The 144,179-nt window shown below is 39.9% G+C and overlaps 1 protein-coding gene across 2 annotated transcripts; it reads left to right on the top strand.

The window, feature by feature from the left end:
- Positions 1-26,411: 26,411 nt before the first annotated feature.
- GALNT1 (polypeptide N-acetylgalactosaminyltransferase 1) lies at positions 26,412-120,361 on the top strand. 2 transcript variants are annotated; one of them, XM_069468110.1, is made up of 12 exons: positions 26,412-26,486; positions 71,638-71,879; positions 81,396-81,570; positions 92,095-92,261; positions 98,261-98,468; positions 102,254-102,424; positions 104,734-104,851; positions 106,915-107,095; positions 108,105-108,244; positions 113,134-113,232; positions 113,800-113,934; positions 118,108-120,361. In XM_069468110.1, exons 2-12 carry the CDS (start codon positions 71,741-71,743, stop codon positions 118,252-118,254), a joined length of 1,680 nt encoding a protein of 559 aa, XP_069324211.1. In that variant the 5' UTR covers positions 26,412-26,486; positions 71,638-71,740; the 3' UTR covers positions 118,255-120,361. The 2 variants fall into 2 exon arrangements, with proteins under 2 accessions (XP_069324211.1, XP_069324210.1); XM_069468109.1 differs by lacking the exon at positions 26,412-26,486 and adding an exon at positions 63,357-63,413.
- Positions 120,362-144,179: the final 23,818 nt, after the last annotated feature.

The raw sequence follows: 144,179 nt of genomic DNA, 5'->3' as shown, positions 1-144,179 counted from the left end.
TTAAATCACTTCTCTCTTCACCATCTTTCTGCTCAATCTCACAAAAAATGTGTTCAAATTCCTCATCCACTGTTGCCGGTAATGTTCTTTGTCCTGTAGGTGAATATATTCCTTGTTTCTTTGCTATAACTTAGTGGGGTTTGGGGGGCAGAGGAGATAAGTGCATGGGATGGATCTGCTATTTATGATTAAGTGGCATCGATAAAGAGGTAACGACTGTGAGAGACCCAGGACAACACAGAGCCCGTGACAGACCTTTGGTGAGGTTGTCGAATTTCAAATCTGCTGCTACCCAGCTCTGCCACTTAGCAGCTGCGTGACCTGGGCATGTGACTTATTCTCTTTATGCCTTGGTTTTCTTACCGATACAGCAGAGATATAAAAATACTGCAGTACCTACCTCACAGCATTGTTATGTAATAAAATGAGACAGTACCTGTGAACCCAAAAAAGGTTCATTATTGAAATGAAAGGGGCCAGGTGGGTCTCTGATGGTTGGAGCAAATGGCACTTCTGTGGAGAGCTTCCCTTTGAAACAGGAACAGCTTTAAATGGACTTTGAAAACAAGGGAGGGCGTCTGCTTAAAGCTTGGGAGCTGTTCTCATTTTTCTTTCTGTAGATGCTGATGGCTTAGTTTACCAGGGTAACCTTGGCCCAGAGTCTGAAGGAACCAGCCACGACTTCCACCTCTTAGCTGTTTGTTGAGCTGTCCTCTTTCTCTCCTCCCTTCCAAGGACGTGGATGCCCAAATAAGGGCCTGCAGGTCTAAGCGGTCCAGATCCCACCCTGCCTCCCCAGACATCCAGTTAATGATGAGGGCTGTCAGCAACTGAGATCCCACTGATACGGGGGCACAGGTGCTCCTCAGGGATTTTTTGGTTACTAGTGACAGAAACCCAGATAATACAAGGTTAAGCAGAATGTTTGGGGTAGAGTAAATAATCCATGACCAGGCAGAGCAGAGCAGGCCTCAAGGACAACAGCACTGGGCTCTCTCGCCACTCCCATCTGGGCATTTGCCTGCGTGTGGCTCTCATTCTCTCACACTGGTGCATATGCCAGAGGCCATGGCCACTGGAAATTCAGAGCCAGGTTCAAACTAGCATCTACTCCACTCTCTTCTACTCTATTCTGTCTATGGCTTTGTGAGGTTATCTAAGATATTGTTCACAAAGCTAGAGATATATGAGTGAGGTCAGTGTTTCATTTTGAAAGGTAAAGGCAGACTGCAACACAGCTGAGAAAGTTCTTATCTCGTTGGACCTTGAGTGGCTCTAAGCAAAAGGTGAATGGAATTCAGGAGGGAAAACCAGAGTACAGCAGAATGCTGTCTGCACGCACGTTTGATCTTAGGCCACGCAGGCTGGCACTGAAATGAGCTGTGTTACCCACGAGCATTGGAAATATTCCGGAGCAGACGCAATTTACTGAACTGCACCTGAATAAACAAAGAGTCATGAGAGTGCGTCCTCATTCCCCCTTCATCAAAAACCCATTCCCTTCTTAAAGGGGATACTCAGGTTTCTGAATTCATATTTCTTTTCTGTCAAAAGATTGATTTTATATTATTCTGATGCCACTTGAGAGAAGAGGTAACATTCCTAGCTATATTGGAAGAAATAATATACTCCCAGACAGAAAAGAAACTAGGAAATGTGAAATTCTGAGGAAGTGACTACAAATATAACCTGAATCAAAATGTTGTTGACAAGAACCAAAAGATATCAGAAAAGAAAGTGAAGAACCAGTATGATACTAGAAAATCACAACTGAGTGAAAATATACGAAACCTGGAAAAGTTTCGTATGGATGGATGGATAGATTGACAGTGATTAATAGATCCAGGAACGGCCAAGGGACTGTGCCTCCTTCTTAGGTGTGACAGAGTTGGGTGAGCTTTATCTCAGACTTGCCCTCAGATATTCACATGTGCTGTTTTGCAGAAAGACAAGTGACACTGCTTAAAAGAGACCAGAAAGGATTTTTAATATTTGTAAATTATTATGCGGGAGACTGAAGGCCTAAGGAATATAAATGGCATTTTTGCTACTTCTTGCAAACTGTTTGTGGGACTGTGTGGGTTTTTTCCACACCGACAATTACATCTTCAGACACCAACTGGGTGGCCTACAATTCAATTGAATTCTGACCCTGTCTACCTGGAGTTAGCAGCAGACCCAATAGGTTAAAGACTCAGTCCCATAAGATTGTCCCCACCTGAGATGCCAGTCACAAGTCCCAGGTTGTAACCTGTACTTCTCACCAGCCAGCTATAAGTCAGGGGTTTCCACACCCCTTTTCCAGGTTTCATAATTTGCTATAATAGCTCACAAAATTCAGAAAAACATTTACAGGTCTACTATAAAGGGTATTATAAAGGATACAGATGAACAGCCAGATGAAGAGATGCAAAGGGGAAGGTCATAAGTGCCCTGAGCGCAGGAACTTCTGTCCCCATGGAATTACAGGTGTGCCACCCTCCCTGCACAAGGATGTACGCACCAACCTAGAAGCTCTTCGAATCCTATTGCTTAGGGTTTTTATAGAGATTACATTACATGGGCATGATTGATCAAATAATTGGCCATTGGCAATTGAACTCAATCTCCAGCCCGTCTCCCCGCCATGGAGGTAAGGGGGTCAGGCTCAAAGTTCCAACCCTCTAATCACATTGTTAGTTCCTCTGGCAACCAACCCCATCCTGAAGCTATCCAAAAGCTTTCAGCCACCAGTCATCTCATTAACATTCAAAGGGACACTTTGGCCCGTGTGGTGTCTCATGCCTGTAATCCCAGCACTTTGGGAGGCCAAGGCGGGAGGATCACTTGAGGTCAGGAGTTTGAGAACAGCCTGAGCAACACAGAGAAATTCCCGTCTCTAGAAAAAATTAAAATAAATAAAAATTTAAACAAAAAACCAAAGGGACACTCTCATCATGCAGAGATTCCAAGGGTCTTAGAAGCTCTTGTGTCTGGAACTGGGAACTAAAGCCAACTATTTTATCAAAGATGCTCCCATCACCCAGGAAGTTAGAAGAGTTTTAGAAGCTCTGTTTCAGGAACTGGAGAGTAGAGACCAAACAAACATTTCTTGTTATGCCACAGGGACTTTAAGGGAGAAATACAGGAGGGCAATGGTTTCTTACCAGAGGGTCTCAGGGCATTTGGTATTCTGGACCTTACTGTAAAGGGCTTGAATGAGAAGTTCCTAACTAGAGATAAAGTGGATCCCACAGGGATAGGGAAGAACAGCCTTGCTCAGAGACTGGCTGAGCTGCTCAGGAAGATTTTTAAAATATTGCGAAGTAAAAATAAAGTCCTAAGCCTCCCACTGACTGAACGGACCCCTCTCAGCCAAGGGGAACCCAGAGAAACCTTAAAGCTGAGTTCCCAGCCATGACAGGATGGGAGATGGAACCCGAATCATTTTACCCCTCCCTTGATAATGGCCATCAGGCTTTATTTCCTCAGGGCTAGAGCAGCATTCTTTCCTGATAAAACACCACCAACCACAAAGTGGTTTTAACAGTCTGCAGAACACACGCAGAGAGGGTTTTCATGTCCTTGTTTCACCTTTTGACATAGAAGGCAGCCATTTTTAAACATGGACCCCATAAAAGGCCAGAGAGCCCCATCGTGCAGATACAAAGTTATCTTTTCATAAATATGCATGATTCCGCCTATAGCATGTTAAATATGTATATTTAGCCACCCTGCTCAGTATAAAATTCTGTACCCTTTGTCCGTCCCTTGAAGCACATATTCCTGGCTTGTGGCTGGGAGCCTTGCTTTCCAGCCTGCCAGAATAGTCTCTGTATGCTATAAACCCTTTATGGGAAATAAAGCTCTCCTTTTTCAAATTATAAATCTCATCGTTCTTTTCAGTTAACAAATATTAGTTTGGGGAATTGTTTTTAATAAAGAGGTGTATGATGACGGAAACAGAATGATTCAAAAGTCCAACGTGCAGAATAAATCTTAATATTAAACAATAAATAAAGTAGCCTATACACATGTGAATAAAGTTAAACAGTATCTAAGGGTTTTGACACAAAACATGGAGGAGGATGGAAGGGGAAAAAACAAGTATGGCATGGAAAGAAAAGAAGACAGCAGGAGATGCCCAGTGATCCTCATGAGGGCTAAATGCTCAAGGCCTCAGTTTGCCTGATGTGCAGGGCATGGCCAATAGGGCAAATTCAGTTCTATTTAAGACTGATGTAATGAGATTGAAAAGTAGAATATGAGGGGAGAGCTTACTTTATTCAAAAGAAACACGTTAGGTAGCTCATTAAGAAGATGTGCAGCAGTCTTTATAAAGTGAATGGATATTTATGAAGCACGTGAGATGTGCCAGGAACTGTTCTAGGTGTTGGAAGCCAACACCTGCTCTCGAGGAGCTTGTAGTCTACAATCTCAAATTGCTTTTAAAATTCAACCAGGTATAATGGAAATATACCATCAAATATGTTTTTTTAATGAGAAAGTAAGGACATACTTGCAAGAAAATTGTGGTATTCTCTGAAAGCCCTGATATGCAGTCAGTCTTTAAACATACACACACACACAAACACACACACACAAGATGGAAAGAAGGAAGCAGAACCAAGGAAGATTTTGCAGGGTTAGACAGATATGTAAGAATGGTACCAGGAAGAATAATTTGTAAAAGGATATGCGGCTTGATTTTTTCTGAAACAAAAAAAGGTATGTGTTGAACTATAGCACACATAACTAAAAGCACAACAATCACAACTGTACTGCTCAATTTATTTTCACAAACTGAACACACCCATGTAACTAGCACCCAGCTCAAAAAAACAAAGCATTGCCAGTGTCCCAGAAATACCCTCAGGGCTCCTTCCAGTAACAATGAACCCCAACCACCCTCAACCCTGCCAAGGCTAACCACTATCCTGACTTCTGACACTATAGCCTAGTTTTGCCAAAACCAGTTCATTTTCTAAAAATTACTTTGTTAACGTATAAACTGCACAAATGTAAAGGGTAGAAATAAGCACCACAAAATCAAGATACTGAACATTTCTGTCTCTCTATAATTCATCCCTCCTCCTCCCCCGCCCCCAGCCAACTCTCTGATCTATTTTGTCACTGTACGTTAGTTTGTATTTTCTAGAGTTTTATACAAATGGAATCATATAATAAGTACTCTTTTTCTTTTTTTGTCTGGCTTTTTTATCTCAGTGTGATGATTTTGAGATTTATCCATGCTGTTGTTGCTGAGTAGCATCCTATTGTATGGATTCCCCAAATTTGTTTATCCATTCATCTGTTGAAGCACATTTGGGTTGTTTACAGGTTTATGGCTATTATAAACCAAGTTTCTATGAACATTTGTGACCAAGTCTTTGTATAAACATAAGATTTTATTTTTCATGGATAAATACCTGAGAGTAGAATGGCAGAGTTATATGGTAGGTGTATGTTTAACTTTTTAAAATAGTGCCAAACTGTCTTCCAAAGTGGTGTACTGTTTTATAAACTCAACAGCAAGTTTATGAGAATGCCAGTTGCACCACATCCTCACCAATATTTGATATTATCAGTCTTTTTAAATTTTAGTCATTGTATGTGTAGCGGGATCTCATTGTGGGTTTTTTAATTTGCATTTTCCTGATTACTGGTGATGTTAAGCATGTATTCATGTTCTTATCAGCCATTTTTATATATTCTTTTTGGAATTGTCTGAATGTCCTTTTTTTTTAATGCCAAGATCAACAAAAGGGACTTAAGTATTCAGAGACAAGAGAAGCAAGAGTGGATAATAGATGCAATGTTGACTATAACACAGCTAGTGCAGACTCTTTAACACTTGCTTTGCTTTAGTCTTCTATTTCAAGGAGAAATAGCTTCAGGTACAATGAGGAAAAGCAGCCCACAAACAGAAAGAAACAGCAGCCTCACAAGACAAATTGGAGAGTGAGGAAAAGATCTAACAGTCCCTCAATGTCCATTTCTTCCTCTTATTTTAGAACCTACAAATTTTAGCTAGACATAAAGTGGTGACCAATTATCCCTGTTTTCTCAGGAATAGGGGGATTCTTAGGATGCAGGACACTCAGTGCTAAAACCAGAAAAGACCTGGGCAAACCAAGATGAGTTGGTCACCCTTGGGAAGCCCTTCTCTATCCAAAATGAAGATGATTTGTTTTCCCAGTCCCACTTTCAGTTAAATGTAGCTATGTGATGAAGTTCTCCCCAGTGAAATAAAAGCAAAAATGATGTATGAAATTCCTGGGGTATTCACATTGAAGGAAGGAGCAAGCCCTCCCTTTGCTTCCTTCCTATCTTCCCAGTGACACAAATAAAGAGGTAAAGAAAGGAGCAGGCACAGCCATCTTAACCTGTGAGTTGGAAGCTGCTGTGAGGACTGCCCGTGCAGCAAGAGAGAAGGATGCTGGTCCCTTGATTATTATGGAGCTACCATAGCAACCAGCGGTATCTATCCAGCTTTTATGTGTGAGAAAAATAAACTCCTATTTTGCTTACACTCCTGTATTTTAGGCCTTCTTTTACAGCTGCCTACTTAATATAATATATAAGAGCACAACCAGGTAGGCTACATGATTTTGTTTTTTAATCCACCCTTCTGCACACTGAAGGCTAAATAATTTTAATGAATTTAAATGGAAAGTTGTTTTTCCTGGTTGAAGTGGAGAAGGAGGAAGAAAACTAGTACTGATTGAGCATTATGCTGATCATTCTGCTGGTAATTTCTTTACCCTGGACATTTCACTAATTCTTCATAAAAACCTTGCCAAGAGAACTTGTTGAGATGTATTGGGACAGTAGTCCAAGGGTATGTTTTTGATCTTCAAAGGAGGGATGAAAGCATAGTCCATAGATCCCCAAATGACGAGTTTGGTGGCAATCTTGGGTCATTTTCTAGAGTGGATTAATAAAGGGATGTTAGTGAGTAATTAAAAAGGCACTGGGAATTGCTAGGCTTTAAATGGATGCACCAAGAACAAGTCTTGTTAAACTTGTCTTGGTTTCACTCTTTTGAGATGGTTACTATATTTGTAGGTCAGCAAAATGTGTGCTTGCAACAAGGCTATTGACAAGAACATACATGACAACCATGCAGACTCATTCTGGGTACAAGCACAACTAGGTGGAATAATAACTGGTTGAACAGTGACAGCCAACGGGTGTGTACTGAGTAATGCATTGATGTCAGCTTGGAAAGAAATTTAAAGATGTGTGTCTTGATCCAACTCAGTATTTTTATAGGTGATTTGGATGCATAGATAGTGAAGTTCTCATGAAACTGACAGACGACATGAAGCCAAGAACAATAGTAAATACTAATGAAGACAGAACTGGGCCAAAAGCTCTTACTGCCTAGAATGGCAGGCTGCATCTAACAAGGTGAAGTGACAAATGTATGTTCATGCACTCGTATTTTAAAAACAACAACAATGAAATAAAAACCCATCCAATTACAATAGATTTTTTAAAATGGGAGAGAAAAGAATTAGTCTTAGGTATGGAAAAAGATTAGGATATTTTAGGTGACGGCTCAAAATGAGTGACCAGGGCAAAGTTAGAGGAGCTCTGGCTGACTGCATTAATAGAGTGACAGTGTCTGCTGTAAGGCGGGTATAGCTCTGCTAGCAATGTCCACAGCGGCGGTTTTATGCTACAGTGTGAAAGATATAGAGGCACAGCTTGGAGAAGGGCCAGAGGTGACGCAAAGCTGACCTCAGATAACATAGGGCTGTCCTGCGGCACTCTAACACTATCCTCCATGGCCAAGAGTCCTCCCTCTAGCTCTCAGACTTCACTCCTCTCTTTCATCTGACCGTCCACCTGCTCCTGACCTTCAGTGTGGCACTCTGTCCCTGTTGCTTGCCTTCACACACTGGTTATTCCTGCTGCTCGCTTGCTTGCTTGCTTGCTTGCTTGCTTTCTTAGAATAATCTCTTCTTGGTGTCAAGGATGCTGAGTGAACACAAGAGTGGAGGAGCAGTAGGAATAGTTATGCCACAAGCACCTCCTCTTAAAAAGGGGTCTTTTCTGACTGTGAGATGCATAAAGAAGTTAGTTTAAAGTGGAAACTTTTTAATGCATGCCTTTTCCCCAAACTGTAGAAATCATTGTGCTTCTGAGGACTAATTGATAGCATGGGGCAGTGTGGAGCAGTTATTAATATTTAAGATATGTTCTATAGATCTACAGAACACACTGCCCACACTACCATACCACTGCCCATCATACTATCTAGTCACATATATATCAAATATAACTAGAGAGAAAGAGCTAACTAAAAATAACCAAGCATAGGCCAGGCACGGTTGCTCACACTTATAATCCCAGCACTTTGGGAGAGCGAAGCAGGAGGATCACTGGAGGCTAGGAGTTTGCAACCAGCCCAAGCAACATATTGAGATCCCATCTCTACAAATAAATTAAAAAATTAGCAAGACATGCTGGCACGTGCCTATAGTCTGCACTACTTGGGAGGCTGAGGCAGGAAGATCACCTGAGCCCAGGAATTTGAGGTTGCAGTGAACTATGATGGTGTTACCGCACTTCAACCTGGGCAACAGAGTGAGACCTTGTCTCTAACAAAAAAATAAAAATAAATAACCAAGCATAATTTTAAAGGACAAAAAGAAGTTCTAAAATTGAAAAATATATTTCAAGAACCAGACATAAGATCAATTAAAAAAAAAGGATGACAAATGGTAGTATAAACCAACTAGATCTAATAGACATGTACAGAACATATCTTAACTCTCTGCCAGAAAATAACTAAAACTGATGAAAAAAATTTTAAAATACATGCATTTATAAATGTGTCAATGGACTTGAAAGGGAGTAAGGAGCCTCGTGGGCCAAAAATAAAATAAAAGTTGAAATCCAGATAGGAAAGACAGCCCTGAGGTTGGCTTTCATCTGAGGCCATCTGCCCAAACCTGGTGACCTTGAGCTTTCATTGTGTGGCCCTTCAGGGTGACAAACAGGAGCTAAAATCCAAGATTTGTCCAAAGTACAGAATGTAAAAGGAGATCCCTGGCCACGCTTGTAATCCTAGCACTCTGGGAGGCCAAGGCAGGAGGATCGCTTGAGCTCAGGAGTTCAAGACCAGACTGAGCAAGAGCGAGACCCTGTCTCTACTAAAAATAGAAAAACTTGGCTGCGCGTGGTGGCGAGTGTCTTAGTCCCAGCTACTTGGGAGGCTGAGGTAAGAGAATAGCTTGAGCCCAGGAGTTTGAGGTTGCTGTGAGCTGGGCTGATGCCATGGCACTCTAGCAAGACTCTGTTTCAAAAAAATAAAATATAATATAAATAAATAAAAGATGATCCCTGCACAGAGTTAGGAACCCCCAAGGGGTACAGTGGCAGTATAATTATAGACTTCAAATAATCTCACTCTGAAGGAAAAAACAGCAAGGAAACTTGTCTGTCTCAACTTTGGCATTGGGTGAAGGGGGAAAAACTCTGCCCTGATAATGTGTAATCCTCAGCAGGACTCACATGGGTTTTGGCCTGAATTCAAACTACCCATGAGGTTTTAAAAATCTCGGTCTGAAAATTTAAAGTAATTCAGGCACACAAAGAAGCAAGCCAAATCTTTTATGAAGAATATAGCTCAAAGTTAGGCCTCAAAGGACTTCCACAAAGTTCCAAAGGACAGGAGCTTGCTGTCAAATATTACAGAATATACATAAACACAAGGTAACCTGAGTGAGATAGCAGATAGCACACTCTATTAAATACAAAAATGTCAGTTATCGGAATTATCAGATACTGAATATAAAATAAGCCTGTTTAGTGTGTCTATAGAAATTTTACAGGGGAGTCAAAATATGACTAGAAAGGAAGAGTTAATGAAAAATAACCAATATAATGTTAAAAGACAAAAAAGAAGTACTGGAAATGAAAAATATAATATTAATAATATTTCAAGAACTAGGAAGATCAATTTTTAAAAGATGAGTTAAACAACACTATAAACCAACCAGACCTAACAGACTTGAATAGAACATTCCCCCCAATAACAGCAGAATGCACATTGTTCTCAAGGGCATGAAACATTCTCCAGGATAGGCCACATGCTAGGGCATAAAACAAGCCCAAATAAACTTAAAAATCAATTTTGGAATCATACAGAATCTATTTTCTAACCATAATGGAGTGAAAATGAAAATCTATAACAGAAGAAATTCAGGATATTCACAAATATGTAGAAATTAAATAACATTCCCATAAGTAACCAAAAAGTCAAAGAAAAAATCACAAGGGAAATTAGAAAATGCTTTCAGATGAATGAAAATGAAAACACAATATATCAAACCTTATGGGATGCAGTGAAAGCAATGCTTAGAGGGAAATGCGTATGTTTTTAAAAGAAGAAAAAGCCCACATTAAGACCCTAATATTCTACCTAAGATAGTAGAAAGGAAGAGCAAACTCAACTTGAAAAAAAGCAAAAGGAAAAAAACCATAGAGACTGGAGAGGAAATAAATAAAACAGAGAATAGAAAAATAATAGAGATAATCACTAAAAGTTTCTTTTTTAAAAAAATAAATTCACTGGTATTTATTCCCTATTTATATTCAAAGCAGACTCCTCTGCACCTAGAATCTCAGCAAATGACAATAAAAGGCTATTTCCTTTCACCAATTCACTTAAGTAAACATTAGATATTTCTCTAAAATGATACTACTGCTTTATATTTAATGTAAATATTCTTCCAACCAAACTCTAAAATTACATCATTACCCATTCATCATTTTGGGGTTTTCCTTTTTTGTTTTGTTTTGTTTTTGTTTTTCATTCATCTTTTTGGACTAATGATTGCCCCTAAAAGTTTCATTGATTTGAAAAGATTTTTTAAAATTGATAAAACTTTAGCTAGGCTGACCATGATAAAAAAGAGAAGACTAAATTGCTAAAATCAGGAATGAGAGGACATCACTACTGATCTTTGCTAAATAAAAATAATTATAAGGGAATACTATGACCAATTGTGTGCCAACAAGTTAGATTACCTAAATGAAATGAACAAATTCCTAGAAACACACAAACAATTAAAACTGACTCAAAATGATGGAGAGAGTCTAAATAGAGCTATAAGAAGTAAAGGGATTGAATTAGCAATTAAAAAAAAAAAAACAACAAAAAAAAACTTACCACAAAGAAAAGTCCAGGCCCATATGGCTAAACTAGTGGATTCTATCAAACTTTAAGGAAGAATTAACATCAATCTTTCAGAAACCCTTCCAAAAATTAGAACCAGATGATATATACTTCCCAACTTATTCTATGAGGCCAGTATTGGTCTGATACCAAAATTAGACAAAGACAGCACAAGAAAACTACAGACCAATTTCCCTTATGAATACAGATTCAAATATCCTCATCAAAATACTACCAAACTAAATTCAGCAGCATATAAAAAGGATTACACATCGTGACCAAGGGGGATTTATCACAGGAATGTAAAGTTGGCTTAGCATATGATAATCAATCAATGTAATACACCATATTAATAGAATAAGGGACAAAAACTATATGATCATCTTAATAGACATAGAAAGTATTTAGCAAAACCCAACACCTTTTTATGAAAAAATACTCAACAAACTAGAGATAGAAGAGAAATTCTTCAATCTGATAAAGGCCATCTGTGAAGAATACATAGCTAACAACATATTTAAAGGTGAAAGACTGGATATTTTTCCCCTAAGATCAGGAACAAGACAAGGATATCTGTTCCCACCACTTCTATTCAACATTACATTGGAGGTTCCAGCCAGGGTAATTAAGCAAGAAAAATAAATAAAAGATATCCAGATTGGAAGGGAAGAAGTAAAACTATCTCTATAAGTTCAACAAGGTTTCAGGATACAGTATCAACATATAAAAATCAATTACATTTCTAAACATAAGCTATGAACAATTTGAAAATAAAATTCAGAAAAATTATGTTTATAATAGCATGAAGAAGAAAATACTCAGAAATAAATTTAAAAGAAGAAATGTAAAACTTATACACTGAAAACTAGAAAACATCATTAAAAGAAATTAAAGCAGGCCTAAATAAACATAAAGACATCCCATGTTCATGTATTAGAAGACTTAATATTGCTAAAATGATGATAATCTTCAAAATGATGTACAGATTATACATAATCCCTGTCAAAATATTAGTGGTTTTGACATACTAATCCAAAAATTCATATGAAGATGCAAGGAATCTGGAATAGACAAAACAAACTTGAAAAAGAAAGATAAACTTGTTGCACTCACACTTCCTGATTTCAAATCTTACTACAAAGCTATAGTAATCAAGACAGTGTTAGGCCAGGTGCAGTGGCTCATACCTATAATCCTAGCATTCTAGAAGGCTGAGGTGGGAGGATCGTTTGAGCTCAGGGGTTCAAGACAAGCTCTGAGCAAGAGTGAGATCCTGTCTCTACTAAAAATAGAAATATTAGTCTCTACTAAAAATAGAAAAATTAGCCTGAGCCTAGGAGTTTGAGGTTGCAGTGGGCTATGATGACACCACTGCATTCTACCCAGGGCAACAGAGCAAGACTCTGTCTCAAAAAAAAAAAAAAAAAAAAAAAAAAAAAGACAGTGTTGTATAAGAATAAAATAGACATATAGATCAGTGGAACAGAACTGAAACTGCAGAAATTACCCTTTACATCTATTGATTTTTTAAAAAGGCGCCAAGACAATTCAATGGGAGAAAGAATAATCTTTTTGACAAGTGGTTGTGACAAATGCATATCCACATGCAAAAGAATGAAGTTGGACTCTTACCTCACACCATATAGGTCTGAATAGACCTAAGACCTAAATGTAAGAGTTAAAACTATAAAACTCTTAGAAAACAATATGGGAGCAAGTTTTGGTGACTCTGGATTAGGCAATGGTTTCTTATATGTGACATAAAAATAAAATGCAAGCAACAACGGAAAAAATATATAAATTTGACTTCATCAAAACTAAAAACTTTTCTGCTTCAATAGACGCCATTAGGAAAGTGAAAAGACAACCCACAGAATGGGAGAGAATATTTGTAAATCGTATATCTGATAAGGGGTTTGTGTCCAGAATATGTAAACATCTCTTACAATTCAACAATGCAAAAACAAATAACCCAATTTAAAAATGGGCAATGGATTTGACTAGGGATTCCTCCAAAGAAGTATACAAATGGCCAATCCACACACAAAAAAATACTTATTAGGAAATGAATAATCAGAACCACAATGAAATACTATCACCTCACACTAGCTAGAATGGCTGTAATAAAAAAGATGGAAATAATAAGTATTGGCTGGGATGTAGGAAAATTGGAGCCCTTACACATTCTGGTAGGAATGTCAAATAACGCAACCACTTTGGAAAATAATTTGGCAGTTCCTCAACTGATTAAATATAGAGTTCCCACAAAATCTGAAATTTGTCTGAAAGCTGATTTCTCAACAGTGACAATGGAAGCTAGAAAACAGTGGGACAGTATCTTCACTATGTTGAGACAACTATTAATATAAGATTGTATTCCCATGGAAACTCTTTCAAGAATCAAGATGAAATAAACCACATTTTGACAAACAGATATAGTTTAATATTAATATCAACAGACCCTCTCTAATGCTAATATTAAAAGTTGTACTTAAGGCCGTAGCAAAAGAGCTCAGAGAGATGGTCTGCCGATACAAGAAGAAACGGTAAGTAACTAAGTTGATAAAATTATCAGTAAATCTAAATATTGTTAAACTTTCTAGAAAACATAGAAATGGAGCATATCATTTCCAAAGTGATAGACGGGCAAAAATAAAGTGAAGGGAAAAAAGCAGAATGAATTTTTAAAATAAGAAGAGATAAAAGAAATAATAACTGAAAAATAAGACAAATAAAAACCATAAAAAGTAGTAGGAAAAATGCAAATATAATTCTAAATAGAATACACTCCATTTTGAAGACAAAATTTGTTGTGCAGATTTTTAAAAATCTATTACATGCCATTTTCAAGAGATATACCTAAAACATAAGGCACAGAGAGTTGAAAATGAAAGCATAGGAAGAAAATCCAAAATAGAAAAATAGGTAGTATAACTGTATTAAAGTCAGACAAAATAAATGTTAGGGCAAAAATAAAGGATACAGATTTCTTGTCAATGTAAGGAATAAATCTCTAAGGGAACTGTGATGAAAGTGGAATGAGTGACCTCTGGAATCACTGACTTGCCCATTCCTTGAGAAGTTCCAATCTGGTGTGATAACCACTTGGTGGGGGTGTCAGGGGGAACATTAAAACTTCAGAGGAAGGATGGGATTTACATAACCTTACAGTTTCTCCCTATCCTGAAATTCCTAATGTGTCATCTCATTTTTCCATTCTCTTTCAGATTACTTTATTCTCTCATGGCTTTTCTGACCAGCAAGGTATCAGAAGGAAAGATCTCCCCAGTAAAAAGTCTGGTACACATGTGTGTATATGCAAGAGTGTGATTATGTATGTGCTAGAGTATATGTGTATACACACACACACACACACACACACGCACATCCATTGTTAGGATTTCAATTTCCTCTGCTTTAAGATGTATCTTCCAATCATTTGTCTGAAGAGGTGTATTGAGAAAACTCCCAAAGGGAAATTGTTAATGTCCTTTCATTTAACTTAATCAACAACTGTTAGTTGTCTGAGTTACCAACAGATATCCGAAGAAATATAAATACTGTAAGTCCTTCTGAACATGACAACACCTTGCGAGGGTAGGGTGGGTGGCAACCGTTTGGCAATTACTTTTAGTTGTCCTTTTGCAATACAGATCCTTAGGTTTTTAACTTCTGGATCAAGATTTATCCAAAACCTCAAAGACTTTCTTGGAAGGTCTCCAAGACTGGGAGGGGATAGAGCCAGCTCTACCTGCTCCAATGTACTCCAAGGGTGGGGCCCAGAGAGCTGTATTTTTTAACTAGCATCTTTAGGGAATTCTGAATCACACTAAGGATTGAGAAACATGATTTTAAGAGATTTCAAGGCTTTAGCATAAAATAAGTAAGTTCTTTTTCCAAATCAATTTCTCTAGAATATTCCTTGACTGTTTTCTTTTATTGGAGACACAGAGATTATAAAGACTTTGGAGGTGGTATTCTCATTTTATTCATTTCTTTTATTTTTATTTTTTTGGAAACCATCTTGGGTCTATATTTTAAATCACATCTCATTTATTCTCATGTCCTTTGAAAGGAGATCATGTCATTATATTCACTGTGATGGCAGGAATCTGGCCTTAGACCATATCTAGGATTGTAGCCACAAGGAAAAGACAAAAGTGGTCAAGGTTAGGGGACGTGATTTCTATGATCATAGAGGAGAATATAGCAATAGTCTACAGAAGACAAACCAAGCCAGCAAGAAACTTATTGTAAATGTAGTCATGTTATTAATACAAGTCAAAAAAAGGGAATGAAAATAATTAATTTCTAGTCATTTACTAATTGAATGGCCTATTATAATATAATTTGAAATATTTATTTTAAAATTATTTTTCAATGACAGCAATGGAGAAGAACTAGTAGAAAACCTAATTTTACATTTTAGCAAAAAGAAACAATAGAGCAAAGAAATGGCTGACTTTGTTCCCTCCCCACAACATTACAGAATTTAATATTTTTACCAGAAGGTACAAAAATAAATAGCCCCTACTATACACAATCTCATCAGACACAAAGTAAATAACTGAACTCAATTTGACTTATTAAGAATTCATTATATAAGAGCTACTTAATAATTCATTCTTTAGCTAGACTGCAAATGTCCTCCCATAGATTGAAATGCTCTGAGAAATAATTGTGTTCCTCTTGTATATTCTCCACGTCTTCAACACTGCTAACCATGGAATAGAACATAAAAATTCCTGCTTTTAGGCCAGGCGAGGTGGCTCACACCTGTAATCCTAGCACCCTGGAAGGCTGAGGTGGGAGGATCACTTGAGGTCAGGAGTTTGAGACCAGCCTGAGCAAGAGTGAGACTCCAACTTTACAAAAAATAGAAAAATCAGCTGGGTGTGGTGGCACACACCTGTAGTCCCAGCTGAGGCAGGAGTATTTCTTGAGCCCAGGAGTTTGAGGTTGCAGTGAGCTAGATGCCACTGCACTCTAGTCAAAGCGACAGAGCGAGACTTTGTCTCAAAAAAAAGCCTGCTTTTGAAAAAGGACTCACACATCTTTATAAAATTTTAGTACACTAAGTTAAAGAGAAAACTCTTAAAAGCTTCCTGAGAGCAAAAGCAACTCATTTGCAGAGGGATGAGAATCCTATTCAGATTGTCCAGCTTTAGGCTGGAATACAATGAAACAATGGCTTCAAAGTGCTAAGAGGAAGTGGCTTGGGCCATGGAATTCTATGTCCAGTCAATTTATCAATCTGCATGAAATACCGAAAAGACTCAACATTTAATTCCCTCTCTGGAAAAAAAATCACTTAAGCATATGCTCTATGAAAATGAAAATGTAAATCAAAAAATATGAAGACATGGAATCAAAGAAAGAATGGTTGCAAGTCAGAATAGCAATAAAAAGAACTCCTAGGCTATTTCGTGGGCAGCAGGTATAAAGGCAATTGTTTAGAATTCAACATATAGTCAGAAGTCTTGGTGACAAATGTATCTGATAAGAAAATGGATTCATGTCAGCAAATAAGTATGATTTAAGGAGTTGTGTGAACTTAGTGATAGAGTGGAGGTGATTGTTTCTTCTGTTAACAAGGAAAAAGACAAACAGAAACACCTTTAAAAATAAATAGCTCTACACCCAAATCACAGTCTATAAAAAACAAATTAAATGTAGCATGAATCTGAATAACATATGGAGTGTGATGAATGATAAACCATTTGATCCTGGTTTTTGAAATATTCATTTTGTAGCTACACATATTTAGGAGAAAGATTCCATTTTCTTCTCTACAAAGCCAATGACATTTCTTGGTTCTGTGGAAAATAATAGGTACACAATGATTGTATTATAAGTGCCCTTTATTTGATTTTAGCTTTTAAAATCAACTTCTATACAAGGCATAAAAGATTTATACTTCTAAACACACAATAGAAGTGTTACAAACCTTCATGATGTGAGAGTTGTGAGCTAGAAAGGGAATAGGGCATATAAAAATATAAGGGTATACATATCCTCATTCTTTAGAATGAAGACTTGAGAAATACTATCTAAAGCTGAATGATCAAGAAAGCACTTTATCTATATAATGCAAAGTTATAAAGTAAGCCAATAGAAGAACTATGAATTACACAGCTAAGAAACTGTGAGGAGAGGATGGAGACAGGTGGTGTTAATGAGCTCAATTCCTTGTCTTTGATAAGTGGGACTCGTAGATATTTGTGTATGGTAGATTGGGTCATTGTTCCCAACTCTGCTTTCTTCTGTAATAGATTATACATCCACACTCTTTGTCATGTGATTCTTGGCATGACTCCTCATAGAACACAGACAGTGCCCTCCCTAGTCCATTAACTCTAGCTTCGGCCATGTGAATTATTTTCAACAATGGAATGTGCCTGGAAGTGACGGCGGCCAGTTCTAAACAGAGGCTTCCAGAAATATCATATGTTTCTGTTGCTCCTCTTGAGCTGTGGCCTTCTGCCATGGAAGAACATGCCCCAAATAATGGCCACTCCTTTAGCCTAAGTCCCAAAATGGGAAGGAAGACGCATGGGGCCAAGCCTGACCAAGTCCAGCATAGCTACAGACGATGTCTCATGAGCTTGAAATAAATGTTTGCTGTTGTAAGCCACAATTTGGATATTGTTTATATGGCAGCAGAAATTGACAAACACATTATCTAAAGATGATAAATCAAGAATTGGAATTATAGAGTTAGGGAGGTATCTACCAGGAGAGGTAAAAATGGCAACCACCAAACAGAAATTGTTGGTTCATGGTTGTCTGTTCTTGATTCTTGGTGTGGTCTTGGCCAAAGAAATGACCAGACACGTCAAAAGTAAGGCAAGTGTGAAATGAAGTTTATTGAGGAAAGGCAAGATAGGTCTACAGAGCAAGAGCAAGACATAGGTTCACAGAGCAAGAGCAGGATACATTCTCCACAGATGAGGACCAGCCCCCTGTCGTAACAAAAGGGCTCTGTTAATGGTCTGGGTCTTGTTTTATAGTGTCTTGGATTGGACCCTTCTCATAGTTCAGACGTCACCACTGAACCACTTTGATGGACAGTTAAGGACATGATAATTAGCCTTAGGTTACTCTAGGTCATTGTCCAAATCCTACTGTGCCTGGGCTGCCTGGCCTGTGGGCTGACCTAACTGAAGAGGTTGTAGAAGGTAGAGAAAATTACACTGAAATGGAATCTTTAGGGTAGAAAAAAGGTGGAAGAAGGTGGAAGAAAGTAAGCAAGGAAGAAACAGATAGCATAATAATACATGTGGTGGACCAGGTGCAGTGGCTCACGCCTATAATCCTAGCACTGTGGGAGGCCGAGGAGGGAGGATTGCTCGAGGTCAGGAGTTGAGACCAGCCTGAGCAAGAGCGAGACCCCGTCTCTACTAAAAATACAAAGAAATTATCTGGACGACTAAAAATATACATAAAAAATTAGCCGGGCATAGTGGTGCATGCCTGTAGTCCCAGCTACTCGGGAGGCTGAGGCAGAAGGATTGCTTGAGCCCAGGAGTTTGAGGGTGCTGTGAGCTAGGCTGATGCCATGGCACTCTAGCCTGGGCAACAGAGTGAGACTCTGTCTCAAAAAAAAAAAAAAAAAAAAATACATGTGGTGGGTGGGGAAGGAGGAGGTGGGTACTGGGGCTGGACAAAGAACTCTTATGGACAAGCTGTGGCAAGAGGTCTGGGATAGTTGGGAGGAAACCAATTGTGAAGGGTCTGGAATGCTTGACTGCCATGTGCAGAAAGAGAGTGGTTTCACAAAGTAGGTGTTTTAGGAAGGCAGGTATAGCAGGGCTGTGTAGGATGGACTGCAGGGTAAAAACAGAGTCCTCAGAGGTGGAAATTATTGTAAGGGCATTTAGGCAAATGGTATGGCATATGTCAAGATATTGCTATCGAGTCATGTAGCTTTTGTTACTTCGTCCCCTGGGCCTAAATTTACAAAAAGCAGCGTCTCACTCCTATGCTGGAAATACGTAGATCATTATTCAGATAGACTGTTCGGTTGCCCTGCAGAACTAGAAAAATATGACTTGATGAAACAAGAGGCCAAGAAAATGTATTTCATAAACCTTTGAAAGCCACTTCTAACTGGAAAAGACCTGCGGTTATCTCTGCTACTCTGTGCTACTTGACGTGGGTTTTTTCATTGAGTCTTTCTAAGTATTTAATACCATCTAACAATACCACGAATTCATATGCATTCTCAGCTAAAATTTGGGTCATCTCACTCTACAGTATTTCTTTTGAACCAGGAGCTCATCACCTCTTTCCTTTCTCATTTGAAGTTTTATGCCATTTGATTTCTTTTCAAATTATTGCTCCCCAAATCCACTGCCTCCTAAGACTTGCTTTGATTGTCCTTGATGATTTTTGATCCTGTTTTAGGTTTTCTTTCTATGATGCCTGCTTTCCTCAAAATAAAAAAAATGCATATTGATGACTTGTCTGACTTTTGTTATTTTCAGTTTCTTAGGTTCCTTTTTGCACACTACCTTCTTCACCTTCATTGACCTTGTGTCCAGTTGGTATGTCCTGGGCCTCATCAGTGCAAGCCCTGTCCCACCTGCAGTGCCTCGGGCTTGCTCTTCTCTTTGGCTGGCTACACTTTTCCACCCCTCCATACTTGCTGACTTCAGGGTCCCACTGGGTCTCTGATCTAGCAGTCCTTAGCATTTTTTCCACTGCAGTAAACATTACAGCCTATATAAATGTCCAACTTGTATATGTGGAATTTCCAATAGACCAGCAGTAAATTTGCTCTTTCCTCACTGACCAAGAAAGCTGATTGGTTGCAAGAAACTGGAAGTGACTTTCTATGGGAATAATCTGCAATCTGATCTAATTTCTGTTTTAAAGTTTTATTCTCAACTTCTGTTTCCAGAACAAGGTGGAATAGTGGATGCAGTGTACTTCCTACTAAGAATAACTAAAAACCTTGGGCATTATATATCGAACAAACAGAAAAAGACTCTGAAGGTGAATAGAAGAAGACAATTGACGAGGACTCTGTAGGGATACATAGGTAATTGATCTTGGGATCCAAGGAATGACAGGGCAATGAGTTCCCTCAGTTTTCTTCTTGCTTCATGCATCCTGGACCGAGTGCTGCAGAAGTGGGCAACCCATGAACACCACAGAGCAAAACTTTTTTAAAACCCAAGAAATGCCTGTTTTCTTTAGCCAAAAGACCAGGAAAGGGGCAACCTAGCAAGACAGAAAACTTTTAGATGATAACAACTCTATTCCAGCCAAACACCAAAGAAAAAACATGACCTTACCCCTAGTCCAGTCTGCAAAGGCTGGATAGGGAGCTTAGACTCTCACCTTCATCCTCTTCTAACAAGGCACCCCTCATAACCCCATTCCCCTGCTGGGCTAGTGTCTGAGAAGACCAAGTGGAGAACCAGCACTTTCATCTCTGCCTAGTTGACAGAGTAGATAGCATATAAATAAACAAACAAACAAAAATGTGACTTGACTACATGCAAGGGCATTATGCTGAGTAGAAAAACCCAATTTCAAAAGACCACATGCTGTATGATTCCATTTATATAACTTCTCAAAATAGCAAAATTATAGAGACAGGGAAGAGCTGAGTGGTTGCCAGGGGTTAGAGATAGTGGAAGGTGGGGAAGGGTCTGACTATAAAGGGATAGCATAGGGAGACCTTTGTGGGATGGAATAAGTCTTGATATATCATGATTTGTGATCTTAATGTCTCAAAAGGGAGTCATTCAGGTCAGGTAGAATTGAGCCCACAGTGAAGTTGTTTACCCCTGACAGTGACTGAGTGATTCAGGTGGACCTGCTGTTGTCTGGGACCACCTGAGACCTGAAATGAACCAACAGAAAGTGGAAGGTGGCTGAGATAGTGCACACGGACACATCTGATAAGATTATAAAAGCAACAAGGACCTGGCCTTGTTTGAGCCGCCTTTGAGGGCTCTGCCTGTGAAAGCTCTGAGGCCTTTTCCTCAGCAACTATTGCCAGAGGCTCTGCAGGAGAGAAACAGCCACCGCCCCCCACCCCACCCACACCCCCGCACCACTACCACCACCACCACCACCACCGCCACCCATGATCAGTGTCAGAAGGACTTCTGGACCCATTTGACTCATCTTTCAGAAGACCTTAACCATCACTGTGGTTCATTACCCCCCTTTGATTACTGCCTGTGTATTAAAAATTAATTACATAATTAATGGTGTGTGAAGGCCTCCAATAAACCGTGAATTGGAACATACATATAAATGGCTATTGAATCATTGTGAAACCTCTTGGCTTTGGTCAGAGTTAGCACACCTAGGCCATATGAACTGAATATGACAGCTCCGTATCTTGATTCTGGTGGTAGTTATAGGAATCAGCACATGTGGTAAAATGGTACAGAGCCGTACACACACATTGTACCAATGTCAATTTCCTGCTTTTGATATTACACCATCGTTAGGTAAGATGTAACCACTGGGGGAAACTCGGTAAAAGGTACAAATGACCTCTCTAATCAATTTTTAAAACTTCCTGTGACTCTATAATTACTTCAAAGTAAAAAATTAAAAGAAGTTATCCTATAATTTTGGTACTTTTGACAGTCTTTAATGTTGCAATCCAAATATCCCTAGCTCTCTGTTTACTGGGGGCATGCTGGGATTGGTTCCATTTTGGGATTTGGTTGACCATCGAAAGGCATGCAGAACAGAGACACTTGCGGAGGAAGCATTAAGAGACCGTGCACAATTTTCCTCGTGCCCCCCTAATGTCTCCCCGTGAGGAGCCGTGTGCTGCTGTGGGACTTCAGCACAGACTCACAGTGATGTGTAGAGCCCTGACTGACCCTCACAGGATGTGGAGTGTGGGCCAGAAAGGAATATGTGTTGTTCTAAGCCACCAGGATTTGGGAGTTTGGGATACAGCCATCTAGTACAGTATTCCAACTACTAGTCACGGTTGTCTGCCCCACCTCCCACAAATGCCTAAAATGTACTGCTCTGATTACCAGATCCAAGGCTTCGGCAGCTTCCTGAGTGATTGTGATGCCACCTTCCTCTGCCCAGCACTGCCTTCGCCATGCTGGCATGACCCGATCTCCACCCAGTGGAAAAATGGACCGTGGTTCTTGCTTCTACTCAATCTTCCCCCTCTTGTTCCTGGGCCTCCAAGAGTGCATGATGTGCTATGGGCAGGGAGCTAGGAGAGGAGGAAGGGCAACCACGTTCCTCAGGCTGCAGCCACAAAGCAGGGCCACCAGGCCTTTGTTTGGCAAGAGCAACAACAGAGTAAAAAAATCATAAAATGATAGTGTTTATGCATTCTACACCATTTCATGTACTTCACATCATTTGACTCTTGTGTAGCCTTGTCTTTGCCTGTCCCTCTTTCAGATATCATTTTCTTCTGTTCTTCCCCACCTATGAGTGCTCGATGTACGATGCTTCATAACCAACCTGGTCTCTTCTCTCTTCCCACCACTTGGGTCAATTATTCCTGGGCAGTTTCCCCTGCTTCAGCCAATTTCCCACATCTTGAGACAAAAAACCCTGAATCCATCCTAGGTGCCATTCCTTTCCTTTCCAGCTAACTGGGAATGAACTACTAGGCCTTATTCATAATTTGAAGGAATATTGGCATCATTCTGATAACAATGACTTTAAGGAGGGCCTTATAGGAACAATGCCCTAAGTTAATAATTCTCTCAAAGGAGCAGCTCCTTCAGTGGGCTTCCTGGCTTGGGGGTGGGAGGCAGTGGTGAGGGAAAGTCAGGGCTACTTCATGTAGGATTGTTCAATTCCAATGTGTCTCCACTAATTAATCTAGGGATTAATTTCTTCTATGGTAGAATCACAGAAAACATGAGAAATCCTTAAAAAATCCGTAAAATCATGAAAAAATCCTGAATCATAACCATTGTCCAGTCCAAAGGCAGTGCTCCCCATAAGGCACACATCTCTGTAACTGGAGGAAACAAGCAAGTCCTGGGGCAGAGCCAAATGGAAACAAGATTAACAGTGGGAAGGAGTAAGTCTGTGTCCTTACTTTGATGTTCCTGATCTATGCCCTTTCACTCCTTCCTTCTTGGCAAATCTTGACTCTCTTGTAAGACATCCAATTCTCTCCTGCTTTCAAACATGCTTACCCTTTTCTACCCCATTTCCTGTTCTTTTACAGGGAAAAGGTGAAGATAGATTTTTGAATGAATAGGAGTAGAATGGGGGTGTTGAAGGGTAATTGTGCTTGGTTATACAACCAGTTTCAAACAGTGCATTTTATTACACGGCAGAATTGTGTGCAAACAGCATACAATTTTCCATCTGTTTTAAAAGTATTTTTTCTTGCAAAAGACTTGTGACCAGATTTAAAAAGGTACTATCATCCTGGATGGTATTACTTAATTGTACATAGGTAACTTTTTAAAAAATTGCTTTGTTAAGGTAATAGTACATACCATAAAATTCACATTTCAAGTGCACAATTCAGTTTTTAGTAAGTTGACAGAATTGTACGATCATTACCACAATCCAGTTTTAGAACATTTCTATCACTGCAGAGATCTCTTGTGCCCCTTTGCAGTCGCTGTCCATTCTACGCCCAGCTCTAGGCAATCACTAATCAACTGCCCGTATAGATTTGCCTTTTCTAGACATTTCATATATAGTCACGTCATTTAACAACAGGGATATATTCTGAGAAATGAATCATTAGGCAATTTCCTCCTTGTGTGAACATGAAAGAGTGTACTTACACCAACCTAGATGGTATAGCCTACTACACACCTAGGTATGTGGCAATGTGGTATAGACTACAGACCTGTACAGCATGTTACTGTACTGAATATGACAGGCAATTGTGACACAATGGCAAGTATTTGTGTATCTAAACCCATCTAAGTATAGAAAAGGTAAGGTGTTGCACTACTACTTTATGAAGGCTAGGACATCACTTGGTGATAGGAATTTTTCAGCTCCATTATATTCTTATGGGACCACTATGATATAGTTAGCATATCATTGACCAAAAACATCATTATTCAGGGCATGGCTATACATAGAATCATACAATATGGGCTCTTTTGCACCTGGCTTCTTCCATGTAGCTTACTGTTTTTGAGGTTTCTCTATGTTGTATCTTCTATGGCTAAGGTACTCATGGAAGGCATTCCTTTTTACAGAATAGTTCTCAACTGTATGGCTAGACCACATTTTGTATATCCACTCAACAGTTTCTGGACATTTGGATTGTTTATATTTTTTGGCTATTGTGAATCAAGACTGTTATTACTATTTATGTGCAAATTCTTATATATTTTCAATTCTCTAATGTATATATCTAGGAATAGAATCGTTGTGTCACATGATACTTTTATGTATTAATATAACTTTTTAAAAACCTGGAAAATTGTTTTCCAATGTGGCTGTACCATTTTACGTTCCAATAAACAAGGGTTCTAACTTCACCTTATTAACACTTGTTATTATCTTTTTTTATTACACCCATTGTAGTGGGTGTCAAGAACGCTCCCATTGTGCTTTCAGTTTGCATTTCCCTAGTGACTAATGATGTCAAACATCTTTTTATGTAACTGTTGATCATTTCAGTGTCATCTTTGGTAAAATGTCTATTCAATCCTTTTGCCCATTTAAAATTGGCTTATTAGTCTTATTGGTGAGTTGTAAGAGTTCTTTATATATTCTGGATACAAGTCCTTTATCAGATGATTTGCAGATCTTTCCTCTCAAGATAGAGTACTTTTTTTTTGGTACAGTATTTTTCAACGACTACAACTTTATTTCAAAGTGAAGTTTCCTTGTGGAACATTAACAGGCTAACCACGATTGACTTTGTTTCAAAATATTATGTAAGCACTTTAAAAATAGTAACTTTTTACTTTTATTTTAGAATACTTGGAAGATATAGATAAGCGCAACACAGAATAGTAAAATTCCAGAGATTATCTTCAGTAAATTTTTTTTTTTTTTGCTTAGAATCTTTTGGTTATATGAACCTATACAACATACATTTAAAGTTTAAAATGGGGCCATTTAAATAATATTAAAAATAATTGAGTAGTCTCTTATTCCAGCTCTTGGATGGCAAGCACAAGACACAAACCTCTGAATGATTCAAGCAAAATATTAATTTATTAAAAGAACTGTTGGGGTTGGTTATGCCTTGTGTGAGCAACAGCGAGCCAAGGTTTTGCATTCTACTCTTCAGGGTAGGGTACGGCCGAGTATCTGAATTTGTACCAAGTGAGTGTTTCCCAAGGGGCCACAGTGGAACGGCCCCTCTCAAGACAAGGCGCAGAGACACTTCCCCGAACAGTCCCCGTTCTGCAGGGGGCCCGGGCGTCTTTGCCCCCGAGGCCCGGCTGCCTCTTCCGGCAGTGCGGGTCGGTGGCCTCCCCTCTCCTCGCCCACTCTCGGTCCGGACCTTCTGCATCCCAGTCGCCAGGCGCGGGGCTCGGCGGCGCCGGACAGTCAGTCCTTCAGTCCCAACCTCCTCGGCCGCCGCGGACGGCCCCACCGGGTCAGGGCGGCCTGTGCTCAGCCCGGGGCCGATCCGTGAGCCTCCTCGGCGCGGTGAGGACACCTTCCTTCATTTTGATCTCACCCGGTGACCTGCTCGACGTGAAACGGTCCGAGTTTTATTTTACTTGCTGCGGCAGCCTCTTTGTCCGTACACAGGTTCGGGGCCACCGCTGGGACGGCCCGGCCGAGCCCTGCGCAGACGGAGCCTCCCCCCCGCCCGGGCCCCGGCCCCGGCGCCGCGGTTCCGCGCTGCCCGCGGGCGGCTCGGGGAGGGGAGGCCACCGCCAGACGCCGGGACCTCCGGCGCCCGAGGGCAGCCCGAGGTGGGCTCGCCGCAGGGGGGGCGGCGCATCCGGGTGAGCGCGCGGCGCCCCCGCCTCCCCCGCGCAGCCGCACGGGCCGCCGCCGCCCGGCACGCCGCGCGCAGCCAGGACCGCGCCCGAGCGGCCTGCGGGCGGCCCTGCGGCCCCGGCCCGCGGCGCTGAGGCAGCTCCGAGCGACTGGCAGCGGCGGCAGCATGCGGGGCCGCCCCGAATAGCGCGCCGAGCCCGCGAGGCCCGGCGCGGAGGCGGGGGCGGGCGCGGCGGAGGCGGGGCCCGCGCCGGGCCCGCCCGCCCGCCGGGGGAGCCGCCGGCAGTGGCCGAGGAGGCGGCGCGGCGGACGGCGGCCCGAGAGTAGCGCCCGCGCTGCGGCCCGCGGGACCGCGCCGCGACCGCCCGGGCCGGCCCCGAGGAGCGCCTGCCGCCGCCGCCGCCGCGCGCGGAGCGAGGTGAGTGTCCGCCCGCACCCGGGCCGTCCGGGAGCCGGGGCCGCCTGCGCGGGGCCGGAGGAGGCGGAGGAGGCCCGATCGCGTCCGCGTCCCCGTCCCTTTGTGGCCGGCGCTGCCGTGGGCCAGGGCGCGGGCGGGCTCGGCGCGGGTTCGGGTCGGGGACTTCGGGGCCGCTAGACACGCGGTATGTCTGGTTGGCAGCTGCGACGAGCAGCGAGTTTCCGTCCTAGTTTGACATTGAGTTAAAACCGTTTTTCTTTAGAAGACGGAAGTTTGTTTTATTGACAAAAATATACCTAAACATGGCTTCTGGGTTTGGCCGTGTGGTACTTGGAGCCGCGGTGCCAGCCTGACCCCCGCCGGACCGGTGCGACGGGGGAGGGGAGGACGCGCCGGCAGCTGGGGGTGGGGGCTTCCCGACCCGCTGCCCCCGAAGAGGACTCGGCCCTGAATTAGCAAAGTCTGTGGTTGGGAAGTAGCGGGCTTTAGGTAATGTGGCAGCCTTTCCTGGAAGAATGAATGAATGAAATGTCATTTACTCACCCATAATCAATACAATGCCCATTTAAAGATTTACCAAGAATTGTGATGATTTGCATTGTCATTGCCTCTCTTACCTGGTCAACTTTGCTAAGTGAGGGTTTCCCCCCACTCCAAATTTATGACCTTGTGCTCATTCTCAAAGCCACTGAGCTAACCAACCCGTCAACCAAACTCTCTTGGCATTTTTTGGTAAGCGTGGGCAATAGGCAAAGTAGTCTTTGTGCACTGTTTCTGGAGGGCAGAGAATGTCACCGTAATTATACCTTATGTTTAATGCATTGGTTTATGATAATTCATGTCAAGAACCCTGAGAGTTAGGAGGTCTTGTGTTCATTTCAACAGATGAAGAAGTTAAGGCCCTAAGAAGTTGTAACTTTCCAGGTCACAAGTTAAGGGCAGAGTTGGCTTTCAAACTTCTTTACATCTCATCTGTGTCTAGACCTGGATTGTCCAGTGTAGTAGCCACTAACCACATGTGGCTATTGAAATTTAAATTTTCAAAAATTCAGATCCTTAGTCACACTGGCCACATTTCGAATGTTCAGTAGCTGAATGTGGTGAGTGGCTACAGTTGAACAGCGCTGATCTAGACCATACATTCATTTATTTATTCCGTAAATAAATATTTATTGAGTGCCATCTGCCTGTGAGGCACAGTTTTAAGTTCTGGGTACTGCGGTGAATAAGAAAGACAAAATGTCCTTGCTTTTACGGAGCTTGCATCTTACATGATAGTTTGAGGTTGTTTCTATGGTACTTCAGAGCCTTGCTATTCTACGTGTGGTTCCTGTACCAGCAACATCTCTATCACCTCGGGGTCTAAAAGAAATGCAGAATCTCAGGCCCCAACTCAGGTCAACTGAATCAGCATCTGCTTTAACAAGATTTCAGGTTATTTGTGTGCACTTTAGAGTCTGGAAGCCTTTATTCAGAATGCCAATGATAACTGGGTTTAATGAATGTTCTTATGGTTTGGTGCCTCTTTTAAGCAGTGGACTGCGAAACTCCTGGGAGCACTCAACATTTATGCAAATACTTGTTAAATGCCTTGCTTTCTCAATAGAGTTAAGCTTTATATGAGCAGAAATTGTGACTTCCTTTTCAAGCCATGTATCCCTAGAGATTTTACAGTACCTCAGTAAATGCTTGTTGGGTAAACAAATGAGTATACTAGAATAGTTAAAACTGGTTGTTAATCCCAAGCAGTTACGGGCAAGGTAATTCTTATGGCATCAGGTGAGAGCATCGTGCTAGAGGCAAAATGAAGAGGGATCTACTTGTAGCTTTTCAGCTGGAAGCCCCAGCTACCCTGACCGGAGTTTTGCTTCTGACTCACTTGCATGCCCTGTCTTTTAAATAATATTAATAAATTTGAAGCTTAATCATGTTAGTGCCTCTTATATCACTTTTTTAAAAACTAAATTCCAGACATTATTTGGATTTCACCAGTTTTTCCATTAATATCCTCTTTCTGTTCTAGGATCCAGTCCAAGGTATTGCATTGTATTTAGGCATCATGTTTCCTTAGTCTTCGGTCTTTGACAGTTTCTCAGTCTTTCCTGGTTTTTCATGACTTTGGTATCCTCAAGAAGTGTTCTGCCTTTCTTTGATGGATGGCTTTCCATAGACCAGATAGGATCATCCAGTTCTGGGAAAAGGCTCTCACACTCTGAAAAGTAAGGCCACAACAGGGATAACCCTATTTCTACTTTTACTTATTTGTTTATGTAATATGTACATCTATCATGCTTATGTAACAACATACAACTTTAGTACTCTGTTTTCAGTAACAGATTTCTTGGATACAGTTCCTAATTGGTTGAGATTTAGAAAATTGTTACACCATTGCAATTGTGAATCACTATTTTAAAATATACTGAGTCTTATTTTTCTGATGGGTTAAGAGCTAGGCTGAGGTGGAGAAGGAAGGAAAGAGGAGAGATCGGATAAAAGAGGCAGTAAGTAGGTCGGGGGGGACAAAGGCAACAGGTAATGGGGAAGAGGAGTGGGGCAGCTGCATAGAAAGAAGAGAGCTAGGAGTGAATACTTACTGTTTGTTCATTTATTCAATTAATACTTACTGAGTGATTAATGTGTGCCAGACTCAAGTCCAGTGCTATAGACTCAAGATAACTGGGGGATGGACAGCATTAAATAAACATGTATGTAAGTACATAATGATTGCAGCTCATGATGAGTGCTATAAAGAAGTCAAGGGCTCTGGAGAGACTGGGCAGGGGAGCTGCTGCTTTAGGTTGGTTGGGTTGGTGAGGAGGGCTTCTCTGAGTACGTGACATTTGAACTCCTATAGCCAGCTTTTGGGGACCCTCCATAATTACCCCGCACTGCTTACCCATCTTTCTGTTATTTCTCAACACACACATGCCCCTCAGGCACTGTGTTTATTTCTGGCTCTGTGCCTTTGTATATGATTTCTTCTCCTTCCCAGTATGTCCCCCTCTCCACATCCACTTGCGGAAATGGTATCTCTCATTCATAGATTTGTTCAAATCCTGTGTCCTTTCTGGATTCATGCACTGTGTTTATCTATGCTTGTCTTTGTCACTCTGCCTGGAGTGTGTGGTGTTTAGGGGGGTAGGGATAAGACTTTACATTTATATCCGTGTCCTCACTTAGTCTAGCACTAAGCTAGGTTCAATAAGGGGTGAAAGGGAGATCCATTCTGAAGTGTTCACATTTGGGCAATGACCCTTAGAACAGTGAGTAAAGGTCCAGGTTTTTTTTTTAAATTAAACTTTTTGTGATGAGGCAATTATAGATCCACATGTGGTTATAAGAAATAATTCATGAAGAGCCCAAGTACCCTTTACCCAGTTGCTTTCAATGGTATCATCTTGTAAAACTATAGTACAATATCGGACCCATGATAGTGACAGTGATTGATAGTCAAAATACAGAACATTTCCTTGGCTGCAAGTCCTTATGTTGCTTTTTTATAGCTAAGACTACTACTCTCTCCCCTCTACTCCTGTCTTAAGCCCTGACAATCACAAATCTTTTATCCATTTCTATAATTTTGTCATTTCAAGAATATTTGATAAATGGAATCATAAAATAATTACCTTTTGGAATTTGTCCCCCCACCCCCAGCATAATTCTCCAGAGATTGATTCAGGTTGTTGAATGAATCAATAGTTGCTTCCTTTTTATTGCTAAGTAGTATTCCATAGTACAGATATATTTTTATGGTTCTTTTAACCATTCACCTGTTGAACATCTGGTTGTTTACAGTTTTGGCTATTTCAGGTAAAGCTGCTATAAGTATTCGTGTACAGGTTTTTGTGTGAACATAAGTCTGTATTTCTCTGGAATGAATGTCATGGAGTGCAATTGTTGGATTGTGCGGTAATTGCATGTTTAGGTTTTTAAAAAACTGGGAAACTATTTTCTAGAGTGGCTAGAACATTTTACGGTCCCACCATTGATGTATAACCAATCAGTTTCTGTGCATCACCACCACATTTAGTCACTGTTTTTTTTTTTAATTTTAGCCATTCTGATAGGTATGTGGTAATATCTTATTGTGGTTTTAATGTACATTTCCCTAATGGGTAATGATGTTGAGCATCTTTTCATGTGCTTATTTGTCATTGCTATATTTTCTTCAGAGGACTATCTTTTGTTCATTTTCTAATTGGATTGTCTTTTTTACTATTGAGTTTTGAGAGTTCTTTATATATTCTTGATACTAGTCCTTTGTCAGATATGTTGTTTGTCTGTAGCTTATCTTTTCATCCCCTCAATAGGGCTGTTGCAGAGCAAAAGTTTTTAATTTTGTTGAAGTCCTGTTGCTCAGTTTTTTCTTTTATGGATCATGCTTTTGATGTCAAGTCTAGGAACTCTTTGCCCCAACCTAGATCCTAAAGATTTTCCCCTAGGCTATTTTTTTTTTTCTCTAAAGGTTTTATAGTTTTACATGATTCATTTTGAGTTACTTTTTGCATGAGATTCACATCAATGGTTTTTTGTTTTGTTCTGTTTTTGCCCGTGAATGTCCAGTTGTTTCAGGGTCATTTGCTGAAAAAGCTTTCTTATTTGTATGAGTCTGTTTCTGGGTTCTCTGATTCTGTTCCAGTGATGTATGTGTCTGTCCCTCCGTCAGTATCGCACAGTCTTGGTTACTGTAGCTGTGTGATAAATCTTGAAATGGGGTAGACTGATTCCTTCCATATTCTTTTTTTCCCAAAGTTATTTTAGCTATTCTAGTTTCTTTGCCTTTCCATAGAAATTGTAGAACAACCTTGTTTATATCTGCAAAAAAATATTGCTGGGATTTTGATAGAATTGCATTAGATCTGTATCAATTTGGGGACAACTGACATCTTTACTATGTATGTTGCATTTTTCAATCTGTGAACACAGTTTATCTCTCCATATATTTAGATCTTTGATTTTTTTCATCAGCATTGTGTAGTTTTATCATACAGGTCCTGTGCGTATGTTTTGTTTGATTTTATTAGATTTGTTTCATTGGTTTTGTATGTAAATATTTCCCATTTTTTTTAGCAATTGTAAATGGAATTGTATTTTTACTTTTGGTGCCCGCATGTTCATTGCTAGTATTTAGAAATATAATTAGCTTTCATATGTTGATCTTGTATTCTATAATCTTGCTGAACCCACTTATTAGTTACGGGAGTTTTCTGTAGATTCCTTGGGATTTTCTGTGTAGACAAGCAACCATGTCACCTGCAAATAGGGGCACTTTAATTTCTTACTTTTTAATCTACATACTTTTAATTTCCTTTTCTTGCCTTATTGCACTGGGTAAAACACCAGTACTATGTTGAGTAAGAATGGCGACAAAGGATTTGTTTACCTTGTTCCTGATCTTAGGGGATCTCAGTCTTTAACCATTAAATAGAATGTTAACTGTAGGGTTTTTGCAGATGCTCTTTATCAAGTTGAGGTTCCCCTCTGTTCCTATCTCTCTGAGAGTTTTTATCATGAGTGGGTATTGAATTTTGTCAAATGTCTTTTGTGCATCAATTGTTACGATCCTCTGATTTTTCTTCTTTAGCCTATTGATATGATGGATTATATTGATTGATTTTTTTTGACTGATTTTTAAATATCTAGCCAGCCTTACATCCATGGCATAAGCCTTACTTGGTCATAGTGTATAATTTTTTTATACATATATCGCTGACGTCTGTTTACTGATATTTTGTTGAGGATTTTACATTTATATTCGTAAGGACACACAGCACTATAAGTTTCCCTCTCAGCACTGTTATAGGTGTGTCCCACAAATTTTGATGTGTTATATTTTTATTAAATTCAATGTACGTTTTTATGTCTGTTGAGACTTCCACTTTGACCCATGGATTATTTTGAAGTGTGCTACGTAGATTTCGAGTGTTTGGAGATTTTCCTGTTACCTTTCTGTTTTTGGCTTCTAGTTTGATTCCATTGTGATTGGAGAACACACTCTGTGTGATGATTTCAGTTGTTTTAAATTTATTGAAGTTTGTTTTATGGCCCAGATATGGTCTGTCTTGGTATATGTTGTGTGGGCTCCTGAATAAAATATGTTTTCTGTTGTTGTTGGGTGGAATATTCTCTAAGTGTCAATTAGATCCTGTTGGTAGATGGTGCGGTTGAGTTCTATATCTTTACTTATTTTCTCTCTAGGTATTCTATCACTGTTGGGGCGGGGGTGCAGATATATTTTCAGCTCCAAATCTGGGATATATGAGGAATATATGAGGCAAAAATAAATCCCAGGGAACTCACCATTGTGTTGTTCTTGGGACCTGAGATCTCTAGCCAGTGTGCTTCCCTCTCTGCACACTCAGAGTTGTTTTACGTTTGTTTTATGTGTAATATCCAGAGTTTTTAGTTGTACTTAGTGGGAGGAATAGGGAAAAATACATCTCTTGCATCTTCCTGGAGATGAATATCCCCGAAGGACCAGTTTTTAACATTTCCACTTTCGTGGGCTGCTGTTTTCCTAACATACATATAAAATACGAATTGCAAGAAAAGTGAAATTGAAAGCTACAATATATAACTTCCATTTTTAAATTGAGTTCAGTAGGTGTAAAATTTCTCTGTCAAATTATTATCAAAGTTTCTAAATGCTTACTCTCAGCCTGTTTACTTCCTCATGGACTAAGTGCCTGCTTGCTGAGTAGGGACAACACTTTGACTAGCGCTGCCTAGAGCAGTATCGCTTGATTCTTCATAAAATTACAAACCAGTGATTAGCCATTCAGTTTAATTTCTCTGCTGTTTTCCTTGTATTTTTATAGGGACTTCTTCAGTGTAAAACCCTGTTTAGTCCTTAAGGATAAGGGATGGTTGGGATTGATTTTAGGGCAGGTGTAGCAGCAGTGATGAGAGCTGAGAGTGCATTTCTGATTTCAGATGATCCATTTCTTCTTTAATTTTTAGAATTCTTATAAATTCTTACAAACTATAAAACAAATTCTTCTAAGAATCCTTTGAAATAATTATAATTTATGACTTTTAATGTTAAAGAATATATGATTGGAGCTATAAGAAACAATGGTGATCTAGCACCTCTTGTATTTTCCTGGATAGAGCTGGAACCCATTCTACTAAGTGAAGTATCCCAAGAATGGGAAAATAAATGCCACATGTACTCACCATCAAATTGGTTTCACTGATCAACACCTAAGAGCACTTATAGGAATAACATTAATCGGGTGTCGGACAGATGGGGGGGTGAGGGGATGGGTGTATACATACATAATGAGTGCGATGTGCACCGTCTGGGGGATGGACACGCTTGAAGCTCTGACTCGGGGTGGGGGGCGAGGACAATATACGTAACCTAAACTGTTGTACCCCCATAATATGCTGAAATTGAAAAAAAGAATATATGATTGGTTTTGGATCAGTAAAGATGTTTTAAGTATTGGCTTCTGGTATGTTATCTTTTGGTTGACAACCTTGGCTATGGGACAAACACTATGGGACAGTGGTTAGAACTTTTCTAGGGAGCTGTGAAATGAATTGAAGACAATTTCTTAGGTTTAGATGCCATGGTTCTTGCTAGATTTTTGTGTCTTTGGCAGTTATGACTTATTTCCATTTTAAAAAAATTAAGTATCCGTTCATTTATAGAAAAGAGTAGGATTTGCATTGCATTGGTAGAGCCACATGCTAAGTTATTAGATTATTCTTTGGAAATTACACATTATGGAAATACACATATAAAATTATGTTTTATAGTTTACTATTTTGCTTTAGGTTAAAGAGTGAGTGAAAAATTCTGGGACTGCTGAAACTCTCATTTGTCCTTTCCTAGGAATTGGTTATCAATAAACACTTTACTAATATTTATAAGTCCCTGTGCATGGCACTGTCATAGTGGTGCGACCTGACGCTTTGGAGATTGAAGTCCATATTGTGTTCATATTAGGATTGTAGAATTATTTTTAATTATTTTAATTGTTTCCATGCAAAGGGAAACACTATCTGAAGTAATACGACTGTTGTAGAGGGAATAGCCATGATAGTTCCAGCTTTTACCTATATTAGGGGCAAAAGATAACTAAAACAGCTCTGCCACTGAGGATGGAAAATGGAGGTAAGATGGTCTCTGATCTGAAACTTGGAAGAGGAATGAGAAGGTAGAGGCAAGACAAGGGTGGCTAAATGTAGACTGAGAATCTTTGGACAGGGCTGGAAATTCTTTGATGAGCAGCATTTGTGGAATTTCAGTGCATGAGAGTATAGACACTCCTGGACAGAAAGAACTTTTGTGACAGAAGCTTTTGACTAGAAATGCTTTAGAGTTAGAGGAGGGAATGTACACCGGCAGCTTATCAGCTGATCTTTTGGCTGTGGTGGGCTCTTGCCTCAGATGGGAAAGTTTGAGGAGTATTAGGGGAACTGTGAGTTAGTTCAGACAGACTGAAATGTAGGCTATTGATAACTGGAGATTGGGCTGCAAAACACAAATAAAACACAGTGTAGGGAGCTCTGGCCACATACCAAGCACTATTCTAAGTGCTCTGCTTGTGTTAATTCACTTGCTCTTTATAACAAATAGATGGCATGGAGAGGTTAAGTGGTACAGCTGGGATCTATACCTGTCTCATGTCTGTGCATTTAGTGCAGCAGTCTGGCTCCAGAGATTACGGTCTTAACCACAGCCACGAAACTAGACTGCCTTGCTAGGGTGTTTTGTGCAAGATTGAGAAGGGCTTTGAATACCAAGCAGAAGAGTATGAATGTTATTTGCAAGACAGGAAGGAGCTATTGAAGGATTTTGATGAGGATATTGATTGACATCATCAGAATTAAGCTTTAATGTACATGTAGGTGGGTGATTGTTATTTCACAAGACTAGATGTAGGAAATGAGGCTGATGCATTAGTCCAGATGACTTTGTGTACAGGAACATACAGGTGCATTTTTAGAGATCGAATCAAATGTTCCTGTCAGTGGGTGAAGGAAAAACAAGTCAATCACTCGCCTTCTAAGGGGATGCCACCATTAACAGAAATGGAAAAAAAGAGTGTCTTGGGGCATGTCTGGTTGCAGGGACCAGAGAGGGGCTCCAGGTGGAACTATCCTGCAGGCATCACAGTTGAAAGACTAGATCTTACAGGAGAGATCTGGTCTGGAGGTACAGATGAGCATCTTCAGGTTGAGATGGTGAAGACGGGGAGTGGTGGAGAGCTTGAGGTATAAGCCTGAGGGCATGCTTACAGTCAGGGCTCTGCAGGAGGAAAGCTCTGTGAGCAAATCTTTATTGAGTATCTGGTGTGTGCCAGATACTGTGGGTACAAAGTGAACTAAACCGGCAAGATTCCTGTCTTCGTTGATCAGTCAAATGAGGCAGACAAAAATAGAGACAATTAAGTAAGTAATGGGGAAAATGACATTTTAGCTGACCCAGAGATCAAAGGATTTTGTAAATACAAAGAATAGGGGCAAGAGGATTTCACTAAAAAGAATGGTATGTGCAGAGGCCATGTAGCAGAAGAGGGCTCAGTCTGTTTAAGGAACTGAAAGATCAGTGTGGCTGACAGGCCATTGGTGCAAGGGAAGGGGGATGAGGTGAAAGTAGAAAACTTGGCATGGGACAGCTGATACCTTGTTCTCAGCGCTGTTAAGGTTTTGAGCAGGAGAGAGCTCTGCTTCAGGTTTTAAGCAGATCACCCCTGCTGCAACGTGGAGAATGGATTTGAGTGAGAGAGTAGGATAGGGAAGGAGGAGGCATGGAGACTAGTTGGGAGACTCTTGCAGGAGGCCTGGACTCAAATGGTGGTAGTGGACATTCCCCTTAGTGCCTCTGTTTTTTCTTTATCATATCATGTTATATGTCATGTTGCCACTGTCAGCTTATCCATCTGTGTCACTTCTAGACTGTGAATTCCTTCGGTAAGGTAGGGATCCTCTCTTACTGGTCTCTTAAGCATTAGTGCCTACCGTCTGAGGAATGATCAGTATATGTTGAATAAACCAATATACTGACCTTCAGACTGAGTTTTTTTTTCTGTTGTTTTTTCCTTGAGAGAAATTCCAAGACCTGGGGAGGCTGATGGCAGTGTTACAGGGGAGAAGGAGCATTCTGAGTGTTTGGGGTCTGTGAGGAGGAGTCTGCATGGCGTTTGGAGGTATTTTCAGGCATCTAACCATTGGGAGGTCTACGTGATTTCCTCCCCAGGAGAATTAGAAGGGGCAAGGTGAGACAGCCAATAGCAGAGACCTTGTGAAGAAGACAGTCACTGATATCCAATGCTGTTGAACAGGCAGCGATGTGAAAATATTTCTTGTTCTTTCTGTGCTCTCGTGGTTGTAGCAGTGAGAGAAGAGCATAAATCATGTTATAAGGGGGTAGAAGGTGAATGCATGGTGGTAGCAAATGTAGATGTTCCTGGAGGAAGTGTTTTGGAGAGGAGAAAGAAGAAGGTTGTAGCTTGTGTTAGGGGTAGGTGAGGGAAATGTTTTTTTAGGGTGGGAAGGAGCAGAACTTTTTATAGGCAGTAGAGTATGCCAGGCCAGGGAGGTAAGGTAGGTGAGAGTCAGTGTGGGGTAACCTGGTACTAGGAAGGTTGACTGTGGTGACTGGAGATGGTGACGCCCATTGCAGGGGGCCACCATAGTCAGCTCCTAGGATGTTGCTATTGGAGTATGTGCACTTAATGGTTGTGAGGATTTTGTTTTACCAGAGGAGCTAGAAGTCTTGATCTTTCAAGTGAAATGTCCTGGTTTTTAAATGTTGGCAATTAATTCCATTTTTTAAAATCTTGTTTTTGGAGGGGAAGGGGTGACAAAACCCTCCTCTCTGGCATAGTTTGGCCTGAAAGTTAGCTCAGGATAAAGGAGGGTGGAGGTGGCTGGTGAGTGTAAGAGAGAGGAGAGGAGTAGTTTGTGCAACAAGGCTTCCAAGGCTGTGGAAAGGGATGTAATTAAGTGTACGGGTCAAGAGTATTACCCTTGGGAAGGAAGAGGGACTCCAGAGAGGAGCAGAGGGAGTGTGAGGTAACAGTGGGGTGGAGAGAACTTGAGTCTGATAAGGTGGGATTGCCCTGTCGGGTCAGACAGGCATCGTTGGATGGTCTGTGAGATGTGCAGGCACAGGAGAAGGCAGAGGGTCATGGAGCGAGTACAGGGGAGATGGTGTAAAGCAGCAGTCTCCACCCTTTTTGGTACCAGGCGCCGGTTTCATGGAAGACAGTTTTGCCACTGACCAGGTGGTGGGGGAGAGGGAGGCAGTGCTCAGGTGGTGATGTGAGCAATGGGGTGCGGCTGTAAATACAGATGAAACTTCACTGGCTCGCCCACTGTTCACCTTCTGCTGTGTGCCCCACCCCCAGGTTTCATGGAAGGTGCTTTCTCCACGGACGGGTGGTGGGGGGGGCTTGGTCTGGCTGGTCAGCGTGGATTTACAGTGGACTCAGCCAGTGTCATTTCTGAACTTTCTGTGCAATGTCAATATCCTGGAAGTTGAAGCAGAAACAATGACAAGGGGGACTCGTGTAGGGTTAGATTGTAAGGCTAAAAGGTCCATTGAGGTGGGGGACTTTGTGTGTATCAAAGATTATACGATTACAAAGGTTGTATGACTTTTGTGTTAGAAGCTAAGCACACGAAACTAGAAGCCTGGCTAAATAGGAGAATAGGAGGTGACTTGGAAGCAGATGGAGAAGATCAGGTTTGGCAGGTGTGAGAGAATCTAAGCCCCAAATGATCAGGAGACAGAGGTGGAGATATTTCATGTCTGTGTTTGGTTTTAGCTGAAGGGTAAGTTTAAGGTATAGATAGGTAGATTGGTGTTGGGCCATGAGACATAAGACAAGTCACCAGGATTGAGGCTGCTGAGGATAATGCTGTTAGAAGGCAAGTTTCGGGCTGGATGAGGTGGCTCATGCCTGTAATCCTAATGCTTTGGGAGGTAGAGAAGGATCGCTTGAGACCAAGAGTTCGAGACCAGCCTGGGCAACATAGTGAGACCCCATCTCTACAAAAAAAATCAAAAAAATTACTTGGGCATGGTGGCGCATGCCTGTAGTCCCAGCTGCCTGGAAAGCTGAGGCAGAAGGATCGCTTCAGCCCAGGAGTTCTAGGTTACAGTGAGCTATGATGACGCCACTGCTCTCACTACAGACTGGGTGATATAGAGCAAGATCCGGTCTCTTAAAAAAAAAAGAAAGCAAGCTTAGGTGTTGCTGCCAACAGAGGATTGAGATGGCGTTGAAAATGGGGAGGAATATGGTATATCTAGTGCAGAAATCAACTCACTGGGGAAGGTTGGATGGTGCCTTAAAGATCATTCTCAATATAAGGGTAAATCTTTTGGGTGTGGCACCTAAATGTAGTAGCAGATTTTGACTAATCCATATTCAAATTTAACTATTGCAAAAGCGTGGAAAATACCCTATGTAAAATACTCTCATATATAATAAAAGGGTAATAAAATAGTATATAAAATGATTTGGACTGATCCGATTTGCTTAGGGCAAAGAGGGGTGGGGTTTGCCAGGGATTCACTTCACTCACACCCACACAGATGCTGGGTTGCCAGCTCTGGCCGGATCTATCCAGTTTACCAGCAACTCCCAGACTTGGGTGGGGAGTGGCAGTGGCTAATGCAGTCATGCCATCACTTGGGAGCCTAAAAGTACTTGCAGTCCCAACTATTCAAGAGGTGGAGACTTGAAAAATGTCTTCAGATTTCTCTTAAACTTTCAGCAGCAGAAGAGCATTGGTTTGTTTAGTAACCAGACCATAAGCCTGTGGCAACCAGCTGCTGTGTGTCTGCGTGCCACCCTCTAAACAAAACTGAACAGAAACAATTATGAATTTAGGGATACTCTCTTCTCCCTATCTGATGTCAGCACATTTCTGCATAAAAATACCACTGGGAGAGTAAGACAGTGATCTATATTGCATTATTAAATAATGGCAGCGTTTTTTTAAAATAGGAAAAGTATACTCTGGTTTTTCTTCAGATCATATAAATCTTTCACCTTTTACTAAAATAGGCCAAGTAACATGTTCACATGGTAAAATGTCCTGATAGTACCAAAAAGCATACAGTGAAAAGTAATTGTTCCACCCCAGTCATTTTTTCTTAACATTGTAATTGGAAGTTACGGATATTTCTGGGCCAGATGAGAGTTGCTGCTTTTTTTTTTTTTTTTTTTGAATTAGAGTATTATGAAAGAATGTGAAACCTAAGCTAGAAGGGAAAGAAATCAACAATTGGGTATGGCTTGCTGGTAGGCATTTTTAAAAAGTTAAATTTGGGGTGCATTTTGAGAAATGAAAGGGTAGGAAGTGAGTGTTTTAGAGAGAGGGCACTATGAAGACCAGGGAAAACAGAGTTTTGGGAGAACTTGGAGGTTAAATATAGAGGTTAGGGTAGATCATGTCAGAGAAGAGAGAAGCATGAAGCTTTCACAGTCTGTTTGCAAGGGATTATCTGAGCCAGGAACTAGAAAAACTTCTTTTTGCCAGAGACCCCAAATGGGATATGTAACTAACTTGATTCAGGTTGGGTAGGAAGGTAGAAATAGGTAGACTAGTCAAAGTAGACTGGGATCTAGTGATACAGACTAGAGTAGTAAAAATAGAATTCTTGGAGAAAATTGCTGAGGACTTTAAACCTGAAGCAGGCCAGCTGGGAAGCTTTTATACTATTCTCTCCCTTCTGATTATTCTCTGCCTTTAAATACTATTGAACTGTAATAGAGTTTCATTATGAACTTGAACCTTCTCTATGCTAAATTGTGTTGGACTAGGGAAAAAGGATTTACACCAGAGAAAGAGGAAGGTCACAGAGACTTGCTTCTTTAGGAAAGGTCTTCCCCTTTGTATCTTTGCAGATCCCCAGTGAAGCTGAGATTGAGTACTTTTTTGTCACATAGCTCTTTGAAAGGGGCATCATAAAAATACTTGCCCTAAAATTTCACCAGGCAGAAAGTTTCATTGAGAACTAGGTGGATTCCCTTCTTCCCATGCAACTTGACTCTTTACAGCGCAGTTCCCCACATCTCTGGGACAGACCCCATACCTTATTCTGTTGCTCATTGTGTCTCAGCTTCTGGCTTCTCACTGCACTTCCTAAAACACCTTTCCAGGATTTACTGTTCTTGTCTTGAGCAGAGCCCCTCTTCCAGTCTGAGTCCCAGCATGGTACCTTCAAGCTATACTGCCGTGGTCTTAGTCCGCTTCTCAGTTGGGTTTTCTGGTTACAGGCAGTAGAATTCAGCTCTACCTCACTCAAACAGGAGGTAAGGAAAGGAATTAGAAGCTTTTATAGAACTGGTGGAATGCTAGAGAATCAAGCTGGAAACAGAAACTAAGGCAGCTCTGGGATGCTGGGAGGCAGAATTTACAGGAATGATCTGATCAGTATGTTACCACTGGGGTGATTGAACTCCATATGTCATTTCATTTTTGCATGTTATTTACCCAAAATTGAAGAGTCCTGGAGAGCGCATCTGATTGACTGAACCTAGGTCATGCTGAATGTACCAGTGAGAATAGTTATTTACGATATTTGTAGGGATCTCCGTCTCTTTGGCTTCCTTAGTGGGAAGGGAGACATAGATTTACATTCTCACCAAGATTGTACAAGGTGGGGGACAGGTGATTCTCCAAAAGGAAATTAGAAAGGGGAAATGCTGGGCAGCTAAAAAGAAATACCTCCTCCAGGCTCCTTTTAACGTTAAATAATTTCATTACTCATCACATCATAGTATTAATAGTTTACTTGTATGAGACCAATAATAGCTAGAATTTATTTAGTGCTTTGCTCAGTACAGCTGATACTGTGTCTGATCTCGGCCCTTTACACACTGCTCCTTTAATCATCACAACAGTCTTGTGATGTAGACGACTTGTGTGAACTGACCTGATAATAGGTGTCAGAGCCAGGACGCAAACCCAGGTAGTCTGGGGCTACATTACCTGTATGCTGTTTAAAATATTAACATGGATTAGTTAATACATTTAAATGAATTTGGATTTATTAGTTTTTAGAGTATCTGTATATATTTTTAAAAATAGTCAAAGGCCCTATAATAGAACAATTTAAATATTTTTAGTAACAATTTAAGTTCATCTTTTTAACATGTATGTAAACTCCTTGCAGTCAGGCATTAAATGCAATAGTAAGAAATGTCTTTAAAGAAGCAGGTTTAAACATTTCGTTACAAAATTGTTCACAATTTGGTAGAAAGTTAAATTCACTGCAATTAAACAGTTGACAGCTCATCTTTTAAGTAACATTCTAAGATTAATCTTTCGACATATATATGTAAACTATTCATAAGAGGGCTTAAAGGCAATCTTAAGAAATCTTTAAAAATCTTTAAAGAACACGTATGAAGACTTCATTACAGAGTTCAGAGTTTAATAAAGAGTTCATTTCACTGTAATAAAACAGTTCATACCTCATTTTTTAAGTAATATTATAAGATTCATCTTTTCAAAATGTATATGTAAATTCCTCACAGTAAAATTTTAAATGCAGTAGTAAGAAATGTTTTTAAAGAAGCATGTTTAACACTTTAATACAGAGTTCACAGATTTTAAGCAGTTAAATTCACTGTTATAAAACAGTTCACAACTTATATTTTAAGTAACATTCTAAGATTTTTTTATTTCCTTTTTTATTGACACATAACAGTTGTACATATTTTGGGGGTACGTGTGATATTTTGATACTTGGCATACAATGTGTAATGATCAAATCAGGGTATTTGGAATATCCATCACCTCAAACATTTTTCTTTTCTTTATGTTGGGAACATTCCAATTCTTCTCTTCTAGCTATTTTGAACTATACATTATTTATTGTTAAGTATAATCATACTGTACTATCGAACATTAGATCTTATCCTTCTATCTAATTGTATTTTTGTACCCATTAATCAATCTCTGTTCATCTCACCCTTTCCTCTCCACCCTTCCCAGCCTCTGGTAACCCTCATTGTGCTTTCTACTTCTGTGAGGTCCACTTTTTTAGCTCCCACACGAATGAGAACGTGCAGTATTTATCTTTCTGTGCCTGGGTTATTTTTCTTAACATAATGACTTCCAGTTTCATCCATGTTGCTGCAAATGACAGGCTTTTGTTCTTTTTTATGGCTGAATAATATTTCATAATGTATATGTATCATTTTTTAAGCAATTCATCTGTTGATGGACACTTAGGTTGATTCCGTATCTTGGCTATTGTGAATAGTGCTGCAATAAACATAGGAGTGTAGATATTGTTTTGATATACTGATTTCCTTCCTTTTGGCTATATACCCAGCAATGAGATTGCTGGATCTGATGGTAGTTCTATTTTTAGTTTTTTGAGGAACCTCCACACTGTTTTCCATAGTGGCTATACCAACTTACATTCTCACCAACGGAGTACAAGTATTCCCCTTTCTCTGTATCCTCACCAGCATCTGTTATTTTTTTGTCTTTTCGATAAAAGCCATTTTAACTGGAGAGAGATGATATCTCATTGTGGTTTTGATATACATTTCTCTGATGATTAGTGATACTGAACATTTTTTCATATTCCTTTTAGCCACTTGTATGTCTTCTTTTGAGAAATGTTTATTCAGATCTTTTGCCCATGTTTTAATAAAAAAAATTTTTTTTTGCTTTGAGTTATTTGAGTTGCTGATATTTTCCGGTTATTACTTTCTTGTTGGAAGGATAGTTTGCAAATATTTTCTCCCATTCTGTATGTTGTCTCTTCACTTTGTTGTTGTTTTTTGCTGTGCAGCTTTTATTGATTTCTTTATACATACATACATACATACATAGTCTTGCTCTATTGCCCCAGCTAGAGTGCAGTGGCATCATCATAGCTCACTGCAATCTCAAACTCCTGGGCTCAAGAGATCTTCCTGCCTCAGCCTCCTGAGTAGCTGGGACTAGAGGCACTCACTACCTCCACCTGGCTAATTTTTCTATTTTCTGTAGAGATGGGGTCTCGCTCTTGCTCAGACTGATCTTGAACTCCTCAGCTCAAGCAATCCTCCTGCCTAGGCCTCCCAGAGTGCTAGGATTATAGGCGTGAGCCACCATGCCCAGCTTTATCTGTTATAGATTTTTGCTTTGTGATTAGCATGAGGCTTATAAAAACCATAAATATAACAGATGGCAGTATAACTTTGATTACAAAGAAAAGAAACAACAAGGGGAAAATCTAATAAACTCTACACTTTACCCCCCCTCCATTATGAATTTTTCTTGTCTAAATCTACATCTCTTTATATTGTCTCTTCACAGGATGCTGTATTTATTATTTTTGATACATTTCTCTTTTAGTCTTCATACTAAAGATATGAGTGGATCACACAACACAATTATAGTATTAGAATATTCTGAATTTATGTACTTTTATTAGTGAGCTTTATACCTACAAGTGTTTGCCTTTTGCATGTTAGTATCTTGTTCTTTCAAATTAAAGAACTCCCTTTAGCATTTTTTGTAAGGTAGGGTTTCTAGTCCCTCCTACCCTCTTAGTCTCTAGCTCCCCCAGGGCTTTTTCTCCATGCAGGCATTTGTGCTGCTTCCCATGGGTTGAGTTTTCTTACAAGGGAACCCAAGACGGTGGGGAAACTGGCTGTTCACCTTGATCTTTTTCCAGTGTGGAAACTATGAGACTGGAAGGAAGTGTGCAGGGCCTGGTAGATTGGGGGAGAGGTGTTGTGGCTACAGAAGTCTGTTCCTCTTAATGTTTGCTCAGAGGTTTTCACTTCTCTTTGGCCCTGGAGATCGTCTCAGTGTCAGATTTGAGTTCTGGGATATTGCTGGTAATAATCTTGGAGCTGAATATTTGTTTTTGGTTTTCTGTAGGGGAGAGTGAAGCCAGATTGCTTCTACTCTGCTGTTTTGGTGACATCCCTTCCTATGTACATATTTTTAAATGGTAGTATCATGTATCTTTGACACACACGTACATACGTTAATTATATAATTTATCTGGAAAGAGTTAATGAGGCAACTCCTTACCTTTCCAAGGCTCCTTGGGCTATACATTAGGAACCTGTGGCTGTCCTCATAGTGGCCTGTGGTTGTTCCTCATCATGGCCTGTCTTCCTTCTGTGTGGCAGAGCTGGACCTTGAGTGATCTGTATTAGTCATGCTCACCCATTCCCCTTGCTGGGGATTGATTCAGAAATAGACATGTTACCATTTTAGGCTGAGGAAAGTTGCAGAAGCTTCAGGGAAACTTTTTTCCTTGTCAAAAGCATGGGAAGAGGCCACCTCTCCTTATGTAGACATCATTGCATGTGAGTGTGAGGCTCTGAGCTTCTGTGGGAATATTATTATCAAACTCAAAAAAAAAAAAATCGGCTCAAGAAGGTCAGAGCTGAGAAAATTGTAAGGGAATGGAGCTGGAGCTGCTAGGTTAAGCCAACTCTGAACTCCACCCTCTCCCTGGACTAGCAGTTATGTGAGCCAGTAAGTTTACTTATGTTTAAGCAGTTTGAGGTAGAACTTCTATTCACTTACGGCTAAAGGCATCCCATCAGGTATCATAATGCAGAACTGCCACAGAAAGAAATAACAGGATCCTTCTTCTGGATGCTCGCAAGAACACCAGGTTACTGTCAAATAGGCTAGTCCCCCAACCTAATGAGGTAGCAACTACATAAATTAGGACCCAGGACCTAGGTGTTAGGTTCTACTTTGCCACTGACTACCTATGTCACTAGACCTAAATTTCCTGATCAGTAATAACAAGGAGTTTACCCTGAATAACCGATAGTGTACTTTTCATCTCAAATATTTTCTAATTTTGGAACCCATGAAAAATATCTGGTTAAACTTGATTAGGAATTAAGGAGAGGTTTTTTAAAAACAATGAGGCATCTCATATTTTTATAGTTTATGAATAAATCTATATTTATTATGGTTTCATAGTCTAGCAGCTCCAAGATATTCCATTTCTACGATTTGTGTGTAAATAACATTGGAAAAGTCTTTTAACTTTTCTAAAAGTGTTTTAGAAACTTTTTTTCTTTCGGAGGGCTTAAAATCAGTCGCACTTTAAAAAAAGTTCTTTAAGACCGTTCAGATCTTTTTTTCCCTTTCTTTTCTTTCTATTGTGGAAAATGTCTAATATGTGTAGAAGTATAGAGAATAGTATAATGAATTGTCATATACTCATTATCTCACCTCAGTAATTATTAACATTTTTATTAATTTAAAACCATTGCTTACATTTGGCTCTTCTAAACAGGAATTTTTTTTTCCAGCTAAACTTTGGAGCTAAACTAGACCATCTCTTGCTTCAAGGCTTCAGTTGCCTGCATTTTCTTTTTTTTTTTTTAAGTGCTGTTCTTTTTAGCATGGTAAGAAAGTACAGCACCTTGAAACTAGTCTTTATATTAGCAGTGATGACAAAACAATTATGAATATTTAGGCATTCACATTTGTACCTATCAGAGTAGGAAGAGATACGCTGCTGTGCTAACAAACAGTCAGTCCCCAGATCTCAGTGGCTTAAAACAGCAAAACTCGTTGGCTTTGTGACTGATTGGCTGGGACTCTGTTTTGCCTTATTGTCCCTCTGGGACCCAAGCTGAGGGAGCGGTTACTGTGTAGAATGTTGCCAGCTCTGTTGTAGAGGGAAGGAGAGCAGGGCAAATTGTACACTGTCTCTTAAAGCATCATGGAAGTGAGGCATGACATTTCTGTTCACATCTCATTGGCGAAAACAAGTCACAGGGCTAACCTATATTTCTAGGGGGTGGAAAAGTGCAAACCTACCATGTGTCTGTGGAGAAAATCAGAAATATTTAGTGCTTAGCACTAATGACTATCACAGTATTGTGAGAAATATAAAATCTCATCTGTCTTCCAACTTTATGTGTAACAACTAAGGCTTCGAGACTTATTTACCCTCATCCCTCATGGAACATGTGTAGGGAATGGTATTAAAATTACTCTCATTTTCTTAGCTCTTGTTTATTTTAAAAGCCACTTTTAAGCAATTCGTTAGAAGAAGCCGTCAAGAGAGGAAATACCAATTTCTAGTTTGGATCCCTAGTGCTTTCTGGAAGATACAGAGTTTTCCCTTCTCTCAGGTGATGCAGTGTACCAGAGAAGGGGCAAAATAATTGTATCTTCTTTACTTCTCATTAAAGGAAGACCTTCCCCATCCCTTTCCCTCTTCCTTTTAAAAGTAGCATTTTGCATTTGAATTCTGACATGGGTAAAATCCCAGGTCAGACCCTTGGAATGTTTCAATTGGGGTTTGGGATTCTAGATCAGATCCCTTTGTTTATATCTTTTCCATTTGGAGGCTGGAATTTAAACAGATAGATTCTGACCATCTTGTGTGAGGTAGACCAGTCATAGCACCGACCATATTTATATCACCTTCCAGAGGAAACTTTCTGACCCCCATAGTCCCTGCTCAGAGGTGTTCTCTGTTGGTCCTATTTTGTACTCCTCTGAAGTGTGCACCGTACCCAAGGCAACCAGGTCAGTAGCACCTACTGTGATACAACCAGCTTGAAAAGATAAGTGGGGTCAGCCACTCCACTATCTTCCTGAGAATTTAACTTGCAAGACTAAGACAGAGGCCCCAAGTCCAGCATGGTGCCATGAGAGTGAAAAAGCCACAATCACCCACAGACAATTTGAGGAAGTCTGAGGAAGTGAGGATGGAGAGAAAAGGGACAGAGCAGAGTTGATTGGGGATGAAAAGAGAAAGAAGAGGCTCCTGGAGTGCGGTTGTCCTCATGGCATCCTTGAGGGACATGCTGATTCCTGCTGCTGATTCCTGCTGCTGGAGTCCTTTGTGTGGCCTTGTGTCCTGCAGAGCCTTTGTGTTTCTGCTTACTTCTGTGAGGTCAGACTCTGGCGTTTCTGCCCTGCTTGGCATACCTGGGTTCCTTGCATGCTGTAGGGTTGGATTGGGTATTAGTAGTTGTTGCAGAGACACAGAGTAAGAGCAGCTGAAGCAGGGAAGAGATACTTCTCTCCCATGTCTGAGTCTGGGCATGGACAGCTCATGGCTGGTATGGTAGCTTGTGGCTTCCTGGGATCTGGATTGTTCAACTTCCTTATCTGCTGACCCAGGGTCTGGTTTTCGTCCTTGTGGTCTAAAGTGAAATCTGAGCCATCACATTCATGTTCCATGCAGCAGGATGGAGGAAGAGTGGAAGAAGGGGCATGTTTTAGTCCTTCTTAGACACCTATGTGAAGTTACATGCAAGACTTCCTCTCATATCAACTAGAACCTCACTGCAAAGGAGAGGGAAATGTATCTTTATTCTAATGGTCCATGTGCTAGCAAAAATTGGAGGTTCTGTAACTATAGAAGGGGATATGAATATTGGGGAACATCTTATAATGTGCTTCATGTATCTTTTTTCAAAATTTTGATGTAAATTTAGGATTGCTTTGTCAATTTTTATTGAAAAAATCTATAGAGATTTTGGCAGGATTACTTTTAATCTATATAACAGGTTTAGAAGAATTAAATATTAACAATATTAAATCATCTAATCTATAAGTATTGGATATCTCTCCATTTCTTTCTTTCTTCCAGGAACAGAAAATAACTAAGCACCAGCCATCATAGGGGCACTGTCAGTCCAAATGCAGATATTCCTTCTTAAAAGAGCTTCGCAGTTTTCCTTATCAGTGAACAAGAGTCAAAGCTTTCTAAAATCCCTAAACCTACCACAGTACAGAGCAGCAACATATGTGTAATGCTTCATGTCATATAAAATTGTTCTCATTACAAACCACAGTTTTCCAGAAATCCAGCTACCTAGTTTTATCAAAACTAATATGTATTTTAGCATTTTTTACATGGCAGTGTTTGTTCATTGACACACTTGCTACTGGTGTTTTGTTTTACTTTAAATCTTATCTCATTTACTTTTTTCTGTATTTGTCTTTAGAAAGTTGATTTTTGATTGCTATTAGTGGTACTTTAGAGGATATCTACACAGTAAGTTTAGGGTGACATTGAATTTTTATACAAGAAAAGTTCAGGTCAAAGTGCTATCAGTTTATGCAGAATATATGGGATAACATGAGATTAATAGAGCATTGTTCCTGCAGTCTGTCTCCTGGGATGTAGAAATAGCTTTGTTTTTTCAGACCTCTTCCTTGGAATGTTTTCTCTTGGATAATTTTACCTGAAGCCCATTGGTACCATTGACAATCTCTGTTTGCTTTCAGATTATGTGTTAAATGTATGAGTTGAAAGCATTGCTATACATAATAGTTCATTTAAATTAATTGTAGCTCGAAATTTTATGTTTTAATTCTTCACTGTCTTGGTATCAAAGATATTTTTGAGACTGTCCAAAAACAATTATCCTATAAGAGAATTATTTTAAAAATGGAGAATGGGAACAACTTATCATCAGAAGCATGCAAAGTGATGTGTAGGAGGCAAAATGAATTTTTTTGTATTGATTATAATCAACCACACACTCTTCACTTAGTATCAATCCCCGTAGATTATCCCTCTACATTGAAGACATACATTGTAATAATGACACACCAAATAATAATTGTTTTTTATATTTAAAAATGAAATTAATCTCCAGGATTTCTCTTCAAGGTACATTTGATTCTTTTTGATTAGAGTTACAAAATAGTTCTGAAAGTCATTTTTCTGAAACTAATGGAACATAAATCACTTCTATTTTGTTGTTTTCTTAATCTCCATTGTGCCTGGGACCGTGTATGTATACTTTTATGGAATCAACAGTATGTTTTGTGTTCACATTTCAAAGAATAGGACCAGCAGTATAATTTGTGAGGCCATTTCAGAGAGAAATGTCACTTCAGAGCCCATTTTAGATGGAGGACACACCACCTGTGCGGACATGGAAGCCAGTAAAAGTGTGACAAAATTGTGCAACTAGGAGTGGTTGGATGTGACTGAGAGCAGGGCGTGGGCACGGCTGTAATGGGCAGAGTCCCAAAGGCCTTTGCCTTGAAGGCTCTCCCGTGGGAGCTTCCTGTGGCTGGCTCCTCGCTCTTCCAGTCTCCTCAGAGGAGAGAAGCCTTTCCTGATCACCCAGTGTAAAGTGGCCACCCAATAACTTGCGAACGTGCCAACTCCTCTTTTTATTTCTTTATTGAGCGCTCCTTACTACCTGTCACTTTTTGTTTATTGTCTATATCCCAACACTTAACTACTGTCCCATGAGAACAGGAACATTGTCCTGTTTATTGCTGTAGACCTAGAACCCAGCATAAAACTGTTATTTAATAAATGTTTGTGGATTGTACATAGGTATGGATATGAATGAATATAAGTATGGATATTTTTTTACTATGGATTTTGAATTTTATTCTTTAGATCAGTGGTTCTTAATCTTATAGTTCTGTAGATCCATTTATACTTTTAAAAATTATTGAAGACCCTGAAGAACTTATTTTGTGGATTATATGTGTTGATATTTACCACATTAAAGATAAAAACCATAATCTGTCATAGGATTAGTTTAAAAAAAAAAATAATCTAGAAATTTAAAAATTATTAATTCATTTAAAATAATAATAAACCCATTACATGTATATTAATATAAATGTATTTTTATGATAAATAACTGTTTTCCAAACAAAAAAAATTAGTGAGAAGTATAACATTGTTTTACATTTTGTGCAAATCTCATTAGTGTCTAACTTCTCACTGCTGGATTCTTACACTTTCTTTTCTATTCAGTCTGTTGATACTCCATGTCAGGTAGCCTCTGGACCTCAGCCACATACTTAGGAGGAAATGAGAATAAAAAGGTACATGATGACTTGGCATAGTACAAAAATAGTTTTGGACCAGACGTGGTGGCTCACGCATGAAATCTTAGCACTTTGCGGGGCTGAGTAGGGAGGATCACTTGAGGCCAGGAGTTTGAAACCACCCTGGACAACATTGCAAGACTCCGCCTCTACAAAAAATTTAAAAAGTTCACCAGGTGTGGCAGTGTGGACCTGTAGTCCTAGCTACTGGGAAGAATGAGACAGGAGGATCACTGGAGCCTGGGAGTGTAAGCTGTGATTACACCACTGTGCTCCAGCCCGGACTACAGAGTAAGACCCTGTCTAAAAAAATTAAAAAGAAAATAGTTTTGACCTTGCAGATCCCTGGAAAGGGTTTTGATGACCCCTGAACTGGGGGGAGGAAGGATCCTGTACTACATTTTAAGAATTGCTGCTATAGGTGGATGGTTTTCAAATTTTTTAGTAGCAGGAGTACATTTTCAACTAATATGTATCTTCTCACAAGCTCCAGTGTATAGAACAGATAAAAGTGGAGCTGTTTGGGTTAGCGTGCATGTGTGGTGGGGAGTGGGGAGGAGGGGAGGAAGGGAGGTCCTGGAACCATGCTTTCTCTTTCTTTCTCACTCCTTGGCTAAGCTACTAAATTGGCCAAGGGATTGATACCTCCCAGGTGGGAATATTGGGTGAGCAAAAGTGAGGCAGATGAACATACCGTGGAGATTTTCCACTCTGTACCACAGTTAAACTTTCAGTATTTTATTTAATAGCTTTTTAATATATCACAGCTTACTACTATCATTTTAAGTATTGAAATATAAGTAATATTTAATATTTTATCAAGGCTATTTTCCTTTAAGTACATGATCATTGGTTTGCTTTCACGAAAATATATTTAATTACAATCAGAGACCTTATTTTGTTTCTGGGGTTTATTCTTCCAGTTTTATATAAATCAATAAGAAAATTTACTGTCATTTGCAGCAAACTTGTAGAAACATTTATGTCATTAAATATTGTCTGACTCAGGTTTCTAAAAGGCAATTCGTTCTTTTTGAAGATGTGAGGGTGTGTAAAATAACATTCAATCAAGGTCCGACACTAGGCAAAAGTAAAGAGGTAGAGGGAGTTAAATTTTGGGAATTGGGTAGTCTACTTCTACTTGCTAAATAGAGGAGGGATTCTCATGGTCTGGAAGTGGAGGAGAGTGGCAACTGGCCACAGCCAGACTAGAACTTGGATGGTGTGTTAACAAGGCGGCTTCACCACCACTAGGTGATCTTAGTATGTTGCTGTGTTAAAATTAAAATGTATTTGACTACCTCAGGAAACATTCTCAACTAGGTCTGTTGTGTGTGTGTGTGTATGTGTGTGTGTGTGTTTTAGACAGACTCTCACTCTGTTGCCCAGGTGCCAGGTGAGTGTTGTGGCATCAGCCTAGCTCACAGCAACCTCGAACTCCTGGGCTCAAGCGATCCTCCTGTCTCAGCCTCCCGAGTAGCTGGGACTACAGGCATGCACCACCATGCCTGGCTAATTTTTCTATTTTTAGTAGAGACCGGGTCTGACTCTTGCTCAGGCTGGTCTCGAACTCCTGACCTCAAGCAATCCTCCTACCTCAGCCTCCCAAGTAGCTGGGACTATAGGCATGCAGCACCATGCCTGGCTAATTTTTTCTATTTTTAGTTGCCTAGCTAATTTTTTTCTATGTTTAGTAGAGACAGGGTCTCACTCTTGCTCAGGCTGGTCTCAAACCCTTGACCACAAGATATCCTCCCGCCTTAGCCTCCCAGAGTGCTAGGATTACTGGTGTGAACCAGCCAGTCTATTTTGTTTGCATGTGAAAACTTTTGTAATTTTTTTTTGTCTTGAAAGAGGGATCCCAACAAAAGTTTTAACCCAGTGTTTATATAAAATGTGAACCCTAACTTTATTATCTACTTTTTAAGAGATAGAAGGAAAAATTGAGATGTGAAGAGAAAAATAATGAAACTAATTACAAAGCTGCAAAATAACTGTCTTCAGGTTTGAATTTAAGTATTTTAAGGTGTGATTTAATAGCTCAACTTCATGCTTCTTGATCAACTTCATGATTCTTGTGAAAAGAGAAAAAACCTGTTTTAAAGAGTTATAAATAGGGCACATCTCCATAAAAGACAGAAGGAAATATAATTGGACAAGTTGCCTTCTGGGTTAGGTTTAAAGTGCAAAATAACTGCTTAATAGTGATACTAATTAAATTATAATTATCTTGAGAAATGTGAAAGATAATTCTGCTCATTTAACCATTATATCAGTAAACATTAAGTCCCTACTCTGATCCTATTATGCTTGTTTTAAATTTTTACTTTAATTTTTTGAATAGGTAGCATTATAAATTTTTGAGCATCTCTATTAATATTAAAATGTGTCTAATTTCTATGAAGTAAATGGAGTCCTGTAGTATTAACCTATTTGTAGGCTGTCCTCCATCCTACTTCCCACCAAGAGAAGAGGAAAATACTCATAGTTTCTTATAATTTTATGTTTAATAAAAATCGGTAGTGTGTTATGAGGAAGTAAGAAATGTTTTTAGTATTGGCTACCTGGTTTACGATTGCAGCCCCTGCACTGCTGGACGCTCCTGAGCCTTCCTACCTGACTACGTGATTTCTTCTTTCTTTCCATTGTTCTTACTACCTTCTGTGCTATAATCCAGTTTACTTATGTTTATTGTTTGCTGTCTACTCCTCTCCTCCCGCATAGGCACTTTGAATGCATTAATCTTTGTTTAGTTTACTGATATGTGCTAAGTGTCTAGAACAGTGTTTGGCACATATTTGTTAATTGAATGAATCATTTTTCCTTTGGCTTTTAGAAGTAGAGGTACATTTCTTTTGGGGAAAATATTCAGTGAGCAGACTATTCAGTATTTTAGAGGCTTCTGTTTCTGTCATGGCAGCAGATTAGAGATTCAAAAAAAAAAAAGGCCCCACGTAATGAAACATTAAAAATACCGAACTGAATATTCACAGTATTTTTTAAATGCATATTTGAGCTGACAAGCAAGTAAAGAAATTTCTCAGAGGCCCAAGACAAGAAATCTTGAATCCAGGGAGGAAAGGTAAGCTAATAGTGATACTGGCTGCTTTGCTGAGGGTTCTGGTATCTGTATGTCCCTGGCAGGCTGGAGTTTTGGAGTTTGCAGGGTGACCATGGGGTACTGGACAGAGTCTAGGGATCAGGCAGGGTGAGAAGTAAGATCCAGTGACTTTTGTATAAAGCTAAAATTCCCTGAAAGGTGTCAGTGGGTAAATTAGGACAAAATAAAAAACCTATCCCACAGTGCAGGAGTTGGAAAAATGTGGGGTGGGGGGAGGGTAGGAATGGGGCAAAGAGGGTTGCCTACCTTAGCTTGTTTTTCATTAGAAGGGTAAAATAATCTTTCCTGAGAAATTATAACTACAAGTCCACTCTAACTGAATTTGGGGTTGGAGTTCATATTACCTTCAAAAATAAAAAATAAAAACAAAAACCCAAGCCTAGAATTTACTGAAAAGTGGTTTCATGTTGTTAGGATTGAGTATCAAACCAAATCTTCACTGGAGGGATATAGGAACACAAGCCTCAGAAAATTGTTACAGGTAAAGTTTCTAGGAACGTGATCTCACAATTAAAAAAAATTCAAAAACACTACAAATAAACCACAGTGAGTTAAGCAGCAGAGCAAAGAGACCATGTACTCAGGCATTCAAACATTGCAGATATTCTAGTTTTCAGATGTAGAATATAAAATAAATATTTAATACATTTAGCAAGTAATAAAAATATGGCTGAAGAATAAGAGACTATCAAAAATAATTAGGTAAGCTAAATTCAGCAATGTATAAAGGAAATACTACATATTGAACAAAGGGTTTATTCCAGGAAGACAAGCTTGATTCTGCATTAGAAAGTCTATTAATATGATTATCCACATAAGCAATTTAAAGGTAAAAAACTATATCATTAAAATTAAGATCTTTTAGTTTTTATTTACATAAAAGGAGAGTATAAAGACTAGTTGCAAGTACACAGATGGAAGTTATTGCTCATACATTAACAAGATAAGGATTTTTTAATCACAATAGTATAAATGTATATGTCAATACATATACATATGTAAATGTGAAAAAATAAATGGGCAAAAGAAAGAAAGAGCCATTTCATAGGAGAAAAACGAATAGCCACTAGACATTTGTTATCAGGGAAAATACAACTTAAAACTGTAATACATTGACAAAATTGTAGAAGTTGGAAATAACGGTTATACCACTACAGTACTCTATAACAAAGGTTGGTAGACTTCTCTGTAAAAGGCCAAATAGTAAATATTTTAGGCTTTGTAGTCCGTACTGTCTCTGCCACAATAATTCTACTGTTATAGTGCAAAAAGAGCCATAAACCATACATAAACAAATGGATGTGGCTATGTTCCCATAGAATATTATTTACAAAAATAATATTATGGTTTACTGACTCTTGCTCTATGACACCAAATTTAATGAACTAGTAATTATGTCTACAGGATGAGTCTTAAAAACAATGGATTAAAAAGGTAGCAGAGGCTGGGCACAGAGGATCATAGTACTTTGGGAGGCCAAGGTAGGAGAATCGCTTGAGGCCAGGAGTTCAAGACCAGCCTGAGCAAGACGAGTCTGAACAAAAGAGACCCCATCACTACAAAAAAAATAGAAAAATTAGCCTGGAGTGGTGGTGCACACCTGTAGTCCCAGCAACTCAGGAGGCTGAGATAGGAAGATTGCTTGAGCCTGGGAATTTGAAGTTACAGTGAGCTGTGATCATGCCAGTGCGCTCTAGCCTGGGCAGCAAAGTGAGACCTTGACTCAAAAAAAAAAAAAAAAAAAAAAAAATGTAGCAAGAAAATACATTATAGGATGACTCTCTATTTATGTAAATTCCAGAGGTGGACAATATAAAGGGTATGGATTCATGGGTTTTACCATGGTTACTAGAACTTGACTAATTTTGAATTCTGTCATTGACATTTATAATCTGTGGGGCTTTGGCCAAATTCCCTAACTTTTTGAAGTGTTGGTTTTCTTACCTATAAGATGATGAGCATAATTGTACCTGCTCATTGGATTGTTGGAAAGATTATGTTATATAGTGCCTGTAAAAATGCTTAGCACACAGTAAGTGCTCAGTTATTGTTGCTATGCTTTTATTCTCCTCCTTTAACTTATATCCCTATTAAAAGAAAGACAGCTTTTATTCCTTTGGGATTTCTAGGTGTTTTTTTTATCCAGCCTACATTGCATATGGCTAATATGGCTAATACTAAGGCTTGAGATATCTTCAAGCTGAAGTCTTGAGTAATGTTTGATTTCTTTTACTTAGCACAATTTACAAACAAATTTACAGTTTGTAAAACCCTCTGATGTTTTAGTGTCATGCTTAAATCTGCAAACTCACTGCAGCTTGCTGAATACTCGGCAGAAACAGCTTCCTGTGTCACTTAACTGTCTTCTGTGTCATTTAGCATTGTCCGTAACTCCTTTCTCAGAGCTCTGCCCTCCTTTGTATGACGCCACTCTTCAGATTCTTCTGTGACCTTGCCGACCTTCCAGTCCATTATGATCTGCCCACCCCTAACACTTCGGACTCTTCAGCTTCCTCAGCTGAAAATGAAGATAAAACCCACTTGAAAGAGGTGGTGTTAGGATAAAATTCTCTCTCTAATGCATACTCATCCAAAGAGGAGCCCCATACCCATAGATTATGACTCATTTATGCTGGGGTGGGGTTTGGTATGAAAACAAACAAAACGTCTCGAGTAGTTCCTCTCCCGTTTGAGCAGCGGTGACGGATGAATGTAGTGCGTGTGGCACGTCGCAGGAACTCAGACAGCTTCCCTTCCTTTTTCTGTCTGGGGCTACTGTTCTCTATGCCCTTCCCAGACCACCAAAAATCCTTTATTACAGGTATTCATATTAACTTTCTCCTCTCGAAGGACGGTGACATTGTCTAACTCATCTTTGTTCTCCCGTGGTCTGGTCAAGTGCTGGCATATAGTAAATAGGTACTTACTAAATTCAAACTGAGTGAACAAATGTATACATGCCTTGATTTTTGTTCATAAAACACCAGTGTATGCAATATTTAGCCTAGCAAAGTCCAAAGTTAAGTCCATCGGTAATCTTAATTTAGCTTTAAGCTATCTGAAACACAGTGAAAAGTTATTTCTTTGTTTTAACTTCGTATTTCAAAGAATTCTAACATATAAAAATAGAGGGAATGGTAAAATGAACCCTCTTAAACCTGTATCCATCCTCCAGATTCGACAGAGACCAAGATTTTTCCACACATGCTTCACCTCTCAATCTCTTGCCTACCCCCAAGCCCACGTATTTTAAAGCAATAGAAGACATCATGTCATTTTACCTCTAACTTTCTTCAGTATGGATCTTTTAAAAATGAGAACATCTTTGAATATGACAGTAATGCTGTTATTTCTAATAAAACTAACAATACTTTCTTAGTAGCATCTAATCAGATTTCCTCAGTGGTCCCTAAAGTGCCTGTAGATTTAAAACTCAGACAAGTTTCACACAGTACAGTTGGTTTTTATGAAAAAGCTCTTCTTAAAAGAAATATTAATAAAATAATACCTATTTTTATTTATTTCTCTCCCTTTCCCCCTTCTTTTCTTTTTATTAACCTTTGTTAAGATTAGGATTCTCTATAAAGAAACCGTAAACTAAATGAAACCTGTATAAGGTGAAAGTTTCATCTTTTCTTTTAGACTATTTTGCTGTTCTTTTTTGGGGGGAATCAAGCACTTAGTGTGTATAGGGCAGCACTACAGTTAACAGTACAGCAAAATGCAAAACCGCAAGTTATAGTTAAATTTAACCATTCTTTCTCATGCAGTGAGATAGCTTTATATGCAGTACAATCAGAACTTTTGATGCTGTAAAATGATTTTGTATTCATTAAAAAGTATATACTCTTTGATAATGTTTAAATATATCTTTAAAAAATTTTAGTTATTCCTCATGAATTTATGGTTGTAAGTAGGAAACTTGAGACCAGGCTGTAATGTGTATTTGGAAAAGATTGCTCATGGATGAACTTAATTCTTAAATTCTCTAAAGCTCAAGTGGAGGAATGTCATCTGCAAAAAATTCATCTTTTATTAATAGTCACATTTTTATTAGTAACAAAGACAAACACATGCAACTGCTTAGTGTATTTAAGAAGGAAAAGACTGCTAACTGAAGCCTTGGGAAAAAACAAAAAGAAAAACTAGAAGCAAAAAATTTTAAAAAGTTTAAAAATTTTATAAATAAAAATGAAAAAATAAAGAAGGAAAAGAGGTAACCCAAGTTTTTAGAGGCTTTAGTAGAATGCAATTTTGAGAATTAGATAGAATTTTAAAAAATGATGCAGAAGAGATGTTTTGAGTTATTGGTGTGAATTAAATAGCGGGATTATGTCAGGGATTTTTTTTTCAACAATTTACTTGTTAACTTTCTATTACATTGTTAAGTAAATGACAGCTTAATTGCCCCCCCTTTTTTTTTTTTTTCTGGTTCTGAGAACTGGAAGCAAATCCTATAATCAGCCTCCCAAAGCCCAGAAAAAAATTTCAAAAGTCACTTGAAATGTCATACCTTAGAGTGGATCTTAACTAGTATCAGTGCAGAAGCAGTTTGAGATTATAGGGAAGACCAAATTGAGGGAATGAGGCAGAGAATAGCTATTCACAGAAAAATTAGCAGGAGAGAATGCAGAACAACCATGAAGGTTACAAACTAAGAGAAGTTAAATGACATCAGGGAGAAACTAAGAGAGAAACCAAATTAGGAAAACAACACAAAAACTGATGTACCAAATTGCTGACTAGTTAATGAAAGAAAAGGAAGGATACGTGAGTTTTGCAGTGTATGGTACCTGTGATAAATCTATGACTAACTAGAACACTGTCTTTCTGTAACATGCTAGTAAATGAACAAGTTTTTTTGTTTTGTTTAGTTTTTCAATGGTAACTGAATATTTTGGGTTGTTCTTTGGGCCAAAATCTGAAATCTATTCCCATCCCAAGTTTTGGGTTTTATTTGGTCTATTGAGCAAATTTGAAAACTTTTTAGATCCCAAAAAGTTGCTTCAGTTAATATCCAAGTAACATCAGATAGTGTTTTAAGAGAAGGAATTCTCAAAAGAAACTTCATGTTTGCAAATGTAAAAGACAACCAAAATTTCATCCTCAGAGTACTTTGGTATTTTTCATTTCTTCTCTTCTCCCAGATAATCCAGTTGTGGAGGAGGGAAAGTATGGCACTGAGCTTGGAGAAGTATGGAAATACACAGAGAAGGAAAAATAGGGGAAAGGGAGCGACAACAGAGATTTCCATTTAGTTTGCAAGTTGTTTTTGGTCTTTCTTATCCCCAGTCTGAGCGCCAAGAGACTGTGGGATCTTGCAGTCTTGTTTGTTATCCAAACTGGCAGTGTAGTACTGGTGACAATAGGATAGTGTCTGTGTTCTCAAGAGTGTGGTTGGCAAGTTTCTAGTGAATTCTTTATCGACTCTTGTTGGCCAACTCAATAGAGTGTACATGTTGCCTTTGCATTCCCTCTTGACTTGTTGGCCAGCAATTGTTTGTGGGTAACATTTGAGAATCTCTGTTTAAAATCTAAAACGTAAAAGATTTTTTAATAAAAAATTTAAAAGCTATAGAGAAGTACAGTTAGCAGAAGATAAGGAGCAAGTCATGAACCCACCTTTCCCCTATGTCTTGTCTTGACAGTCTGCCCCGTTTCCTTCTGTGTCAGCATTAGATTTGACTGCATCTAAAAGATCCCTGCATCCCCCCTCCTCCACAAAAAGGTGCTTTAAACAAGATAGAGGGGTTTTTTCCTTGCAGGAAGTGGCAGTTGTGTGGTCACTAAGGACCTAGCTCCTTTTATCTTTCTGTATTGCAATCCTTAGCTTGCAACTTTCCTTCTCAAGGTTATCTCCTGGTTGCAAAGAAGGTCCTTGCAGCTCCAACCATTGTGTTCACATTCCAGGCAGCAGGATCAAGGAAGGGGTAAGGGCAAAAGGGCCCATCTCCCAGCGAAGTCAGTCCCTTTAAAAATCTTCCCCACAGCCCCACCCAGTGATTTTTGATTTTATTTGGCCACTCTAATCTGCAAGGCAGTCCAGGAGATTGTCACTTTTGTTATAGTAATAGAACAGTTTGATTTGTAAGAAAGAAGCAGAAAATAGACATTGAGCTCAACAACCATTGTCTGCTACAATTTAGAGCTTTTAATATAAAAAAAAATTCCAATGTAGTTAAAGCCTTTCCCTTCTCCCTCAGAAATAACCAGTAATATGAATTTGGTCTATTATTTTCATCTATATTATTCTGCCTTTACAATATATGTTTGTGTCCATAAGCAATATGTCTTATTTTTTTAAAAACATGTTTTAAAACTATGTATTAATGGAATACTGTGCATATTTTGCATATTGCTTTTATCTCATTCAACATTGTTTATTCACACTGGTGCACATAGTTCTCATTTATTCATTTTATGTGCTGTATAGTATTTTATTATACAGTTCATTAATCCATTTTCTTTTTGATGTACATTTAGGTTGTTACTTTGCTGGGGTGGGGGGAGGGTGCATTATAAACAATGCTGCAATCATGTCTCCTTATACGCTTGTGCACATTTCTCCAGGGTATGTCCCTAGCAGTGGGATTACTGAGTGATAGGATAGTTAGTGCTTTCTTCAGCTTTACTCTATATTGCCAGATTGCTCTCCACAGTGGCTGTGCCAAATTACACTTGGAACAATAGTATATGAGGATCTCATTTCCTTTTTCCTAATGGTTGTGTTTTTGCCAATATGATGAGATCAAATTGATTTTCCTGAGTACTACTGAGGTTGAGCATATTTTTATATGTCCATTGACTGTTTATGGTTCCTTGTCTTTGATTTGCTCATTGATATCTTTTGACCGTTTTTCAATTGTGTGTTTTTTTGTTTGTTTTGATTTGGAGACGTTTTTAATACTATACATTCTGATACTAATCTTTTCTTCATTATTTGTGTTGTAGATATTTTTTCCTAGTCATTGGTTTATCTTTTAACTGTCTATGATGTTTTTGGTTGTATTAAAAAATTAATTTTTATGTAGTAGAAATTATTCTTTTCTTTTATGATTTGTGCTTTTTGAGTATTGTTTAAGGAATTCTTCCCTACCCAGTGACCTGAAGATATTTACCTATATGTTAGAGTTTTAGAGATTTTACATCTTTAAAGGATTAATGATTTTTTTGTAAAGTATGAGGTAGGAATTTTGTTTCATTTCTATATATGGATGAACACTTAATGAATAGACTGTCCTTTTCACACTGATTTGTAGTGACATCTCTGTCATACATCAAGTTTGCATACTCATTTGGGTCTGATTCTGGGCTCTATTTTGTTTCATTGGTCTTTTAATCTTTCTCTGCATCATGTATCACACTGATTCATTGCGATAGCTTGATATATGGTAGATAGAGTTCTCCCACCTTGTTCAAAATTGTAATGGCTTTCTTGGCCTTGCTCTTCCATGTGATTTTAGGGTCTACTTTTATTTATTTATTTATTTATGAATGAGTGAATGAATGAGACAGAGTCTCACTTTGTTGTCCAGGCTAGAGTGCCGTGGCGTCAGCTCATAGCAACCTCAAACTCCTGGGCTCAAGCGATCCTCCTGCCTCAGGCTCCCGAGTAGCTGGGGCTACAGGCACATGCCACCATACCTGGCTAATTTTTTCTATTTTTAGTTGCCTGACTAATTTTTTTCCTACTTTTTAGTAGAGAAAGGGTCTTGATCTTGCTCAGGCTGGTCTTGAACTCCTGACCTCAAGTGATTCTCCCACCTCTGCTCCCAGAGTGCTAGGATTATAGGCATGAGCCACTGCACCCAGCCAGGATCTACTTTTAAAAGTCTAGAAAAAACTATGTTGGGATTTTGATTGGAACTATATTAAGTACATAGATGAATATCAAGAGAATTTATTTCTTTACTGTAGTAAACCTTCCACACACAAGCATGGTATCTTTTAATATTCTTTAGATCTTTCTAAGCAAATTTCTAGTTGTTATTAGAGCAAAAGAATTCAGTTGAATTTTGTATGTTGATCTTGTATCCTTTGCTAAAGGTTCTCACTAGTTCTAATTGTCTTTATTTTTTTGGATTTTCTATCATTTCTTTTTTTGTTTTCTTCTAATTCTTAAATCTTTTTTTTCTTCTTATTTTACTGTGCTGGATAGGACCTCCAGTACCATTGTTGTACTAGGGTTCTTTTGATCTGTCTTTAAATTGACTGACCTTATATTCTTTTGTCTGTGATCTGTTAATCCTATCAAGTGAATTTTCCATACATTTTCCATGTATTTTTGTTTTACATGGTTCTATGTGGATAGTGTATTTCCTAGTGTCTAAGTTCACGGTTGAGGGGAAGGGAAAGACACGTATTTTCTGAAACCCGAACATAGTGTGTTCTATTGTAATGATTTGGTATTTGTCATCAGAGATAAAAATAAAAACATGGGAAGAAATCAATGACTTATCTGGCCATTGCCCTTCAAAGTCCTTAGCATGATAGTCAAGGTTTCCCCTGTTCTGTACACACCTCTTCAAGCATATCGCCCGTTTCTTCTGTTTGCTATTCCCCAGATAGTCCCTGCGTTTTCCTGCCTCCCTCTTTTAGCTCTCGCTGTTTTGTCTACTTGAAATATTCTTTTGCCTTTTTTCCTAAGTCATACCAATTCCCCAGCCATTCTCTCCCCCCAGTTTCTCTCCTTTGGGCACTGTAGCTCCTTAATAACTTTTGGCACCTTTTACAAAAATATAAAAGCATTTTGTAAATTGTGAAATGCTATACAAACTCACCTTCTTATCCCTCCCTCTATATTGCAAGCTTCTTGGGGATAGAGACTGAACCTTTCTCATGTTTATGTGCATCAGGCCACTTAGCATAGTGTCTTGCACATACTTGACAAAGTTTGAGTGATTTAGGGATGTGTAATTCTGTGATAGATTAAATAATGCTGTGTCTAAGATGGACATGTCATACACCAGATTCTAATTGTAACTATTAAATTTATGTTGAAATTCTACTTCCATGTGGTCTCCTATAAAAGTAGGCTCCTTCATTTAGATCCTCCACTGATTTATATCTTCATTTGTTCTTCACAGTATACATACATATCTAAATTAATAGTTGAAGGTTGCAGAGTGGTATATCAGGATGTTTTGGTCTTTAGAAGCAGAATACCCTGGTAATCAGTGAGGGCTCTATCATCTCACATAACAGGAAGTTTGGACATTAGGAGGTTTCAGGGTTGGTCTGGCTCTGTGGTATTGCCAGGGTCCAGTGTCCTGTCCGTGTTTTCACTCTGTCACCCTCAGCACATTGATGGTGCCGTCCACATTGATGCTGGTTTCCCTCATGGACACAAGATGGCTACAGCATTTCTAAGTGTGCTGTACAGTGTCCAAAGGTGGAAAAATACAGTTTCTCCTTCAGCATCTGTATGAAGGGGCATAACTTTTCCCAATTGCTTCCCTAGAGACTTCCCCTGGAGTCTCATTAGTCAGGATTTGGTCACTTGTACTGGCTAGAGGAATAGAAAGGCCATGGTTGTCTTGGACTAATTGGGAGTAGATGGCCAAGCATGATCACTTGACTTCAGTCCGGGGTCCAGTGCAGTGACAAATGTGGGGGTAGGATAAGGAACAAACACTATCTGTCACAGGTGCTGTCTGTGTGTCTTTGGTCTTCCCACCTGGGAAGTAAAAAGGAAGAAAGATAATTCTATAGTATTTCCACTGAGTGTGGTGTTGAATCTCAGTAATACTTTATTCTTTGACTCACTCATTCATGTAACAGACAGTAGCTGAAGATGTATTTTGTGCCAGGTACTGTGGCAGTATTGGGGGAGTAGCTGGGTGAGACATGGTCCTTGTACTCAGGCGGAAACTGGCCTATAGTCCGGTGGAACAAGGTGGCTGAGATAAGGGGGGAGGATAGAATTACTCTGAAATAAACTGATTTTAGGAAATTTATTTTTCAACAGGAGATGTGGGACATGTGGATTTGGGATATGAATTCATTTGAAAAACCACTTTGGGGTAAGTTGATAGTTGGAAGTGAATGACTTCAGGGTTCTACTTCTCTTTACATTGGGATTTGATGTTACAGCTCTGTGGGTTTCAAAACTGGTGTTGATTGGACTTTATGCCTCATATACACACAAGAGAATGGCTTGTCCTAAAATTCCAGTTTAGTAATTTGGGAAATATAACCACAAAGCATAGTCTCAGTATAATTGCTTATTATTAATACAGTCACTTCTCATTAGAGAGGTCAGTTTGAATGCAGAATAAAGACCAAGTTCAGAAATCCAAAGATATTTATTATATAGGATTTAACCTGCTTGAGCTTATTACTCAGTAATCCTGTCATGTGATCTGGAAATCATTCACAGAGCCCAGAGTGGAAGATACAGGATGAAAGTTTGTCTCTGAGCTTTTCTTTGCAGTGCTCCAAATGGCTGTTTGAATTCTTATTGCGCCAGTACACATATGAAAGGTTCCTGATAATTTGTTTCATCTAAGAAAATGCCTCTAGAAATAACATTTAAAATCTACTGAGTGGCCGGGCGCGGTGGCTCACGCCTGTAATCCTAGCACTCTGGGAGGCCGAGGCGGGTGGATCGCTCAAGGTCAGGAGTTCGAGACCAGCCTGAGCAAGAGCGAGACCCCGTCTCTACTAAAAATAGAAAGAAATTATATGGACAACTAAAAATATATATAGAAAAAATGAGCCGGGCATGGTGGCGCATGCCTGTAGTCCCAGCTACTTGGGAGGCTGAGGCAGTAGGATTGCTTAAGCCCAGGAGTTTGAGGTTGCTGTGAGCTAGGCTGACGCCACGGCACTCACTCTAGCCCGGGCAACAGAGCGAGACTCTGTCTCAAAAAAAAAAATAAAAAAATAAATAAAATAAAATAAAATCTACTGAGTGTGTATGGTGTTTGAGTGTGTTGTTCATTCCCTCATTTAATTTAGTGCAATGGGACTATAAGGTGGGCATGTTTTTCTCACTTAAAGGAATGAAGAGGCTCAGGTTTTGCAAATAAAGTAACATTGCTAGGGTCACATAATTACTATGTGTTGGTACTGAAATTTGAACCCAAATTTGAATTTTAGCATTTTGCCTAATAGATACTCACTTTTATTTTAATATGATTATGTTGGGAGTTCCCAGTTTCAGTGGTTGGCTGGGAGAACACAGAGGATCTTAGCTAAGATTTATTACAGCAAAGGGAAAAAGTGCATGGGGTAAAGTCTGGAGGAAACCAAGAGTTCTCTCTCTGTGGAGTCACACAGGATGTGCTTAATTCCTCCAGCAATGAACTGTGACAACATGTGAAATGTGGGAAACTCATTAGAGACTTAATGCCCAAAGTTTTTATTGGGACTGGTCATGTAGAGACCCTCTGCCTAGCACAGACCAAAATTCCAAATTTCCAGAAGGAGAGCAGGTGTTTAACATAAACTGTGTTGTTTGTATGAACAGTTTAGGCACAGTGAGTCAAACTTATCATTCAAGGAAAATTACCATTCAAGTTCTAGATGCCAGCCAAAGGCCAACCTTGACTTCCAGGCCTTTCTAAGGATAGCAATCTCAGGCCCAGGATGTTAACTTTTTTCTTGTATACTGATTTATTAATTTGGAAAGATTGGAATTATGATCATCTAGCTTTTGACACATAAAGAAGTAGGTATTATGACAAACCAAATTCCTTAATGGTATCTGTTTGGGGGGGGAGGGTCCCAATCGCCACCGATTTGCTAGAGGGACTCAGGCAACTCAACATAAAGTTGTACTCATGGCTAAGGTTTATTACAGCAAAGGATACAATGCAGGGACAGCAGGAAGAGGATGAATGGTAGAGAGGTCAGGCATCGGGTTCCAAGTCTTCTCTCTGTGAGAATCACATGGACATGCATTTCTGTCCAGCTGTGGATGATAACGATACATACAAGATGTCTCTAGCTGGAAAAGCACACAAGTGTTCCAGTCCAGAGTTCTTATAGGAAGCCGGTCAGATGGGCACATTCTTGTCATATGACCAGCTCTGGTAACAGAAATGTGGGAGCCTACACCAGATACCAGGTACATGTCATGAATCTTGATGAAGTAAGGCAGTGCTGACAGCCTGATACATCCTGACTCACTGCCTGGAGCATACACAGAAAGATCATTAACAGTGACTGTGAACACTCCATGAATTTAGTTCTCAGAGTTTGGCTGGGGTCATTGCCATGGCTCCAGGCATCCCTTGGACAAGATTAGCAAGAACTAAGTAAAAGAGACCTGTTATGTTAACTCTTGTCGCGGTATCCTACATGAAATAATGTTGCATTGTGCTGAAGGCGATATTTAATGCTAGATATAGTTTTCAGAGTATGATATTCTAAACTCAGAAAAAATAATTGAAAGTAAAATAGTTGGCAAGTTTCATTTCTCTGAGAAGTTTATAAATTCTTTACTTTTAGGGATTTATATAATGGCAACTTTTGGATTTCCCATTTTTGTCCACAATTATTTTTTTTTTTAATTTCAGAATATTACAGGCACAACTATTTGTATTATATACAGATATATGTTATGTTAAAGATCAATACAGAAATACTAACTTAAAACAGTTAAGATACAACAGAATTAACCTTCACTTTGTGAAAGTCTTTCTTGTTATTGGCTTTTGAACACAATGGGATTCTTTTTTACAGAATTTGCAGATTCACAGAAATTTCAGTTTTGCAGAAAGCAAATAACCCATAGTGTGTTACAAAAATTGCCTGATTCCAGAATATAGAATGAATCTTGACTATATATTTATTGCTATTTGAAACCTGCTTTATGTTATACAAAAAAGACAAAGTGGATAGGGAAAGTTTCATGCCTGAAAATGGGAAGTTCTGAGTTAACATAATTAAACAAGTTTCCTATTTTTGCTTATTACAGAACTTCACAGACTCTTTAGTGTGACAGTATGCAGTGCGAATCTCCCAGGGCGAGTAGAGTATTAAAACATCTCCCTGACTTACCTGGCCATGGGAGTCTAGCGAGGACTCTCAGGTGTGGGTACTGCAGTATCAGTGGTCTTTAGGACAAAACGGGTCTATGGGAAAGACCGACTTAAGGACAGTGGGAAGCCAGTAAAGGGTTTTAGGTAAGGGAGAGACAGAAACAAAACAACTGTAGAAAAAACTTACTTTAAACAAATTCTTGTATCTTATGCTGCCTTCTGATAAAACCTTTTTAGAACCTTTCCCATCTGGATGTTTCTTTTCCTGTCAGATTTCCTGAGTTGGTGTTTCTCTTTTGTAATGTGAATGGCATGTCACTTACTGGTGTTTAATAATGTGATTAGGTGTGGGGTTTTGCCTTGGTGTTGTGCCGTCTACAGTATCTGACGCAGTATCAGGAACATCTTTGGCCAAGACTCAGTAAATGTCCAGAGAGCTTGAAATGAATTATGACGCAAAAATACACATATATCTCATTTTATTGTGCTTCCCAGATTGGGTTTTTTCTTTCTTTCTTTTTCTCTTTTACAAATTGAAGGTTTGTGGTAACCCTGCATTGAGCAAGTCTCTCATTTTTTCCAGCTGTTCATCTCTGTGTCACATTTTGGTAATTCTTGCAATATTTTAAACTTTTTCATGATTACTATATGTTATAGTGATCTGTGATCTTTAATGTTACTATTGTAATTATTTCTCTCACTTTAAATCAAAAGCTAGAAAAGATTAAGGTTAGTGAGGAAGGCACGTAGGAAGCTGAGATAGTCCAAAAGCCAGGCCTCTTGTGCCAAATGGTTTGTAAAGTTGTGAATGGCAAGGAAAAGTTCTTAAAGGAAATTAAAAGTGCTACTCCAGTGAACACATGAATGATAAGAAAGAAAAACAGTTTTATTGCTGATATGGAGAAAGTTTGGGTGGTTTAGCTAGAAGGTCAAACCAGCCACAACATTCCCTTCAGCAAAAGCCTAATCCAGAGCAAGCTCCTGTCTTCAATTCTGTGAAGGCTGAGGGAGGCGAGGAAGCTGCAGAAGAAAAGTTTGAAGATAGAAGAGGTGGCTCATAAGGTTTAAGGAAAGAAGCTGTCTCTATCACATAAAAGGTGAAGCAGCAAGAGCTAATGTAGAAGGTGCAACAAGTTATCCAGATGATCTAGCCAAGATCATTGATGAAGATGGCTGCACTTAACAGATGTTCACCGTAGATGAAACAGCCTTCTATTGGAAGAAGATACCATCTAGGTCCTAGGATACTAGGACTTTCATAGCTACAGAGAAGTCAATGCCTGGCTTCCAGGCTTCAAAGGACAGGCTAAGTTGAAGCCAATGGTCATTTACTATTCTGAAAATCCTACGTCCCAGGGCCCTTAAGAATTATGCTAAATCTATTCTGCCTGTGCTCTATACCTGGAACAGCAGTCTGAATGACAGCACATTTGTTACAGCATGGTTTATTGAATATTTTAAGCCCACTGTTGAGACCTACTGCTCAGAAAAAAAGATTGCTTCCAAAATATTACTGCTCATTGACAATGTACTTGGTCACCCAAGAGCTCTGCTAGAGATGTACAAGGAGATTACTGTTGTTTTTATACCCGCTAACACAACATTTATTCTGCATCCTGGGGTACAAGGAGTAATTTCAACTTTCCTGTCTTATTATTTAAAAAATACATTTCATAAGGCTATAGCTGCCATAGATAGTGATTTCTCTGATGGATCTGGGTAAGTAAATTAAAAACCCTTCTAGAAAGGATTCACCATTTTAGATGCCATTCCTGATTCATGGGATGAGGTCATAACATTACAGTAGTTTGGAGGAAGTTGTTTCCCCCTCTTTACCTTGAGAAAAAAACTTCAAAATACAATTTTCAAAGTCTGGTTTTGTGATATATTAATTTTTTCTATTATGAAAAACATTGTGTCAAACATATAAAATTGGCCTCTGTGAATTTCTTGGATCAAATAATGAAGTCTGAAGACATTTTTAATATATTACTTTAGGATTTTGATGTCCTGTAGTCTCTTAAAGGACCAGAATTTGTTGTGGGACAGTTCTTTTCACCCTCAACTCTCCGTCTTCCCCACCTATTGATTCATTCTCCTATTGAGCTTTTGGAACAGGGACTTGGTTTTTCTTATATCCTTAATTTCAAGGACAGTGAACAACACACAGAAGACGCTTAAGTGGAGAATAAAGGAATAACTTTAAAATAACGATGGGAATAAAGGTATAAATTGTTTCATTAAATATGTTGTACTAGTTTTCCATAAACAAAATTGAAATAATATTGGTTATCACATATGAAAATTAGAATCGTACCTACAATGCTTAGTACAAATTAACAATTTTTTAAACAGCTCTTTAGAAAGAAAAATTATCTGCCACATTTAAAAAAACATTTTCCATTCTTTTCAACTTTATATATATGTTTGATGACAATGATAAGCATTTGTGGCAACATACATGGTACTTTATCTTCAGTTTTTTTAAGATATAGGGCCACCTTCATTTTTCCTTTAAACAACATTAAAAATATTAAATTTCTTACATGTTCTTTACATTCTACCAGATTTTTCCCTGATACATTTATGCTATTTTAAATGAATCTCAAAGAAATAATTTACTATAACTTACCCCTTTCTAATACATTTAACTGAACTGCATCCTTGAGTCTTAAAGTAATTAGCCAAAATGCAGGTGCATTTGACAAACGGGAAGACAGGTTAAAATAGTATCTCTTGTGCCATTCCATTCTTTTCTTTCCTTCATTTGGAAAACATTTTCTGAGGGTTTACTCTGAAGCTATAGAGATGAGCAAGCCTTCCATGATCTCATTCCCTTGCAGGGGAACAGTAATAGAAACCCCAAATTGTCAAGGACACCTCATCCTTAGAGCCAAACCCTATGGACATTCGGTCTGTCTTTGTTGTCTTTCTCAACCTCAAAGAGGGTCTTACATTCATCCCTGCTCCTTCCACTAAACTTGTTTCCCTGACTTCTCCTCATGCTTCTCTCAGAGGGGTCTGTCTTCTGTGATTTGTGGAAGGTTGTGGGTTTCCTGGGGTTCTAGCTCCCTTTTTCCTCTCTGCCCTCTTCCTGGGCCACCTTGTCCCCTGACCCCAGCTACTTCTTGTGTGTGCCTGACAAGTCTGCCTTTTCACATCAGACCCAGTTACCCACCTGGCTCCTCGTGGACACCCCTTGATAACAGGCCTCTTGCATTCAGTGTGAGATGAATCAAACTCATGTTTTAGTCCACGTTTCCTTTCTTTGTTGCTTTACCATCATCCATCTGGTCACCGGGGGCTTAAATCTGAGGGTGATTTTTCACCTCCCCTTATCCCGGTAGGGTGCGCCACACAGCCCTCCCCTCCCAGACACACCTCCCTCTGCGTTTCACCTTCAATTTCAAAATCTAATTATGGCTTCCTTGCCAAAATCAGATAGGAATGCACGCGAAGTTATAAAGATTTATATTTACGTATTCTAGACTGTAGGCATTTTTTAGGGGTGGGGAATCAGATTTTAGAGACCATAAAGCCACATTTGAAACCCAGGTGTTGCACTAACAGTCAGACTGTTTGCTTTGTTTACCAAGGACCAAAAGAGGTAGCTTTTCACATAAAGTAACTCAAAATATAAATTTATATATCTAGCATCTCTGGTGAGAACTGTTGTTCCATGACATTGCACACTATAATACTTTAGGTTCTCCCCTCACCCTTACTGATACCACTGAAGTTATCAGTAGTTGCTCACTGCAGGTGATACCGGGTCAGGTATTGAGTGGCATGATTTTGAGGTAAGATTATGACAGTAGCATCTTTGTTCTCACTTTGCAGCCAGGGAGTGTTGGTTTGGTGAAAGGAGGAATATAGTCAAGAGATACAGTCCCCAGAGAGATGAATATAAACAATAATACTTTGTGTTTATTAGTATCACTTAGTGTTTTTTCAGGTTGCTGTCCAGCAACCTTGTGAATTCGGCAAGAACTACTGTATCTATGTCATAGATAAACCCACTGGCCTGCCCTGAATTGTTCAGGAAAATACACCTCTGCCGGCCACAATGGAACACGTCACACAAAGTTGCCCTTGTAAGAAGCTGCTGTGTCACTCATCGTGGCAATCCTTCAGAGTATCCGCTTACGTACCTTTCAGCATGGGCACATGTGCAAAGTGTGTTTCCTTAGTTCACTGCATCACAGTGCACTTTGGGCTTGTATTTCTCCTGATCATGAGTGACAGACCTTTGAGCCTCAGAGTCAGCTGCTCAGTGGGCAATTCCCTGCCTCTCTAAGGCCCCCCAGACTGCTCTAGCGTGCTCCGAGATGAACTCCTTATATTCGAGGAACCTTTTAAATCAAACTATCCCAAATGACTTTCCAAATTTGATGGCAGTTCCTCCAGTCATTTTCTCAATAGAAACAAAGGGAGGTAGGAGGGTAGGAAATAGAAACTAAAAATCAGGGAAGTCTATAAAATTACTGTCAGAGCCAAGACTAGGCCTCAGATCTTATGATACACCCTTTTCTTTTCCATTATACTTTCCACGAGTCTGTTTGCTGGATAATTGGTGACTGTTGCATTTTTAGAATCGATTCAGTGGGAAAGAAGGACTAGAGTTAGCCCAATATGCTGCTGTAGTACAGGCTGCAAGGAGGGGACTCATTTTAATTCTTGGGCCTGGGACCTGAATGTGAATAGTTGAAATGCATCAGGAATCACTGGTTGCTTAAACGCCCGTGGCAGTTAATAGCTTCATTTTTGCCTTAGTACTTAATATAGCAATTGAATGGAAAGGTAGGTAAGACCCTTGTGTTTGATGGGTGTGAAATAGTAGCTCACTGTTGTTTTAATTTGCATGTCCTAATTATAGGGAATGGAACACTTTTCTACATATTTGTTGGTTATTTAGGCTTCCTTTCTGTGAAGTGCCTGTTTCCGTCCTTTACCTGCTTTCCTATTGGATGGTTTTATATTGATTTGTAGGTGTTATTTGTATGCGAGTATTTTTCTTTTTTTCTTTTTTTTATTACTTGATATAGACTGGGGGGGTGTATATTCTTGGTATTATAACTTTTTACATATTTTATAAGACTTTTTCCAAGTCTGATTTTGAAACTTAGTCTTCATGGTCAAATTTCTTATTCTTAGTGATAATTAATAATTTATATTATTTAATATTCATAATATTAACCTTATAATTCACTTTCTAAGTTCTAAAGTTTTAAGTTGATCTTTTTTCTTTTTTCCTCTATAGGGTATGAACGTGATTTCTGATGAAACTAGATTGGAATAATTTTCATGATCTTTGTATATTTATATGTATATATTTTAAAATTTTGCATTTGACTTAAAGTGCCATGAGAAAATTTGCATATTGCAAGGTGGTCCTAGCCACCTCCTTGATTTGGGTACTCTTGGATATGTTCCTGCTGCTTTACTTCAGTGAATGCAACAAATGTGATGAAAAAAAGGAGAGAGGACTTCCTGCTGGGGATGGTGAGTGATATTTTATAATACAGCTGTTTGATAAATATGTCACTGGTTTTTACTAATTTATTTGGATAATATAAAATTTTAACTTTTTTAGATTAATAGTAATTACTGGCTTCCTATAATATATGTGATGATTATATATACAGTTCTCCAGTGGGTTCTTAAACAGTTAAAAGTATTAAAGTATCATATATAGATTGCTAAATTCAACTTTTGCATTCATTGTTAAATGTAGTTAATTTTCTACATGTTACCAAATAATGTGGAACTCTCATAGTTGGAAATAATCAAAATTGTACAGAAGATTAGTCTAATGCTGTAATGCTGAGTGGAACATTAATATTGCATTGTAAGGTACCAAAAGAGATTGCTCCTGCTTTCCCATCTCTGTCCTAAGGGGAAGAAGTCTTTATAGATAAATGTGATTTGGAGAGTTCTTTTTGTTAATGCTGTAGATAGCTCCAGTTAGTGCTTTTAGGGGGAGCTTCTGAAAAGATTGGGCCATAGAATAGGGGCTGCAATGAGATCATTGCAATGTCTGGTATGAAAAAGAAAGAAAACATTGCCTGGGCCAGTGGCTCACACCTGTAATCCTAGCTGAGAGTCCAAGGCGGGAGGATTGTTTGAAGTCAGAGTTTGAGACCAGCCTGAATAAGAGTGAGACCCCATCTCTACCAAAAATAGAAAAAATCAGCCAGGTGTAGTGGAATATGCCTGCAGTCCCAGTACTCAGGAGGCTGAGGTAGGAGGATCACCTGAGCCCAGGAGTTTGAGGTTGCAGTGAGCTAGGATCATGCCATTGCACTCTACTCAGGGGGATAGAGCGAGACTCTGTCTCAAAAAAAAAAAAAGAACAAATGAAAGAAAGAAAACATACAAATATAAAGGACCTAGTTAGGTAGTACTGATATTTTTGGCAAGGGACATTGGAAAATGCAGGTTTAAGCTCCTCTCATTCATCAAATGCTGCCTTTTTAAAAATTATTATTATTATTTTTTAACCATAATGAAAGTGACTGCATTACATGAGTCAGTAATGCAGCTGTTCTGGGCTCTGAACTCTCTGTGATTAGTTATGGAATACATGGCTGTATAGCAATTCCACGATTTTAGGAATTATATACCAATAATTACTCTTTAAACATAAATTTTTAAAAGAATATAGCCACATTTAAATTTTTTGCACTTTTATAATGAGAAGGGCACTTGGTCCCCCAAAATTTACAATAAAAAATTATTGGTTTATGTCGGCAAATATGCCTACTTAACTGTAATTTTTATATGTGGGCTTATATAACTGGTTCTGTTTATTTCTTCTTGGGAAATTTGCCTAAAGTTAGGCTCAGTTGCTAACACTAGATTCTAGTAATACCTAGGCTAACTCATAACTTTTAAATTTTCACTTTTCCCATAAGTTTTAATAAAATACATTTTTATCCAAAATCAGCCTATTAATTTGCATAATATTTACTTTATGGCTCTGCTGCTTTTTAACTTTGTTGGGTAACAAAACGCTGCCTCCTTAACTGTTACTAGAGCTGTATTCCCTGTCTAAATTTAAATCAAAGAGTAAGTATGACCATTCACCACTCAGCAACTTGAGTATTTTTTTACCAAATAGAATGGATTAACTTTCCCTTCACCCTACCTTAATCCATTGCCATGTATAGTAAGCTCATGGTGTACCACCTTAAATGCAAAGGCTTGAAAGTAAGAATGAATAGGAACCGTAGCATGTGAAGATTCACTTGATGAGTGTTTTTTAACTCTAGTATGTGCTGGGCAGTGTGCTAGGTGCTGGTGATACACAGTTGAATGGAAAAATAAGGCAGAATTCTTCCGTTCGGGGAACTCATAATCTAATGGAGGAGAAAGAATATTATTAAATACCAATGTAATAAATACCACTCTAGAGATGTGCACAGGAGCAGAAAGGCGGGGACTGCCTTGGGGTGTCTGAGAAGATAGCGTGAGGAAGTCTGCTGCAGCTGAGTATCAGCTTGAGCAGGTTTTTTGTTAGTTTGATAAGGGAGGGGAAGACCTTCCAGGCAAAGGAAAGAAGCATGTGCAAGATAAGCAGGTGAGAGAACAGAGTTGATGGATGGGAGAACATGAGGCAGGAGCTTGGAATGAGGCTTGGGAGGCCGGCAGAGGCTGCATCACAGAAGGCTTTTTATGGCATGCTAAGGATTGTGGACTTCATCCTGTAGGCAATGGTGTGTCACTGAAGGACTTTACACGAGTGAGGAAGGCCCTATTGGACCTGGACTTTAAGAAGAAAGCTTTGGTGGTCATGTGGCTGATGGCCAGGAAAAGAAAGAGGCAGGTAGCAGAGAGTTTGAGGCTGTTGTGAAAATTTGGAAAAGTACTTGGGGCCTACACTGAAATGACACTGGAGGTGGAGAGGGAACGAATACATATATGAAAACTATTTAGGTGGTGGAATTTACGTAACCTGGGGAGCCACTGAATGTAGGGAGTAAGAGAAAAAGTCTCAAGTGGCCTCACATTCTCCCATCCATCAGCTCTGTTCTCTCACCTGCTTATCTTGCACATGCTTCTTTCCTTGGCCTGGAAGGTCTTCCCCTCCCTTGTCAAACTAACAAATACCTGCTCAAGCTGATACTTGGCTGCAGCAACTTCCTCACAGTATCTTCTCAGCTCTCCCTGGTTGGAAGAGCTGATAGGAAATAGCAGCCCCCAGAGGAGGAACAGCTTTGATGGAAAGGTGGGTGGGTGGAGTTGGGTTTGGAATATTTAACTGTGAGGCGCTTGTAGAGATGTTCTGTGGTAGAGCATGGTCAAGGTGGAGGACAGAGGTGGGAGTTAAAGCCGTGTCTGTATATGAGGCTGTATGGGGAGCGTGTGTGCAGTTAGAAGAGACAGACTCACTGTTAGAGAGGCTATCCTGGGGGGTCACTAAAGGAAGAGAAAGCTTCTCTGGAAGTCCAAGGTAGAAGGAGAAGACAGAGGGAGTGGGTCACTGAAGCCCAAGAGAGATGTTTGTTTGGAGATTTTACCTAAAATGAAATGTTTCTGATATGTTTGGTGATGGGATGGTGACCCTGGCCAGTGCCATTTCAGGGAGTGGTAACCGTGGAGGCCAATAGGCTCCATGTCCTGGTAAATTAATAGAGATGTGGCTTATTCTTTAGGAAGCTTCTGCATGAAGGGAAGTGGGTTCCGCAACAGTTAAAGGAATGGAGCAGGAGTTGGTTTTCTGTGTGTATATTATTTATATATGCTGAGGCAGAGGTTTAGAATATAGGGGAAAGGAGGAATACTTGAAAGAACAAATTCTCAGCAGATGAGACGATATGGTATCAAAACCACTAGAAAAGGATTATCCTCAAAGAGGATTCTAAGGTTATACAGTTTTGAAAACCACTGGTGGCATGAGTTTCAAAGAAAGGGAGTAGGTTTTGTACAAAGTACGGAAGTACAGAGTAAAGGAGAAATGGTCTGAAAGTAACAGTGTGGAGGTTCGAGATAGCATCATTGCCTCTGGAGAACAGGGGAAAGAACAATTTTCGCAGAAAAGGTTGAGGTTGGTGGGCTCTGGAGGAGGGCTGGATTTCAGTTAAATCTGTACACGGGGCCTGTGTGTTGTGAGACCAGACAAGGAAGAGGCTTTATAGTAGCCTGAGGGTGTCACGGCGTCCAGGGGGACAGATTGAGAAAGAGTCTGCAGTGGGAGAGTGAGACAAGGGCTGAGCCAGAAGCCAGAGGGGGAGCACGTAGCTAAGGGGAGAGACCTGAGGAGGGGCTTTAGAGCAGCCTTTTTCAAATACTCCTGTAGCCTTCGGGGGTTGCAGGGAGAGGGGAGGAGGGACAGTTGATGCTAATAAGCAAGAACAGTTTGAAAAATCTCCGATGTGAAGTTTTGGTGCAGTGGTTGCTGAGAGGTCCCAAGTTGCATCAGAGCCTCTGAAGAGAGCTTTTACTAATGAGGCTGGGGAGGGAGGATGGCACCGAGGATGTAGACTAAATAGTAGAATTAGCATGTACATTTCGTGACTCTCTCTTGCTAGAACACATAGGACATCCAGGATCTTCATTTTCTATGGCATTTGAAAACCAAAAAGCAAAAAAGCAACGAGCATGTATGACACTCCAGAGTAATTGTTTCAATATGGTAAGGAACTTATTTCTGAACATTGTACTTCACGGTACCGATTTAGTGAAATTTACCAAATTCTGGTCTTTATGTTGTGAATAAAGGTGTCCTAAATTTAAGTAGAATGGATTGATTATCCTTATGATAATGCTGAAGACCTCTTATAGGATTGTTGTTGATATTTAACAGTTTTCTAGGATTCTTCTGTTTACTTGTTACTTGCCTGCTTCAAGTAATACTGGGCCAGACTTTGGTGATTGCAGAAGGGTTTGTTTTGTTTTCCTGAGTAGTTCTATATTTATAGTTTTATACTTATATTTTATACTCCAGGCTATCTGAAAATAGCAGAATTCTTCTGTTGCTAGAGTCAGATTGGTCTTCCTCGAAAAAACAAGGGTGGTATGGGCTATGGCCTGGGAATATTTTTACTATTCTGCTTTCCAGAATTAGCTCATTTATCCAATTTATAGATTTGGATGTTGTATAGAATATTCAATATTTTTGCAGATGCAATTTCAAGAAGGAATTAATCCTTCATGCCAGCACTGTACTTGATTTTCAGATCATTAAAATGTTGATGATTCAACTTTTCATGTACTTACGCTGGAATTATTTCAACTGTCAAAATTTAGGAAGCCTTGGAGAAGTATAGCTTATAGAAAAAGCTTCCAATGATTAACAACTTAAAAATGTTACTAGTAAAGGCTTTCAGAAATGCTGCTATAGTTTTTTTAAGTGTTGAATTTTATATATGGAACACAGTATGACTAAATTGAACATGAAATTGGAACAAGTATTAAAACTGACAAGGATGTTGAAGAAGCAGAGAGTTACCAGTTAATTTAGTTATAGATAATAGTTTGGTTTTTGAAATTTTAAAACTTTAATGTAAAAAGCATTTTTCATGGTTCTTTAAGGAGAATACATTGAAAAAGAACATGGACACTGTACTCTAGGGATAAATTCTATCTAAATTACTTGATGCATCTTACGTGCCCTGTAGACCCCCTAGCCCTCATGCAGCAGCTTCTCTCAGACCGTTTCCAGTGGTGTTCCTTCTTCCGTTGTTTATAATCTGGCAGTTCCATTTTACTATGTCCATGTTCATGTCCGTGTCCACAGGCCATGTCTGACCTCTCAGGAGCCAACCAGACTAGATGATATTTTGATGTTTAAAAAAATCAGGTGATATGCTGTATGTCATTGCATCTTACATGCTTTCTATTGTTCATAGAAGACTTACTTTATATACCACCATGAAAGCATAAACATTCCAGGTATTGTAAGCCACATCCCAACTTGAGTTGTTAAAATGTGGAAAGAAATAGTTTAGAATAGTGAAATATAGTGTATAAAGACAGTAAAGATGGTATTGTATAGTCAGATTAGAAAATAGTTTAGGAGAAAAAATTTTAGCCTTTTATTAGTATTTTTTCCCCCACAGTGGAGTCATATAACTTTACTTCTCTTTATTCTACTTCCATGAGAGAAATACAAATTAGAAATTTGAAAGATGTCTTAAAGTATACTCAAGGTATTCTATGTTGATTTGTATTCTATGTTTGTTCACTCTTAAAGCCTCTTACTTGGAGGCTTTAAGAGTGAACCTGTAGTTGTCTTGGTAAATAGGTATTCTAAAACATTATACTTGTCTACATTATCATGTAAATGAAGCTTAACTGAAGTATATAATAAAATCTTTGTTCTCACATAATGCTTTGGAACAACACCTTTCTCCCGTGTCAAAGTTGGTTTTGATTCTTACAAATGATCTGCATGTAAAATTTTTTCTTTTTCAATACAGAATTTCGTTCTATTGCCCGGGCTAGAGTACTGTGGTGTCAGCCTAGCTCACGACAACCTCAAACTCCTTGGGCTCAAGCAATCCTTCTGCCTCAGCCTCCCCAGTAGCTGGGACTACAGATGCATACCACCACACCTGGCTAATTTTTTCTATTTTTAGTTGCCCAGCTATTTTTTTTCTATTTTTAGTAGAGACGGGGTCTCACTCTTGGTCAGGCTGGTCTTGAACTCTTTCACTCAAGCAACCCTCCCCGCCTCAGCCTCCCAGAGTGCTAGGATTACTGGCGTGAGCCACTGGCCACTGCATGTAAAATTTTATGTGAAGACATTTTTTTTCAGTTCATGAAATGGCATACAGACACATTTGAGTTACCTTCAATCAAAAATTTCACTGAACTCACTTTCAATTTACATAAAAGACTGGTACGTAGAGTACCTGAAAGCTAATGCTTACCATCTTTTTTGTTGGTTGTTTTCTGATACTGTAAGTGCATTGGTAGTAAAAACATATTCACTAACCATATACATTTCATCCAGGTCTCTTTACCAAGGAAAATAAGTTTAGTAACCCATTTAATTCTTCACAATATTACAATTTCTCAATATAGTTATTTAACTTTTGATTAATGGCAATTTTAAATGTGGCTCTGAAATTTCATATATACCAGTAAGTTGGAGTATATAATGTGGGCACTATACTAGATTTTCAGATTTTATTAATAAATATCAGATGATGATGAAGTTTGTAAAATGTTCTATCAGCAGGATTGTATATGTGGTCCATTTTTGTCTGTCCTTAAGATCTCAACTTTTCAGTTTCTGGTCGTATAGTTTCTTATGCAATAAGCAATTGAGTTTATACTTTGTAGTACTTAGAGTAATAATTTCTTGAGACCTCCTTTATGCCTCTCCTCCCCAATGGAAAATTTGAGACATAAACAAAAGTAGAAAGAATAGAAAATGAAAGTCCTGTGTACCCATCTTCTGGCTTTAAGAGTTGTCAACTCATGGCTACTCTTGTGGCATGGACACATCTTTCTCTTTGTCCTCCACCCACCTGTTTTGGTGGTTGTTTTTGAAGAAGAAATTGGGTTATTTCTCTTTTCCAGTTTCTCACAGTCAGGATTTGCACCCCTTTAATGGTGTTTATTGTGTCCCTCCATCCCCCGTATTTCCTGTGAGTTGGTAGTTAGGTCCAGAGGCTTGATTGGATTCAGGATCTTCCCCCACATTCCCCACAAAAGCCCATTATAGATGATACATGTGTAACTTAGTACACTGCATTTTAAAACTGCACAGCATGAGAATTTTTCTATTTTAACTTTTCTGTAAAGCATCATCTCCTTATACTAAAATAGGGCACAAGTAACAGAAGGATATTTATCATCAGGGCCACTAGATGTCTCCCACCTACTCATTATTATCTGTGCCATCTGCAAAAGATCATAGTCACCTTCAGAACTCTGATGTTTCCTGTTGACCCCTGAAAGTACCAATCTCAAAATCTATTAATTGTTCTTTATTTTCAGAGACAAGTAAGTAGCAATGACTCTAAGAGTTTTGTAATTTATGATTTTTAAAGCTTTAAAAGCTTATTTTATATGGGCCATTATACTTTTGTACTTCTATTATAGCTCTTACTACACTTGTTTAGAATTTTTGTCATTGAGAATTCTTTAAAAATTCTGCCAACTCTTTTATCAAAAGAGCTTACCTACTTGGCAAACATCAAGCAGAACTTGTTTTTAAAAACTATGTTACTGGAATTTTCTGTCATTTTAAAAGTTATTTTCTACTATTTTGTCCCTCCTGAAAATCACAGATTGTTCTGAGAACAGGGGAAATTCATTGTACACTATTTTTTCTTCATAGTTCTCTGAAATAGATTTTTATATTCTGGGAAGAACTGTTGAGGACACAGTGAATAATTTCATATTCTTCAGCTCTGATATGGGTAGGTTCCTTTGGACCACCATCTGAAACAGTCATCCTACAGGTCAGCTGTACCAACCAGTGCTGTTCTTGGGCAGGTGAAGCTTGACTCAAAGGAGATGGCTTTTCTGCTGCCTTGCTGCTGTCATTTTTGCAGAGACATTCTGAGGATGCCTAAAAAACAATCTACAAGAGAATAAAACTTTTCAGCTTTCAAAATAAACAAAGTACAAAACATTTCCTTCCCATTCTTGGCCTCACCCCATTCTCTGTCCATCCCTTTTAGGTCAGAAGTTTAACAGCATTTTACAAATATCCCAGAACCTGTTTTTCTTAGAACACTTATTAACATCTCAAAAGCATATAATAAGAAACAAGGTTTGAGAAGTGCTGATCTGACATATTACTCTTTTTATGTATATATTAAGAGATAACGTTATTTTTGATTAGAATTATCTTTCATGATGCTATAATAAATCATGAAGTTTATTATAATGTCTGCTATTGCATAAATCTTATTATAATGACTATCATCAAGTCAAGGATTTTCATCATGGCTTATTTTGAATAGCATTTTCACTCACATGTTAATTCAGTGTATAGTTATAAAGCTCCCATAAGTCACTGTGCTAAACTCCACAGAAGTTTGAATGAATCACACATATCCGAGGCAAAAAGAGATTGTAATCTAGTGGGGGAAAGGAGGTAACATAGACAGGTTTTGTAATCATTATAATAAGAGATAGTAATTGATTAGAGGCATAAGACCCCTATATGAAATGATGTGATAGTTAAGAGTAGTAAATAATCATTATAGAGAAATTGCAGAAAGCTGCGGGCAATAGAAGCCATTTTTGTTGGCCTGGAAAGACAACATAAAGGGGTTTGGTGTTGCCAAGATAGGAGTGGGAAGGGGACATCAAGGGGGGACTGTGTCAGCAGAGGCGTGGAAGCCAGAGAAGGTGGGGCAGGTTGGAAAGGGATATGGGGAATGGCTGTTTGACTGAACGATGAAGTACCGTGGGAAAAGCCCAGCGAGTGATAAGTTTGGAAAGTTAGGTTAAATTCCAATTAAAGAGGTTGGACTCAACTTTCAGGCCAGGTGCAGTGGCTCACACCTGTAATCCTAGCATTCTGGGAGGCCAAGGCTGGAGGATCACTTGAGGTCAGGAGTTTGAGACCAGCCTGAGCCAAGAGTGAGACCCCATCTCTACTAAAAATAGAAAAATAGCCTGTAGTCCCAGCTACTTGGAAGGCTAAGGCAGGAGGATCACCTGACCCCAGGTTACAGTGAGCTATGATGATGCCGTTGCACTCTAGCCTGTGCAACAGAGCAAGAAAAAAAAGAGGTTGCACTCTAGGAGACCATGGGAATAGAAATGAAGGCTGTGCTTTAGGGAAAGTTAATGTGACAGCAATATTTGAAATGGGAGCACCAACACTATGCAGTGACTCAGGTGAGTGAGAGAGGTGAGGAGGTCTTGAGTCGGGGCCCTGGCGTGCAGGTAGAGGACAGGGCAACCCCTCAGAGGAATTAACAGACCTGGAGAGGGCGGGCTCAGAAATGGTTCTGGTTGTTGAAGGCACAATTTAAATGCAAGTGCTATTAAACAGAAACATGAATCAATTGCTATGAAATTAATGTTAAGTTTCCTCCTTATTCTTAGTTCTAGAGCCAGTACAAAAGCCTCATGAAGGTCCTGGAGAAATGGGGAAACCAGTTGTCATTCCTAAAGAGGATCAAGAAAAGATGAAAGAGATGTTTAAAATCAATCAGTTCAATTTAATGGCGAGTGAGATGATTGCCCTCAACAGATCTTTGCCAGATGTTAGGTTAGAAGGGTAAGTACCTAGTATGGTCTTGATAGTGTTTGAATGAAAAGTGTGTTCTGAATTCCCAGTAAATTGCACTTTGGTGCTGATTGTTCTTGAAGTGAATGTTGTATCACTAAGTCACTACTTATCCAGCTTAAAAAATAATTAAATGCTGATAAAAATAATGCCTCAAGCTACTACTCATCATTAGAACTATGTATTTTAGGCATTGGAACATAATCATCTATTTTAATGGATTAGTAGGGAATTTTAAAGTTCTTTATTACCACAATATTTTACCCACTCAACTTTTTACAAAAATATTCAAGTTGTGTGTAACTTGAAACAGTGAAGTACACATTCCTTGGCTTACTGAATTTGTACATGTGTATATACCTATGTGACCATCATCCAAATCAAGACATAGAACATTTCTATCACCCCAAAGTTCCCTATGTTCCTTTCCAGTCAGTACTCCCACTCCCAGAGATAACCATTGTTTTGATCTCTCTAAACTTAGATTAGTTTTGTCTTTTTTGAACTTTTTAAAATGGTTCTACACATTATATGTTCTTTTGTGTCTTTGAAATTTATATTGTTGCATATGGCCAGAAGTTCATTCTTTTCCATTGCAGTACAGTGCTTTGTTATATGAATATATTATAGTTTATTTATATATTGATAAACATTTGGGTTGTTTCTACTTTTTTACTATTATCAATAAAGCTGTTGTGACATTCTTGTACATATCTTTTGGAGGACTTAAGGTGGTCCCATTTCTGTTTGGTATGTGTTAGGGAAAGGAGTAGGTTTTACATTTATATAGCTTTAGCATGTGCTGCCAAACATTTTCCCAAAATGTTTATACCAGTTTACACTCCTATCAGCAATATAAGAGGTCTAGTTGCTCCATAAGAAGGAGGTAATACAAGTGTCCAGACTAGAGTACAACAGACCCAGTCAAAAGCAAGGGAACTATACAGGAAACAGGTGGATTAAGTGGACATGTACCTTCTGCTGCTGGGACCCCCAGCCACCTTGCCCTGTATGGCTCCCATTAATGCTGGCAGCCAGGCTTACCTCTTGCCTGGAGGATCTTTCTCAGCAGAATTGGACTAGCCCTAGAGAAGAAAACCTACAGACACTGACTTTGTAAAGTTTCCAACTTAATGGCACAACCTGCACCCTTATAGAAACTCATAGTCAGTAAGCCCCACTTGTGTTTCAGAGCTCGTATTCAGCCTTTTAGTCTTCCACTCCTAATAACAAACAGGTAGACAAGGAATACTAGACATCACAGGAAATCATCAAACATAAACAGTAAAGTCCAAAACAGAGAGGAAAGCAACTTGGAGGAAGCAAAGACTATTAAGGAAAAAGAAAACTTAAAGAGAAGTAACTAATAACCTCAGCAAAATAGAAAACATAATACAGCCATAAAATGGGAATAGGATACTATTCAAAGATACACTGACAGAGCCAGAAAGAGCTTTTGGAAATTGGAAAAAAAAAAAAAGCAAAAAATGCAGGTTGGGGGGAAATCTTTCATAAAAAAAGGACCAAAGAGATGGACTATAGTAACATTACATGAAAATTGAAGTGACAATGAGGAGTCTAATATTTGAATGATGCAAGTCTCAAAAAAATATATAAAGGGGAAGAGAGAATGTACTCACAAAATTTCCTATAACTAGACTGCACAAGTTTTCAGATTGAAAGAGCCCACCAAGTTTTTAGAACAATAGATGAAAATAGAGCACACCCCAAGGCATTGTGGATTTCAGAACACTGGGGATCCCAACCCTCAAGGGAAAAAAATCCCCTACAGGTTTCTTAAGAGGCAAAAGCAGGTCACAGTCAAAGGATTATTAATCAGAATGTCTTCAAACTTCTCAACAGCAACTCTAGAAACAAAGAAGCAAAATTTTAAAGGAAAATAATTTTCAACCTAAAATGCTATATCGAGCCAAACTCACAATCAAGTGCACAGGTTTAATAAGGATGTGTTTGTACACACACGGTCTCAAAGCACTGAACTACCAAACATCCATTCTGTGGAATTTACTAGAGATTGTGCTCCATCAAATGCGGATTTAAATAAACCCAGGGCAAGAAGGACGTAGAATGTAGAAACAGGAGAGCCAACATGTGTGAGAGGTGGCCAGAGTCGCCAGAGGATGGTGAAGGGAGTCCCTGACTGAGAATTGTATAGGCACAGAGGCAACAGCCAAGACAGGTGCTGGTCACAAAGTGTCAGGAGAGACTTGAAGATGTCATTGAAGTTACACCTGGTATAGCTGAATGTCCTTAGAGGAGATGACGACAACCGATGGGAAGTTTAGGGTTGAATTAGTAGTAAATACATAGAAAAGCACAAGTGAGAAAAAATTAAACAAGCATTATCTCTAGGGAAAACCTTAAAAAGTTGCTCAGAGAAGACAAAAGTAATCATAGTTTACAACACAGCATAGCTGTGAATAAGTCATAATAAGGTAACTGTTGAATATTATGCATGTAAAAATTAAACCAAGAGGAGGGAGAGTATCTTTTTGTCCAGCAAATTGGTTAAGTGGACATTGGTCAAGAGAGCTTAACTGTAATCTTGACTTTTCACAAACTGTTTACTTTTCTAAACAATTTAAGCATTATTGAAGAACGCTACAGACTTTTCAAAGTCTACAGTTAAAATGTCTGTATTATCAACAACCTTACACTTACTTTAAGAGCCTCAACTGTTACTGTTTCGGGTAGAATTGGTTTTGTAATTTTAATAACTCCCCTGGGTACATCACCACTCTCAACATGTTTCATTAAGTATTTCTATCTTTTTGTCTTTTATGTACTTATTAAAGATACTTTTATTAATGAGTAGCTTTTAAGTGCATGATAAGTCACCAGCTTTTGAACATCAAATAATTTCATGATATTAAGAACAGTCTTTAAATGGTGTGATGCAAATGTGCACCAAAATTCAGGCTTAACAAGGACTCCTCAGACTTGACACAGTCCACCTTTGTGCAGGCTGCTGCTAGGCCTGGGCAGTCCTTCTGGCCAATGGTCAGGGGAAGCAGAATCACTACCACCACTGAGTAGCCTTTTTATACCTTCTTGCTCCATCTCTGTGCTGATATCCTTTTTTTAAGGAAAAAAAAACTTCTGAAAGACTTCTTACTATGGAAAATTTCAAATGTATATAAAAATAAAGATTATAATATAATAAATCCTCATGTATTCACCACCTAGCTTCAATACTTCCTTCAGTTTTGTTTCAATGCAGTCATTCACCCTCTACCATGTCCCCAACCAGGCTCTGCCTCCTGGTATTCACACCTCTGTATAGTCTCTTTCCGTGTTGCATGAGGGTTGGTGTGTTTGAGCAGTAGAACACAGTACAAGTGATAGAGTATCACTTTCAAGATTAGGCTGTGGCTTCCACTTTGGTCTTTTACTCTGACTGGGATCATTTGCTCCAGGGTAAGGCAGCTGACACAATAGGAACATCACTATGGAGAAACCTACGAGGTTTGTGGCCTTTTGTGAACAACTAGATAAGTAAGATTAGAAGCAGATTCTTCAGCCCCAGGCAAAGACATAACATTTCTAAATATTTCAGTATTTATCTCTGGAAGATAAAAACTCATAAAAAAAAGAAAGAGAAAAATTGTACCATTTTTACACCTAAAAAATATAAGCAGTGATCCCTTAATACCATGAAATACCCAGTTAGTATTCAAACTTCTCTTGTTATATCGTATATTTCTTTTTTTGTAGTGTAGGTATCAAGATCAAACTAAGGTCTATACATTGCAGCGGGTGGATATGTCTCTTAAGTCTCTCTTACTCGGTAGGTTCCTTCTCCATCTTCTTTTTTCCTTACAGTTTATTATTTGAAGAATGCAGGTAGAGTATCTTATGTCTTTCCCCAACCTGCATTTTGCTGACTGTATCACTTGTGGTATCATTTGAATGTGTTCCTCAGTTCCCTCTCTTTCATGTGGACTGGTAGGTAGATCTAAAGGCATCTTGTACCAATATCCTTGAAGTCAAATAAATTGTGTGTTTGTGGTAGTAAAGGTATGAAATCTGGCCCATAGTGTGCATCATGGCTGGACAGGTCCATTATATGTCTCATTTGTCTGTTTTCTCTTTTAGTAACTCTCATTAAGCAGGCATTAAGTGCATTGAGGAAGAAAATATTTTATTGTAGTTGATAATGCAAATACTGCACATCAAAACTTGTGGAATATAGCTAATTCCATGCTTAATGAAAACATATAGCTTTAAATGCATATAACTTTATAAAAAGGAAGATAGAAAATCAGTGAACTAACCATGTTAAGAAATTAGAAAAATAACAGCAAATTAAAGAGGTCAAATGTAAGAATGGAAACTTAAAGATTGGAAGCTTAGGAAATAATAATTAACAATAGAGGAAGAGGAAAGCCAAATGTCGGTTCATTGAAAAAAACTGATAAAATTGACCAATCAAGAACATACAAGAGTTACAGATCCATATAGGAATGAAAAAGGTAACATCATTACAGATCCAGACCTTAAAAGATAATGTATTGCAAAGAGGAGAAATTCATAGAATACAAACAGAATATAGAGGCTCAACAGAGCTGAAAATTCTTTGGAAAGAGTTAACAAAATTGAAAAATGCTTTCCTAAATCGCAGAAGCGAAAAACAAGGCATTTCCACACATCCTGCAGACATTTTAAAGAATATAAGTAGATTATATGAGGTATCTAAAATAGTCAAATTCAGAGGCAGGGAGTAAAATGATCATTGCCAGGATCTGGGGGCAGAGGACAAAAGGGGAGTTGTGGATCAGTGGGCCTCAAGTTTCAGTTATGCAAGATCTAGAGATCTGCTGTACAACGTTGTGCCCGTAGATAACAGTACTGCATTGTGCACATAAAAGCCTATTAAGAGGGTAGACCTCAGGTTAAGTCTTATCACAATAAAATAAAAATTGCTGCTTTACTTGACCAGCCTTAAAAAAAAAATTAAAAAATTAAAATTAAAAATAAGTGAATATTACAAGTGACATCTCAATTAATTTAAAAATGTAGATTGAAATTACCAGTTCCTAGAAAAATATACCTTAGTAAAACCGACACCAGAGAAAAATGGAAAATATAATAGTACTATAACTATTGAGTAAATAGAATTAATGATTTAAAATCTTTACACATAGACACACATAAACACAAACTTCCAGGTGTAGGTGGCCTTGCCTATCTTATCACTTAGCCAGTGTAAGTGTTTAGCAAGGTTGATGGTAGATCTCAGCGCTGTATATTTGTTTTTGGTTTTCTGTGCTGAGGAGTGAAGTCAGCTTGCCTCTGTGCCACCCTTTTGGAGCTGGAAGTTGTGTAGATCTGTGGTCCCCAACCCCCCTGGCCACAGACCAGTATTGGTCCATGGCCTGTTAGGAACCAGGCCGCACTACAGGAGGCGAGCGGCAGGGCGAGCAAGTGAGGCTCCGAAGCCTCATCTGTATTTACGGCCGCTCCCCATCGCTGGCATCACCACATAAGCTCTGCTTCCTGTCAGATCAGCGGCCGACATTAGGTTCCCATAGGAACAGGAACCCTACTGTAAACTGCGCATGAAGGCGGGGACTCAATTCAAGCTAACTCTCAGACTATCGTAGTGAATTTCCTGAATCACAATTTATTCAGTAATCCTTTAAATCATTTATAAAAAGTGTTCAATATGTAGCCTATCTTTTAGTTAGTGTTGTACATAAGGACATAAATGAAACCACTTGTATTTTCATTCATTGTTTACAAACCAGGGATTTTCATCACCTCCAGGTCACTATGATAGTGATGGTTTAATTTGAAAAACCTGCTCATCTCCACTCATCCTTTCTCAGGATGTGCTCTCTGGGTTTGAAATTCATGGCAAACACACAGGAAACTAAGAAAAAGGAAAAACAACCCAGGGTGAAGTGGAGGGGCAATGTTGTGCTGAAAAGGAAACTTATTTATAATATACAACTAAGCTATGAACAGCATTTTACATAGGCCTGATAGAAACATTAAATAATGATGTAACCAAACTTAGTATGTAACTACGTTGGGAGACTGAGGACTAGGAAGTGTATGTGTTGGGACAGGGTAGGAGTGAAATAAATCTTCATATTCTGTAGTAGGAGGTCAATATGTGATACCTAGAAATAGAAAAAAGTGAGGAAGTAAGTATACAAACGTAGGACTTAGAATGATGATGGTAGATACCAAAGGAAACAGGTGAAAGTATTAAAAGTGGTTGCTTTATGGGAGGGGAGAAATGGCAGAGAAATGAGGGAACAGCTGAGTTTTTTAAAACAAGCTTTGGAGAGTTGTTTGATTCTTTAAGCTATGTACCTGTATAACTTCGATCAAACTGAAAACTAAAGATATAAAAAATTGCCCTGGTAATTCTGACCTCTCTACACACATCCCACCCCCATCTAGTCCTGCTCAAACTTCCTAGGGGAGGAGAGGAGGGAAGTGGGGTGGGAGGGGGAAGGAGTTTATTCTCTCTGACCTTTAGCATAGCTCTTTCTCATTCTTCAGATCTGAAGAGAGGACTTCTCTTGGGGCTCTGCCTTTGTGTATCCAGAGTACACTTCCAGTTTGTGGATTCCCTTTGAGCATGGCCTGGCTAAGGGAAGGAAAAACCTTGGAAGGGAGCCCCTTCCCTAGGGTTGGGATTCAGACCTCATTGGAGGGGTCTGATTTGCAGTTTACTGGATTGATGGTGGAAAAGTATGCTGGTTACCCCTGGTCAGAGTTCGTGCACAGTACCTTTCGGAGTGCGGACTGGTAGGCAGGCCTAACAAGCAGGAAACACACTTTGGTTTGCATTTGGGCAGGAAATCAGAGCCAGAATTGGCAAACAGGAACCATTTTTCCATGGTGCAGGTAGGCAAACCTGGGTAGCCTTCTGCTGGGGGTATCTCTCTGGGAGACTCACTAAGAATCTGCCTGTGGGGTGCTGTTGAAATTCAGTGGGTAAATGCTCTGGGTGTCCTCCACACTCCACTGGCAGCCACACAGTAGGAGGAAGAAGAAAACAAATGCAAGCACACCAGAACCAGGAAGGGAAGTTTCTTCCTCCTGCAGTGTCCCTGCAGCACCCTCTACTGGCAAAGCTTATGTATGCATCATGCCTGCTGCAAAGGAGAAATGCTGAATAGGGGCCAGCTCCATTTTCACAGAGCAGGTAATGAAAGGTATATTTGGAGCTAAGAGGCAATAAATTGATAATTGGCTCACTACATGACAGTGATGAGTCACTTCTGATAACTGATGTAATACATGTTTGTGTATTCCTGTGTTTTTAAAATTCTTGGGGGTTTTTGTTTGATTAATTGATTGATTTTTGGGACAGAGTCTTGCTCTATAGCCCAGGCTAGAGTGCAGTGGCATCATCATAGCTCACTGCAGCCTCAAACTCTTGGGCTCAAGCCATCCTCCTGCCTCAGCGTGTTGAGTAGCTGGGACTACAGGCACGGCTAATTTTTCTATTTTTAGTAGAGACAAGGTCATGTTCTTGCTCAGACTAGTCTCAAACTCCTAACCTCAAGTAGTAAACATCAATAGCTGTAACCCACAAAAGCTCTTTGGATTGCTCTAAAGGGCGTTATAAGTCAAAAAGTTTGAGAACTACTGCTTTACGTTATTCTCTTTAAATAAGGTTAAAAAAACAGGCAGAACTCATCTGTAATGCTAGAAATCTAATAGAGTGGTTACCTTGGGAGGGAGACACAAAGGGGTGTTGGGAATATTCTTCACCTGGGTGCTGACAATTTGAGGCATTCACTTTGTGGAAATTCATTCAGCTGTACACTTATGATTTGTCAACTTTTTGTACGTAAGTATTTCAATAAAAAGGTTAAGACTTCTCTCTCTTCCTAAGCCAAACCTTGCTGTTAAACCTGTATGCAACTTTTTTCACTTAGCATAAATGTGCACTGGCTAGTTTTCATAACTGAGGATAAAAGACTCAGTTGGGACAGGTGGAAAAAAGCTGCTTCCTAAACATTGCCTGTGGCCTTTCTGCTCATCCTCAGCCCCGTGTCCTACAGACACCCACCTAACCCCCGTGGACAGGTGGTTTCATGATTGGAAAATCGTAGCTAGAATGCCGAAAGGCTCTTTGGTTCCTCTCAAGTGCTTAATGGCTCTTCCAGGTAGGGTGCGTGTGTGTGTGTGTGTGTGTGTGTGTGTGTGTGGGTGTGCGCGCGCGCGTATCTGTCCTGAGCTTAGTTATGATTTTTGCATATTTTCTCTATATTTTCTGATTTGCTTTGAGAGAATATTATCCTTTATGAATGTGTTACATTCTCTGAATGATTAGCTGTTTGATTTAGAAATTTCCTTTTTGTCATCTATTCTTCTGGATCCTAATATTTGCTTCTCTGATTTTCCATCCCATTTATTTCTAGTGTTCTTGTGATCTGTCTTCCTTTTCATACCGTTTTAGAACTTAATTCTTCAATATATCATCCAAGAATCTGGCTTATCACGTCTTTCCACAGGACCTGCTGTCTCCACATTTTTCTATCTTCCTTGCTACTTCCTGGCCACAGGCATGGCAGTCAATACTGTTGGTACACTGTACATTTTGCCTAATCCTTTTCGATGTCTCACTTGAGTTTATTGTCTTTGTTGTTTTAGTAAGCTAGCAGCTACATAGTCACCCTGGCTGTTTTCTGCTTCCCAATTCTACTATAATAAGTAGGATTAACTTGGAAAAAAGAGATTGTATATAACATGATTCAACTAAATGACATAAGAAGGTCTTTTTTTGTCCCACTTTTACCCATGCACAGGCCGTTCCTGACTTCTCAGTCTCGTTCCAGTAGTCTGTGAGTCAGGCATTCAGGATGCATCCTCCCATAAAAACAGAGTGTCTTGGCTTGCTCACCTAGGATGTACCTGAAGCTTAGCACTAATTATATAGATAAATAATCTAGCCACCACTTATAACATTTATAACAGAATTTTGATGGGAAACTATTTTCAGAAATATTATTAGGAATGATTAAGGTCACATTTTTTTTTTCCCTGTAGCCTAGGCAACTAACTAGTCTTTTGGGCCCCACCTCTTTAGCTCAGACACTCAGACTCAGAGGGAGGGAGCTGCAGAGAGGGAGGCAGGCTGTGCGGGCCTTCTTGTGGTTCTTGGAGCGAGCATAGGGTGAGAGGGGAGTGGACCATGAGGTGGAGATGAGGCTGAGGTCTTATGGATCAGTGGATAGATAGTGAGGTTACTGGTAATGGGAGATGGAGACCCTGCTGTGAAAGGGGGTCTTGGGAGTGGCAGAGAGGATGGGAGGGGCTGCAGTGGGATAAAAGGAAGGACAATGGAAGCTGTGTTCTTAACCTTTTTTCCTGGGAAAGAGAAGGGACAAGGGCTACAGTGACCTCTCCTTCCATTTCTCCCTCTTTCGATCCCTTTACCCTGTCATCTTTTTTTCTTCCCTTTTCCTTTTTTTTCAACTGCCAACCAGCTAGGATAGAGTGTTCAGTAACAAGGGTTGTTTTAGCAGCTTCAGAAGAAGGGTTTTGTTGGTATTTTGTTGGTACCTGTTAATAGTAGGTGTAATCTAGAGCAAAGGGTTTGAGAGCTTGAGAGAGAGTAGGAAAGGGAAGAAAGTGGAGGCTGGAGCAGCTGTTACAATGGGGATACCTAAGAGAGTTATGTATGCACTTCTTTAGGGGGTTTATGGTATAAAATACATCCCCTGATCTGGTTACTTACTGCTGTTACCATTCTCTAATTGTTGTCTAGGAGTTTCATCTAGCTAACAAGGTTGAAAGAAGACACCATGTTGTCTAACAAAGTGCTAGAAACCTACAACTAATACATTGATTTTGGGTGTGTTTGGTCTTTCTGATGATTGCATGTTTAGGCATAAATAGGCTTTACTAAGCGAGATGCATGGTGATATTTACCAGTGGAGGCAGCAGCAGCCAGAGTCCAGTCAGCAGGATGTGGGCTGTGGAGTCCTCGCTCCAGCCCTGCTGCCCCCTCACTGTCTCTGTGCTCAGTTTCTCCTCTGCGAAACGTGGCTCCAGGTATCTGCCTTACCGAGTGACTAGGAAGATTAAGAGCCTGATACCTAATAGATACTCAGTAAATATTATTTCTCTTCCTTGTTTAGGTTTTTACACTGAGCAAACTCCAGTGGTCCTGATTTTTTGTCTAATTGGATTCTTGAAATACATTCAGTTTGGTATTGATAATATAGCCTTAGCTCATTCTCTATTAAAATAAATCAACTGAAAACATTCATCAGGAACAGGTGCCTCATTTTAAGATTATAAATGACATCTTCAAAATAATTTTAATCTAAATATGTAACTTTAAATAGATACTATTTATTAAACATGTAACATTAACCAAAACTTAAATATTTGAAAAGGTACCAAGAGTCCCACCACTAGAGCAAACTGCTTTTATTGTTCTGTCACCCCCTTCTAGTCCAGATTCATTTATTATGCAATCTTAACAGTCACTTTTTATAAAGGCATTTGCTTTGTCTCTAGGTGTAAAACAAAGGTGTATCCAGATAATCTTCCTACAACAAGTGTGGTGATTGTTTTCCACAATGAGGCTTGGAGCACACTTCTGCGAACTGTCCATAGTGTCATTAATCGCTCTCCAAGACACATGATAGAAGAAATTGTTCTAGTAGATGATGCCAGTGAAAGAGGTAAATTTTAAATTTTAATGCCAGTCATATGCTACACCTTTTGTCACTGATGGTTAAAAAACTAGTTGCTATAATTTTTAACCTAACAACTTTATACAGACTTCTAATTTATCCCAAAAATATTTATGACATTTGGACTCATTCACATATGCAAAAAAGTACACCCTTGTGAAACTTAAAGTATTACTTTAATTAACATTTAATTTATGTTGCATCTTAGTCTTGTTTTTAAAAAGAAATAATGCTCTGTAATGTAAACAATTATGCAGAATAGTGACAAAACCCACATCATTTTCTTAGGATTTCCTCTGTGGGAAGCAGCAGCCCTAGGTCAGTAGAGAGAGACTGGAGCCTACTTACGTCCATGAATGGAGAAATTTGGTTCCATGCGTAGTAGGAAGTATCTTTGACAGGAAAGTGGCGCCTTAGATGGGTGAGCCTTCCTTCTCCAGAGTTGTCTTAGGTTTCCCTATTTTGTCCATGTCTAAGTTTCAGGAATGATCTCTAACTAGGTACATATAAAGATCAGGAAGGATGAGAAGGTGATATATATTAATAATGTGATTCTCATCTTATGATAAATCTCTACAGTGACTCTGGCCCAAATATCCTAAAAGAATCTCAGAAGTTTTCACAAACTTAGAATATCCCAATCTGTTTTATGAAACACTCTTTAGGGAAAGGATATAGTAATTAAAGGTGCCTTGACCAACAGTATTTATTCTGAATCCTTCCTAGAGATTTCACATTGCAAAATGCTATATAAAAGGCTCTGCTTAATCCATTAGTAACTTGTTAAACTCAGATGCCCAATATTTCCCAGGTTTCTTATTCACAGCACGTCTATTTATGAATCATTGGTGTGTGTGTTCTCCCAGTGTTCCTATGTCCACATGAGAAAAATTTGGAAGGAGCCAAGAAAATAGTTCCCTACTGATTTTCCTTCCATTACCAGCCTTAAACTTCATGGTGTATCATTTTATTAGAACCTTCATCTTTTTTGCCTATTCTCTCGTTGCATCTGCTAAGATGATTTAGTCAAGCATTACACCTTCTCCTTCCTACGCCCCCCAACTAAATATGTGCATTTAACAGTAATTAAGTTTATTCACATCATATATTGATTATTGGGAGTAATTTTTGTATTAGTAACAATTTAAGTCTTGTTATTTTGCCAGATTGTACTGGTGCAAATGAAGAATAAGTTATACTCCTACCTTCTCAAGCACCTTATATCTTACCTTCTTAATCTAATTAAAGAGACAGTTTATAATCACACAAGAAATTTAAATAATATAATACATAGTATAATTAAATGTCAAAATGAATGAGAGCTGTTATAAATTAAGAATGCCACACTTAAAAGGAAATAATTACTGTTGGCAATAGAAATGTAAACCTCACCTGGATAATTTGTTTGCTAGGAGCTAATCTGTCTTTAAGAAAATTAACTGAAGTTAATATAAGGAACAATATATGCAAACATTTGGCTGGGCGTGGTGGCTCACGCCTGTAATTCTAGCACTCTGGGAGGCCAAGGCGAGAGGATTGCTTGAGCTCAGGAGTTTGAAACCAAACTGAGCAAGAGTGAGACCGTGTCTCTACTAAAAATAGAAAGAAATTAGCTGGACAACTAAAAATATATAGAAGAAATTAGCCAGGCATGGTGGTGCATGCCTGTAGTCCCAGCTACTCGGAAGGCTGAGGCAGCAGGATTGCTTGAGCCCAGGAGTTTGCAGTTGCTGTGAGCTGGGCTGACACCACGGCACTCTAGTCCAGGCAACAGAGTGAGACTCTGTCTCAAAAAAAAAAAAAAATACATACACACACACACACACACACACACACACAAACACAAACACATTTATCCTGCAAGTGACTTGTGCTTGGTTTTCTTATATGTTGATATTTACTAAATTAAATATTCCTCCAGGAGAGATGTTTATCCTGAGATGAAATGAATTATTTTTCCATTTCTTCCCCTCATTCTGTGAATGCCTGAGAAGGCTGTGTAGAATAATAAATTTTTGTAGGATATGGCCTAATTAGAAAGATGCATGGACTCACAATAGATGACAAGGAAACTCACTTATACCAGCTCTTTCTCTTCCCTCATGTAGGCCTTGCTTAATACCCCAACCTGCATAAATTTGTGAGAGAAAACTGGTGTGGGCAGGTATCTGCTTCACTGCTTCACCTGAGACTCTTAGTCACTAGGCAAGGTCCCTGAGTGCTACCCCAGAGTCTGAGACCAGGGATCTGGTTCTCCTTTATCTTTCTGCGGGGAAAGCCTCAAATATCTGGGTCACCATTTCTAATATCTGGGAACCACTAGGAATTGGTTTTTGTGGTTATAATTACATTCTTGCTATCCAGGTTGAGAATCATCTAATGTAATTCTCTTTGGCTCCATTGTTTACGTGGTAATTTTTGGGTTCAGAAACCAGAACAAGCTCTTTACTTTTATGTAACTCTTTAAATCTGCTTTTTCCTATTCATGAGACACATCCAAGGCACCATCATTTCTCACCTGGACTGCTGAAATAGACTAACTAGCCTAACTAATCTCCCCACATACTCTCTTACCCCTTTCCATCTGTTCACCATGCTGCATGCAGAGTGAGCTTTTTAGAAGCATGCAGATCTGATCATGTCACTTTTCTGAGTAAAACCCTCCTCTAAGCCCTGCAGGACCTGACGCCATCTGGCATCTCCAGTCACATCTTGAACTGTTTCCCACCCACCCCATTCCCATACTTCTGCCCTTTGTCCACAGTTGTCCTCTTTGGTTTGTTGAAAGTATCATCCTCCTTCCTATCTCAGGGCCTCTGCTTGTACTGGTGCTGTCCCTTCCTCCCCAGAACATGGTTCTGTAGGGAACATCTTTTCCACCGTCTCCTCAGCCTAGATGACAACCTTCCAAGTTCATCTCAAGCGTGAGTTATTTAGGAGCCTTCCTTGACCTCCACAAACGTGTCATGTCCCTCTGAAAACATCTCAGAACACTCTTTACTCCTGCATAGCTCTAACCAGAGTTTTAATTATTTACTTGTCTGTTTAATGTCTGCCTTCACCCAATAGACTATATGCCCATCAGGGCTGTTTGCTTACCATTGTCTCCTCAGTGCCCACAGTGCCTATTATACACCAGACAATGTAGAATTTATTGAATGAATGAATGCATGGATGAATGAATGAATCATCTACCAGTCCTTTAATCTTCACATTTACTCCTTCTCTGTGCAGACTTCCTAACTAGATTGTATAGTCTGCTCATGGCCTCAGGATACTTGATTTCACAGTTAACCTGCTGAGTGACTCTGTTTATTAAAGAAGAATGAAGTAGGTGCTATAATTATCTCTGTTTTATTGATGAGGAAAATGAGGCTTAGTGTGGTAGAGGAGTACCCAGACTCTGTATAAATCGAGGGCTTGACCTCTTAACTGCTGTGTGCTTCACTTCTGATTGCTTCTGACGCAACTTTACTGTTACAGGATCTGTAGTGAAGTCAGAGTCTGGATGAATGCCTAGTTTATGTCAGAAGTTATGTAATCATCATCTCAGAAAGTTATCTTAAGACTTAGAATTTATGTAATGTTTCTAATCTGAGATGACTATTGTTTTTCTCATTTTATACAAAAGGAAGCAAAGGTTTATATTTAGTAGCAATTAGGAGTCAGATTTATTAGACTCTAAATTCCTTGCTCTTCCCTGCCACTCTTTAGAGTTCTGGCTAATATTTCTCAGATGTTGCTGTGAACAGTGAATTTTCCCAGACATTCACACTCTATGACAACCTCACACTCCAGGAGATGGTTAGGGTTCCATTTATAGGCCAGTCGTTGTAAAGATACTTTAATAAACAAGATTTTCCGTTGTTTTTAGATTAAATAGTAGGTTATAACCAGTCATTTAACTCATGGTTTCATTTTTGTAAAATGAGGCTTAAATAGGTAGTCCCTAATCCCCCACCCAGCCCCAAGTCCATAATTCTATATCAACTGATAGGAAGCCACCTATTTCTTAGCCTTATTGCATGAAAGCTACAAAGATGTCAAACAGATATGCCAAGAAAATTTGTAGAATAGTAAGTTTTTTGAGTTACTAGACCACAGAATCATGCATTTTTTATTTTGTTCATAGACAAGGCAGTCTTTTAGCTTTTGGAGACATGAGATGTGGGGATCAGATTGCTTTGGTTCTTAAGAAACATTTTAAACCATCTAATATTTTTTGGAAAATTTGTTGGGAGACACATTGTTTATGACACACCCAACCTTGACTGATCTAAGGTACTAGAATATATCTCATATCCTACCACAGGAGAGTCTATCAAATTCTGGACATAAAGTATTTTAAATTTGTGTCTGATAGGTGCTTCCATAGTCCTAAATTGTTCTCTCTAGAATTGCCTTCTAGGATTTTCTTGCTGTGGATAAAAAGATGGGCTTTGAAGTTAGGCAGACCTGGATTTGAATCTTAGATCCACCCCTTGACAAGCTGTATCACCTTGATCGAATTCATGTAATATTCTGAGCCTTAGATTTTCATTTTTAAAGTATGCACAATAATACTTAACCTCATAGGGTGGTTGTGAGGATTAAGTGAGATAAAATACGTAACAAGACTAGCGTGCTAAACAGACACAAAGTGTGAGCTACTACTGCAGAATGTTTCTTTTCTCTGGGATTGGCATTACCTTTACCCTTTTACTCAGAATCAAGTTAGATCTTTCTGACCCTAAGACTTGGTTCATAAAATCACAGTGATATTTTTCAGATATATTCTTTAGCCCAAATATTAGGAAATACATTAGCAGAAATGGAAATGATCAGTATTCTGGTGTAGTGGGACACACAGACCTCTCTCTTTCACAGCTTTCATATCCCTGACTGCTTCATTACTGAGTCATTTTGGTCTTACCAAATAGCCAAGAATCATTTCACTCCATTTGTCTTTCCTACCCCACTATACAAGAAGACCTTGGGGTCCCTACTCTTAATTTTTAATTAATAGGTATGAGGACAGCCTCTCCAGGAGTCCCAGTAGTTCCACCTCAAGTACTCCTTCCCTATAGAGATTTCCTCATATCTATTATATGGAGACTAGTTGGAAAGACATTTGGCCATATTACCATCATTGGCTTCTCTGGCATAAATTATGCAACCTAACCTGATCTGAAAAATGCTTTCTCTTTGCTTTGAGAAAGCCGTACCTTTTCTGCTTTTAAAAGTGAGATGTGAACTTTGGAGGTAGGACATCCTTGCCTATGTCCTAAGGGGCATAGCCTCTTACTGGAACTCTCCTGGATAGCTGTTGATTTCATACACCCACATAACTCTCCTTCTCCCCCTTTCCATCCTTTTTCTCTTTTCCCCTTCAATTGCCCTTCCCTTTTAAAAACATTTTTCCTTAGACCTACTTGTCTGTTAAGGATCTCTGGCTTTGCAATTACAGTCCAGCATTTCTCTTCTGAGCTTGACCTCACTTCCTGCCTCTTGATTAAAAAACTGTGTAGTCAGAGACTGTGGTGATCAACAAGACAATAGTTTCCGCCTTTGAAGAAATTCCACAATTTTCTGAACTCTACAGCTATTGCATATTCTGTTTCTTTTCTCTGTCAGGAGGTCTGGATTTAATAAGCTTGAACTACTTTCTTTCTATTGCTGATCCTTACGCATGATTGGAAAAAGAAGAATCGAGCGTGACAGAGTCACTTAGAGAAATGTAGTAACAGGCCTATCCTTGGTTAAGCCTGAGCCTAAAGGCACTCTTCTATTAATAATGCCTTGTGTAATAAGGTAGCGGCAGCTCTAGTCCACACTCTCAGGTAATAAAAAGACTTCCTTCAGCAAAATGGGTGTGTGTCAGGGAGCCCCACTGAGAGTGCTCAGTAAGTATGTGTTGAGTGAATATTGTCAGTTAAAATTGCTTTACATCTGGGGAGTAGCAGGTCACACTTTTTTCATGTTATTGTTTTGATTTGTTAATTTTTCAGACTTTTTGAAAAGACCTCTAGAGAGTTATGTGAAAAAACTGAAAGTACCAGTTAATGTAATTCGAATGGAACAACGTTCTGGGTTGATCAGAGCTAGATTAAAAGGAGCTGCTGTGTCTAAAGGCCAAGTGATCACCTTCCTGGACGCTCACTGTGAGTGCACAGTAGGGTGGCTGGAGCCTCTCTTAGCCAGGATCAAACAGGACAGGTAATTTTCTGGCATCTGTAAGTTTGTTTTCAGTACATTTGTCCTAAACTATATGGTAAATTGTAAAATTCTATGTTTTTAATAAATATAAAAATAATTTCCTCCCAAGTTTCCTTTAAAATACCTGTTAAGAGCACTCTAAATGAAATATGAAGAATACCTTCTAAAGCCTGGCGGAGATGTTTGCAAATTGTCCTGTTAATGGGGATGGATTAGGAAGCATGTTATTGGAATGTATACTGCATGCTCTGTTCACCGAACAGGAGCAGAACAGGTAGACATTGAACTCAAGGGAGATGGATAAAACCCTTTACTGGTCCCTGCTTTCTCAGTCTAACACTGAGGCAGGAAGATCGTCTCATCTCTGTCTACGTCCTTATTTGGACTACAGCTCTCGGCTTGTAGCACAGCAAGATATAGAAGAAGATAGAGAGACGCACATTGTGACCTGAAATGCTTGTTTATGGAAGCACCATATCCTAGATAATACAGGAAGAACATTGGTGCACTGCATGCCTATGGTTGTAGTCTTCCGTGTTACACAGTTTTCAATGAATTTCCTGTTGTTTGCCTCTGGCTTAGTTCTTGTGCATCAGAAAGGAACCTAACTTCAGTCTGCTAGACTTACGTTAGTTGAATTTCTACTTGTCATTGCAATTTGAGCTAGAGGCTGACTGTGTCAACATTATGGTTTAGATTTTAGTGGAGTAAACTTTTACTGGTCAAGTGGAGCATGGAGGGGAGCTAAGCCACAGCATCTGTTCTGCTTGTTGGCACATGCTGGACCTACATCTGTCCCTTTTCAAAGATGAATAAATAGGAAAAACTAGCATTGGGCCAATGAGAAAGTACAGCAGCTGTTAGAAAGAGAACATTGCTGTGAAGAATCAAAGAAATAGAATATCTCTATAGATTATCTTCTATAAATAATAGATGACTGATTTAGGAAATATTTGCTTGTATAAAGATAACACATAATCTTCAGAAACCAGAGCCTGAACCCATAGCGAGAAAGCCATGTGAAGTGATGACAGAAGTATGGAAGGGAATTAGCTGAAATAACACCCACAATGACTTCCAGTTAGGACTGTATGGTGAATTAGATATCCTGAATAACGTTTTCAACTGGAAAAGCTGGATAAAAGGCAAACAAATTTTTAAATGCATCATTGAGTTGGCACAGCAATAAGAAATTTGCAGATCTCAAAATGAAGTGCAAGCAAATGAGCAATGCAAACACTAAAGCCAGCTTTCACTGGTAGAGTCTCTGCTGAACTTTGGGAACACTAAGCTTCAGCCTTAATAGACAAACAAGGCAGGAGGATAGGAGACAAATCCGAAGCCCTGCCTAAGGTGGAAAGATTAATAGCAAACACCTGTATAAAGCTGGGATCTTGAAATCTATACCTCAGTGTAAGTGAGAATGAAAAATAAATCCCACCACATGAAAGAAAACTTGCCTATCTCAACCTTGGTATGGAGGAGAAGAGGAGAGACAAATTTCCCCTAAGAATTTGTAAACAGAATATAGAAAAAAGGGAACCAACCAAGCTCTTTTTATGAGGCTGGTATAACTGTGATATGAAAACTAGAAAAGAACTATGGGGAAAATTACAGCCCAAACCTATTCATGAACGCTAGTACAAAATCTCATAATACCAGCAAACTGAAACAGCAATATATATTATATAAAGCTAATTGCTTTAGCTTAGTATTACAAAACCAATTCATGTAATATACCCCATTAACATTTTTAAAACTATAATTACAAATCTATTAAAAACACCTGTGATCACTTCCATGGGTACCGAAAAAAGGGTTCTCCTAAATTTAACATCCATTTATATTAAAAAATACTTAGCAAACTATTAGAGAATGGAAATTTACTAATCCAGGAAAGCATAGCTTAAAAAAAAAAGCCTTAACAAGCAAACTTCATATTAATGGTGAAATGGTAAAAGCATTTTTAAAAATGGAGCAAGATAAGAATGCCCTGAGTCACCAGTTAAAATTATTAGAAGTCTTAGATTTTGCAGTAATACAAGAAATAAATAAAGTATCTATCTATTGGAAAGAGGAAAACAGGTCAGTTGTAGATGATATGCTTATCTGTGAAGAAAAATAATCTTTACACAAAAGAATAGAAATAATAAGAATTTAGCAATGTTCCCAAATAGAAGATCATTATAGAAAAGTCAGTTACCTTCTGCACACCAGCAAGGAATAGTTAGAAAATATAATGTAAAAAGAAAAGATACTATTTATAATAGCAATGGAAATCATAGATTGTACATAGGATTATGTTTATCAAAAGATGCATAAATATAAAATTATTGAAATGCACTGATAAATCTAAGTGGAGAGAAGAATGATGCTCGTAGATAGAAAAGTCAGTGTTATAAAATATCAGTTCTCCCAAATTGATCTGTAAATTCAATGCATTTTTAATTAAAATCTCAACAAAATTTTCTTTGAGACACTGGACAGGCTGATTCTGTCATTGATGTGCAAATGCAAAAAGAACAAAAATAGTTAAGATGCTCCTGAGGAAGAGTCAAGTATAAGGAGGCTTGCCCTACCAGACATCAAGATGCATTTTAAAGCTATATTGATTATGGCAGTGATATATTAATGCAGGAATTTGCAAATAGACTAGTGAAACAGAGTAACATCTAGAAACCAGCCCATTTTTATATGCACACTTGATTTAGATAGATTTATAACAGAGCAGGCATTGATAATTATAGCAGAAGAAAAAGAGACCATTAAATAAATAGTGCTGGAACAACTGGTTATCCATGAAGAAAACAAATGAAGTTAGATATTTATTGCATATCATACCCAAAATCAGTTCCTTGAGGATTAAAGACTTAAATGTGAAAAACAAAAATATATTTCTTTTTAAGACAATATGGGAGAATGTCTTTATGATCTTGAGGTAGGGGAAGAATTCTTAAATAAGACGCCTATTGAATGAGTAGAATATTACATACTATAAAATATGGCTGCCAAAGTGTATGAGTAAGGAACCTTTCCTTAGAAAGGTCTGTGGTCATTTGTGGGTGTTTTTTTCAGATTTGTTAAAAAAAAAAAAAAAAATCACAGTGCCAATCAAATAAATCTTAAGTATATGGTCAGTTTATATAAAGAAATACAACCATGCAGGAAAAGTATCCTTTCTAATAATTAGAAAATACAAATTTTAAGAAGCCAGAGATATTATTTAATGTTGTTATATTAGCAAAAATGTAAGAAAATAACATCCAAAGTTGATAGCATTCTGGGTAAACTGCCAGGAGAAATATATGCATTTAACATTTATGGAAAGCCATGAAGAGTAGTGCCTTTAATTCAGTAATCTCACTGCTAGACGTTTACTCTTAAAGCAAAAACAAAATATTATGTACATGAACACATTCATTTATCTTAATATCAAAAAACTATAAAGAATAAAGAGTTTTTTAAGAAAAGTATTACCTTAAAATGGTTAAATATGTAGTCAATAAAAGTGTTGTTTTTGAAAACACATAGAAACATTTTAAGTATTTTTACATGTAGCAAATATGTAAAAGTATGAATGAAAAAGAGATGGAAGGTTATCAACTGGTAAATAATTATGATGCTAGTTTGGTATAATAACTATACCATGAAAGTTTTTCACCATTGTCTTTAACATGATAGAGTTTCTTTTTATTTTAAAAACACTAAGAATATAATTGTCATACTGTTGTGGTAGGCATCAAACAGTAACATGTTGATTTTTAAATTTGCCTTTATGATTTTAGGAGAACAGTGGTATGTCCTATCATTGATGTGATCAGTGATGATACTTTTGAGTACATGGCAGGGTCTGATATGACCTATGGTGGATTCAACTGGAAACTCAATTTTCGCTGGTATCCTGTTCCCCAAAGAGAAATGGATAGAAGGAAAGGTGATCGAACTCTTCCTGTCAGGTAATTAATTTGTCAAACATTTTCCCTGAAGTTTTATTGGCAGAGGATTGTGAAGCTCTGGGAATCATATCAAAGGAGAAGTGTATTTTGACAAACATGGAACATTTGTGTACCTTATATGTAGTTAAGAGCCATCTTTCACATATATCGGTATTTTAAAAGGGGGACTTTTTTCCTCCAATCAATTAATAAAACTAGAATTTTTCATTCTGTAAATCTAATGCACATGAGAAATGATGACATAATGAACATTTTGCAAATGTAGAAGTCATATCTGTGCTTTAATTCACTTCTTGAGGACAATAATGTTTAGCTTAAATACAATTGCTCCTTAATTAATTGTATCAGTATGTGAAAATATTACCTAAAACTGGGTCCTAGCACCATAATGTAAGATTTTAAATTCAGGCTTGTACTGGTAGACTTTGGAAAGCTTGTACTAAACATAAAAATTACTAGTATTGACACAAAGTATAAAAAGGATTTCCATTAATGCATTTTCTGATTTTTCTTTTGTTCTACACTTGGTCATATATAGATTTTTTTTCAGAAAGGGATAAAAATCTTCATGCTGTTCAGAACATGAAATTGGGACCTTTGGGCTTTCTGAGCCATCCTAGAATTTATCCCAATTGGCATCAACCTGCTGCTTCTGTAGTAATTGAGTTCCTTCAGAACCAAGCTTCAGCTTTCTCCCATTTGGGGGCTTCTCGTTGTCTGCTTTCCCTTGAATTCAACTCTAGTTCTGGCAGTGCTGAAGACATTTATCACTAACTATATGCTCTTTGCCCTAGCCAGCCTCAATTTTTAGCGGTGTAAGAGACTTTCCTCTCTTTACTGTTAGTTCTGTTAGTTTTTGTTTCTCTCTCTCTCTCTCTCTCTTTTTGGAGAGAGGGCCTTGCTCTGTCACCCAGGCTAGAGTGTGCAGTGGTACAATCATAGCTCACTGCAGTCTCTAACTCCTGGGCACAAGCGATCCTCCTGTCTCAGCCTCCTGAGTAGCTAGGACTACAGATGTGTGCCACCATGCCCAGCTAGGTTTTTTTTTTTTTTTTTTTCCTAATTTTTTGCAGAGACTTTTTACATTTTGGTATATTGCCCAGGCTAGACTTGAACTCCTGGTCTCAAGCAATCCTCCTGCCTTGACCTTCCAAAGCACTGGGATAGCTGTAGTTCAATTCACCATCTAAATCAGGGCTTCCTAAATATTTTGAATATGATGGACTTCTTTTAAAAATCTTATAAAAGCTATGGGTTTTCTCTAATGAAGGGGGAAAAATGCACATGCGCATACAGAAAATTTAGCATACAAAAAACTCAGGTCAAGAAACTCCTGTACTAAATGATAGATAACTCGAGATTTTGTCCTGTTTTCTTTAACTCCTTTTCTTCTGTTTTTTTCATAAGTCCAAACCTTTTTTGGTAACAACTGTTTCCTCTGGAAAGGCAAATGCTGCCTCACCAAGGCATGGAATGAGTACATTTTGGGGTTACAGAGGTGGCCAGTTCATCTTAAAATATGATCCTCCTCACAACATTCTCGGGCCACAGAACTTGTTTTCTCCCGGTTGGAGTCCACTTTTTCTCCATACTCATCCTTCATGGAAATCAAATAGGCTGATACTCATTTATTTAAATCCTCCTCCATTATCATTTCTCTGTTTCATTTCACCTATGCCTACCCTCTGCATACCTGGGCCATATTTTGATGAATTGGGCTACTCTTTTAATATACCATACTTAGTCAGGAGACAGTTTAGTGATTTTATTCTTTATTTTGTCTCCTCCTTTCCTAAAAGATGTTTGGTAGGGGTAGGGAAAGGGCTTCATTGTTTTCTCTTACATCTTTACAGCATTTGCCACCCTTTAAAACCTGGCACGTTAACTGTAACCCGAGTCTAGTTGTTTAATATTGTCAGCCTTTATAGTTGGCTAGGAACTATGGAGTGGTTACACAGTCCAGTGGAGAGAACTGTGAGGAATAGTTTCAGTTTAAGGAGTTTGAGGTGGAAGCTCAGTCAGGACCTGAGGACCAAGAAAGGTGCTAGAGATAGGAAGCACCCGTAGGACCGTGGCAAAGAGGGATGTCCAGGCAGAAGCTGCAACCGAACAGGTCCCGCAGTCAGCATGGCCGTGGTACAAGACCTGGCTAAAGACCAAAGAATGTAGCATAAACACACAGAAAACCCCCGGAGGCCAATAAAAGTTTTCTGAAAAGTGTGAGAATATGCATTTATTCAGTAGTTATAAACAGTTATAAACTGCTTAATTGTTAAAATTAATAGTATAATATTATGATTGAATTTCAGAACACCTACAATGGCAGGAGGCCTTTTTTCTATAGACAGAGATTACTTTCAGGAAATTGGAACATATGATGCTGGAATGGATATTTGGGGAGGAGAAAACCTAGAAATTTCTTTTAGGGTAAGTTCTCTTTGAAAAAAGTAAATCTTTTATTTAACCTCAAATGTATATATAGATATGCTTTGATTATTCATGCTATCTCTAAATAAGAAATAAAAAATTGAATTAATGTGAGTTTAATCTGACTTCAGAGCCTTCTTCAGTACACAAAAAGTTTGGTGATACTATTAAGGGTTCATTAAGTGTTCCAACTATTTGAGCAAATAATTCAGTTATCTTTAGAGTTCAGTTATAAAACTCGAACAAGATTCCCTAGTTGTTTTTAATTTCTGTTATATTCAAGGAAGTAATTTAATCTCTAAAAAATAAAAAATAATATGCAACTTGTATATGTTACTTTGGTACTTAACTGCCAAAAACATAATTTCATATTCATATTTTGTAATATGCTTTTTCCTTCTGGTGTAAAAATTGTTCTCATCTAAAACCTGGTCACTTTTATCAGCTTTATGTTTTTTAATAAAAAGAAAAAGGCAAAAGGATTCTGTAATGGCTCTAAATTAATTTAAACCCAGTCAACTTTATATAAAGTATTTACATTTCATGTTCACTAAAATCAACATATTTTTATATGACATTATATATTTTTTAAAATAATCAACTTTAGACACATAGCTTATTATAGTGGAAACCCCGCTGAAGTATGCTGTAATCTGAACCGGCGAGCTCGTTTTGTTCCCAGTGAATCGTTTTGCCCTCTGGTAAAAGGAGAGGGTTGAACTCTAGATCATCTTGTAGATCTTATCCAGCTCTAACACTTTATGATCCTGAGAAAACTTAATGATAGGAACACTGAACATTTAACAAAATCAAAACTTTTCAAAATATGATTTTAATTGCAAATAGTTATGAGATTTTTAACTTAGGGGGAAAATATGTATTTTGAAAGAAGTAGGAGGATTCCATTAAATTAAGGATGTGAGCCCATACTTGATGATCTTTCTTTTACCCCCTTTTTTGCTTTTATTGTTCTAACAAAGGCAACAAAACATGCTTTCACTTTCTCACTGAAGAACTCATGATGGATCCAGTCTAGATTCCTATGTTCTGTTTCATGTACAAGCTGTAACACAGGTTTGGAGAAGGACAGATTAATATCCAGCTGGGCCAGTTTTTTTGTTTTGTTTTGTTTTTACCATGAACCACAGTAATTTATACATTTTATACACACAAAACACAAACTTTAAACATTTCGTGAAATGATATGTCCTTGTTAACAAGTGCTGGTTGTAATTGATCAATTTGAATTTACGATCCTCTTATGAATCATGGCCTGCAGTTAGAAAAGTAGTGTTCTAGATCTCATGTCTTTTCTGTATTTAGCCTTTAACCTATTCTTTCTGTATTTTAATCTTCAACTTTTTATTGTAAGCAAAAATTAGAGAAACATTTGCTCTTGAGAAAGCATTGGCTTTGTAGCCATATAGTAGGAGCCTCACCGTCTGCCGTTGATTCTATGAAACTCAACAGATGTCAACAACTTTTTTAAAAACCATCAGTCTTGGCCGGGTGCGGTGGCTCACGCCTGTAATCCTAGCACTCTGGGAGGCCGAGGCGGGTGGATCGCTCGAGGTCAGGAGTTCGAGACCAGCCTGAGCAAGAGTGAGACCCCGTCTCTACTAAAAATAGAAAGAAATTATATGGACAACTAAAATATATATATACAAAAAATTAGCTGGGCATGGTGGCGCATGCCTGTAGTCCCAGCTACTCGGGAGGCTGAGGCAGTAGGATCGCTTAAGCCCAGGAGTTTGAGGTTGCTGTGAGCTAGACTGACGCCACAGCACTCACTCTAGCCCGGGCAACAGAGTGAGACTCTGTCTCAAAAAAAAAAAAAAAAAACCATCAGTCTTATACGTTCCTCTTTGCTGTTATTTTCAGATTTGGTAGTATGAAGGTACTTTGGAAGGTTTTTCCCAGTAACTACAATATTTTCTATTTAAGTTTAAAGAAAAACCAAACCCCTATTCAGTTGAAAAGAAAAATGCCATGGGGAGACCCAGGTGAACTTTTCCTGGTTACCCAGCTCCGTCTCGAGTGGTCATCTCTGCTGTTGTTTTCAGATTTGGCAGTGTGGAGGAACTTTGGAAATCGTCACATGCTCACACGTCGGGCATGTGTTTCGGAAAGCTACACCTTACACGTTTCCGGGAGGCACAGGGCAGATCATCAATAAAAATAACAGACGACTTGCAGAAGTGTGGATGGATGAATTCAAGAATTTCTTCTATATAATTTCTCCAGGTTAGCATTATTTTGCGTTAAAAATTACAAGACTGTACCTTTCTTATCCCTGATCCTGATGCATTCTGAGGAGAGGTAAGAGGAGTGGAAGCGGAGCTTTGAGCAGAGGTGAACACCCACCTCATAAGGTCACTGTAAGGAATAATGAAATCACACACAGTATAGAAAGTGCTTGGCAGAATGCCTGGAATAATATATTATTAACAGTAGTAATAAATTATCTGGGTCAGTATTGCTAGCCCAGGTGCTACCCATGTTTTTTTTTTTTTAACATAACTGCAACATTTAATATTTATTCCTGTGAAGTTTCATTTTGTTGATTTTCTGGCATTTTCCTAGCTGATATGACCTTTTCTTGATTCTTGGCTTCTTCATTCAGCATAATAAAACTGCCGTTTTAGCAGTGGGTTCTGAGCATTCCCCATAGACAGACCCTCCCTGCTGTCACGAGGCCAGTGCAGAGTCCCCGTAACTTGCTACAAGGGGCTTCTCTCCGGGACCTTTTCTCTGCTGTTCAGGGTTTTGTGAGAAGAGTTGTTCCATCAGCTGTAAGTCAGCCTGACATTGTTACTATTCTACCCTTCTTTTTCAGTTTCAGCAAGACTGTTGAGTGGCAATGTGCACAGTTCAGTGAGTTTTGTGAGAAAAACCTGACTGGAAACAATTGCTCTGTTGAATATTTGAGCAAAATAGATCTTGATATTTTTGGTTGTGCTTTAACATATATTAAAGCTTTCTGATCCCATATAACTTATATTTGTGTTTAATATTATTAGCATGTATTTTATTCTCACATTAATTTTTCTTTGAAAAATTACAACACATTTTAATGTCTTTTCTTTGGTTTATTCTTTGAGTGGTGGAATCATGGGATGTCACTTGTATAGTCACACAGCACCCAAGTGATACCACTGTTCCGTTCGTCTGGCTTGTTAGATTCAGTATACAGATAGATGTATGTTACCTAATAGAATACTAATAATTCATAGTCAATTATTTCTTTCAACAGGTGTTACAAAGGTAGATTATGGAGATATATCATCAAGACTTGGTCTAAGACAGAAACTACAATGCAAACCTTTCTCTTGGTACCTAGAAAATATTTATCCTGATTCTCAAATTCCACGTCACTATTTCTCATTGGGAGAGGTAAAAATATATGTGTTCTGTGTGGTTATTATGTTCTTATTTCTTTATAAAAAACAATAGAGGTTAAACTTCCAATAAGGGAAGGACCTTCATATTAAAATTACATAATCTCAAGTACAGGTAAGTTTTTGCTATTTCACAGAGTCTACCTCATAACTTGAAGTCTTATTAAATTTTTTTCATGTTATATTTTATTAAAATAAGAATACCCTAACCTTTCACAGTTGAGCCGTTGTTATATCTTTGGTAAACTTATTATTTTAACAAATGAAGCCATTTCTTTGGGACTGTGTACTCCTAATGTTCTAGTGTTAATTAGCCTAAATCAAAGCTTGAGGAACTTTAAAGTGGAGATAAATTCTAAAGAACTGACAAGGAAACTTGAAAGACCACTAATGATAAATTATATTTTCAATACATGTTTATTTTCCTTTGAGAGTTTTAAATCTCTCTGTTTGGGCAGTGAGGTTACACAAGAATTTTATTTCTGGTGATGCCTTTAGTTATTTCTCTTAGGATTCAGCAGGAAATTTTCTTGAAATCTGAAAAAAATTGCATATTAATGTTATAATTAGTTAACACAAATTATACTTTGGAGTTAGCCTTTTTTATCCCTAGGGTGCCTGTACTATAGGATCTGAAAAGAGAGAGATTTACATTCTTACCTACTGGTGTAACTACCATGGTGGTTACAGGAACAATTTCTTATGCCCTGTTCTACCGTATTTCTAGAATGGCAGTAGCTCTCCAACTGTCTGCCAGCCAAGTTCTGTTCTGTGTGTAGAAATCCAAATAGTTCCTTCTTTTTAGCCCGAAGGTCTGATTTTTTTTTAATCTGAAATATTTAGTGTCTAGGTCAAAATTCTCTTAGAAGGGCAAATTCTTCCCTCTCCTGGAAGAAAACACAGCTGGCTTCACCTCTAGTATTAGTAAATCCATGGTCTTCCTTTTTGTTCCCAAGAAACAAAAGCCATTCTTTTTTTAATTGAACTTTTTCTGTTCCATTGACTTAGTTATCATACTTGTATTTTTATTTTTATGGTTCCCCTAGACATTTCAACATGCTTCCCTGAATTATTACAGTCTGCCTTAAGTTAGCACTTTCACCAATTTGCAATTTAATAGATTTTTCCTTCTAGTTTTCGGAGCAGAAGTGTTGGGCTACTGCTATGTTCTACCTAGAAGCACTGCTTTTGTTTTTCTTCTTTATTACAGTATAATGCTTCAGGCTTTTGGAACATAAATATTCTAGGTATCCTTTCTTAATAATCTTCTAACTCCCCAAGATCCTCCTTTTCAAGGTAGTGATTTTCAACACAGCCCAGTAGTAGATTACAAATCAATTTAATTGCTTATCACCACCATTTTTTAATAGTCTAGAAAAGAATATATGAAAGTGCATTGCTTGCAGTGAAGGAATTTTGCTTTTACTGGGTCACGATGTAAAATATTTCTTACCATGAGTTGCAATCAAAAAAGTTTGAAGGCAGCTGTCTTTTAACGCATAAAGGACAGTTCTTTGTCTAAATAGCCTTTGTGTTTGTAGAGATTACTCACAATCAGATGGTTTTTATCTCTTTGTTAGCTCCTCCTTTTCTTGTCCACCTTTCTAGTAGGTACATAACTGTCTCTGTATCCCACGCCTTCTTTCCAAGAGGACACAGAACTTCCACCTTGTTACAGTGCAGTCACTTCTTCCTCTACCATCCATCCCCTTGCTCAAACTCCTTTGCTTGGAATCTGGCATATTTTTTCTGGGACAGTCTTAGCAATTAAAATGCCTTGGTTGTACATAGGCCCTTTGTAAAAAGATTTATCCATCCTTGTCTTGACCCGTAATCACTTGACTTAAAGAAAAGCTCTAGATAGGGAGAAGGAAGAGTTCTTCTAGGAGCCCATGCATATGATTGTCTATGGCAGGGATCAGCACACTTCAGCCTGCAGGCTAAATCTAGCCTGCTGCCTGTTTTTGTAAATAAACTGTTATTGAAATATGGCCACGCCCGTGTATTTACTTCCTACCTCTAGCTACTTTTACACTACAACAGCAGAGTTGAGTAGTTGCAACAGAGACCTTTATGGCCCACAAGCTTGAAATATTCAGTCTCTCGCCCTTTAAGAAAATGTTTACTCACCCCTGGGATATGCAGTCAGGAGCAATCACTGATAGCCTTCCTTGTCTTCACTCACCAGTTGTTCCAGCTTGTCTTTGATCATTTGGAGCCTTTATTGTAGTATTTTCTTCAGTTGATAGAACTAAAATTAAACTTCTCTTGTTTGCTTCCTTCCTCCTTCTTACTCTGTAAGTCTAAATGATACTCTTTTTCTCCCACTCCTCCTCCCTAAGAGTTCAATTTCCATTGAGTTGACATACCTGGAAATATGTCTGTACTGTGGAATCTTGCCTTTTTTCCACTATTCTTTCACTGTAGCTATGTGTTTTAACAGGCTGCACCATCTGCAGTTGCAAATCTGCAAAAAAGACTTCATTGTAAATCTTTATGAACTTCTAATTATAAAATTGCTTTCAGAAAAAAGTAGGAAGCCAAGTAGTAAAAACAATTAACCCTTCTGTGATAGAAATTAATAGAAGGACGAAATTTCCTTCTGTAAGTCACAATAGCAAATGATGATATGTGTGGACAGGGCTACAACCAGGCTGTAACTCAGGATTGAATCTTCCTAACACTCAGGAAAAGTAACCCCCCAACCCGAGGAGGTTGTTGCTTCTTCAGTCCTTTCATTCATTCAAAAAATATTTGAGTACCTACTATTTAGGTACTATTTTAAGTACTTAGAACATAGCAATGAATGAAGCAAAGATCCTGCTCTCATTGATCTTACAGTCTGTGAGGGAAGGTATATTTTGACAAATATACAATATGTCAGGTGGTAGTAAGGGCAGCAGGGATAGAGAATGACTGGTGAGCATGGGTAGTAGTGCTGTTTTATGTAGGGAAGTTGAAAAAGGCCTCTCATAAGGTGATTTTTGAGCAGAGATCTGAAGGAAGTGAAAGAGCAAGCCACATGAGTTTCTAGGGAAAGAGTATTCTGGGCACAGAGAAAAATAAGTACAAAGGTTTCTAAGATGAGGGTGTACACAGCATGTTCCAGAAACAGCGTCTTCTCACTGAAGCCTCATTAATAAGAGTCTGTTTCCTTTGCTGAATCCTCATTCCCAGCAAGGAATGCCCAGGGTGAGTGATGCACCATGGAAAGTTTACGGCAGTCTCTGTAACTTGCCTTTAGAATTGAGAATGAGGAGTACTTTTTTTCCTTCAAACTGACCCAGTTTTGGACAACGCCTAAGCATTGTTAGCTAGGCCAGAGTATAGGCATATAACAAAGAGGTGCTTGTCTAACCCACGGTAGATGACTGCCAAGGCAGCTTGCTCTTGCCTCATGTTGACTGGCTTCTGGATAAGCCACAGAGTCTACCCTCTGGGGCCTGCTTGTTACTGCCTTATTAACTTAGCAGCTGGTCTTAAGCCTTGTATGCCCTAATACTAAGTCACATCATCTAGGTTCAAGATCTGATTTCTGGGGCTGAGATCATTCTCAAGCACCTGCCACAGTTCACCCACGGGTCTTGTGTTTGTGGTCATAGCTTCACATATGCGAGCCTTCTTTGGCTAACACAAATTTAGCCTTTTAGACATCTCTTACTTCAAGGACCCAGGGGATCCTGAGATCATAGATTTTTGAGCAGAAAAGGAAATCAGAAATATAAATATGACTAAGGTAATATAATTTTGAGTGTCTGGCTTCAATTAACTCTGACTTCCATAGCTCCTATAGGACCTGGAACTAAATAAATGTTAATGTTTATCCTCATATCAACACTATGAGATAAGTGCTACTATCCCACTTCACAGATAAGCAAATTGAGGCACAAAAAAATGGTTTAAACAACACAATGGCTAAGGTCACAACCACAAAATGGAAGAGAAAGAATTTGAACATAGGCAGTCTGGCTTGAGAGCCTGTGATTTTAGCCAGTAACACCCATATTCTTTCTCAGATCTAACCAGCATTTCCCTTGTGGCAGAGAGTGTGGGTAAGTGAATCCAGATTCGCTAACACTGGATTCCAAAAGTGCTTTATCAGGGCCCTTACTTGTTCACCCTAATGGAGGTACTGAGGCTCTGGTGAGTCTATAGTAGAAACTAGGAACCTCAGGCTCTCAGTTCTTGCCTGGTTTCCCAGGAATGAGTGCATTCACAATTATTTTCAACTCCTAGAACCAAAAATAACATATATATGTATATTTTTTTGAGACTGGGTCTCGCTCTGTTGCACAGGCTAGAGTACACTGGCCTCCTCATAGCTCACCACAACCTCAAACTCCTGGGCTCAAGTGATCCTGCCCCCTCAGCCTCCCAACGTGCTAGGATTACAGCAAAAATAATATTTTTTAAGTGGTAGCGAGGTACACCTAAGTTGCTACTCCAAAAGCGGGGGGCGGAGTTTGAAAGTTTCTGTATCTGTTGATAAGGAAAGAAAACGAAGTTACTGTGTGCCTACTACGTGCCAGTCTCTGCTAGGGCCTCTGTGTGTATTATGTCATCTAGAGCATCTAACAAACATGAGAGAGAGATTTTTACCCCTGTTTTACTGATGAGAAAATTGAGGTTATTAACCTAAGGTGCAACCTAAGGTGCTCAATTAGAAAGACATGGTATTAGGAAGAAGGGAGTGGATTTTGTGGACAAAAATGTTTAGGCAATGCTCTTTTTTATGTCTTATATCCTCTGTACCACCTGGGGAATTTGAGGTTATTTCAGAGTAGTACCAGGGAAAGTTTAGGTTGATTTTTAGTTTATCTGTATGTGTATCTGTCTAGTTATCCTCTCTGACTTCTAACATTTTCATTATTCGTTGTCCCATAGATACGAAATGTGGAAACAAATCAATGTCTAGATAACATGGCTAGAAAAGAGAATGAAAAAGTTGGAATTTTTAATTGTCACGGCATGGGAGGAAATCAGGTGAGTATCTTCGTAAACATTTACCCCGTAATATTCTGAAATAAATTAAAAATATGTATATAGATGCCCTTAGCCCCACCCCTGGGGCTAAAAAAAAGTAAACATTTAAAGGGGATAACTTTCAGATTTGTTTTTACTTTGCCTTTTTTATCCCATGACGTCTTTCAGGAAATATTTTCCTACCTTTAATGAGGAATAAAGACCTTTAGGTAAAGGAAGCCTTCAATCTAATGATTTCTTTTTTAACGAAACATTTGTAAAAGGCCCCTTGTGAGAACTGTATTTACATTGCTGAGCACGAAATTTACTTTGCCCTTTTTAGTCAAACAGATGACAACCCTTGACAATACACTCGTTGTATACAGAGAACTCAAGGTCATTTTTCCTTTCCTCTCTATAAACTTAGTGGTAGTTTTTCTGAGTCATTTCATTCTCCATTACTTTAATAAAGTGTAAAAATCGTGTATCTTGAAATACTGGTATTTTTCCTGCCAAATAAATGGGCACCTAAAATGCTAATTTTTTTTTTTTCTGTTTAAGCTTATTGTGTGCATTTTTGTTTTCCAGGTTTTCTCTTATACTGCCAACAAAGAAATTAGAACAGATGACCTTTGCTTGGATGTTTCCAAACTTAATGGCCCAGTCACAATGCTCAAATGCCACCATCTAAAAGGCAACCAGCTTTGGGAGTATGACCCCGTGGTGAGTTATGCAGTTGCCTGTAGGAATAAAATTATGTGTGTCATTGGGCATATTTATATACTTTATCGCTAAAGGAACGAATTCTTAGGTAGTTTGAATATGGATCAAACTGTTCTTATACACCGAAAATTGACAGATGTGGAAGAATAAGTATATTAAAGTTGTTTTAATCTCTCTAATTCGTCTTAAAAAATCACAGTTGCCTCCAGTCCCTGTGCCCTTGTTACTGAGTAGCCACGGTTCCTTCTGTACGTCCTCAAGTTCTATAGTCTAGCTTAGGAGAAGCAGAGCAGTAAGTAGGCTTTTTAAATTACTGAATTAAACACTTAAGTAAAAGGTAAGTGTTACTTAACAAAACTCTCCAGCTTGTGATGCTTTTTCAGTGACAAATATAACACAAGTGTTCATATTTATCTTTGCTTTCCTCTGGAGCCTCTCCCCACCCCCCATAAATTGTGCTCACATAGAGGTATTTAAAAGATCAATCAAAGCATCCCCAGTAAACCTCTCTCCCTATCCTCCTATCTGCCTGATCTTTCACCTTGTGCTTTTTGCCATGTGATTCTGCATCCAGGACCAGCATCTTCAGTAATCTCTTTCTCTGGTTGTTTTTTCTTCAGCTTACAAACAGAACTAGTTTTCTTCTTCATGTTAGGAAGAACTTTAATTCCTACTTTACTTTCTGCATACCATCTTACTTTTCTCCCACTTTCTGTAACATAGAGTAAATGGCCGGCACTCATGACTCTGGGTCTTCCATCCCTGGTTGTTGTCTTGGCCTGACACTGTATAGAAACAGTTCCTGAATGCAAAGCCAGGAGTGTCCCAGTCTCTTTTTCCGTAACTCCTCTATAGCATTTACTGGGTGTTTCGGATTTTTTGTTGTTTGTTTTGTTTGAGATAGGGTCTCACTCTGTCACCCAGGCTGGAATACAGTGGCATCGTCATAGCTCACAGCAACCACAAACTCCTGTGCCCAAGCTACCTACTGCCTCAGCCCCCCACGTAGCTGGGACTATAGGCATGCGCCACTATGCCCGGCTATTTTTCTACTTTTTGTAAAGATGGGGTTTCACTCTGTTCAGGCTGGTCTCGAACTCTTGTCCTCAAGCACATACTCCCACCTCACCTTCCCAAACAGCTAGGATTACAGGTGTGAGCCACGTTGCCCAGCCTATAGCATTTATTGTTGCTAAGCAGATAATATTTCAAATTTTCTTATTGCTTGGCTTTAGATGTACTACTGTTCAAGTTCTTCTCTTAGCTTTCTCTGCTTCTTTATTCTACCTCTTAAATGGAGATGTTGCCCAAATTTATGACTTTGGCTATCTTTTCTCCCTATACTATGTCTTATTCAAACCATGGTCTACTTGAATCATTAATCTGCCATTCTCTGAACATACCCCATACTTTTCTATTTCACATCTAAGAAAAAACTCTTCCCTCTGCCTGATAAATTCTACCCATTTTTAAGACCCCAGCTTTGACATCACTTCCATGAATCCCAGCCTACAATTAGCTCTGTCAATCCTAACAATTATAAATAGTCTCTGATCCTTATAATGCTGTGCTTCTTTATAGCTATCTATCAGTCTTTTCTCTACTATTAGATTGTTTAGGTGGTAGAGGACGGAGACCATGGTCTTCACATTGTCAAGCTGTAGTAAAAATAATATTAAATACATTAATAGCTCAGGAAGTGGCCCGAATGTTCTGTTCCAGGGTTTCCCCTGGTGCATGCTATTGCCATGTTGTGTGTGACCGCCCCATGCTTTGCAGGACGTGTAGCATCTATGGCTGCAGATAATAAGTGCCAGTGGCACCCTACAGCCATTGTGACAACCAAAAAAAATTTTTTAAATAAAAAAGCTTCCCACTTTTAAGTTCATTAGAAAATGACAGTGTATCCATTTGGCAATATAAAAACCTGTTGAGGCCAGGTGCGGTGGCCCATGCCTGTAATCCTAGCACTTTGGGAGGCCGAGGTGGGAGGACTACTTTAGCCCAGGAGTTGAAGACCAGCCTGAACAAGAACAAGACCTGGTCTCTACAAAAAATAGAAAAGTTAGCCCAGCATGAGCTACTTGGGAGGCTGAGGCGAGAGGATGGCTTGAGCCCAGGAGTTGGAGGCTGCAGTGAGCTATGATGACACCACAGCACTCTAGCCAGGTGACAGAGCAAGACCTTGTCTCAATAAATAAATAAATAAATAAAATGAGAGATCAACTCCCCAACTCTCCAACTAAATTTTTTGTTGTGTTTAGTGGTTATTTTGTTTTTAGTTATACTGACTGTGGGCCTGATAAGGGAAGCCTACTGGGAGAAGCTTTGCAGGGACTTCTGGAATGCTTGGAGGGTTCTCTTCTGTGTTGCTCTTGTCATACCTGAGACTGAGGGCTTGGCAGCAGTGCGCATGCTCAGCTTCAGCTCCCTGGCTGCTAAGTTGTGTTTGTGGCTGCTCAGGACGTTGCTAAGATGTTGGGTCTTCCAATCGTAAGTACCATTTAGCAGGTACTTAGTGTGGGCTAAATAGCACTTCTACGTACATTTTCTCCACATTTCCGCACAATAGTTCAGTGAGGTTAAGTATTTTTATCCCCTTTTTGCAGACCAGGAAACTGGATCTCAAAGAGGTTAAGTTTTTGCTTGGGGCCACATAGTTGGTATATGACAAATCTGGAATTCACTCCAGGAAGTGTCTGACTGCAAAGCCCAAACTCTCAACCAATGAATTATACAAGGTCTACTTAAAAAAATAAAAATAACCACAACCATGCTGACTCTTTTTCAGGTTCTATTCTTAACGCATTTGCAAGCATTAAAGTATGTAATACTGAACCTCAAGTCAGTATTGATGGTGACATCTGCAAATGTGTCCTGCCCTTTGCCAATTACCACTTTGACCACAATGGGGAGGAATAATAAATGGCTGGAAGCCAAAATAGTTGTATATCATCATTATATTTTGTTTTGTTTTAAATTCAGATAGTGCACAAGAGGCCTCAGGAAAATGAAATGCTCCAGATGAAAGAATTACATTAAAATAGAGCCATGAGTAAAAGAATCAGATACAAGTGTGTTAAACATTTCACATTTCCTCCTAGTTATTTAAACTTACAGGATAACTCTTAATGCAGATTCCCGTATTAAGATTCAACTATTAATACTTGAAGACCAGAGTTTATATCAAAGTCAATGGTGTGGATCGTTACAACTGTGTATCTGTTAACTCTTATCTGTCCTGCCCTTTTGGAATTATCCTAAAAATCAACTTGGTCAGCATCAAATCTAGAATGTAAATAAGTAGATAGGAAGATGTATAGCCATAACTATCAGCAGTTTATTAAGAACCTCCTTTGTAAGTGAGGTGCTTCATACTTTAACCTCATTATCTCTACCTCACAAAAGGTGCTCAAAATATAAGAGCTGCCTGGAAAGTATCCAGCCATTGTTAATACAACGAGAACAGTTACATGGCTGGATACTGGTAAGTCCTTAGACCCTCATATGTAATGTGATCCTCATTTTAAAAATGAAAAAACCCAAGATACTCAGGCTATGAACCCAGTCTGTCTGCCTCCACATTCCTGTGCTCTTCTTCCTCAACCACAGGGATAGTCTCTGGATTTGATATGGACATAGACTTAAGATTGATTGTAACTAATCTCAGCTGTCCGGACGTTCTTAGGCTTTTAAATCTTCAGAAAGACCCGTGTTTCTAAAAACTTGAGGTTTGGAGTCACACAATTAACTTGAACAGCCTTATCACAGGGAAATGAAACAATTTTGAAATAGCTGTTTGAAAATAGCTGAAGGATCCTAAATTAGGAACCACTAATCTAGCCCCCCCTTTTTTTTTCCTTAGGAAACTGAAGCACAAAAAAGAAGTTTCACATAGTGTTACTGAGCTTATGCCAGAATTAGGACTGAGAATTGAGGTCATCTTACTGCAAATCCAGTGTACCCTGCTGTAGCCCAGTGCCTTTCTCCCTTCCACATAGCTCTTAATAGTATCTTTAAATATGTGCCTTTTCCCCATTGTCTTTTAAATAATTTACATTGCCCCTAAAGGCACCTTTTCTATAGAGGAGTTTAATAATCACCAAAAATGATGATTGAGGTGTTTTAATTTTTTCTGCTTTCATGTTAAGTGTTTTTTTCTTTCACTTTCAGAAATTAACCCTGCAGCATGTGAACAGTAACCAGTGCCTGGATAAAGCCACAGAAGAGGATAGCCAGGTGCCCAGCATTAGAGACTGCAATGGAAGCCGGTCCCAGCAGTGGCTTCTTCGAAATGTCACCCTTCCAGAAATATTCTAAGACCAAATTTACAAAGAAAGAAAAAATAAGGATTGACTGGGCTACCTCAGCATACATTTCTGCCACATTCTTAAGTAGCAAAAAAGGAAAAGTGCTTTCCTCCTCCGCAGGATGTAAGGTTTATCAGCCATTAAAACTTAGACTCCTCTAGCTTTTCACTAGCTGTGAACCAGCCTTCCTGTCCACGGACGTGAAACTGCATAGTAGTGAGACTGTGCACACTGATGTTTACAAGATTGAAAGAGTCTTTCATCAAGAATCATGGTAAAGAATATTTAGACAATGGAACAATCAACAAGATGTGCTTTCCGGAGAACTGCATCTTTTATGGTTTGCTTGCACATCAGTAATTTCTACTGAATGTGCTGTCATAATGAAGATATTTCCAAGATTTTTTTTTCCTGATTAGAACTGGTAGCCAGTATATTAAATATTGATTTAAAAATAAATGAAAAAAACTGGAACCAGATTCAGAATCATGAAAACATTTTTACAACAATAAAAAAACTATATTAAACAGGGTTTAAAGAAAATTAAAACAGAACTATGAGAAGTACAATTTGTTATAGTATAGTATCAAATTTCTATATAGATTTTATACCTCAGTGGGGAAAAATAACTGATTCCAATGACATTCATTTTATTTTCATCTGTGATAGTCATGGATGCTTTTATTTTCCTTGGGGTGCTGAAATTGAGCTGGGAAAAAAGGCTCTGAACATAGTTTTAATTTCTTTCTACAATTTTTTTTATTTGGTTATTTGGTTTGTGGGCTGTTGGAATTGTAATTTTTAATTGCCTTCTAAAAAAATGGAGATTTAACATAATGTCTGGGCTCAACTGAATGAGTTAGATATCTTAGTTGCTCTTGGGTCAACTGGCTTATAGATTTTCTGAAACACACGCACACATACAAATTTCTTACCAGATTTCCAACTTCTTAACTTGATTCAACTGATTATGCTTAATACCCAAGATTCATACTACTGTACTACAGATTTGTTTTCACAGCAATAAATCTTCAGTTCTTTGTTTATGATTCCACTTAACAAAAGGCCTGCAGAAGTGATTTATTATTCGGGTATTTGGAGATAATATATTTGATGGTTTTTTTGGAAGACCTTTTTCACTCCATACTCAGATGTGCTTCATTGTCAAGTGCATATTTAGATTAGATTCTTGAATTGTAATGTTGATCTGCTGCTTTTTTTTTTAAATAAAATTTGACTGAAAATGTTTAATTGGCATTTTTTAATGACTTAGCCAAAGAAGTGCAGCTGTTATTCCGTATTAACAGTCCTGCATTTCTTCCCTAAATTCCATTTAGGCTAAATTGGTTTTATTTTTCTCTGATTTTTAGTACTACACAACCACCTGAGTGTCAATTAAAAGTTGCTTATCAATTAAAAGTTAATCTTTTAATCTCATAGTTAGAAACTCTCGTTGTGACATTTTCCCTGATATATAAAACAATCCATTGGCAAACATGCATATATTTTCTTTCTTGTTTGTAAGATGATATTTAATGGAATTCTTTTTTTTCTTTTTTCTTTTTTTTTTTTTGATTATCAAATACTCTCACTGTAGGCAGTGCTATTTTTTGTGCCTAAGAATGTTTCTGAAAGTCGCATCACTAATGATACTTGCCAAGTTGAGTGTACACAGAGTTTCTCATTTCATGTTCAAGTTCATCCACATCAAGCACATGGGGACACTTAGGGTGAGACTATAGTACCTGAATGCATAAACCATGTCCCCAGGATTTTGAAATGAAGCAGGTGCTGGATGGAATTTTTTTCCTATTCCATGAGCTGTGTTAATTCTATCTTCAGTAGGCCTAATGCTTGAATAAACCAGATGTCTAACCAATAAATTATTTTCATGCTCAGAATTTGAGGTTTTTGTACTCCAGAGTAGCTTGGTCTTATTTCTTACTATAAGAAAGCTTAACAGCAATGTGATTTAAGGTTTTGTTTTGTTTTTAAGTTGGGAATGTAAGTGATTTAATTCATGGGTACTTTTAGAACCTAATAGATGATCCCATTACCTTTATTTTTCTAATAACAGAATTCCTAAATACTTTGAAAATACAAAATATTCCTGAATAGTTTTGCCTTACATTGGTTTTATTTGAAGTTAGAGTGGATCCCTGTTGATCATAACTATTTAGAGATTAGGGAGATGCTAATCATTCTATTGTAAATCAAATGAGAAAGAAAAGAATGAACGAAAAAGAAGTGAAGGATGAAAAGATGGGACTATTATCTGACCAGTGAAGAATTCATAAATGTGACAATTCAGGATAATTTGAATCTCACAAATCTATTCACCCCACCCAATCCCAGTACTTTTTAATGTATCTCTCTGTCCTAATTGGCATTCATGAGAAGTAGTTCTGCCACTGAACATTGAGAATGTCACCATTCCACAGATGGAGAACACTGTGTAGGCCATGTTCTCATTACCCCGTTCTGCTTATACCTGAAAAACAGAGGCTCCTCTCTGTGAAGAGTTGGTACGCTCCTCATCTTCCATGAAGTATACAAAGAGCAAATTTAACTCCATAGTTATATGTTCTTCAAAGGAGAAAGAAATTCAGAAGGTGGTGTTTCTGAGTTGATAACTGTGAGACATTGTATACAAAAAGTCACTTTTTATGCCATTTGGAAAATCAGATCTGTTTCTAATTATATGACATTTCTTACGTTCTCTGATTTCTTGAAGATTACCAAGCATTTTCTTGATAAATCTACCTGAACTAATAATTTTGCAGAACACGAGGCAAGCATATGAAACTCAGTTATGTATCTATCTATACATTAACAACAAACACAAAGTTAAACTTTAACATATGCCATTTATAATAGCATCAAATAAATATTTAGGAAGAAAGTTCAAAGATATGCAAGACCTCTGCCCTGAAAACTACAAAACAGTGCTGAGAAAAAGTATAGAACACTACAATAAATAGATATTCTGTGTTCATGGATTGAAAGACTGCAAAATGTTAAGATGTGAGTTTCCCATAAATTTATTTATCAATTCAACGAAATCAAAATCCCACAAGGCTTTCCCCCACCCTCCCCAGAGAGGGTCTCACTCTTCACCCAGGCTAGAGTGCCATGGTGTCAGCCTAGCTCACAGCAACCTCAAACTCCTGGGCTCAAGTGATCCTCTTGCCTCAGCCTCCCGAGTAGCTAGGACTACAGGTGTACACCACCACAGCCAGCTAATTTTTACTATTTTTAGTAGCGATGGGGTCTCACTCTTGCTCAGGCTGGTCTTGAACTCCTGAGCTCAAGCAATCATCCCACTTTGGCCTCCCAAAGTGCTAGGATTACAGGCATGAGCCACCACACCTGGCCACCCACAAGGCTTTCTTGTAGAAATTGACAAGTGTATATGGAAATGCAACAGACCCAGAATATCCAAGATAATCTTGAAGAAGAAATATAAAATTGGAAGACTTACACTAACCCAATTTCAAGACTTGCTTTAAAGCTACAATAATTAAGAGTGTGATGCTAGAGTTAGGATAAACAGATCAATAGATAGACAAATCCAGAAATAGACCCCCATATACATAGTCATTGGCTTTTCAACAAAAACATCAAGCAAATCAATAGGAAAAGGGAAGTTGTTTTCAATTAGAGCTGGAGAAACTGGTTATCTATATGGGAAAAGGATAACATTGATGCCTTCTTCATAGCATGTACAATTTGTTCAAAATGGATTATAAACCTAAATGTGAAAGGCAAAACAAATCTTGTAGAAGGAAATATAGACTATCTTCATGACATTGGGGTAGACAAAGATATCTTAGGGCACAAAATACATTAAACAAAAAACTTAAAAATTTCATTAAGATTAGATAATTCTCATCAGAAAGGTACTGTTAATGTGAAAAGGTAAGCCACAGCTTAGGAGAAAATATTCACAATACATTGACAAAGAAAAGCAAAGAATTTTTTTAAAGCCATTGTAAAAGCAACTCAATATAAAAATAAGTAAATGACCTGAATACACACCTCACAGAACCTCTCCAAATGCAGCTAGCATAGGAGTAACATCAGTCATCAGGGAATGCAAAATGAAACCACAAGGAAATACCACTGCATACCTGCTGAATGGTGAGAATACGGAGCAACTGAAGCAAGTGTAAGGTGGTATAATCACCTCAGGAAATAGTTTGCTAGTTTCTTACAAAGGTAAGCACATGCTTACCCTGTGACTCAGTGATTCCACTTTGGGAGATACACCCAAGAAAAACAAGGGTGTATTTTCACAATAAGATTTGTACAAGAATATTCGTAACCATTTTATTTATAATACCCCCAAACTGGAAACTACCCAAAGATCCATCAACAAGTTAATGGATGATCAAATAATGGTATATTTATATATTGGATACCGGTCTGCAATTATTAATGAAAGAATGAATTACTGATAAAATAATAGGGATAAATCTGAAAAACATTGTTGAACAAGGAAAGCTTGGATTATTCCATTTATGTGAAGCTCAAGAATGGACACAACAAATCTAGGATGGTGACCTTGAGGTGAGTATAAACTGGAGAAGAGTGTGAGAGAACTCTGGAGTGATGGAAATGTTCTATACCTTGATTTAGATTGTGGTAACATATGCATATATATGTGTCTATATAATTTTAACATTCATTGAGTTGTATACTTAGGATATATGCATTTTACTATATATAAAGTATAGCTCAATAAAGTGCTAGGAAAAATGAAGATATTTACCCTGTTGGCATCAAGGTTTTCTAAAAAGCCCTCCACTGCTATGAAACACCCAAAGGCTGAATAAATTGCAACAAACATTCTTTTAAGTGGAATGCTGAGCTCACAAGAAAATATGGAAAATCCCTAAAGGCCAGGAAAAATTTGAAAAATGATAAACATAAACTTGAACCACAATAGTAACTATTATATATGAAGGCCCTTTCTCTTTCTTACAAGAACAAAATGTAATGCCCAGAGTTTGGGGAATGGGCCTTGGACCTGAACAAAGTTAGGGAATTGAACTGAAAATCCCTGCATAAAGTTGGGCTATTATTATTATTAACACCTACAAGTGAAGGGTGGGTAAGGAAGTCTGCTTTCTTGTAAAGGAAACCAAAGAGTAATCTAACTCCACCCCTTTCCCAGGTAGTTAAATGAGATTGTGATGCCTCCTCTGTAATCATAGGCTGCTTTCACATAGATCAGGGATTTAATACCACATTCATGATGTCTGCACATCAGGAAAATAAAGTGAGTCTTAGATTTATACCACTTACTGAGAACCATTAGAATAAAACACAAGTCTTTTGGGGAAAAAATAATCATCAATCCAGGTCCCCACTAACTAAATTCAGATATAAAATCACTATCAGGAGGAAATGAGCTACCATGTATGAAAGTTAACAGAAAAAAATAAATTAGTTCTAGCTTCTGGCAATGTGAGACTAGCTTGTATCAGGCAAAAGCTTAATAATGCCATAACCTTGGACAAAATGTTTTTTAAGGAGTGAAGTCCAGGAGAGTGAACAGAAAATGTAGGGGGAGTCAACTCTTGTTTGAAAGGAGTTGGTTCACTGAGTAAGATCACAGCTTTCCCCCAAAGAGCATCCCTCAAGCATACGGCACGCTGGAGGTAGAGTCCATGCAGATGGTGACTATAATAGGCTGAAGAGTCAGCAGTCATATTTAGGAACAGAGTGGCTGGAAATTGAGGAAGGAAATCCCAGACAGGAGGGAGTCAAAGAAAGGACCCCCTAAATCTGCATACAAACTTTCCTCAAATCCTTGGCTGATTAAGTGTGCACAGCATGAGACTCCAGAAGCCCAGAGGGAAACAGCAACTGAAAGGCAGAAAGATCTGAGCAGAGAGCTCAGCAGTTGCCCAGCACCAAGAATATAGAGATTGAAATTCAAATTCTTCAAATTTGGAGGAGCTCGATAAACACTATAGACTTCATGTTGAAACCCAAGAAAGAAATATGTAGGAATAAAGACCCTTTATAAGCCTTAGGGCTATTTCTAAGGCTAAGTACAAAATGGAAATAGACCACATCTTAAAAAGTGTAAAACTGTGCATCTCGATATCAAGTTGATCTTTCAGTCATTTAACTGCCTTCTTGACAACTCAACAGTTTCCTGAGCAAGATAGCAATCCAGAGTCTCTTCACTGCATCAACCACAATGTCCAGTGTACAATGAAAAATTAGTGGATAAAGCAGAAAATGACCTTTGTGTTTTAGAACAGCCAATAAAAAGCAGACCCACTGATGACGGAATTAGCTGAAATTAGCAAATTCTTCAACATAAGTATGTGTTTTAAATATATATACAGAGAAATGTGGATATAATAAGTAAAAGGGAAATTTCAGAAGAGATCTAAAAACTAGAAAAAAATCCTAAAACTGAAAAACATCTAAAAATTAATTGAATGGGATTAACAGCAAATTGGATACATAAGAAAGGATCAGTGAACTCGAACACAGGTCAATAAAAAATTTCCAAACTGAACCACAGATGTAGAAGATTGAGGTCCGAGGAAAACCCAACCTTGATGATCAAGTGCGTGTATTTGAGACCCAAAGGAGAGAAGAAAGACAACGGAGGCTTTGGGGCAGACTGTTCCATTGTCTCTTCTCATTTCTGCAGTTGCTGGCAATCCTTGGCTTGTTAGATGCAACACTCCAATCTGCCTTTGTCTTCACGTAACATCATTCTCTGTGTCTCTGTCTCCACTTATGAGGACACCAGCTATATTGGACACCCCTAGTTCATTATACTTTATCTGCATAAACACTGTAACGGGTTGAATTGTGTCCACTCATAAGGAAGATCTGGCCAGGCACGGTGGCTCATGCCTGTAATCCTAGCACTCTGGGAGGCCGAAGCGGAAGGATTGCTTGAGCTCAGGAGTTGGAGACCAGCCTGAGCAAGAACGAGACCCCATCTCTACAAAAAATAGATAAATTAGCCAGGTGCAGTAGCATGCATTTGTAGTCCCAGCTACTCGGGAGGCTGAGGCAGGGTGATCACTTGAGCCCAGGATTTGGAAATTGCAGTGAGCTATGGTGACACCTCTGCGCTCTAGCCAGGGTGACAGAGCCAGATTCTGTCTCAAAAAAAGAAAAAAAAAAAAAACAACCTTAAGTCCTACCCCTAAGTACCTCAGAATGCAGCATTATTTGGAAGTTGAGTCTTTATATAGGTAACCAGTTAAAGTGAGGTCTTTAGGGTGGGCCCTAACCCAATATGACTTGTGTCCTTATTAAAAGGGGAAATGTGACCACTGACGCAGACATGCAGAGAAGGAACAGGCGAAGACACGGAGAAACACCATCTGCGAAGCAAAGGGTGCCCAAGGCTCCCAGAAGCCAGGACAGGAATGGCACAGATAACCCCTTACCGCCCTCAGAAAGGACCAGCCCTGCCAACACCTTGATTTTAGATTTCTAGCCTCAAAAACAGAGACAATTGTTTGTTATTGTTTTGTTAGTACTTTGTTACAGCAGCAGCAGGAAATTAATAGAAATCTTATTTCTAAATTAGGTCTCATTCTGAGCTTCTGGGTAGATAGGAAATCTGGGGAGACACTATTCAACCCAATACATCTACTAAACATTTAAAGAAGAATGAAATCCTTCACAAACTCTTGCAAAAAGAAGAGAAGGGACTACTCCATTCATTCTATGAGGCCAGCATTAACCTGATACTAAGGCCAGACAACACAGACATCACAAGAAAAAAAAATGCAAACTAAAGACCAATATTCCTAGTGGATATACAGACATACCTCATACAGTTTTTGGTAAGAGCAGAGCGGGTTGGGAATCTATCTCTGTTTCCCCTTGTTTTTCCCTGCACTTCCCCTCTAGTGTGGGGTGGGAGCGCCCTCTGAGGCCAACTCCCAGGGACTGGGTCCTTTGCCATTTTGCTTCTGGACTCTTAGGAACTAGGGAACCCCCTCCAGGCAGCGCTCTCCTGTCCAGGTGGTAGAGAGAAGCTCAGCAAGCCCAGCCCAAGCAGCAAGAGGAGCAGATGCTAGTGCCAAGGCCAGTCTCCCCTCCAGGCAGGCACCCCACTCTGCCGTCCCTGGCTTCATGAGGGACACAGTCTGGGAGGGGAGAGGCTGACCTCCTTGAAAGGGGTGGCCCCTCCTGCTTCTTCCATCCCTCCCCGTTCAGACTCTGGGTGGAGCACGGCAGGTCTGAAGGCAGAAGGGCCACTCCTGCAACTGGCGCTTCCATGGAAGCCTGGCAGACAGGGCGGCCCCAAGGACCTGAGCTCCTGCCTCCTAGGCCGGAAGGAATTTTTTACTTTCCAGCCTCAATTTTGAGCCTTTGCCAGATTTCAGGACAGCAGGCAGCATTGCATTGCACTTCCTGCAGGAGGGGGCAGACAGACACGGTCTCTGTTTGTAATTGTGCCATTTGAATGGCTAAAGTTAGGGGGTCAGCTGTGCGAGGAGGCAGTCTGGAACTGCGGAAAGAGCAAAGTCAGATAGCCATGGCTTCAAAGTCAGATAGCCATGGGTTCAAATCCAAAGGGGGCCACTTAGCTGAGGGACCTTTAGCATGGCCTTTAACCTCTCTGGGCCTCAGTCCTGTCATCTTCCTGTCGTCTCTAAAATGCCTGCCTCCTTGGGGAGTTATAACACCACCTTGATGGAGATGGCATTAACAAATGATCTTTCCCTTCTGCTGTTCTCATCATTTTCTTCTGCTGGGGCTGGTCCTGGGGGGCGGGGGGCAGGGGGAGCACCTTACCTAGCTGTGTGCCAGACCAGACCGGGGACCCTCTGCACCCAGGCAGCTGGATGAGGATCCGGTCCAGAGGCACGTAAATCTGGTCCCCCTTAACCAATGCATGACTCGATTGAGCTCTAGCAAGAACACATTTAAAGCTGCAAACAGTGAAAAGAAACCTGATCGTATTTACTCTTCAGCAATGCCATTGTTACTCAGCCCTGGCCACTCGGCCTCACCCAGCACCCTGAGTGTGCTTTTCAGAGAAGGCTGATCCACAGACCACAGGCAGCCATAGGAACAAAAAGCGGTCAGTAGACAGAGGACCCAAGGAGAGAAAAGTCTCCCTCATGACTGCAGACTCAAAACTTGTAGATACAATATTGTCAGATAGAATTCAACATTAGATTAAAAGAACAATTTACTTCAAGTTGAGATTGTCTCAAAAAGTAGCAAAGATTCAATAGAAAACCTATGAATGCATTGGACCAACGGATGTGTAATAAAACATTTATACTGACAACTTGTTGCAAAAGCATACGTTTAACATACTTTCCAAAAAGAATTCTTGTACTTTAACTAATTTAACTTCAAACCAGCAGCCAAAATTATACTTAATGATAAAACCCTTGAGACTTTGCTATTTAAATCAAGAACAAAACAAGGATGCCTGCGATCACCATTACTCCTTAACAGTGTGCAGGAAGTTCCCGGCAAAGCATTAGGACATAAAACAGAAAGCAGCGGCAAAAAATCTCAAGAACAACAATTTGTTTTTGTTACATGCAGATGGTTGTCATTTATTTGTTCATTAATTCACCAAATATACCCCAAGGGCTGCCTCAAAGTCTCACACCATTCGAAGGCTCAAAATGCTGAACTCCCTGCCCTCGTGGAGCTGACGTGCTAGGGGAAGGGGACAGATAAAAAACAAGTCAACAATAAAGAATGTGCCATGAAGAAAACTGAACCAGCTGACAGAGTGACAGAGCTGGTTCATTCTAGAGCAGGTGGACAGTCTACCCAAGGAGAGGATACTTGCCTGAGCACAAAAGGCACAAAAGAACAAGCCACGGGGCAATTGGGCAGTGTTCCAGGCGGGGGAGCAGCGAGGGTAATGGCCCTGGGACGGGGACAAGGTCAGCAAGCGGGAAGACTAGCAGGCCAGTGTGGCCAGGCATAGTGAGGGGACAGGAGAGAGCCCAGGACAGGGTCGAGAAGCAGGCTGGACATGGACCTTGTAGGCCATGGCGAGGACTTGGGTTTTAATCCGAGTGTGACTGGAAGGATGGTTTGAGCAGAGGAGTGGCATGAGCTTCTGTAAAGTCACTCTGGCTGCTGTGCGGAGAATTTTCCATTAGGACTAAGAGTGGCAGCAGCGGTCCAGTGAGGAGAATGTTTGCATAACGCAGTGAGTGAGGGGCTTGGGAGAGAACGGCAGCATGGGGCTGTGAATTTTGAAGATAAAACCAACAGACTTAAGGATGGACTGGATGTGAGATGTGAGAGAAACAAAGGAGTCAAGGACGGTGCTCCAGCGTTTGGCCTCAGGGGCGGGGACCAACGATCGCAACCGGAGAACCATGGTGGAGGAGGCAGCAGGGTCAGGAGGTCTGTGCTGCCCAGGGAAGCCCACCTGACCACCCACCACCCGCCCAGGTCAGACGTGGCTCCCACAGATTTCTGTATTTTTCCTTCCTGCTCCTTGTCATGCTGTCAGTTGTTTACTTATCCACAAGGGTCTATTTCACCTCACTTTTCCCTGCCAGTCTGCGAGACCACGAGGGCCACATTGCATGTACCTTGTTGATTGCTAAGGGCATTTGGTCAGCAAATATATAGGGAGAACGTGCTCTGGGCTTCCCCACCCACCCATGGCGTTGGGCTCTAGCATTGCTAAGGATGAGGCACGTGACCTTGCCCACTGTTGCCTGCAGGTCAAAGACTGCACAAGCCCTGGAGCCAGTGTCAACCGAGGGCGTCCCGAAGACCGTCCAGCTGCCAGGGGCTTGTGAGTGTAGCGGAGGGGAAAGGGGCAGGGGGCAGAGAGGCTAAGCCAGGATACTCTACAGTGGCCCAAAGGAAGTCCCCACCAGGCCCAGAGCCAGGGCTTCACAGTACTATTTCCAGCGCTGTTAGCACAGGAGGCAACGGCCTAGAGAACGCGAGATTCGCTCTGGGGCCACTGACTGGGGATGCCAGGTCTGTGTGCTCTGAAGCCCCGCTGAGCCCCAAGGGCCCCTGTGTCCCTCAAGAACCCCCTCGGGCAGGGGGACCTGGATGCAGGGCCGCCTCAGCCAGCTCCTTGTTCATCCTCTGTCTGCCACACCCTGAACTTGCTCAAGCCAGAGCCTTGGAAGAAGAGGCTGCAGAGTGCAAACCACCTGGCGTCCCACGAAGCATCCTCCTGCCGCCTCACCTGCGCTGCTCCCACCTGCATTCTAGAGCACGTTCTCCCTGCACGTTTGCCGACCAAATGCCCTTAGCAATGAACAAGGTACATGCGATGTGGCCCTCGTGGTCTCACAGGCTGGCAGGGAAAAGACCTGGCATGTGAAATAGACCATTGCAGATAATTAAGTAAATAACTAACGGCATGATAAGGACCAGGAAGGAAAAATACAGAAATCTGCGGGAACCACGTCTGACCTGGGCGGGTGGAGGGTGGTCAGGTGGGCTTCCCTGAGGAAGTGAGATTTTCACTGAGACCTGAAGGATGACAAAGAGTTGGCTGGGGGAACAGCAGAAGAAAGAATGTTCCAGATGGAGAGAACAGAGCAGGGGTCCTGACGCACAGCTCACACACGGCTCCCTCTCGGCCAGGATCCGTGACTGCTGCCCCGCAAAGCCCACTCTCTTCACCTGGGGTCCCCGTGCTCAGGCCACGTCCTCCTGTCAGGTTTCTCTCCTGCTGCTCCTTTGGTGCCCAGGATCCAGCCAGATGGGCTATTCTTGTCCCGAGAGCCTGTCCTGTGTTCCCAGCTCTGTGCCTTCGCCCTGGTACTGTGGTGTCCCTAGAAATGCCCTCTCACCTCCTCTCCACCTGTTAAAATCCTGTCCTCAGGTCTGGTTCTGGGTGAGATGGAATAAGCACAGCCCAGCCTGTCTATATGCGGCGGGCGGCCAACCGGGACGGCATGCACAGGGCAGCTTTCTGAAGACCCTGAAAAGTAAATGGTAGCAGGTGCGTTGGGAAGGAAACAAGTTTGGAGTGCCCCAGCACCAGCGGTGAGTTTACCACTCTTGTTCCTCCAGAATCCCCTGCCTTGGCTCAAGGCACCCCCAAACCTGGAATTAGATCCAGGAGGGATGGCTGTGAAGACCTGACCGGCAATTTGATTCCAGGCGGTCTCATCAGAGAATCCTTACCGCGTGCGTCTCCATCAGTGACACCTGCCACCCCATCAGCGCCTCCACTGGTTTCATGCTTGGCTGCTTCAAACAGGGGCGTCTGTGATCTGCCAGTCTGGAGTCTCTCCAGCACCAGGCCAGACAGCCAGGCCACTGGTGACAGCTGAGAGTCAGTCAACATGTAGCAGTTCGTCAAGGAGAGCCAAGAAGAGCGTTGGCTCGCGCATCCGGACTGCACGGAGTTCCGCCCACTAAGCTGCACCGTCGTGCTTGCTTTCTGTTTTAGGAGATAGTGCTGAGGCTGAACAGCTGTGACAGTGCAGAAGACACAATCAGTTTCAACTGGGCTAAAGGATCAGGGAACCAGGCCCAGGCATTTAGGGGACTCTTGGTGAACTGAGGCCCACACTGAGTCAGTGGCTTTGCTTTAGGGGGCAGTGGGCGGTAATGTTTCCCCTAAAGCGGTTGCTGCCCCTTTTCTATGTAAAGCCAGGATGCCTTGAGGGCAAGGCCAACTGGCTTTTTTTTTTTTTTTTTGAGACAGAATCTTGCTTTGTTGCCCAGGCTAGAGTGCTGTGGCGTCAGCCTAGCTCGCAGCAACCTCAAACTCCTGGGCTCAAGCGATCCTCCTGCCTCAGCCTCCCGAGTAGCTGGGACTACAGGCATGCGCCACCATGCCCGGCTAATATTTTTCTATATATATTTTTAGTTGTCCATATAATTTCTTTCTATTTTTAGTAGAGACGGGGTCTCGCTCTTGCTCAGGCTGATCTCGAACTCCTGAGCTCAAACGATCCTCCCACCTCGGCCTCCCAGAGTGCTAGGATTACAGGCATGAGCCACCGCACCCGGCCCCAACTGGCTCTTGAATACACCATTTTCTTTTAAACACAGAGAGGTCTGTTGGGCTCTTTTCACTGTTTTAGTCATGGGGTTAACCCATCCCAAAATGGGGGTGTCAGGCCAAAGAGGTACAAGGCATCTTTGGGTCAGGCATGCAGTTCCAACATGAACTTGGTAATGGCATCCTTAAAACAAAAAAGTGTGCTTGGTGGCTTGTCCAGCAGGTGGCATTATCATACTAGGAAATGGCCTCTGAGTATCCTGGCAGCCATTAAATCTTTAACTTAAATTGATTTCTATTTCTCTTGCTGTGATTCTATATTGTCTCTGCTGGACCACCAGGTATTGTTTAGGTAGGCAAGAGGGGAGAGGAAAACAGTACCAGAAGGAAATGTGGAACACTGGCAATGAACAAGAACAGAATGGTAAATATCTGGATAGATATAATCGATTATTCTTCTTGAGTTCTTTAAAATATGTATAGCATTTAAAAGCAAAAATTTAACAGCATTTAAAGGGGTTTCAAAGTATGCAGATGTAATATGTAAGACAATTACAGCAAAGAGGGAGGACAAGGAGGACTGCCTGATGGAAAGATTTCTACATTTCACTTGAAATGGTAAATTATTGATTCTAAAGAGACTGTAAGAAGTCAAACATGTTTATTATAATCCCTAGAATGCTGAAGATTTATATAAAGAGATAACGTTAAAAACATTAGATAACTTAAACTGGAGTGCTGAAAAAAACAGTGTAAGTAAATGAAACAAAGGTAGGAACGGGAAAACAGAGCAATGAAAAATAGAGGAAAAACCAGAACACAAATAAAATAGGAGGCCTAAAGCCTAACATATTAATAATTACATTACATGTAAATTATGTTAACACACCTATTAACATGTTAAATCTGTAGCAGAAATCCATTCTGCCAAATCTGTAGCTCAACCAGGAAGTGCTGCCATTTTAACAATATTAAATCTTCCCATCCATGAATGTGGGTTGTGTTTATTTATTTAGGTCTTCTTTCATTTCTTTCAACAATGTTTTGTAATTTTCAGTGTTCAAGTCTTGCACTTCTTCAGCTAAATTTATTCCTATTTTATTTTTTTCATGCTATCATAATGGAATTGTTTTCTTAAGTTCATTTTTGGATTGTTCATTGCGAGTGTATAGAAATACAATCAATTTTTGTATATTGATCTTGTATTCTGCAACCTTTCTGAACTTGCTGAAGTTCTAGTTGCCTTGTAGTGCATTCCTGAGGATTTTCTATATTCACTATCATGCTATCTGCAGAGATAGTTTCAGGAGAGATCACATGTACATGTGTCCAGCACATGTGATCTCTCACTAGACCATTAAACGACATCCTTGTGTGGTGCTACTTCCTCTGGTGCCCCCAGGAGTAGGGGCTCTTCTCCTCCAGAGTCAGTGCTCTGTCTGATTCACTGGGCTCCTAAGAGATGAGCTGCATGGATGCTGCCCCTGCCTGAACCAGCTTACTCTGAACACCTCCCAGAGCCCCATCATTGGCCCCTGGCTCCAGCCCCTTCTCGAGGGCAGAAAGCAATCCTAGGCCTGATTGTGCCCACCCTAGATAGTGTCCCCTAAAACAGAGAAAAAAGAAGGGAAGTGGAGGTTTTCACAATCCTGCATTCCTTCCTCCCAAGGCAGGGCCTCCACTTTTGAGTCCTGGGGGCAGGAGGCTCTTTGAAGAGGGGACAGGACATGGGGAGAACAGCCTGCTAAGCACAATACCATTCAAGCCACATTCTGAATGGCTCCAAATAAACAGAAGGAAAAAGAACTACATACATGCTAATCATACACTACACATTTTAATATGTAGAAATTTTGCTCCTATATTTATTATATACCTGTATAGCAGTTTCAACACATCTTTATTCCTTCCCACATGGACTGAGCCCTGCTCCCAGTTCAGTGATGGAGATGGGCTGAGCTGTGCTGGGAGGGCTTTGCTCACTCCCTGCTGAGTCTGCCAGGTGGTTCTTAGATTGTTCCTTGGTTTCTGAGGGCTTTGAAGTGCCCTCTTAGTCCAGGGCACAGGCCCCAGAGTATCCCCTGGCTGCTCCCAGAATGGGCCCAGGCTTTGGTGGGGACAGAGGCCATGCTGCCTCTGAGAAGCAGATGGTTTCACCCAGCACCAGGCCAAGTTCACCACCAAACTCTACCCCAGTTGCCTGGTGCCCAGTCCCCTCCACACAGAGGCTGGGGCAGAGGTGAGCCCACCTACGACAGAGCCCTAATGTCAATGCCCACTCACTGCCTCGTGCCCCATCTGTCAAGACACAGCAGTAACATCTGCTCCATAGAACCGTTGTGAGGATAAGTTGGCACCTGGCACATAGCAGGGCTCTGCGAGCTTCAGTCACCCCCCTGCCTCCTTCCTGCAGGGGCCAGTCCAAGAGGGCACAGGGGCACATGTGCCAACTCTGTCCCAGAAGGAGCCCCAGACTCTCTCATAGAACCTTCCCCCACCCCAGGTAATCACACCAGCTGAACTCCAATAACACAGGACTGCTCAGAAATATTATTCTCTGCTTTGAAAAAATAACAACACAATTATGAGCAGAGGTTGCTGAAGGAAGGGCTGGTAGCATTTTGGAGATGCATTGTTCGGGATTGGTTTTATGGCACATTTGCATTTAAATAGATTCTTTAACTCTTTTTCTGAACTTCACAATAATATAACCTTAAAAGTGCTGACTAATAGCGCTGCGTGTGCTTAATTTTCACTTTAATCTTAACACTGATGCATTGTCTTATTGTAGCCATTCCAGTCCAAATAACACTTGCAAATGCAAGGCTTAAGTTAGTTTTTTTGTTCTTTTTGGTTAAAAATTAGACAGCTCCTAGGCTTACGTACAGGGAAGGTGCTCTTCTCACAGGCTGACCTAGCCGTCCTGGGCTCCGAGCTTCTTAGAAGTCTCTTCTCTCAGTGGGAACAAGGCTTCCCAGTGGGGGAGCCCAGCGTCTTGCAGGACAGCTCTGTGGCTAAAGGCTCCCTGGCCCAAATCAGAACCCGTTCTGACTTGTGCCACCTCTCAAGGGCTGATTGTTAAATTTCAGGAATTTTGCAAGCTGCTTCTTCAATAGTCATTATTAAAAATTAAGTGATGTAAATCTACAAGTACACAAAGTCTATTCAAAATGAAGGTAAAAAAATACTCAAAACTGATTACTTCATCCTTACTGGACTGCTATGTATGCCCTTGGGATCATTCACGTCTATCCGTGTCTCTGCGGTGGAAGGACTACATGGTGGTGTTCAGCGAGGTTATGCTGGTGGCTTGAAACAGGCCACAGTGGGAGCGTTGACAAACCAGCCCTCCCCACCCCGCCCCCTTTTATTTCAAAGCTGGTTGTTAATCAGCACATAATCACTAGTGACAACTGGCATGACACAGAGTGACCGTGGGCCTTCTTTACCAAAACAGCCTGGCCAGTCTTCATGAACCCGTCACCTCTCTGGGCCTTCCCGGACTAGGTCCCCACCAACCCCATGGGGAGTTATCTGTCAGCCCAGGGCAGGACAGCGTAGGGGAGGAAAAATTTTTTCCCTCTACCATTCTGTGTGCTTTGGCTGGTCTATGAATTAAATTAGCATAATTGGGAGGGGGTGAGGGATAAAAATGTACCTGTCGGGTACAATGTACGCCACTCTAGTAACAGGCACGCTAAAAGCCCTGACTTCAGCATTATTCGGTTTATCCATATAACAAAAACACTTATGCCCCCTTAATATTTTGCAATAAAAAACAAAACAAAAATAAACATAAGACAGAGTAACAGGAGAGAAATAATTTTAACTGTGTACATATGCACTGGAGTCCCGGGAAAATATGCCACTCAGAGAAGGGCCAGGTGACCGAGGCTTATACAGCCTGCTGAGCTTCAGAAGGGAATAGAGGCTGGGTTCCTGGGAGGGGGACACTATGACGAATGTGGGTTGTCTCATTGTGCAGGTACAATCTCTCAGGTGAGGAGAGTCGGTTCTGAGTGGCTCCCTCTTCCTGGAACAGATGAAAATCCCCTTTACAAAGGGGAGGTTTATACTTTATTTTAGACAACGAAGAGGAGGTAAAGAGATTTTCCTGCATTGGCTGGTCCTCAATTTCTTTTAGCTCAAAATAATCAATTTGCCAAAATGGCATACTTTGGGGGGACATATTCTGAACTTCAACAGCATGTGGCCGACTCCTCCTAGAAGGGAGCTGTGAGCACCACGGAAGAGGTTTGGTCAGTGCCAAAGGACCGCACTGTACCTTTATGGATGCAGCCCTAAGTCGCAAATGTAGGTGGCTGAATGCAAAGCTCCGCTAGATCAGCTCTATTGCTAGCATGCCCCTCCCTCTCCGGCCCTGAGAAAACTCCCCAGAGGGACCTCTACCCCATCCTCTGCTGCAGTCCCAGACCCATCTCTCCTGGGAGATGTCTGGCGACACAGGTCCTCCTACCCTGAAGACATCCCTAGGTTCCCACCTCGCACCCAGATGATGGCAGCAGCCTCGCAATGATTGCTCAGCCGTCAGCCCCCTCCCAGCCTGCCAGATCTTCCCCTCCCAAGACTCTCCCTCCCCTAGGACCTACACTGCCCCCTACTGCTGCCTCAGCCATCACCAACTCGCCTCTGGCTCTCAGAGCCCTGACTACCAGAACCAGTCACTGCTCAGAATGAGGCTTTGAGAGTGGAGAAGAAAGAACGTCTTTGCTCATGTTATTTGGTTTTGAAAAGGAGAATTTGCCCATTCTGTCGTGAAAGAGGTAAAGCATCCTTTTTGTCAAAGAGAGTCATTGAAGTGGCCCAGATGCCAAGTGCCCACAAGCTTTCTGCCCACAGCCTCTTGTCCTCACCTTGTCCCCAGGCCCTGCTGTCCCTGTTGGGGGTTCTGCTCTGCACTGGCTCTGGCCCCCTCCCTGCTCCCTGTCTAAAGCCTATCCCTGCTTCAGGGCTCACATGAAGGCCATCGCCACCTCCAATCCTTTGTCACTGCCCTGTTCCGGGGAAGGTGCAAGCCCATGAGGCAGGACGTGTCCAAAATCCTGTGACTTTTCCACCACTCACCTTCATCCAGGACACAAATGGCAGGGAAGAGGGGTTTCCCGCCACCTCACATACAGAGAGGGGCTTCAGCAGGACCCAGGAAGTGCTGGATTTGTGTTCTCTGTGGTTTGGAGGCGGCATGGATGGTGGGTGATGTCTGCCTGGAAAATGTGCAGGGTAAGGGGCTGGTAGGCTGGCCCAGCACAGCAGGGCGGGGGTGGGTGATGGGGCCTTGCCCACAGCCAAAAGGAGGGGAGTGAATTAAGAAGAATCTAGGCAGGGCGCGGTAGCTCACGCCTGTAATCCTAGCACTCTGGGAGGCCGAGGCTAGAGGATTGCTCAAGGTCAGGAGTTCGAGACCAGCCTGAGCAAGAGTGAGACCCTGTCTCCACTAAAAATAGAAAGAAATTATCTGGCCAACTAAAAAAAAAAATATATATATATATATATATATATATATAAATTAGCCAGGCATGGTGGCGCATGCCTGTAGTCACAGCTACTTGGGAGGCTGAGGCAGTAGGATCACTGAAGCCCAGGAGTTTGAGGTTGCTGTGAGCTAGGCTGACACCACGGCACTCACTCTACCCCAGGCAACAGAGCTAGACTCTGTCTCAAAAAAAAAAAAAGAAGAAGAAGAAGAAGAAGAAGAGGATAGAAGATCAGGGAGGACATTCTAGGCAAGAGGAGCAGAGCACTAGCACAGAGGCTGCAGTAGTGATGGCGTTTTCCTGCCTCAGGGGCTCAAACAGCCTGGCTGAAGCACAGAGGGGTCTTGCCAGCCACTGTGAGACGTGGTTGAGAAAGCACTTGGGGCCAGGTTGGAGCCCAGAGCCCTGCCTGCCTGACCGAGCTCCCTCCCGCTCCGTCTCTTGCACTAGCTTCCTTCCGAATCCAGTGCCCGGGATCAGCTCCCCAAGGCCACTTCTAGCTCTCTGTGTCTCTTTACCTCTCTAGGTTTTAAAGCCCCCCGTGCTGTGACAGCTCCTGGTTCATACTCCATGCACTGCCTCCTTTATATCTCCACTTGGACGTCCAATCAACTTCTCAATCCCAACACATCCAACTCTGAACTTGTGATTTCTCCCTCAAAACCTGATATTCCATTTTCCTCCTCTCTGTGAATAACATCACCATCCTCCCAGCTGGAAGTCAGGGAGCCATCCTCGGGTCTCCTTTGTCCACATCCAGTCTGTCACCACACCTGGTCCACTCTCCCTCCAATGGTCACCTGGATTGAGCCATTTCTTGCCAGCACCACATACAAACAGCCTTCAGCTTCCCCCCTGGGTCCTCTACTCCCAATGGTGTATTCTCTACACAGCAGCCGGAGTGATTTTCCTCAAAATGTAGACCAAATCCTATCACTCCATGGCTTACACCCTCTAATTGCTTCCCATGGCACAAAGAATTAAAGCAGCAACCTTCACCCTGTGTCCTCTGGTTCCTTCCCATGCTCTGGGCTCCTTGTGCGTCCTCTTTCCTCCTCCCATCCCCAGAACCCCAGTGACTTCATCCTCCTCTGTCCTCACCAGAGCACACTTCTCCTGATCCAGGGTTTTTGCACACACTGGTCTTACTGCCTGGAATGTTCTTCCCCCAAGTCTCATCCTTAAGGCTCACTTAAATCTCTCCTCCCTGGGGACACGTTCTCTGACACACACCCCTCCACCTTCCACGGAGATTTTTTTTTCCCTCCACCCCACCCCTTTATTCACCATCACAGCACTCGGTTTTCTGCATAATGCTTTGTATTTTACTCTCTTCTCATTCGTGCACACATCGATCCCACAGATAGTGCTGAGAACTGTCCGAGGTGCTGGAGACACAGCAAGGGACCACACAGACCTGGTCTCTTGCCCAGTACCAGCTCCACAAGAAAGAAACTGTCCGTTCTGTGTCCCACAAGCCTGGTACAGAGATGGTGTTCGACAAATACTTGTTAAAAGAACTTCTTGTTTCATTAGTGAATTTGTGCAGGGAATAGGTTTGAACTGATTAAAACAGTGTCTTAGCTGTAAAGTCTCATAGACATAGAATATTTGCAAATCAAATAAACCAACTGGAATATGCAAGAAGGCATTTTGGAACCCAAAGCACATCCTTTTTAAGAGCAAAGAATCCTTTTGTAATGGAAATGACCCATCCCTTCCTCCCAGCTCTTTGTTGTTCTTACTCTAGAGCTTTTTCCTTGGGTTCATGAACCCTTTAAAATTATATGCAAAACGTGCATGCGAATACATTTTGTACATTTTTTTGAGGCATTCATATCTTCCATCAGATTCCTGAAAGGGTCCATTACTCCGAAAAGGTCAGGAGACATGGCTCTGTCTTGTGCCTTTTTCTCAGTACTGGTTGATTGTGCCCTTTCCTGGTGAGTCAAGTACACAGATAATTGTTTGTTTTTAGAAAACAGCTCTTTATTAGCCACCAACTCCCATCTAGCCATCAGTAAGTGACTCATCAGGTCCACGTACTCAGTGAAAACCCTTATGTATAAAGCATAATAGTACTTTCTAATATGAAGATGGAAAATATCTTTTCGTTGTACTTCAAAGAGACTGAAAACAGCAAGTCTTCTAAAAATATGAAAAGCTAGATATGTTGCTCAAAAGCAGGACAGCCCTTGGACATTTCCTGTTAAAGAAAAAAGAGCACTCTCAGTTTCAAGCTGCCACTGGGTCTCAGAGAGAACTTTACTCAGTCTAAGAAGAAGGGTTTCCTCCCCCAAGATTAACACTGCAGAGGAATTTTTAGAAGTCACAGCCCCTTAAGCAGCATCCCTTAGGAGAAAACCCAGCATGGGTCAGGTGCAGCGGCTCATGCCCATAATCCCAGCACTTTGGGAGGCTGAGGTGGAGGATCGCTTGAGGTGAGCTCCAGCTCCTGGCATCTAGACGTGAAAGCCATGCATGCTCCATCTCCCATTCTGCCAGCAACTCCGGTGCCCTAAATGGAGTTGTCCTCCATCTCTGTCCCCTCCCTTCAGTCAAAGGCCAGCTCCAGCCATGCCCAGAAGTTTCCCAGGAGGGGAGTGGCCGTCACTTCTTCTGAATGCCCACTGCCCTGTGTGTCCTTCCCAGTACCTACCCCATGGTGCCATTCCCTTTGTGGACCCATCTAGCCACCCCACCCCATCCCACACCCCAGCCCCTGGGGCAGGGATGGAAGACATGAGAGGGAGGCACGGGGGAGGGAAGGGGCCAGCCTGGAGCCTATACTGGGTCAGGTCAAGCCACCTCCCTTCCCCCACCCAGGGCCAAAACTGACCCCACCTACGTTTTGCCCCACCCAGAATCCCCCAACCAAGTTGCCCAGTGAGATGCTTCCTGGGGTGTAGAAAGAACATCATCTGCAGATATCACAGATTACTGAAAGGGCCAGAAAGAAAAGCAGCAGGAAGGAGGAGAGACAGCAATTTACAATTATGCTTGGGGCTGTCCTCTTACCTCCCTGCTTTGTGGTCCCTGATAAGGTTTATGATATTTTCAAAGACTTTCTAAAGCTTTCTGTGTCTGCAGGATGACTGCCTTGACATCTTCCTGACATCCGGTCTGGGGCAGGTCTGGATAAGCTGAGGCATTTGTGCATAGTCCTCAAGGTTAAAGAAAGTTAACCTGCAGGAGTTTCTTGGTTTGTTTTGGTTTGTCTTTATTTTTATTTTTGCTCACTTTCTTTTTTTTCCGCACAGTATTTAACACATTTTAATGCATTTTACCTAATTATCCTTATGAGGACATGCACCTCCTCCTTCCATGACTTCTTTGAGGACAAGACCCAAATTTTACCCATCTTTAAGTCCCCAGAGATTGGCCCAAAGTTGACACCCAATAAATGTTTCCAGAGTGATTATGACTGGTGATTTTGGCATAAGATTTTGCTAGAAAGAAATGTAGTCCAAGCAACACAGGAGATTCTATTATGTGCAAAGAGCACATTTTACAAGATAGACTCCATCTTGTCTTTCTTGGTGCCGAAGATGGAGGCCAAGTATCTGCCATTTCCCACCCATGACCGTGACACCCTGTTCACTTTCTATTATGGAAATTTTCAAACATATGTAAAAGAAGAGCTAAGAGAATGATAAACCTATAGATGTATCCCCACCTAGCTCTGACAATTCCATTTGTATAAATTCTGGTTTGTTTTCACCCCTACCCCCAAGAGGATTATTATTATTATTATTGCTTTTCTTTTTGAGACAGAGTCTCGCTCTGTTGCCCGGGCTAGAGTGCCATGGCATCAGCCTCACTCACAGCAACCTCAAACTCCTGGGCTCAAGCCATCCTCCTGCCTCAGCCTCCCGAGTAGCTGGGACTACAGGCATGTGCCACCATGACCAGCTAATTTTTTCTATATATTTTTAGTCGTGCAGCTAATTTCTTTCTATTTTTAGTAGAGACGGGGTCTCGCTCTTGCTCAGGCTGGTCTCAAACTCCTGAGCTCAAACGATCTGCCTGCCTCGGCCTCCCAGAGTGCTAGAATTACAGGCGTGAGCCACTGCACCCGGCCTCAAGAGGATTATTTTGAGGGAAATTCCAGAATTCATAGCATTTCATCTGTTAATATTCCCATATTCTAAAAGATAAGGAATCTTTTATGTAAACATAACCATAATGCAATTATCACATCTAAAAGTTTGACAATAATTCCTTCATATCATCAAATATGCAGTCAATATTCACTTTCCCTGATTGTTTCATAAATGGTTTTGTTTTTATGGCTTGTTTAAATCAGGATCCAATAAGGTCTACACTTTGCCATGGGTTGTTAAAGATCATAAGTCTCTTTGAGTTGGAGTTACCCTTCCAACACCTGTTTTTTCTTTGTGAACTATTTGTTGGAGAATATGCTTCACCTGAGGCCTTTTCTTCATTTCTTGTCATTGCTTCAACTTCCTCTGAGATCCTTGTTTTGTCTTGCTCTGCCTCTTTCTTCAAATGTCTGGCGGAGCTTGGCTGCCCACTCCTTGAGAAGGAGGACAGGAGGTCTTTCTCTTGGGCTGCTTGTTTTCCCACAGGGGGCTGCTCTGTCCCTGCCAAGAGGATGTACGTCTGGCCACCGGATTTTCTCTGGGCCAGGTCAGGGAGGGGATTTGGAGGTGTGGCTGTTATGTCCTCATTCATTTAATCCCTCCATTCTGGAGAATACACCCTTCTTCAGCAAGGCCCGGGGCTCTCTGGGTCTCAATCTCTCCAGGGTCCCCTCCTGGAGAACTAAGAAAGTGGGGTGGGGGGAGCACTGGGACCTGTTGATGTTCATTAGTCAAAGACCACCAGGAGGCTGAAAACACAGGTGCAGCTCATTTTTGCTTTTTCTTTTTTTTTCAGACAGAGTCTCACTCTGTTGCCCGGGCATCAGCGTAGCTCACAGCAACCTCACACTCCTGGGCTCAAGCAATCCTACTGCCTCAGCCTCCCCAGTAGCTGGGACTACAGAAGCACACCACCACACTCAGCTAATTTTTTCTATTTTTAGTAGGGACAGGGTCTCACTCTTTCTGAGGCTGGTCTTGAACTCCTGAGCTCAGGCGATCACTCCTGCCTCGGCCTCCCAGAGTGCTAGGGTTACAGACGTGAGCCACCGTGCCCAGCCACAGGTGCAGCCGGACCAGAGAGAGAAAAGACCAGCCCCTGGGAGCTGGCTGGCAGGTCCACTCTCGCCCCAGCCAGCTCTCAGCGCTCGGCTTCCAGCTTCCTCTGGTTTGCAAGGCCAGTGAGCACTCGGACATCTGATTTGCACAATTTTATTGCCTTTCTCTTCGCTATAGTCCCTTTGTCTAGTGTCTTTACCTTTTGAGGCTTCTATCTTTTTTTCCCATCCCTTTACTGTCATTTTAAAGGACTTGGGTAGAGAGCAGAGGTGGGTGACTGCACCCCCACAGCCTGTTTTATTGGACGTCCCATCGGACTTTCTGCTCAGACTGACTTCTCAGAAAACAGCTGCTTGACGAAGTTCTTCTGCCCTTTGCAAGGGGATGCCTGATGCTGTTTTCAACCAATATCCTCCTTGATAAAATGAGGGGAAAGTAGGTGGACCGCAGGCTGCTATTGGGATGAAGAAAGTTCCGGTTCCCTTGGAAAACATGATGTTAAGTGAAATAAGCCAAGCACAGAAGGACAGAGCTCACATGTTCTCACTCATACAGGGGAGCTAAATATTAAACTCTTATGTGGGAGCTAAATATTAAAAACAATTGAGGCTGGGCGCGGTGGCTCACGCCTGTAATCCTAGCACTCTGGGAGGCTGAGGCGGGAGGATTGCTGGAGGTCAGGAGTTCGAGACCAGCCTGAGCAAGAATGAGACCCCGTCTCTACTAAAAATAGAAAGAAATGATTTGGACAGCTAAAAATATATATAGAAAAAATTAGCAGGGCATGGTGGCACATGCGTGTAGTCCCAGCTACTCGGGAGGCTGAGGCAGTAGGATCGCTTGAGCCCAGGAGTTTGAGGTTGCTGTGAGCTAGGCTGACACCATGGCACTCTAGCCTGGGCAACAGAGCAAGACTCTGTCTCAAAAAAATAAATAAAAAATAAAAACAATTGATCTCATAGAGACAGAGAGTAAAATGACAGTTACCAGAGGCTGGGAAGGGTAGCAGGAAGGGGGATAAAGTGGGGATGGTTAATGGGTGCAAAAATATAGTTAGATAAATAGAATGAACACTATTTGGCAGCACAACAAAGTGACTATAATCAACAATAAGTTAGGGTAGACTTTAAAATAACTAAAAGAGTGGAATTGGGACATTCCTAACACAAATAAATGATAAATGCCTGAGGTGATGGATACCCCAATTACCCTGATTTGATTAATTCACATTGCATGCCTGTATCAAAACATCACATGTACCCTATAAAGATATACAACTATTAGGTACCCAAAATATTTGAAAAGAAAAAAAAAGTTCTGGTTCCCTTATTTAATGCAAACCGCCCTTTCCCTCAAGCATTCAGCTTCACCACCTGACTCCACACTGAGGCTACGGCATCACAGAGGGTCTGAGGATTCATTTGTTTTCCAAAGTGGATTTCCCATGGCTGAGTAACTTAGTTCCTTTCTGTATGGAGCAGCAGAAATAATTTGCTTCTTAAAAACTGTCAAGGTAGCAAGCAGAGGCTTTAATAAGAACCATGCTCCTCGTCTGTGAGATTCAGTATTTTTAATTAGCTAGATGGACAGCTACTTGTCTCCTTCTTTAAGGTATAAATTATTAAAGGCCACAGTGGGGAAATGTCCATTTACTGCAATGACATGCTTATACCATCTGTCTCAGCAACGCAGCGTCGCTCAGTTGTACTCTGCGGAGAAATAATGGCACTAGGACAAAAGAATCATCTCTCGGATGTGATCCCAGGGAGACGAGACTGTTCCACCATCATCGTAATTACACATCCCTGGAAATGTGTCAAAGGTGGAGAAAATATCATTGCTGATATCGCTCAAGAAGGAAGCCAGCGCCGGGGATGGCAGGTCTGGCTCTGGCTCTGCGAATCCCCAAACGTTCCTCAGACTGTTTGGCGACTGTCAGGAGGGGGAGGCGCAGGTGCAGCGGCTGCACGCCATGGTCTGGGGTGAAATCCACTTATGACACATTTTTTTTTTTAAATCTTGCTCCTGTGTATATGATTTTATTTTTGAAGAGCTGCATTTGCATGTAGACTGGGATCTGTTACTGGACACGAATATCATCTCTGGACAAAGAGGGCATGTTATTAGAGAGCAGCCATCCTTGGTAGTGGTAGGGACAATACTAACAGTACAATAGCCCTGCCTACTGTGACTTGTAGGGCACCCCTTGTGTGCCACACATGGGGCAAATTTTGTTTCACAACAGTCGCAGTTAGTCAGTGAGGACAGAGGCCAGAGGGGCTGATACCATGTTCACAGTTTGAGAGTGATGAAG

This window comes from Eulemur rufifrons, chromosome 5 (assembly GCF_041146395.1).
Source record: "Eulemur rufifrons isolate Redbay chromosome 5, OSU_ERuf_1, whole genome shotgun sequence".
In the NCBI taxonomy this organism is placed as follows: Eukaryota; Metazoa; Chordata; class Mammalia; order Primates; family Lemuridae; genus Eulemur; species Eulemur rufifrons.
This window is presented reverse-complemented; position numbering and strand designations above follow the sequence as displayed.

What these genes read in the sequence shown, in the direction of transcription:
- GALNT1 (XM_069468110.1), top strand. Translation starts at nt 71,741, where the DNA reads ATGAGAAAATTTGCATATTGCAAGGTGGTCCTAGCCACCTCCTTGATT. An exon ending in GCCAGGATCAAACAGGACAG is followed by an intron (nt 98,469 to 102,253) that starts GTAATTTTCTGG and finishes TTATGATTTTAG; the next exon opens with GAGAACAGTGGTATGTCCTA. An exon ending in ACCTAGAAATTTCTTTTAGG is followed by an intron (nt 104,852 to 106,914) that starts GTAAGTTCTCTT and finishes TGTTGTTTTCAG; the next exon opens with ATTTGGCAGTGTGGAGGAAC.